The sequence below is a fragment of the Cervus canadensis genome, chromosome 14 (genome assembly GCF_019320065.1).
Source record: "Cervus canadensis isolate Bull #8, Minnesota chromosome 14, ASM1932006v1, whole genome shotgun sequence".
Classification (NCBI taxonomy): Eukaryota; Metazoa; Chordata; class Mammalia; order Artiodactyla; family Cervidae; genus Cervus; species Cervus canadensis.
In genome coordinates this window covers 2,841,073-2,983,884 of record NC_057399.1, presented here as the reverse complement: position 1 = coordinate 2,983,884, position 142,812 = coordinate 2,841,073, and the positions used below count along the sequence as shown (strand labels likewise).

Here is a 142,812-nt window from a genome sequence, read left to right as displayed (position 1 = left end):
TAGGGGTACAGATACCTCTTCAAAATCCTGTTTTCATTTCCTCTGGGTACAGACCCAGAAGTGGGATTGCTGGATCACACAGTAGTTCTATCTCTTAATTTTTTTGAGGAACCTACATACTCCATAACATTGATTCTCATCAACATCATTTTTATCATCTTCGTCATCAGAAGTGAACCTCTACTAAGACATGAGTTTGGATGCAAGACATATACAAGAGTACATGCTCAGTTCAGTTCAGTTCAGTCACTCAGTCATGTCTTTGCAACCCCATGGACTGCAGCATGCCAGGCTTCCCTGTCCATCACCAACTCCCAGAGTTTACTCAAACTCATGTCCACTGAGTCGGTAATGCTATCCTATCATCTCATCCTCTGTCGCCTCCTTCTCTTCCTGCCTTCAATCGTTCCCAGCATCAGGGTCTTTACCAAGGAGTCAGTTCTTCGCATCAGGGGACCAAAGTATTGGAGTTTCAGCTTCAGTATCAGTCCTTTCAGTGAATATTCAGGACTGATTTCCTTTAGAACTGACTGGTTTGATCTCCTTGCAGTCCAGGGGACTCACAAGAGTCTTTTCCAACACCATAGTTCAAAATCATCAATTCTTTGGCGCTCAGCTTTCTTTACGGTCCAGCTCTCACATCCATATGTGACTATTGGAAAAGCCATTGCTTTGACTAGATGGACCTTTGTTAGCAAAGTAATGTTTCTGCTTTACAATATGATGTCTAGGTTGGCCATAGCTTTTCTTCCAAGGAGCAAGTGTCTTTTAATTTCATGGCTGCAGTCACCATCTGCAGTGATTTTGGAACTGAAAAACATAAAGTCTGTCATTGTTTCCCCATCTATTAGCCATGAAGTGATGGGACTGGATGCTATCATCTTCAGTTTTTGAATGTTGAGTTTTAAGCCAGCTTTTTCACTCTCCTCTTTCACTTTTATCAAGAGGCTCTTTAGTTTCTCTCCGCTTTCTGCCATAAGGGTGGTGTTATCTGCATATCTGAGGTTATTGATGTTTCTCCTGGAAATCTTGATTCCAGTTTGTGCTTCATTCAGCCCAGCAGTTTGCATGATGTACTCTGCATATAAGTTAAATAAGCAAGGTGACAACATACAGCCTTGACGTACTCATTTCCCAATTTGGAACCAGTTCATTGTTCCATGTCAGGTTCTAACTGCTGCTTCTTGACCTGCATACAGGTTTCTCAGGGTCAGATAAGGTGGTCTGGTATTCCAATCTCTTGAAGAATTTTCCACAGTTTGTTGTGATCTACACAGTCAAGGATTTAGAGTAGTCAATAAGGCAGAAGTAGATGTTTTTCTGGAACTCTCTTGCTTTTTCTATGATCCAGCAGATGTTGCAATTTGATTTCTGGTTCTTCTGCCTTTTCTAAATCCATCTTGAACATCTGGAATTTCTTGGGTCATGTACTGTTGAAGCCTCATTACTTTGCTAGCGTATGAGATGAGTGCAATTGATTGTGTGGTAGTTTGAAAATTCTTTGTCATTGCCTTTCTTTGGGAATGGAATGAAACTGATCTTTTCCAGTCCTGTGGCCATTGCTGAGTTTTCCAAATTTGCTAGCATATTGAGTGCAGCACTTTCACAGCATCATCTTTTAGGATTCGAAATAGCTCAACTGGAATTCCATCACCTCCACTAGCTTTGTTTGTAGTAATGCTTCCTGAAGACCACTTGACTTCGCACTCCAGGATGTCTGGCTCCAGGTGAGTGATCACACCATCGTGGTTATCTGGATCATGAAGATCTTTTTTGCATAGTTCTTCTGTGTATTCTTGCCACCTCTTCTTAATATCTTCTGCTTCTGTTAGGTCCCTACCATTTATGTCCTTTATTGTGCCAATCTTTGCATGAAATATTCCCTTGGTATCTCTGATTTTCTTAAAGAGATCTCTAGGCTTTCCCATTCTATTGTTTTCCACTATTTCTTTGTGTTGCTCACTTAGGAGGCTTTCTATCTCTTCTTGCTATTCTTTCTTTGGAACTCTGCATTCAGACGGGTGTATCTTTCCTTTTCTCCTTTGTCTTTAGCTTCTCTTCTTTTCTCAGGTTTGACCACTTCCAATTTACCTTGATTCATGGAACTAACACTCCAGGTTCCTATGCAATATTGTTCTTTACAGCATCCAACTTTACTCGCATCACCATTCACATCCACAACTGGGTGTTGTTTTCGCTTTGGCTCCGTCTCTTCATTCTTTCTGGAGTTATTTCTGCACTCTTCTCTAGTAGCATATTGGGCACCTGCCTACCTGGGGAGTTCCTCTTTCAGTATCCTATCTTTTTGCCTTTTCATACTGTTCATGGGGTTCTTAAGGCAAGAATACTGAAGTGGTTTGCCATTCCTTTCTCCAAGGAACCACATTTTGTCAGAACTCTCCACCATGACCCGCCCATCTTGGGTGGCCCTACATGGCATGGCTCACTGGGCCCTGCGTTGCATGTGGATTCTTTACCAGCTGAGTCACCAGGGAAACCTGTTTATCTATTTAGCTATCATTTAATCTGTCAGTCATCTATCAAATTATCCATCGATCATCTATCAATCTATTAAATACCTACCATCTGTCTATCTATCTCCTACCTATCCCTCTATTATCTATCTTCTTGGTTTTGTTTCTCTGAAGACTCCTAACTGATAACACCGCCGTAAAGGTACTTGCATGGCATACATAGCTTTCTGTTCACATATATGTTGTTGCTGTTTGTTTTTAAGTCACTCAGTCGTGTCTGACTTTGTGACCCTTTGGACTGTAGCTCACTAAGCTCCTCTGTCCATGAGATTTCCCATGCAAGAATACTGGAGTGGGTTGACATTTCTTCCTCTACAGGATCTTTCTGATCCAGAGAGAGAACCCACATCTCCTGATTGACAGGTGGATTCTTTATCACTCACCAATGCAGGAGATGTGGGTTTGATCCCCAGGTCTGGAAGATCCCTTGGAGAAGGAAATGGCAATCCACTCCAGTATTCTTGCCTGGGATAAATCCATGGACAGAGGAGCCTGGCAGGCTACAGTCCATGGGGTCGCAAGAGTTGGTCACAACTTAGTGACTCCACAACAGCAACTGGGTCTCACAACACCTGTGGTCATGTTGCAAGCACATGGGTGGGAATCCCATCCTGGGGCCCCTGGTGATCCAGCTGAGGTGTGCTGCACCAGCCACTGACCACTGACCTCAGGACTTCTTGTGATGTAAGAGGAAAAACCGCCCACATCTTGGTGAAGCCACTGTTACTTGGGCTTAGAATTACGTGTAAGTATATTCAGTCTCTCAGTGTATGGAGACTGATTTCTGAGCTCTAGTTGGGTCAAGCCAGGTCATAAGATGGACCAGGCAGAGAAACGTTCTTGTTCACAGAAGTAAAGTGATTTGCCAGAACCAGGAAGTGGGGGTGTTTTGGTTGCCGGATACGTCCCCTGGTCACCAAAGTGAGCTGCACGTCCAACTTCCTGGCAGGGCCCTGAGAAAGGGACAGTTTTGGGAGACTTTTCCAGGGCTGGGGAGAGTAGGAAGTCTGCTCATTAATAGAAAAGGAGCCTCGTGGAGGGCATATCGTGCTGATGAAACAGGAGTCTACCCTAGTGGACACTTCTCCGAAGGCAGATTTAAGCCTTGGGAGTATGCAGCCCTTCAACAGATGGGGATCCTTGGATTCCCAGAGGAGGACCCCTGAAGGGATGGGCAGATGCACAGTTGACAAAGGTCATTTTTAAGACACCTCAGCCTGTTAATAAACTTCCATATGATTCTAAGTTTGGATCTTTCACTCAAAGACTGAATGGAGCACAGAAGAGCCGACAGCCTGCTAAAAGTGTGAGATGCAGACACAGCCTCCAAAGTCTGCTCTAGCTCGGCTCTTGCCTCCCTCTCCCATCCTGTCTGCGCTCACTCTCCTTTACTTCATTTGCACTGCTGGACTCTCTAGGCCTCGGTCACGCTCCTTCTCAGGGCTTTTGTATTTTTCTTGCCCCTGTCCTCGGGGGTGGGGGGCAGCTCATCTCCCAGGGGCCTGTTTGGCCAGCTCACTTCACCTTGGCCTTAACACCACAGGTCACAGCCCCAGAGATGCACCCTTTGACCCCGCCTTTAAAAGGCCCACCCCCCTGCTCTCTCTAGCCTCCGTACTGTGCTGTGCTTAATTACTGTTGTGTCCGACTCTTTGTGACACCATGGTCGGTAGCCCTCCAGGCTCTTCTGTCCATGGGGTTCTCCAGGCAAGAATACTGGAGTGGGTTGCCGTGCCCTCTTCCAGGGCATCTTTCCAACCAAGGAATCGACCCAGGTCTCCCACACTGGAGGTGGATTCTTTACCAGCTGAGCCACCAGGGAAGCCCATGAATACTGGAGTGGGGATCCTATTCCCAGGGGATCTTCCTGACCCAGGAATTGAACTGGGGTCTCCTGCATTGCAGGCGAATTGTTTACCAGCAGAACTACCAGGGAAGCCCTTCTAGCCTCTGGTCCTGCTTTGTTTTCCTCCCCAGCACTTACAATCACCTGACACATATGGATTTACTCTGCTCTCTCCCACAAGAACGTAACCTCCATGATGGCAGGGTCTTCGCTCTGTTCGCTCTGAAGACCCTGTGCCTAGAACAGGGTCTGTCAAGTGGCGGACGCTCCACGCATATTTGTTGAAGGAATGGAGTCAGGACTTACCCGCAGATGCTTCCTGTCTTGGGCAAGAGTGGACCAACAGAGTGTCTGAGGCCATGCCCCGAGGGCGCTAGATGGGTGCAGAGAGTTCTCAAGCCAGGAACGGGTGACGGGATCGGGGAGGGTGGCTGTGGTTGGCTAAGGCTAGAGGATGGAGGTGGCGGGAGAGGAAGAGCCAGAGCAGGACGGCCAGGCCGAGATTCGCCCCACAGGTCGAGGCTTCCAGAGTCGAGCCCGAAATGAGGGCCGAGTCCTGGGCAGTGAGCTGGTGATGTGGGGTGCAGACGCAGGGGGTTGAGTCAAGGGAACATGAGGCCAGGTTGTGGGCTGGGCACCACTCACATCCCAGTCTCATGGGATGGTGGCAGGACTGGAGCGGGAGGGAGAATCTCCATCACAGGTGCCCAAGAGGGGACTTCCCTGGTGGTCCAGGGCTAAGACTCCACGCCCCCAATGCAGGGGGCCAGGGTTTGATCCCTGGTTAGGGGATTAGACCCCACATGCCACAACTAAAAAAAAAATATTCTTCATACCGCAACTAATACCTTGCACAGCCAAATAAATAGGTACATGATTTTCTTTCTTTCTTTCTTTTTTATAAAATGTGCCTAAGGGGACTAAGAAAGAGAGTGCACAAGTCTGGATGGGATAGGTGGTGAACTCCCCAAAGGGACAGGGAATTTGCCCCAAAGTGAGAAGTGTGGTCTGGAGGCTGCAGCTTTGTGGGAGACCCGTCGGTCCCTCGGAGGGCACGGGATGGAGGGTAACATGGGGGAACCCTCGAGGATACTAGGAGGGCGGGGCTACAGTGACAGTGAGGAAGTGGAGGGCTCATGCCACAAAGGGTGGACAGTACAGGAGAGCTGATCTCAGAGAGCACTGTGCTTGGGGCCCAGCACTCTCAGGCTCAGTAGTTTCTACAGATAACTCAACAACCTGATTGATTTACAGTGAGGAAAACGCCATGCTTCAGATCACATGGTTATCCCTGCCTTCAGGCAGTCCTGGACCACCTAAACACGATATTTTAAGAAAGAATCAATTTCTGCCCTCAGAGTATATTTGAGAATGCTAGGTTTCCCCCCAAACTGCTGCCAATATAAAACCCAAATGACCAATTTACTCTAAAACAGTAAGAATAGTCCTCCCAGGGGAAACTGGTTACTCGGTGTTGGTAGAGAAAACAGCTGATGGATGGTGTTAGCTGGTTCTTTCAGGGCTCCGTGTACGTTAAGTCCCCTCATCTGAATGAGTTCTGTTGTAAAAGCATGTTTGTAAATCCAATTTGTTTGTAGATCCAACAATATTTACCACTGAACCACCTGGGAAACCCCAACCCATGCCTGTATTCTTGCTTGGAAAATGCCATGGACAGAGGAGCTTGGTGGGCTGCAGTCCGAGGGGTTGCAAAAGAGTTGGACACAACTTAGTGAGTAAACAACAGCCAACAGAACCCAACAACATTAGCCCAGGTGCCCAATTAACACAGTCGGCTACATAGTACTCCATTGTCATAGGTTTATGATACTTTTCACACAAACGATGTATTAAAAAACAAACACAAAAAATAAAGAAAACATTTTTAATCTGACAGTACAGTACCCTGAAAAGTTGGGTAGTACTTACAGCAGGCGTACAGGGGCTGGCATCGGGTGAATGGCCAAGAAGAGTTACTGGAGGAAGGAGAGGAGGTGGGAGGTGGTAGAGCTGAAGGGTCATCAGCCCATGAGATGCAGGGCAACCTGCGCTTTCACTCATGCTTGACGCTGACGTGCTTTGAAAGCTCTCACTTGAAGGTTTATACATAGGGGACTTAATGTACCTAATTCCTATCTCATGTGATGGCATCATATTTCTTTTTCTGCTTTATTCAAGGGTATGGCAACCAACCAGCTACCTTGTCCCCCAGTGTCCCCCCTTCAGGCCTGGTGTTTCCATGGGGTGGGTGTGCTGTGCCCTTTGCCAGCACAGGCTGCTTGTGGTCCATGCAGGCAACTGGAATCGGGGCCGAGGGGAGCCCCTGGTAGCCCAGAGGCTTGGTGGGCTCCCCTACAAGCCTGTATTTAACTGTCTTGAAGAGCGTACCCTGGGGCAGAGGGCCAGGAACAGTCTGTATAGCCCGCTAAGCTAATTACTCTCTCTGCAGATGGCGTCCCCCTAATCCTCCCTGGGTTTGTCGTAATCCAGCTCTGTTCTGGGGAGAGATGCTGGGTGTCTGGCCTCAGTGCAAATGGGCAGAGGAGACCAGGTACCTGCTCTCTGGGGCTGGGACTCTGGGCTCTGGAGACAAGGAGAGCGGCCGTGAAGACGCCAGCCTTGCGGGCCCAGGAGGCTGAACCACGGCAGGGAGAGAGGCGTGAGTTCCCTCCGCTGGATGTTACCCCCACCCCAGGGGGCTCAGAGGAGTCAGGGGAGCTGGCCTGCCCTGGGGCTTTCCCAGAGGATGGTGAGTCCGTGTCACGGGAATGGTCAGCCCAGGGGCAGAGTATCTGGGGTCTGGGCAACAGCCAACAGAGAGGTGCTTGTGCCCGAGACTGCGGGACAGACGTCTTGAGTGAGATGCTCGCATGACGGGAGGCCGGGTCTTTTCCCCTGCTGGCTGGTCATGTTGCAACACGGCATCGCTGAGATGCAGGTTCCAGCTCGCTGATTTACAGGTTGTTAGTATCAGAGCCTGGACCTGGAGAGGGAACAAGACAGTCTCTGGAGCCAGAGAGGGAGAAATCCCTCCTGAGGAGCCTCCTCGGGCTCCTGGAAGAGGGAGACTGCCCCCACCCCGATGCCTGCAGGGAAGCAGAACCCCCGTGGTGGGGGGGTTGGGGCACATTTGCTTTTCGGAGGACCCAGAGCCAGGGTGACAGAAAGAATGGCAAGGAGTGGGCCGGGGTCCCTAGGCATCACCTCTTTGCATTTTCTGACTTCAAGGCTAGCATCGCTGAGCCTGTTTCTACAGAAGAGGAAAGGGTGGCGCCAAAGGATTAAGTTATGGGAAGGCCACCAAGCCAAGCCCACGTCTGCCTGTGAGCTCTTTCCTTCTGGTTCTTCGCATGTTCATGTTCATCCCTGGGTGGGGCAAGTGCCATCCTCCTGTCCCAGGTTTGCCTACAAAGAGACCAAGGCTGGGGGACCAGGGTGATTGGCAGAAGGCGTTCAAGCAGCGAGGACCAAGCCCAGCGTGACTGGCGCTAAGTGTCCCTGCACCTTGGTCTGCATCCTCTTCTTGCCCCCGCTGATGGCTCCTTCCGTGGAGGAGGAATCTGCTCCGCAGTCATGGGAAAGGGCAGAAGCCATTGCCTCCTGGCAGTGTGACTGTGGAGGAGGCTCTGGGCGGGCATGTGGTCCTTCCTTCAGCCAGAAGGACCACGTAGACGGTGCGAACATCCCCACTTGGGGCAGCCTCCAGAGAAGTATAACCTAGGTTGTTCCCTGCGTGCCCTCTAAGATGCGTCAGCATCATCACAGATTCCTATCAGTTGCGGTGACCTGGGAAGGGCCTTGGCTAACCTTGGGGAAACAGGAGAGCTGGTTGCCATTTTCAACACCGAGGTGCTCAAATGCACGTCTATGTATGTGTGGGGGGTGGGGTGTGTGAGCCTGCACGTGTGTGTGTGTGTGTGTGCAGGGGTGCATGTGCACATGTGCGGGTGGGGGAGACCTGGCACTGGGGAGATACAGTTGCCACCAGCAGCCACAATGCCCAGCCCTGCTCTGGCTGGTTGTGTGGTACCCACGTTCTCTGGGGCCTGGCTCCCAGGTGGGAAGAGGCTTGGTTAGACGTAACCAGCCTTCGTTTCTTTCCAGCAAGATGGCCTGTACATGCAGTGTTCATCAGCTTCTTAGCTCCAAGTTAAATAACCCTTGTCCCTATAACCTTTCCCTGTAAAGCACATTTTCCAATCCTTTAATCAACTTGGTTATTTTCCTCTGAACTGCCTCCAAGACACCGATGTCATTGGATAAGTATGTCGGATAAATTAGTCAGTAAATCAATCTGTCAACAATATCTCTTGAGCAACCACCCTGTGGCTTGCAGGAGGTGCTGGGCTGATACAAACCAACCACACAGGAACACAAAAAATGTTCACTCTGGCTCAGATCGTGGGTGCATTTGTCTGGTTGCGGCCAGAGGCACCGGGGTCATGCTGGGTGGACATTGTTCCTTTTAATGAAGAACCCCCAAAGAGCAGGACCTTCCCTCAGCGTCAGTGTCTGAAAATATTTTAAGAAATCATTGAATGAATCACTGCAAGGGTTACAGAGTGGAGGGCATGGAAGCAAAGAGGGCTTAAGACGGTCCTCGTCGGGGACCAAGCCAACCTCAAGGTTGCAGACGAAATGTTGGTGCTGGGCTGCTTTGGAAGGTTTTCTCCCAAATGCAGCATGATCAATAATACAGTCAAGCAGCCAAAAAAAAAAAAAAAAACACCTCAAAATCTGGAGAAAACCATATCTTTATTTGAATAGTGCTTTCACCATTCATTAACTGAGTGAGTCCTGGGTGAGTTATTTAAGCTTTCTGAGCCCCAGGTACTTTAAGCATAACTTGGTAGGATTATACCTACCAGGAAGGATTGTTTAGGCTTAGATGACATCACATTTGTAAATGGCTGGTGATCTGTATTTATTACCTCTTCCCCACACCAAATTATGGATCCGTTTCCAAAGAGTATTCTATTCTTCTGGGTGGATATATTGATATATTGTTGGCCATCCCACTAGCTGGATTCTGTTTGTCAATTGTGTGATGTACACAATCGCATTGCCTCTGCTTTTTGATCTGAGACAGTTTTCTTCAAGGTTGAAAGACAAACCTTTCAACAGTACAGTGCATGCTTCATCATTTTACCATCTCAGGTTAGTAGCTGTGAACTTAGCTTTTATCCTCTGGTTCGGGATCCAAATTCCTTTTTGAGTTTAGCCTCAGTTTTCTGTGCTGGGCTTTCCTGGTGGCTCAGCTGGTAAAGAATCTTCCTGCAATGCAGGAGACTGGGTTCCATCCCTGGGTTGGAAAGATCCCCTGGAGAAGGGAAAGGCTACCCACTCCAGTATTCTGGCCTGGAGAATTCCATGGACTGTATAATCCATGGGGTCGCAAAGAGTCAGACACAACTGAATGACGTTCACTTTCACTTTCTGTGCTAGAAAGAGCACTGGGCCTTAACTATGACCCCTGTCTCACTGAGCAGGGCAACTTTGGACCAGGCAGCGAAGAGACACTTGTAGCTGCGAAGCAAACATTTCTCACTGTGCATCAGAATCACCTGGAGGTCTCAGCAGAAGAGATGGCTGGGCTCCACCCTGGAGATTCTGATTCAGTCAGTCAGGGTGGAACCCAATAATTTGCATTTCTAAAACGTTCTCTGGTGATGCTGAGGCTGTCTGTCCCAGGCCTGCACCGTGAGAACCACTGGTGTAGGAAGAACAGCCTGGAGCTTAGTGGAGCTCAGCCAAGTGAGCCGACCCTCCGAGCCTGCTTCTTCATCTATAAAATTCCACCTTGGAGATGGGATTCAAAGGTAATAATTAGACAAATGATGATGTGCAAGGCACTTTATAAACTATAGATCACAACGTATTTGTTAATAGTTTAATATCCGCCATCAGCTTTAGCTTACTCACCTATAATATGGGGATAATAATAGTAATTTTTATGAAGATTAAGTGTGATGATCTATATAAAAGCAATTTGTGAAATATAAAGAACTATGGATTCTCACTCTTGTAATTTCCTTGAGCCTCATTTCCTCTTCTGTCATCTGGCAGGATGGCCTCCGGGTTCACATCGTGTGCCAGGGCTGGTCACAGGGCAGTTTGCTGCTCTAGGTGTAGATAATGCAAGTTTGTGTTTGATATCCTGGCTGATGCCACCCTGGGTCCTTGGGTCCCTCTGGTCAAAACTGCATGTTGGGCCATGTTGCAAGTTAGGATGCTTCTGCTTGCAAGAAACAGAATTTCAGCTAAAAGTAGCTTTCAGATATGGAGCTTGCTGTCTAGCCCCATATCATCTAACCAGAAGTCCAGAGGAGGGTGGTTTCAAGGTTGCTTCTTTCAATGGCTTGACCAAGTTAAGACATTGGAATTCTTTTTTTTTTTTTTAAGCTTAATTTAATTTATTTATGTAGCTGTACTGGATCTTCATTGCTGTGTGTGCTGTTCTTTAGTTTCAGGGCGCGTGGGGGCTACTCTCTAGTTGCGGTGTGTGGGCTTCTCACTGCAGTGACTTCTCTTGTTGCAGAGCACGGGATCAAGGTGCTCAGCCTTCAGTAGTTGTGGCACATGAGACCATCTCCGTGAAGGGGAGAGAAAGAAGCAGGATGGGCAGGAGGAGCCAGGTTGCCACGGAGTCTCGATGGCAACTCAGCCAGTTTCATAGGGAGTCTGAAGGCAGGACAGGTCTTCAGTGCAGCCCCATCTGGGGGCAGGAGGACAGGCCTTCAGAGCCGGGGAGTGGACCTGTCATTGGTTGTCATTGTCATTTTGCAAGGGTGTGCCCTTGGACAGGGCTGCCTTACACAGAAGCAAGCTCTAAGGAGGATGACAGCTGAGAGCTGTTATTTGAAAAAAAAAAAAAGGATGCAAAGCGCTAAGAGCAGGGGTACCCCATAGGCTTTTCTAACCCATCTTCTGTCTTCACTGTAGCAGTCTCTGAGGCAAGCAGTGTCTCCTTGCTTTGTATGCAAGGCACCTTGCAGGGAAGTCACTTGCATGGCCTCAGAGCTAGGGAACAGCTGAACTGCTCTAGAATTCTCATCTCACCATCTGAGTCCAGGGCTCTGCCCATGCCTTCCACCCTTAGGCACCAGCAACAAAGGCTCTGCCTTGGGCCCTGGACATTTGAAGGGCTGTCTCCGGCCTTCCTCTATCTACACGCCTTCCTGGGGATGGGGAGTCTGGAGGGACAAGGGGATGCGCCCCACCCGGACTTCACATCTTCCCTTCCCTTCCTGACCAGGCACTGGGAACACGGAATTTCTGGGAAGTTTCTAGGGCTTGCACCACCTCTTCTCTGGGTCCATCCTCCCCAGGGCCCTGGTAAGGGACGTGAAGTAAAATCCTTCGATGGCTCTTGAATAAAAGACATGGTCTAAACAGAGCGCAGAGGGCACTTATTCAGAAAAGCAGCGTTGCTGTCCTCACTTTCGGGTTCCAACCCCAACTTCATTCCTCAGTTGTCACCTGCCTCTGGGTAATTTCAATCTCCCAGCCTCCATTTCCTCCATCATCAAGTGAAGGTGATAACGTGGGTCCCGAGGACACAAACGGATGCTGAGATTGTGAGATCAGTGTCACAGCAGACTCTCAGCAACGTTTCAGGGTCTGTCTGTAGCGTTCGCGTGGCGCCTTCTGCTGTTCCCATCACAGCCTGGCCCTCGTCTCTCTTCCAGACTAGACCCCAAGCTCCGGGTACAGGGGAGCTTTCTGTCGTGTTTTCTGCGGTGGCCCAGTGCTGAGTCTGGGGCTCAGTCTGTGTCTGTGGAGTGGAGGGGTGAAGATGGAGCAGGAGAGTCTGCAGGGCGCTGAGGGAACCAGGCTTTCTGAGTGAGATCAGGGGCCGAGCCAGTGCGGGGGATGCGGGGGCGGTGCGGGGAGAGTGGGGAGCCAGCCAAAGCCAGCAACAGCATGGAATCTGAGTCTACTAGCAGGCCTCCACTCAGGCCAGTTGTGACAGGGCTTCAAGACAGGCCTGTGTGCATGCGTGTACTAAGTTGCTTTAGTCTTGTCCCGCTCTTTGTGACCCCATGGACTGTAGCCCGCTAGGCTCCACTGTCCATAGGATTTCCCAGGCAAGAATACTGGAGTGGGTTGCCATGCCCTCCTCCACAGGATCTTCCCAACCCAGGGATAGAACCCATGTCTCTGACATCTCCTGCACTGCCAGGCGGGTTCTTTACCACTGACGCCACCTGGGAAGCCTGCAAGATGGGAGCTGCACGACAGTAAACTCCCTGTTGGCTAAGACTCCGAGCTTCACCAGAACCCATCTCTTACAGAACCTCATTTCACAATTGGGAACATGAAGGCCCAGGTAGCAGAACCCGAAGGCTCAAAGCCACACAACCTCTTCCCTTCCAGGAGGCCCTCGCTCCTGGCAGGAGGTACCTGTCCCAGAAGGCGTTGGCAGAGGTTCTCCAGCCTGGCTGTGCTTCAGAACCACCTAGACTAATGACTCATACCCCTTCCCCACTCAGAGGTTTGTGTTCATTTTGTGGAGTGGAGTTTGGAAAACCTGTAACTTCAACCAGAACCTCTGGTGGTTTAGATACACATTTGGTCTTGAAGACTGATGATTGAGAACCACTGGTTTGGAGATCTTTACAGAGATTAAGATTTTGTGTTTTCTATTTGTTTATTTCCTCATTTCCAGGAGAATCTGAAGCATTGTATCACTCACTGTTATGTAAACAATGTTAACATACACAATCATTAGGAGAGAAATGGGATCAAACTGGTTGTTGTTCAGTTGCTCAGTCGTGTCCGACTCTTTGCGACCCCATGAACTGCAGAACGCCAGGCTTCCCTGTCCTTCGCTGTCTCCTGGAGTTTGCTCAAACTCATATCCATTGAATTGTTGATGCCATCCAACCATCTCATCATCTGTAGACCCCTTCTCCTCTGCCCTCAATCTTTCCCAGCTCATCGTGGTCTTTTCCCAAGGAGGTGGCTCTTCACATGAGGTGGCCAAAGTATTGGAGCTTCAGCTTCACTATCACTCCTTCCAATGAAAGTTCAGGATTGATTTCCTTTAGGATTGACTGGTTTGATCTCTTTGCTGTCCAAAGGACTCTCAAGAGTCTTCTCCAGCTTAGTTTTTATATAAACTAAATAATTGCTTGACTGAAATTTCATCTTTATGGGCATTAATAGCCCCTACATTTATACAGAGTTGAGGAGAAGTATTTCCCCTGGCTGTACATTAGGATCCTGACAGAAACACTGAGAAAGTGCCCATTTCGTAGTGGTCTCTGAGGAGGCTCTGGGTGAATTCTAACACACAGCCAAGTGTGAGAACTATTGCTCTGGCATGGATAGAGCTCCCACCATCACCAGCTTCATAGCATCCTCAGGGCAAACCTGTGAAATAGGCAGGGACTTTGTTTTTATTTTATCGATGAAAAAACTAAGGTCCAGATAGTGAATGGGCCAGCTAAAAGCTACAGAGGGAAAGGGCGGGTACTGGGTCTCTCTTGGAGGATATGGTAACCTCATCTTGACCTGGTCAGCTCTTAGTCACCATAGCTCTCTGTGTAGTGGAGAGCAGGGGTGAATTGGACCCATGTAGCTTCTTGGACACCTTCTAAGGACAGGGTGTGGCAAGGATGGACAGCCATCCCTGAATGTTCCCGTACAGTTCAGGAGAGCCACTGGTTTCCTGCAGAGACACAGACTGAAGATGACCAAGATTTTTAGGGACCATGTTGTCTAGCCTCATCATTTTTTGGAGAAGAAATAAGAAGTCCAGAGATGTGGTGTGAAGTCCCTGAGACCTCACCACCCCAGGGAGACAGCATCAGGGTCCCAGACCTGAACATTCTGTCTATGGTGCCAGTTGCCAGCCCTTGAATGCAGCTTTGGTCCTCCAGGAGAAGAGAGGCAGGAGCAGCCAAGTTTTCCCAGAGGGCAGAACTAGGCTGGGTGCTCTTGGAACCCAAGAGGGCCTCCCCACATCCTAAACCAGTTCCTGGCAACACTCGCCCTTGTTGAAAGATGCTGGAACATGCTGCTACCCTCCCTGACTATCTCCCACTCTTCTTCCACAGCCCCTGCCATGTCTGCCAGAATGACACAGAGTATCCAGTTTTATTGCTCTGGTCTTGTATATCAGTTTCTCATAAACTTCCACTTGCTTCCATCCTCTGAATTTCCATGGATCTATCAACATTCTCCTGGTATAGGAGGCTTTGCCACGTAGCATCACCTGCCCGGGTGAAAGGTAGCTGGCAAGCCCCAGGGCAAGGAGGGACTATCCTTGCACCACCCACGTTAGGTCTAGGTCGCTGGCTGAACCTGGGTCTTCTCTTTCTTGGTGCAGGATTGGCTTTTCTCTCCCAGGCAGGAAAGACCACATTCCAGCTTTTTCCAGACTCTGTTACCCGGCCAGAGAAACAGATGGAAAGCCAGGGCTTCTCCCTATCTCCCTCAAGACATTACTGTAAATGCTTTCTCCTCCTTTCTGAAAAGCTGAGAATGTGTCCCTCAAGTTATCAGGTGTTAGATTCCAGAGGTTGGGGACCACTGCCCTAAAAAGAGGGAAATGCCCCACGGCCTTTGCCCATGCCATTCATTTTACTTCAAATGCTTTTCATTTCATCTTTGCCAAGTTAAATGCCCTTCATCTTTTGGATTTGTTGTCTGGGGATATTTTGATGGTTTGGGAGCATGAGTAGTATTTAGCCAAGCTTTCCCAGGAGTCATGAAATAGAAAGGCTTACATTTTACAGTAAGATGCTCAAATAGCACAGTTTACTCAATAAATTGAAAACATCAACAAGAAGCCAAAGGAAAGAGATGGGACACACCCAGGATAGAACTGCTTTAGCTGAATCCTAGATTACAAAATATCTGTAAATCCTGTCAATCTCTATCTCTCTCCCTTTCACTCTCTCCTTCTTTCTCTGCTACATCAACTTTCCTGATGATAACGGAGTAATAGGGACCAGAACTGGAGATAATCCAAGGGCCTCAGCAGAAATGACACGTGCCTGTTCTATCAGAAAGGAGAGGAGCTGAGAATGACTGGCCCCAAGTGCCCACATGTATTTCCTCCATCATCTGTTGAACAATTAACAGGTTTTATCTGCATTCCTCGATCTGGTGAACCTTCTTATTTGTCCTCAGCTCTGGTCCCAATAGTCCAAGCCTCGAAAATTTTGAGCAGAATGTTTGATCTAATTTTGTAAGAAAAAAAATCAAGGCAATGTATTATTGCGATTCTTTCTTCAATCCTTTTCCCATGTGAAACAGTCTCAAATTCTTGTGGAAGTCTCAAGCATCCATGGGAAGTTCCTACTTCATCCTTCCATTTATACATTTACCTTCAAGGTTAACCACATTGCTTTAGTACTGGTTAGAACTCAGTAGAGCATCAGAAATGCCTGTGGATGAATGGAAATGTGTTGGAATGTGTTTACTTTGCACAGACAAGCTGAGCCAATAGTTTTGTGTTCACATATAGCATTGACATAAGCCATACCTGAAAGTAATAAAACATTACAAAGCAGGTGCTTTTTAGATGTTCTTTCTTGTTGTGGATTTAGGGCTTTTTCCAGGTCTGGGTTTGTACCACCTAAGCTGCTCATCGGCTCTGGGAGGGGGTGCATCGCCTGCTCTTGCTTTGGAGGGGACCTGGCCCTGGGGCTTCAGACAGGAGGGTGGGGCCATCCCAAGAACTAGTTCCTTATCAAGAGGATACAGAGTCCTGAAAATCCCCCCACCCCTGGAGCTTGTATTTCCTTTTGGATCTCTGAGCATCTTTTGATCTTGAAACTAATCCATTTTTCCTCTCTCTCTTCCTATCCCCCCCCCCTCCTTTCCTCTGCTGTCTCAACCAATTTAGGGAAATAAGTGACCACAAATAACAGCTCCATTAACCCCTTCCCTGCAGGAAAGCTCAGCTGAGCTGTAATTAACTAGAGCATGTAGTACACATCTAGTGGGTTGCCTGACTAAATGGGGAGTTCTTTCAAGTATATACACATGTAATTTTTTTTATTGATACACTTATTTCTCTGTTTAAGGGCTTCCTTGGTGGCTCAATGGTTAAGAATCCACCTGCCAATGCAGGAGACGTGGGTTCGGTCCCTGGGTCGGAATGATCCCCTGGAGAAGGAAATGGCAGGGCATTCCCGTAATTTTTTTTTTAATTTATTATTTTTGTTGGACTCCAGTATTTTTGCCTGGGAAATCCCATGGGCAGAGGAGCCTGGTATACTATTGTCCGTGGGGTCACAAAGAGTTGGACACAACTTAGCGACTAAACAACAGCATATTCCTCCAATTAATGCCACAAAGGCCTGGAGGACTCTTCTGGTCCCCACACAACATCACACACAGTAAGTGTGCCTTTGATGTGTCCCCTAATTGGCTTGATTTCAGTCATTAGAGAAACACTGAAGGAGACTGTGAGCTCCACTCAGGGTCGGACTCTGTGATAAGGTTGGAGGGGCCGAAGCTTCTGACCATCTGGGTCCAGAAATCTGGTCCGGAAGGCTCTGCTCTCTTCTTACCTGCTCTGTGGACCTTCAGTAGACGCATCTAATCTGTGGGCCCCAGGTTCTTTCCCTCTAAACACTCTGCCTATCTCCCTCATGAAGTAGTTGCAAGGAACAGCTGAGAGTGGGTGAAAGTGCTTTGTATATTGCCAAGGGTCTCCTTGAGCAGGGCTTTTGTTATGACCTCAGGTTCTGAGGCTGGGATGGCTGGGGAGCGGTCTCAGGGAGCCGTGTGGGCAGGCTGACCCTTGCCCTGGTCACTGTTTGGGCATCTGACATCTTCCCTGCTGAGAGGCATTTATGCCCAGGTCAGTCCCCTGTCATCAAGGATGGGTTGGTTCCGACCTGCTGCGGGCATCAAGCCCAGCTCTGAATTACCTAATCCCAGCTAAGAGCACTTCTGATTGCTTGACCACTGACCTCCTGCAGCTGGATTATCAGATGTGGCTTTGGGGAATAGGCTTGTTTATAATGCTGGAGACAATGGGAGGAAACGCAGAGCAGTTAAAACAACAGTCCTTCCTGTTGCCCCAGCGCCTTTCATCCAAGGAGGTCATTATGAAGCAGGCTCCTCGGGGCTGGTGGGGTGTGGGTGGGGGTGCTGAGATGCTCTTTGAGGAGAGAAGGGGAAGAGGGAAAGCATTGCCTGGGCAGGGAGGGCTCAGGGAATCCCCAGCAGAGCCCTGAGGGCAGGTGCTGACATCACCACTTCATACAGGAGAGGTGACCAGGTGCAGACAGGTTCATTCATTAGCCCCAATTCAAGGTTTTACAGCTACCAAAGGGTAGCCCTGGAACTTTGAGGGGTTGTGGCTGACCTTCCTGCTTCTCTCCTTTTGCCTTCTTTACGCTGGACAAAGCTAGCCTTAACCTTACTGCGTAAGTCCCCAGCATCCCTCTTCAAGGACCAGACACGAGATGGCCTGGAGCCTTTGTTGTGGGTTCAGAAAGGGTGAGCATTAGAAAGACCCATAAGCATTACTGAGTCCAAATAACTCATTTTAGAGATAAGGAAATCAAGGCCTAGAAAGGGAAAGCAATTTATCCACACCCACACAGCACTTAACACCATACCTGGTGACAGGCAGGTCATCCACAGAAAGCTGTTGGAAGGATGGAGTTAGCAGCAATTCCGGGTAGGAGCCCAGACCCCTCCCCCAGCCTGTGCTTTCATGGGAATAGTTCTGTCCTCGGGTCAGTGCGATGGCCTGACGGGGTGGGGGGCATCTTCTTGTGTCTGCTGTCTCCACCCGATCCCAAGTCCATACTACTTGTGCTCTTTAAGTGACCAACACTTAATCTGAAGAACTTCCAAAGCTACAGAAAAGTTTTGAGAACAGTACAAAGAGCTCCCACAGCCTCTACCTTCTCCACACATGCCCCACCACCCTCATCAACTGCTTCCCTAACCAATACTCTGTGCCAGGAGGGGAAGGGAAGAGAAGACCAGAGGAGATGGGATGCTCTGTGTGTGTTTTTCAATCAAAGAGTTTCCCAGTTGCCTGGAGAGTAGAACCTTAAAGAACCTCTGTCCTGAGAAGTTGCATGGTCCTTCTTGACATAGCCCAGAATGTAGTAGGTCTTTAGTAAGTCATTGCCCAGTGAAGGCATGAATTGGTCTCACAGAATGACGTGAGTTCTACTAGTCACATTCTTTTAGGACACTCAAGAGAGGATAGAAAGCATATGAAGCTTTGGGTTTCTAGGGTGGGTGGGGATGACAAGGTTTGGAGTCCCACCTGTTGTTCTAGATTGATAACAGATTCAAGAAGGATTTAAAAAAAAAAAAAAAAGATGTCATTTGGCTTCTCTCCCAGGACTGTGGACTCCTCTGGGCAGGCTTCTGACTCCCCAGTGTCTGCCAGGTAGTAGGGTTATGGAGAGTGTTTATGGAGCTGAAATGCACTCAGAGTCTTAGATGACCCTGCCCAAGGCTTCCTTTGGCTGGAAGCTGATCTCATTTGGGGTGTTTGGCTTGTTAAATCTCCATCTGCCCTTCCTGATTTATTCTTAGTCCTTTGACCTAGGAGTTGACCTCCATGGTTTAACTCATGGGCTCCTTCGCCCTCTGGCTTCCGGTTGGGTTTGACCAATGGGAAGCACCAGCAGGAGATGAGAGGGAAAGAGGAGAGAGAGGTTGGAATATTTCATTCCCCTTCCCTGCCAGGTAATAGCTTAGGCACTGTCTGCGTTCTTTCACTCAGAGCCACGTGGTGGCTGCTCCATGGCTTCAGCGCTCACTGGTTCAGCAGTGGTGTCTTCTCCCTGGGCCCCTGGAGGCATAGCTTCCCACTGACACTGTCTCCTAGGCACGTCTCTGTCCCTTGTAGGACACAGAGTGTTGGACATGCTCCAACATGCTCCCTTGTTTATTCCCTGCGTACTTACTCACTCAGTTGTGTCGACTCTTGGTGACCCCTGGATTATAGCCTGCCAGGCTCCTCTGTCCATGGTATTTTTCAGGTGAGACTACTGGTGTGGGTTGCCATTTCCTACTCCAGGGGATCTTCCCAACCCAGGAATCGACCTCAACCCTTGTCTCTGAATTGCAGGCAGATTCTTTACTACTGAGTAAAGACTCAGGGAAGTCCTGTTTCTCCCTAAACACCCTTTAATTAACCCTTGGACTGTGCCCTGTGTTTCCCATGGGGACCCTGAATGACACAGCTACGCACAACTGATTTCTCCTACTGTACTAGGAGATGGTTGGGGGTGAGAACTAGGACATTTATTTTGCGGTCCTCAGTGCACGGCACCTTGGAGGTACTCAGGAAATGTGTGTTGAGCAACTGAATGAGTAAATGAGGAGCACTCGGACAGAATGGCCCGTGATTCTCCATCTGAGAGTGACCTAATATAGAATCAGTGAGGTCAAGGTTAGGGTACTTCAGAGGCTGACCCTCTCTCTCAGAGTGGCACTTGGGATTCAGTGGCCCCAGGCCCTGAGGTGAGGGGGGTGGTGAGGGCAGCCAAGCATAATAGATAAATCAGGGTAGTGGCTGGGGCCCCACTCATCCAGCACAGCCTCAGCCCAAGGAGCAGACGGTAGATACATGTCTCTGATGAATGAACCAAGCAGTCTCAAAGGGTAGGTCATTCTTGGTTCCAAACAGTGTCAGAACCATCAAAGGGCCCTCGAACGCTTTGAAATCCCAGTGCTGACCTCACTGACCCTGTATCGGGTCAACCTCAGGTAGAGATTCATAGGCCATTCTGTCCAATGGACGTTCATCCATTCACTCATGCAGATGCTCAACATGTATTTCCTGAACAAACATGCTGCACGGTGCCCTGCACCAGGGACCCCAAAACAGATGCCTGATTCTCACCCCCAGCCCTCTTTTCATACAGAGAAATAAGCTGTGCACACTCATGCACACACACACAACGACAGCTACACGGTCGGCATGAGAATGAGACAGGAAGTGCTAAAGGAGTTTAGGGCAGAAACAGGAAATCAGGATAAGATAGGGCATCTCCTCTCCTGAATTTTGGGTGGAGATAGTCACATACATCGACTGGGTAACCTGAATTGCATAGCCAAGAGCTGTTTCCCAATGAGCTAAACCGAAAGGGAGACCTAATCTTTGCTGATGTCCTACTGTGTGCCAGATGCTTCGTCACATCACCTCCAACTTCCTGGTAAACACTGTTGTCCCCACCACACAGGGGAGGAAACAGCTTTGAAGGTTGGACGGTTGCCCAGCAAGCTCCAGACTCAAGGTCTGTCTCCCTGCAGCCCTTTCCACCTCCAGACTTCACACACAAGCTGCTCCCATCCATTGTCCAGAAGAGAAAAAGCTCAAGAGGTGTGTTCTGCCTCCATCCCGCTGAAGGGTCATGAGTGGAGTGCTGGCCGGTTGTACATCAACCTGATCGGGGACGGGGATTTCCCACTGTTTCTTTTTTTTTTTTTTAAGATTTTTTTTTTTTATGTGGACCATAATTAAAGTCTTTATTGAATTCGTTACAATATTGCTTCTGTTTTACATATTGGATTTTTGGCCACGAGGCACGTGGGGGACTTAGCTTTCCGACTAAGATCGAACCTGCACTCCCTGCATTGGAAGGCGAAGTCTTAACCACTAGACCGCTAGACAGGTCCTTCTCCACTATTCTCCCACCCCGTGGCTTCTTCAGGTTATTTTATGTCATTTGTTAGAACCGGTGTGTGATGGTTTATTTTATGTGTCAACTTGGTAAGGTCTGTGTGTGCCCAGTTAGCGATTAAGACATTATGTCTGAGTGTGTGTTTGTGAGGGTGTTTCTGGAAGAGATTAGCATCTGGATCATCAGCTAAGTAAAGAAGATGGTCTTCACCAATGGGGTGGGCACATCCATTCCACTGAGAGCCCAGAGAGGACAAAAAGGCTGAGGAAGGAGAATTCTCTTACCGCGTGCGCTGGGACAGCCCTCGTCTGCCTTTGGACACCCAGCTCCCGGTTCTGGGCCTTCCGCCGCTACCAGGACTTGTGACTGGTGCTCAGGCCTGTGGATGTCTGATCGGATGGCTCCCCCGGCACTCCTGGCCCTCCAGCTTGCAGACAGCAGACTGTGGGACTTCTCAGCCTCCAAAATTGCCTGCCCCAATCCCTCATGATGAATCTCTGTCTGTGAATCTATATATATCCCATGGGTTCTGTTCCTCTGGAGAACCTGGGCTAACACAGAGATAGGACTGCGAACTCAGAGCCACCCCCCAACCCCCGCCCCCCCCAAGCCTGAACTCCTCGACCTCCTCCGGGGCTGGGTACCCCCCATCTTCTCTGCCTTTCCTTCCTCAGCAGGATCTGGCTCAGGGTGACCCCTCCCCTGCCCCGTCTCCCTCCCCTCACCTCTCCCCCAGCAGCTCCCCCTCTGCCCCCCCACTGTGAGAAGCCTGATGACAAAATGACAAAAACATTTCCAAGGAAACGAGCTGCCCCGCTCATGGAGGCCACCGCGAGTGTCAGAGAAAGCAGGATTCGGAGTTATTCATTCCACTTCCATGGAACGGTTCCAAATCGGCCCTGCACTGGTTTCCCCCTTCCTGTTTTTGAATCCGGACACTTGTGGTCACAGTATCTTTCCCTTGGTGGGTGCAGAATCCTTTAAGGGCCAGGGGTCCTTGGTTTCCATTTTGTCAAGAATGGGCTGCTTCTCTTTTGCTTTCAGCCAACCCTCATGGACGGGTGGAGGCTTTGCTGGGGATGAGAAGGCAGGCTGAGGGAAGCTTCCCAGGGCGCCCGCAACCCGGGGCCAGGAACTAGCAAACCCTGGCACTCTGCCCGCCCACAGCTTCTCCTTTGTTCAGGGGGCTTTCCCGGCCCCTGTTCTGTGTGGGTCACTGCACCTGCAATGAGATAACACTTATGTGTATATATTTATATTATATAAATGCTATTATATTTATATAGGATTTCAAGATAATTCTATAAATAAATATTAACTTACCTGTATATATTTATAGATTTATAGATACAATCACTTTGTAAGCTGTAAAGAGCTTTACGCATGTCTGTTTTATGAGTTCTTTGAAAAATTTTTTGTGTTTACAAGGCCATTTATTTCAGTGTCCTCTATAATAACCTCAGAGGGAAATGCCCACCCATAGAGTATTGGTTGCATATTTGTGATAAATCTCTTCAATGGGACATCATGAAGTTTTTTAAAAACTTCTATTTTGTGTTGGGGTGTAACCGAGTAACAAACAGTGCTGTGACGGTTTCAGGTGAACTGTGGAGGGACTCAGCCATTCATGTGTACGTGTCCACTCTCTCCCAAACTCCCCTCCCATCCAGGCTGCCACTCATGAAGCTTTTTTAAAAATTAAACTTCAGGGACTCCCCTGTTTGTCCAGGGGTTAGGATGGCACCTTCCAATGCAGGTAGCATTAGCTCAGTCCCTGGTCGTGTAGCTGAGATCCCGCATGCCTCTCAGTGTGGCCAAAAAAGTAAAATAAAATTTTGTTTTTGTTGAAATACAACATACATACAGAAAAGCATGTAAGTCGGGGGTAGAGAACTGGATGTATTATCACTTAGCAAGCCAATACAACCACCACACAGATCAATGGTCAGAACATCACCAACACGATACTGTAATTCAATGATACTTCAACTTTAAAAAAACCTAAAATTAAAATAATAATAATAAAAAAAAGAACAAGAACATCACCAGTATTCCAGAGCGGTCCTCAGTGCACTTGCAACCTTCAATCCTTCCCTCTGCCTCGAATAGGGCCACTGTCCTCTCCTCCAACTTTGCCTACAAAGGTCTGTATAGTCAAAACTACAGTTTTTCCAGTAGTCATGTATGAATGTGAGAGCAGAATAATAAAAAAGCCTGAATGGCAAAGAATTGATGCCTTTGAACTGTGGTGCTGGAGAAGACGCTTGAGAGTCCCTTGGATTGCAAGGAGATCAAACCAGTCCATCCTAAAGCAGATCAACCCTGAGTTTTCATTGGAAGGACAGATGCTGAAGCTGAAGCTTCAATACTTTGGCCACCTGATGCCAAGAGCCAGCTCATTAGAAAAGACCCTGGTGCTTGAAAAGACTGAGGGCAGGATGAGAAGGAGGTGACAGAGGATAAGATGATTGGATGGCATCGCCAACTCAATGGACATGAGTTTGAACAAACTCTGGGAGATGGTGAAGGACAAGGAAGCCTGGCGTGCTGCAGTCCGTGGGGTAGCAAAGAGTTGGACACAACTTAGCGACTGAACAACAACAACTTCTCTTATATTTATTATTATTTTTTTAAATATTTATTTATTTGGCTGTGCTGGGTCTTAGTTGCAGCATGTGGGATCTAGTTCCCTGACCAGGGATTGAACCCAAGCCCCCTGCATTGGGAGCACATAGTCCCAGCTACTGCACCACCAGGGAAGCCCCTCTCTTTTAACAACATAGATGCATCATTCCTATTTTGAACTACATAAAGGATTATATACTGTATGATTTCTTATGTCCAGTTAAGAATTCTTTAGGTCTTGTGAACTCTTTCTGAACTGTGGTTCATATTCACCATGTGCTCTAAAGAAGTGCCCCTCCCCATTCTGTGTGTGTGTGTGTGTGTGTGTGTGTGTGTGTGTGTGTGTGGCTACTGTCGCCATGAAAACATCCCCACCCAGGCGTTACACTCCACAGGCCCTCCACCCTGTCCTGCTCATTGATCTTGGGTGATCACCATATTTACGACATCTTGCCCCTGCTCAGAAGCCTACCATTGCTCCCAACTGCAGTGTCTGCTTTCCCTTTCCCTTCTTCCCCAAGCCAGGCAATGCCGCCCTCCTGAGAGGCAGGCATTCGCTCTATCAAGCAAGGCCCTGCCTGCAGAGTTACTGGAGGCCCCACCCTGCTCTGTCAATGGGCATCTTCCCATCCCCCAACCCACTGGAAAGTCTTTGTCAAAGTCTCTGGTTGTGTTGGCCAGACGCTCCTTCCATGAACCTCTGCTGTATTGTACTTGGACTTCACCTCATCGCGTGGGCTGGCACCCCATTGGCATCGTATCCGTCCGGCTGTTACTTTAGCTCAGGGGTGTTCCAATCAGCTGGGGAACTTTGAAAAAGAAACTGAAAACACTTTTAAGTACTACAAGCTAATTTGGGCCTCTGGTCAAACCCAGTCTCTGAATCTCTGAAGGTGGAGTGTGGACGTCAGTACTTTCAAAACCTTTCCTGGAGGTTCGGGCTTAATTGCATACTCCCCGCCTGGCTCCCCACCACAGTCAGATTCTGAAGCGCTAACCCCAGGGCGCTCTGAAGAATGCAACTGTATTTGGGCACAGGGCTTCTCAAGAGGTAATTGAGTTAAAGGAGGTGATTAATTAAGGTGGGCATTAATCCAATAGGACTCGGTCTGGATAAGAAGAGGAGATTAGGACACAGACACACAGAGGGAAGACTGTGTGAAGACGTGAGGAGAAGATGGCTGTCTACACAGCGAGGAGAGAGGCCTCAGGAGGAACCAACCCTGTTAACTCCTTGATCTTGGGCTTCCAGCCTCAAGAACTGTGAGAATGTGTCTGTGTGTGTGTGCCATGTCCGACTCTTTGCAACGCGATGGATTGGAGCCTTCCAGGCTCCTCTGTCCATGGAATTTTCCAGGCAAGAATACTGGAGTGGGTAGCCATTTCTTTCTCCAGGGGATCTTTCCGACCCTGGGATTGAACTAGTGTCTCTAGAGTCTCCTGCACTGGCAGGCAGATTCTTTACCACTGAGCCACCTGGGAAGCCTCCTAGATTCCACATGCTGCAACTAAGATCAGAGAACTCACCCCACTCTTACCATTGCATGGCCTTTCAAGCATCATTTGTTCTGCAACCACTGGTCAAGCACTTATGATGTGCCAAGCACTGCCTGGGGCAAGAGGGCCACAGCCACAGCACTTCCTGCCTGCAAGGATCTCAGCTATCCCACACTGCAGTCTAAGCTCTGTAAATCCAAGCCTTCTCATTAGCCTAATTCCTTGCTGATAAACTGTCTAGAGAGTATTAGCAAGTGTGTGGGGAGCAGGGCAAGAAGACACTCTAATGCTGGTGGGTTTTTTTTTTTTTTTAAGACTTTCCTAAGGACTTTCCTTCCTGTTTCAATATCAGATATCTGGGTTCTTCCAGCCCTGAGTCTCTTTTCCTGAGTTGCCATGAATGTGTTGTCGTGTGTATGTCTTTCAGTTATCACCAGAAAGAGAACCATCTTTGTGAAAACTTTTCTCAGGAGCTATAGGTTAAACAAGTAGGTTTATGTTCACAGACATAGCCTCTCTTTAAGCCGCACCGTCCGTGTATACTGGGAAACCGGAGCTCCGCGTTTTTTCTCTCTATTGTTCCTCCTCTCTTTGGTTTCCTCGTCTTCAAGGACTACATCAAAGGTTCTTTTTCATTGTTGTTGTTGCAAACATTTAAGTTCTATTCTGTTAGCAAATTTCAATTATACAATGCACTGTCGACTATAGTCACCATGTTATACGTTAAATCCTTAGACTTAGATCAAAGGTTTATAACTTGGGCTTTGTGATCTCTGGGGGCTTTCTGTGGGTGGGTTTTAGATGCCCATGTCTCCTGAAATTGTATGCAGTATTTTGCACATACGGGAATGTGCTCATTATTTAGAAGAAGGTCACTGTTCATGGTTTTACTGGAATTTTGAAAGGATAAGGTATTACCTATGAATGTTTTATTTTTATTATTTTGTCTTTAATATTTATTTTATTTGGCTGGGCCAGGTCTCAGTTGCGGCATGCAGAATCTTTAGTTGCAGCATGCAAACCCTTAGCTGTAGCCTGTGGGATTATATTCCCTGACCAGGGATCAAGCCCAGGACTCCTGCATTGGGAGCTTGGGGTCTTAGCCACTGGACCATCAGGGAAGTCCCTCCCCTGGAAAAATTTTAAAAACTAATGCCTTTGATATTTTTCTCAACAGGTCTTCAGTCAAGGGTAATCACTGTTAACATGTCATAGTGTCATCTGCTATCTTTCCCCATAAACTCCTAGTGTAACCTCAGTGGCCCTTTGGTTTAGCATCTTCATTTTAGGATTAAAATAACAGAAACTCCCAGAAGTCAAGTAGCTTGCCTACAGCAATCAGCTAGTTACTGGCAGAGTCAAGGTAGGCTCTTGACCCTGTGATTGCCTGGAAGCGGTGGGGACGTTCATGGGCCAAAGAAGGAGGACGCAGGTGCAGAGCTTCTGTTTTCTTTCCTGGATTTTAAATTTTGTGAGGCATGAGCCCATCTCAGAACGTTGAGCCTAATTCTCTGTGTCTAACAAGTTTCTAGCACATTATAGCTCTCAATATAGGCTGCAAGATTACAACTGTTAGGTAAGTTCTACTCTTGTTAGAACTTCATTCACTGGAACTCTGTTTATTTTCTTCCTGAATCCTCCACTCAGAAGCTTGAATATAGGGAGTCATTTGTTTATTTTAGGTTTGACCACACAAAATTTTACCAGCTGAGCTACTGGTACGATTCTTTATCAGCTCAGCTACCTTCAATGCAGGAGACCCCGGTTTGATCCCTGGGTCAGGAAGATCCACTGGAGAAGGGGTAGGCTACCCACTCCAGTATTCTGGCCTGGAGAATTCCGTGGACTGTACAGTCAATGGGGTCACAAAGAGTCAGACATGACTGAGTGACTTTCACTTCACACAAAAATTATGTCGTGTCAAATATTCTCACAAATATATCTATATATACATAAAATAACTAAATGGAAAGCATTTTGTGGGGAGAAAAGCCTCCAATTCTTTTTGAATAATGCTATCAAAGACATGAATGCAAGCACCATACTAAGGATTTTTCACAATTTTTGTTTAAGAGAGCACTGGCTAACACACAGTTGTATATACCACTTCACAAGTTACAAAGTAATTGCAAAGTAAAACACTTCAGTGTAGCCATTTTCACATGTTAAATTTATATGTGACTATCCAGGAAGGAGACTTTACTATGACATAATTGTTTCAAGAAATATTTTTGCAAGGATGTATTAACATGAATCCCTTGGTCCAATATTTGTTTTTCTTTTTCTGACTTACTTCACTCTGTATGACAGACTCCAGATCCACCCACATCTCTACAAATGACCCCATTTCTTCCCTTTTAGTGGCTGAGTAATATTCTATTTTATTTATGCACCACATCTTTTTTATTCATTCATCTGTCGGTGGACATTTAGGTTGTCAAAGGGCACACGTTCTTTTGTAAGCTGTGAAGCCGTATATGTACTCTTCACAAGAGCCAGGACAGAGACAACTTAAGACTGGTCTTTGTCGTGGATCTGTGTACCAGCTACGTTCAGCTCCTTGTCCTGCTGTGACTCACTGGCTTTAAAATGCAGATTTCCTGCACCCCTCCTGCTGCCTTGTTTAAATATCCCTGGAATCAGGATGCACCTTGCAATGAGCAGCATGTCTCCGTCTATCACCAATTTTTCTTTCTTTCTTCTTGACTCATAAAATGATGGCAAATTTGAGTCACTGAAATGTGGTGCTGAAAGTGTCTCCAGACTCCAAACAGCCTGTGTAGACCATGCAGTACTGGAAGACCCCAGTGGGGGCTTAGGTGCCTCTGATCGTTGGCGGTTCTCCCTAGAGGCTGTATGTGTGCTGCAAGCGTTTTTCTCTTCACATTTACTGTTCACATCATCCTCGCTCCTTGCTTATTTGTAACATCACTCAATCCACCTTCAAGGTTTTTCCACAGCAACCACGCCCCTCCTCCACTCCCAACCCTTCCTGCTCCTTCCCTCTTAGGTCGACTTTAGTGTCTTTGCCACTGAAGTTTTCTGCCTGCCAAGCGGCCCTCCATCCTGCCTGGAGACTTCTCTCACCCTATTTATTCTCTTCCTGAATCCATCACTCTTGCTACCTGCCCTGCCCCCAGCCCCTCACCCTAGCGCCCTGGAAGGACTGCTGACAAGATCATTTCCTCCCGGGCAAGCCCACTCTGCCCGATTCCTCCACCAGGGCTGTCACCTTTCTGAACAGTTCCTGAGACTTCTATTTTTTTCCCCTTTTGCCCCTTAATCTGTTTTTCTCCACTTCCCTCCCCCACCCACACACAGCTGGAAGTCCTCCTTGGCTGGCTGTCTTCCTCCTGAAATCCCCTGGCACCCACCCCCATCCTTTGCTGTCCCAAACCAGTTCCAACATTGCTAGGATGTGGTACTGTGGGTCTGGGTTTTGCTGTGACCCATGAAGGCTGAGAGCCAAAGAATTGATGCTTTCTAACTGTGGTGCTGGAGAAGACTCTTGAGAGTCCCTTGGACTGCAAGGAGATCAAACCAGTCCATCCTAAAGGAAATCAACCCTGAATATTCCCTGGAAGGACTGATGCTCCAATACTTGGACCACCTGATGCAAAGAGCTGACACATAGGAAAAGACCTTGACTCCAGGAAAGATTGAAGGCAGCAGGAGAAGGGGGTAACAGAGGGTGAGATGGTTGGATGGCATCATCGACTCAGTGGACATGAGTTTGAGCAAGCTCCAGAAGATAGTGAGGGACAGGGGAGCCTGGTGTGCTGCGGTCCTGGGTCACAGAGAGTCAGACACGGCTTAGGATTGAACAGCAGCAACACCGAGCATAGTGACCTGCCCTCCAGTCTGCGGGCTGACCGAGCCCACTCACCACAGCCTACCAGCCGGACCCTGGCCCTCCCGGGGGTTCAGGAAAGCTCGCCACCAGAGCCTCCTCCAATCTGCTCAACCCAACATGCCCTGAGGCCCTGTCCCAAGTGGGAGGGGTTTGGGGGGTTCTAAAGGAGGTGCCCTTTAGTGCTCAGTCACGGGCATAGCTGGGCAGAAGCCATTTGCTATCAGAGTGTCTCTCACCTTATCCAGATATTTCTCGTCCACCACTGGTCTCCCCCAAGTGACCTCAACTGGGGGACATCCTTTGCTGTCCCACAGCTCTGCCCCTGTCATCTCTTTGCCCTTCTCCCCAATACTTCCTTGTACTCGGAAGCGTCAGGCTCTCCACTTCCTCCACAGACTTCTCTTGCTGTCACCATCCTCTGCCCCCCACCCTCACTGTGAGTGTTAGTGGGGGAAGGACTGTGAGGGGGGGGTCTCCTGACCATGTGGCCCTCCTAGGTCATACGTGGTAAAGAAGAGCTACGTGGACCCTCTGCGTGGGCCAGACCTGGTACCCTACCTGTCTTGTCTTGTTAAAGAAATCAAGTCCTTCCACTCCTGCTGAGAGAAGAGAAAGTGAAAGTCACTCAGTAATGTCTGACTCTTTGCGACCCCATGGACTGTACAGTCCATGGAATTCTCCAGGCCAGAATACTGGAGTGGGTAGCCTTTCCCTTCTCCAGGGCATCTTCCCAACCCAGGGACCAAACCCAGGTCTCCCGCATTGCAGGCAGATTCTTTACCAGCTGAGCCACAAGGTAAGAGGGAGAGAATCAAGAGGGAGAGAAACCTTTTGATTTTGAAAGGAAGAAAGTGACAATGAGAGATAACCCCATACAGGTGACTTTGCATATCAGCTGAGCAGTAACCCTTTTTCCCACCTTTGAGGGCCTGTGTGACACTCCCCCTTCCCCCATCGGGGCATGTAGGAATACAGGACAGTTATCTCGAACCCTTAAAAGAAACTGTAGTAGCCATCATAGTCAACAAAAGAGTCCGAAATGCAGTACTTGGATGCAATCTTAAAAATGACAGAATGATCTCTGTTCGTTTCCAAGGCAAACCAATCAATATCACAGTAATTCAAATCTATGCCCTAACCACTAATGCTGAAGAAGCTGAAGTTGAATGGTTCTATAAAGACCTACAAGACTTTCTAGAAAAAAAACAAAAAAAGATGTCCTTTTCATTGCAAGGGACTGGAATGCAAAAGTAGGAAGTCAAGAAACACCTGGAGTAACAGGCAAATTTTGTCTTGAAGTACATAATGAAGCAGGGCAAAGAATAATAGAGTTTTGCCAAAAGAATGCACTGGTCTTAGCAAACACCGTCTTCCAACAACACAAGAGAAGACTCTACACATGGACATCACCAAACAGTCAATACTGAAATCAGATTGATTATATTCCTTGCAGCCAAAGATGGTGAATCTCTATACAGTCAGCAAAAACAAGACTGGGAGCTGACTGTGTCTCAGATCATGAACATTGCCAAATTCAAACTTAAATTGAAAAAAGTAGGGAAAACCACTGGACCATTCAGGTATGACCTGCATCAAATCCCTTACGATTATACAGTAGAAGTGACAAATAGATGCAAGGGATTTGATCTGATAGACAGAGTGCCTAAAGAACTATGGACAGAGGTTTGTGACATTGTACAGGAGGTGATGATCAAGACCATCCCCAAGAAAAAGAAATGCAAAAAGGCAGAATGGTTGTCTGAGGAGACCTTACAAATAGCTATGAAAAGAAGAGAAGCAAAAGGCAAAGAAGAAAAGGAAAGATATACCCATTTGAATGCAGAGTTCTGAAGAATAGCAAGGAGAGATAAGAAAGCCTTCCTCAGGGATCAGTGCAAAGAAACAGAGAAAAACAATAGAATGGGAAAGACTAGAGATCTCTTCAAGAAAATTAGAGATGCCCAGGGAACATTTCATGCAAAGATGGGCACAGTAAAGGACAGAAATTGTCTGGACCTAACAGAAGCAGAAGATATTAAGAGGTGGCAAGAATACACAGAAGAACTATACAAAAAAGATCTTCCTTACCCAGATAACCACAATGGTATGATCACTCACCTAGAGCAAGACATCCTGGAATGCAAAGTCAAGTGGGCCTTAGGAAGCATCACTATGAACAAAGCCAGAGAAGGTGATGGAATTCCAGTTGAGCTATTTCAAATCCTAAAAGATGATGCTGTGAAAGTGCTGCACTCAATATGCTAGCAAATTTGTAAAACTCAGCAGTGGCCACAGGACTGGAAAAGGTCAGTTTTCATTCCAATCCCAAAGAAAGGCAATGCCAAAGAATGTTCAAACTACCATATAATTGCACTCATCTCACATACTAACAAAGTAATGCTCAAAATTCTCCAAGCCAGGCTTCAACAGTACATGTACCGTGTACTTCCAGATGTTCAAGCTGGATTTAGAAAAGGCAGAGGAACCAAAGATCAAATTGCCAACATCTGTTGGATCACTGAAAAAGCAAGAGAGTTCCAGAAAAACATCTACTTCTGCTTTATTGACTATGCCAAAGCCTTTGACTGTGTGAGTCACAACAAACTGTGGAACATTCTTCAAGATGGGGATACCAGACCACCTGACCTGCCTCCTGAGAAATCTGTATGCAGGTCAGGAAGCAACAGTTAGAATTGGATGTGGAACAACAGACTGGTTCCAAAACGAGAAAGGAGTATGTCAAGGCTGTATATTGTCATCCTACTTATTTAACTTATATGCAGAATACATCATGAGAAATGCTGGGCTGGATGAAGCACACGCTGGAATCAAGATTGCCGGGGGAAATATCAATAACCTCAGATATGCAGATGACACCACCCTTATGGCAGAAAGTGAAGAAGAACTAAAGAGACTCTTGATGAAAGTGAAATAAGAGAGTGAAAAAGTTGGCTTAAAGCTCAACATTCAGAAAACTAAGATCATGGCATCTGGTCCCATCATTTCATGGCAAATAGATGGGGAAACAATGGAAACCATGACAGACTTTATTTCTGGGGGCTCCATATCACTGCAAATGGTGATTGTTAGCTATGATATCAAAAGACGCTTGCTCCTTGGAAGGAAAGTTATGACCAACCTAGACAGCATATTAAAAAGCAGAGACATTACTTTACCAACAAAGATCTGTCTAGTCAAAGTTATGGTTTTTCCAGTAATCATGTATGGATGTGAGAGTTGGACTATAAAGAAAGCTGAGTGCCAAAGAATTGATGCTTTTGAACTCTGGTGATGGAGAAGACTCTTGAGAGTCCCTTGGACTGCAAGGAGATAGATCCAACTAGTCCATCCTAAAGGAAAACAGTCCTGAATATTCATTGGAAGGACTGATGCTGAAGCTGAAACTCCAACACTTTGGCCACCTGATGCAAAGAACTGACTCATTGGAAAAGACCCTGATGCTGGGAAAGATTGAGGGCAGGAGGAGAAGGGGACGACAGAGGATGAGATGGTTGGATGGCATCACTGACTCAATGGACATGAGTTTGGGTAAACTCCAGGAGTTGGTGATGGACAGGGAGGCCTGGCGTCCTGCAGTCCACAGAGTCACAAAGAGTCAGACACGACTGAGCAACTGAGCTGGACCGAACTGATCTCCATCCCTGGGAACCTAGTGGGAGGATCCTAGAGGGGCCTCAGAGCCCTGCCCTCCCACCCACAGGGGTCCCCTAGCTCAGAAATCCAGTTTTGGAGTTTGGGAAATACTGAGTGTTCACTGGTGCTGGTCCCTGGAGGATCCATGTCCCTTTCTATTTCAAACGACAGAAACTCCAGCTCAAATTCCTTTAGCTAAGGGGAGAATTGTCGGCTGGTATATCCCAAGAGACCACTTTTCCTGTTTGAGTGCTGGGTTCAGGGGCTTCCCTGGTGTTTCAGATGGTAAAGAATCCACCTACAACGCAAGAGACGCGGATTAGATCCCGGGGTTAGGAAGATCCCCTGAAGAAGGAGATGGCAACCCACTCCAGTAACCTTGCCGCATGGACAGAGGCGCCTGAGGAGTCAGACTCCGTTGTGGGACTATAGCACTCTCTTCACTTTCAGGGCCAACCTTAGCGCACCCAGGGGTGCAGCCAGGTCGCTAAGAGTTGGATTCCCATCCTTGGTGGCGGCAACTTTATCCAGCTGCACGAGGCAGTCAGCTTATCTTGGCCTCACTGCCAGCAGAGCCAGTGCGAGGAAGAGGCCCCCCTGATCCTGCGAACCTATCAGGGGACCTGGGGTGGCAGGGGAGGGTGGGGTCCCAGCACCAGGGCCCTTCAGTGCTAAAGCGGAGCAGTCCAGGTAAACTCAGCCTGCAGTGGCGCTTGCTTCTTCTTTCTCCTCTGCTTTTTAAAAATTTATTTATTTATTTTTAATTGGAGGATAATTGCTTTACAATGTTTTGTTGGTTTCTGCCATATAAAAACGTGCAGCAACCATACATATACATCCCCTCCGTCTTGAATCTCCCTTCCATCCCGCCCCAGCCCCTCTAGGTCATCACAAGCACCAGACTGAGCTCCCTGTGTCATATAGCAACTTTCCACTAGCTTTTGCGAGACTCAGTTACCATCCCCTTCTTCCTTACTTACATGTTTTTGGATCAGGAGCAGGAACCCCCTGAGTTGGCTTTTGCCAGCAGCTCAGATTTCAGTGGGGAAGGGCTTTGTGTTCTGCTATTATAGTTCTAGGGGCTAGAGCTGATCTTACTGTCAGTGCCGTTCCATCCCCTCTGTCAGCTCCCTTAATAGAGCCTGTCAGATGCTCTGCGTCCATCCATTGAAGGCCCTTCCAGAACATCCAATCTTTCTCTTTCCACCGCACGTTTGCACATAGGCCCCCACCCCAACTGCTGGGAGCAGAGCAGGAATGGGAAGGCCAGGCACTGTGCGGCCCGTCCGCCCTGATGCTGTGTCCACACTGCCATCTGATCACAGCTCACAGGAAGCCTGGCACCTCCTCTGCCCTTCCTGCCAGCCCACCCGGCAGGTCAGAGTTGGCACCAAGGCCGTATCTATCTGCCACGCCGGTGCTAACTTCCTCCTTCTCTGGTTAATCCTCAAGTTGTCCTGCAGGTCTCTGCTCAGGAACTCGGCATGTCACCTCCTTCAGGAAGTCTTCCTTGACTTGCATTCCCCTTGATCTGCTTTCAGTCACACCCTGTTTATAATACATCTGTATCTGTATCTCTATCTCAGAACATGTCTTATGCTGCATCTTAATTATCGCCTACCTGCCACAGTAGAATGGGACGTTTTTGAAGATGAGTGCCGTGTTTCAGTAATCCTTGTATTTCCAGGGCCTAGCATAGAGGCTGGCACATAACAGAAGCTCAAAAATCTTTGTTGGGTACACAGATGAGTGAATGAAGGAATATCCTGGCAGGGATACTTTGAAGGTGAAAGAAATCAAAAGTTCATTGTCTCTTTGAAAAAGAAAATTGATTGACTTCTCCCTTCCCTGTGGCTGAGGAGGAGGTGGCAGTTCTCAAGTGACTCATCACGCAGGTGAAGCAGAGCCTGTTTGTTTCTGCCGGAGAGGCTGGAGAGTAAGAAGTTACCCCTAGAATTTTCTAGAGGAATGTCAGAGGAAAGGGGCTGTCGGCACTGGAGGGTACTGACCGCAACGTTGCCATGAGACTCCTGGGCCCGAGTCTTCTGGGAGCCGGCCTGACCTCTGCCTTCACGGTCTCTCCCATCCCTACAGAGCTGCTGTTGGGAGGTGTTGAGGGCTGTCTATTCAGAAGTAGACTGGGAGGAGCAGTCCTTGGAGGTGGTGGGGACACTGGAGGACGTGGGGACACTGAAGGACAGAGTGACAGACTGCAGTGATCCTGGGGGCATAGGGATGCTGGGGATGTGGTGATTATGGGGGACATAGGGATGCCGGGGATGTGGTGATTATGGGGGGCATAGGGATGCCGGGGATGTGGTGATTATGGGGGGCATAGGGATGCCGGGGATGTGGTGATTATGGGGGGCATAGGGATGCTAGGGATGTGGTGATTATGGGAGGCATGGTGACTCTAAAGGATACGGTGACACTGGGGGATGCAGTGATGCTGGGGCACATGGCGACCCTAGGGGACACGATGACACTGGGGGACATGGTCCCATTGGGGACATGGTGACTGTAAGGATATAGTGAAAATAAAAGACACAGTGACACTGGAGGGGCGGTGATGTGATGGGGGGACACAATGGCACGGGGAACACAGTGATGCCGGGGGACATGGTGGTGACTACAGGAGACATGGTGACCTTCCCCCTCTCAGCCCTTCAGTGGGGGCTAAAAAGGATGTTCACGGTCACACCTGAAGCCGCCAATCAAGCAGGAAGCCTGGGAGCCCTCCGGAAGGCATGCCTGAGGGACAGTGCCTGGCAGCTCCAGGGTTGTGCTGGGTGGGGGGTGGGGGGTGCTGAGAAAGCAGCTTAGAGGGCTTAGCTGGGAGGGAGGAGGCTGAAGAAGCTAATTATAAAGTTTGTGCAGAGATGAGAGACGATTACAAGTGCTCTTGTGCACCAAGATTTTGAAAATGAGAGCAGAGCTCTTTCCCCGAAGATGAATGGGGGTACGTGGTGAGTCAAGGTAAAAAAGAGATGTGGCCGCTGGCTAGATCGCGAGTGAGGAGAGATGGCTGTGGCAGGGAGCCTGTGGTCACCGCCGTGTGCATGGCAGCGCAGGTCCTGCTAGGTCTGAACCCACGTAATCAGGGGAGACCCCTCACTGGTCCTGACTGTGTGCATGGCGGTGATTGGCAGGCCTGGGCTCTGTGGGCAGCTTGTGAAGCCTGGGTGTCATCAATCACTAGTATTTCTCGGGTCCCTGCTGTCTCAAGCAGGGGACTGCATGCCCTGAGGCTTATAGGTTTTGTGCCCTATGCCTTTGGGCTACTGATGCTTGCTTTGTATTCGTAAATCCATTGAATTGTGTTGGGCAGATGAATACGGCTGCATTTTACCAAAATGAGGACTAGTCTTCAACCTCTTGGGTCACACAGGCCAGAAGTGGAAGGTTGGGGGATGGGATTTTAACTCATATCTTCTGATGCCAAACCTTTGCTCTTCCTTCTACTCATCAAAGGGCTTTCTGAGTGGCTCAGTGGTAAAGAATTCGCTTGCAATGCAGGAAATGCGAGAGACATGGGTTCGATCCTTGGGTCAGGAAGATCCCCTGGAGAAGGTAATCCACTCCAGTATTCTTACCTGGGAAATCCCATGGACAGAGGAGCCTGGTGGGCTACAGTCCCTGGGGCCGTAAAGAGTCGGACATGCCTGAGCAGTAGTAGCTACTCACCAGAATGAACTAAGCCCTACAAGACGGGGTGGAGCAGATTGGGGTGGGAAGGGAGCACCTCTGTGCCAACGCCAGGAGGAGACGCACAGACCCTCGGATTGCTCTCTGACTTTCCTCTTTCTTCGATCCCTTTCAGCTGCCTGGCCCTCCCCACCATGAACAGCACTCCGAGGGACGCCCCTGGCCCTGGCCACCGCGAGTGCCTCCTGCCTTCTGTGGCCCGGACCCCCTCTGTCACCCAGGTCACACCGGCCAAGAAGATAACCTTCCTCAAGCAAGGGGATCCCCGGTTTGCTGGGGTCCGCCTGGCCGTTCACCAGCGCGCCTTCAGGAGCTTTGGGGCCCTGATGGACGAGCTCTCTCAGCGGGTACCGCTCTCCTTTGGGGTGCGGTCGGTCACCACACCCCGGGGCCTGCACGGCCTCAGTGCTCTGGAGCAGCTGCAGGATGGTGGCTGCTATCTCTGCTCCGATAAGAAGCCCCCCAGAACCCCCGGCGGGCTGGGCCAGCCCCGGGGGAGAAGCCATTCCGCTCGGCAGTTGAGGGAATTCGAGGCACCGGGAACAGCCTCTACCTGCAAAGGTCTCAAAGCCTCGAGGAGGATCACGCTGGTTAAGAATGGGGACCCTCGGCTCCAGCAGACTGTGGTGCTCAGCCACAGAAACACCAGGAGCCTGATGGCCTTTCTCAGCAAGGCGTCGGACCTACTGCGCTTTCCCGTGAAGCATGTGTATACGGCCAGTGGGAAAAGGGTAGGCTGTCCAGGATACCGTTTCCTTAAAAAGTTGTCCGGATCTCAGCTCGAAACACTTAGATGGAACCCGGCAGTTATTCCTTTAAAAGAGGCACTGACACAATTGATATGTGTGTGTGTGTTAGTTGCTCAGTCGTGTCTGACTCTTTGTGACCCCATGGACTGTCGCCCGCCAGGCTCCTCTGTCCAAGGGGCAAGAATACTGGAGTGAGTTGCCATTTCCTCCTCCAGGGTATCTGCCCAATCCAGGTATCAAACTCAGGTCTCCTGCATTGCAGGCAGATTCTTTACCCTCTGAGCCACCAGGGAAGCCGTCAGACCCCGCTGATACTGGGTATAAAGTAGTAACAGTGAGGACCTGCTGCTCAGCCCAGGAACTCTGCGCAGTGCTCTGTGGGGACCGGACTGGGAAGGAACTCAGGACAGAGGATGTGCGTGTATATATGGGATTCCCAGGAGGCTCAGCGGTAAAGAATCTGCCCGCCAAGCAGGAGACATGGGTTTGATCCCTCTCTCTAGCTGTGCTTTGCCGGGTGGAAGGGGGTCCTGCAGACCAGGCCTCCTGACTCCACACTCTCCTTTGCCAGCTGGACTCTCTGAAGGCTCTGCTGCGAAGCCCCTCCGTGCTGGTGTGCGCCGGTCTCGAGCCCTTCAGACCTCTGGCAATGGAAGATATCAGAAGAAAAGGAAGTGAACCTTCATCTGGGCAGACTTCAAGGAACAAAAGTGGTGAGTTGGGTCTGGAGGATGCCCAGTTTATTTGCACTGGATGGTGGTTCAGGAGGGTCGGGCAGATATCCTTTCTAGGTAATTTGGGAAACATGCCTTTGGCCCCACATATGGGGCATCTCAGTTCTCTAGGGGTCTCTCTTGCCCCTTCCTCCTTCTCATCGCGTTAACTGAGCCGGACAGTTGACTGGGATAGGAGAGAGGGGAGTCTGGTATTTAAAGAGAGCAAAATTAAGAGACCTTGAGCTCTAAGATTCTAGGATCTAAAATAAACTTTTATTAAGGACCACAGTGCATATGACATTATGGACACAGTGAATCATGGATATGTGGCATTTGCATCTTTCAAGAGTTACAACTCTTAGGCAACAGTGGGGATCAAACAGACCAAAGAAACAAATGATAACCACAGATCATCCATCCATCCATCAATCTATGCAGCCAGTCACATACCCATCCAAAAAGTCTATGTGCCAGAGGTAGTCTTTGTTATTAAAAAAAAAAAAAATTTAAAGCACAATCAACAAGTGCAGAGAAAAATTTCAGCAAAATTATTGGAATTACTATGGGCAAATTTTGGTGAATAAGCAAAATAATACCCTTTGTGAAAAGCTATTAAGAGAATGTCAACAATCGTTTCTGTGATTGCCCATGCCAAGTTCTGGACAGAGACCTGTCAATCCCAGCCACTCCTCTGGAGGAGCCCTCAGCCTCACTTGTTGCTTAAAGAGGGGCAGAGCTCGGCAAACCTTCTCCTAGCCAGCTGGACTCAAGAGAGTCTGCTCTTTTGCTGGCCATAGGCTCAGCCTCCGCCAGCCACTCCCTCTTTGCCAAGTGTTAGCTCAGGAGATAAAATGAGGAAGTACTAGGGCTTTCCTTCTTTCTCAGGGTCACGTCTTTCTATCCCCAGTGACCCCCTCTTTTTGTCTTTTTCATGCTGAGGGGCAAGTTTAGTTATCACGTGTGTAGGCCCTTCCTTGCCATCATTTATCAACCCCAAAACTTGATGAGTGTTAAGATGATAAATGATAAATCACCACTAGTAATTGCAAAGCATCTTACAGTTATACAATCAGGGGTGAATGCAGCAACCTACTGATTTTATTTCCTGCCCTGGGGGTGGGTGTGAAGAGGGCTAGAAGTTAACTCAGGGCACTGATGCTCTACAGCCCACTCTACTGTCTATGAAGAACCTACTCTGTGCCGGCAACTCTGAGGAAGTCTTATATGCACTGCCTCGCATCCTCAAAACAAACCCGCCAGATAGATCTATGACTTTTACAGTTCAGGAAAGAGGCTTTGCCAAAGCTTACACAGCTAGGAAGTGGCAGGGTTGAGATTGAACTCGGACTTCAAGTTCATCTCACTGGGCTATACTGGTTCACCTCCTGGGAACTCTGCAAAGATTCATTCTAGAGTGGTTTCTGTCCTAACTGCTGGTTCAGGAGGTGGCAGGGGTATGCAGTATCCTTGCCTGGAGAATCCCATGGACAGTGGAGCCTGGTGGGCTACAGTCCATGTGGTCGTAAAGAGTCAGACACGACTGAGATGGGAGCGTACAGAGAGGTGTGTACAGGCTGTGAAATGCTCATGACCTTGACTCTTCTGCCCTGAAGCCCCACCGTCAGCTCATGATCTTTCCCTCTTTTCTCTTGCTCGTCATTGTGCGCCAGGGAGCTGGGGGCCCAAGGCCAAACAGAGCGTGATCCATGCACGGTCCAGGCTGGAGAACAGGTCACGGCAGTTCTCCCTGATGTCGGAGAGGTCGGGGCTCAGCGACCCCCCGGTCTGCCCACATCGAGCCTGCATGTGCCCTGCTCCCGACAGGCACCCTCTGAACACTCCTGCCCGGCTCGGCCCCTTGGTGGCAGGTGAAGACATCGAGAAGAACGTGAGCGTGAATGAGGATGGCAGCCTATCGGTAGAGATGAAAGTCCGCTTCCACCTGCTGGGGGAGGACCCGCTTCTGTGGTCCAGGAGGCTCGGGGGGGCCAGCACCCTCACTGTGACCTGTGGGGAGGGCCCCGACGCTGGGGAGGAGGATCTCCTTGGCTGTGTGTGGAAGGGCCACTCTGGGGACCCCTCAGAGCCTAGGGCACAGGGGCTGGGGCCCTGCGAGGCGGGAGGGGAGGGAGCCTTTGACCAAGGCCAGCGGCAGCCAGGGTCCAGATACGAGATCTGGATGAACCCCCTGTACACCTCCCAGGGAGAGTGGTCGGCCTCTCGGTGGAGGTCGGGGCTGACCCAGAACTCCCACTTCAGGGCCCCCAGGAGCCAAAGGGTCACCAGCAGGAGAAGAGGGAGCAAGGACAGGGCCAGCCCTGCCTCCAGCGACAGACCCCCTGGAGGCTCTGAGCCAAACTCCTCCTGCTGCTCTGGGTCCCTGGAGGATGCTGTGGCCAGCTGTGGCCCACATCTGGCCTCGGGGGCTGGTGAAGGCAGAGGCGAGGGAGCAGCGCTGGGCCGCAGGGACCGTGATGGTTGCCTGAAACCCAGGACCGGTGGCCTGACAGATGCTCTTCCTGACTCCTCCGCAAGTGCTGGGTCTCACGAGGAGTGCAGCGAAAGGGACAAGCCGTCCCAGGGCCGCCCCAGCAAGACTTCCCGGGGGGCCACCCAGCAGGGAGTTCCGGGTTCCCCCACTGTGAACCCCTCATCTATAGGGAACAAGGACCCACAGGCAGAGGAGATCGGACAGGGAGTGGGGCACCCCCAGGCCAGAAATAGGTCTAGGGTGAGGCCACGCTCGGCTCGGGGCCCGGCTGGTTCTGGGGATGATGCGGGAGGCTACACCCCATCTTCTGCCTGTGCCTCAGCCCTGGGCAGGAGCGGAAAGCAGGAGAGCAGAGCCAGCGCCCTGTCCTCACCCAGCATTTCTGTCCTCAGCCGAGGGGCCCAGAGGGCCCGCCCCAGGCAGCGGCACAACCCAAAGGACATCCACTGCCCGCTCGACCCGCCTGTGTCCCGGCCAACGCCACGGCCGTCCAGCAGAGACAGGGCCCACCCACACGGCCCCCCACCCAGCCTTTCTGAAAGCCCGCAGGGCACCTGGAACCAGGCCTCCCGGGACCCAGGGCCACCCTTCTCGGCCTCTCGTTATTCCCCGGACACACACGGGCTAAGCAGCATCCCCATTACCCCTGGGAGCAATTCTGACTGTGTTTCCAATTTCTACCTCCCCGATTCCCCCTCTGCTGAGACCGAAGCGGGCCCTGAGTTCAGGCCGTGCTCACCGGCTCCCACACCTTCGGACACATCTGGCCTGTTCAGTGCCCCAGCTGATGGCCTGGGAGAAAAGACTGGGGGTGACAGATTCCAGCCTTCCTGGCCCTTGGTCCTGCCAGCCGGGTGGCCTGAGGGAGGGAGGCTGGGAGCACACTGGGGCAGCAGCCATTCACACCTGGGTACACCCTTGGCTCGGGGGTCCTCCTGTGGGACGATGCGGATGATGCCAGCCCCACAGCCACAGGGCGGCCAGGGCCCCTCCTCCAAGGCCTGCTGGGTGTGCAGCAGGTACTGTCCCACGCCCCCCAGGACACGGCCCTCGGGCAAGAGGCATCCTTCAGGCTGCCGCAGCGAGGGTGACCACAGCGCTGATGGGGAGCCTGGTGGGGGCAAGGCGGGGGAGGAAAAGTTGGATGCGCGGCATCCGCGGCCCCCTGGCTCTCAGGGAGCGGCCTCGGGGAGAGTAGTCAGAGCTGTGAGAAGGGGCAGCCCTCGCAGCGGTCCCCAGCTCCAGAGAATGGCCCAGGGGAAGCTCTCAGGCGGAGGTGGCCTGGAGGAGCGAGAGGAAGGTGGCGGCGAGCTGCTGGGAGCTCTGCCCCGAGCCTCCCCAGAAGCCGTGGTCCGTGCGTGGCTGAGCAATATCCCGGAGGAGCCCATGAAACACGAGCTGGAGGACAAGGGTGAGGATGTGGCCGGGCATGGCCTGGAAGGCCCTCAAGAGGACCCTGTGGGCAAACATTCCCCAGATGGCCCGGAAGGATCAGTTTGGGCCGGACAACTGCCCCTGGAACAGGCAGCCAGTGAGGAAGCAGAACCAGAGGAAGTCTTTCCAATGGCTAGCCGTGCTAGTCCCAAGTCAGCAGAGGGTCTGCCTTGCGGTGGAGTGTCAGAAACCCCTCCAGAGGCTGGAACCAGCAAAGGAGTGGCTGTGGACGGTGGGAGAGGCCAGCGCGTGCTTCCCAGGAGGGTCTCCACCTCCTTACAGATCATGAAGGCGCTGATGGGGTCCCGGCCGGGCCGGCCCAGCAGTCTGCCTGAAGTGTCCCACTCAGAGGGCAGGAGGCTTAGCCACTCAGCCCAGGCCCTCATCACCTGCCTCGCCAGACTCCACTTCTTTGATGATGATGATCTTGGGTCTCCCGCTAGCAAAGTGAGGTTCACAGACTCCCCTCGGTACCAGCAGCTCCTAAGTACCTTCCAGGCCCTGTGGCCAGGGAGTGGCCTCAGGAACAGTGAGCTGGAATCGGACCTCCAGGAGCTTGGCTGGCGCCAGGCCCTGCCAGCCCTCGGGCCCCACGTTGCAACCGAGGACTTCAGGCCCACGTCCTCCTCTGGGGTGGATGTCGGCAGTGGCTCTGGAGGCTCAGGGGAGGGCAGCGGACCCTGCACCGTGGACTGCAGCCTGGTGTCCGAGAAGATGGAGCTGCCCTTGAGCATCTCCTGCCAGGGACCTGATTCCAGAACCTTGGGGACCCCAGCAGTTCCAGGAAACCGACCGCTGAGTAGTTATGAGGCTGAGGGTGCTGCCAGTGAGGATAGGGCAGAAAAAAATGGCAGGGAGCAGACGCTGGGTGGTGACCCAGACCAAGGAGATAAAAACACAATGGAGGAAGAGGGGGTACAATTAGAGGAAATAAAAGAAGGAAAAGAAAGAGCAGAACTGCAAGTAGAGGGTGTCAGAGGGTTTCTGGAAGAGAAAGGAATCATGGAACTAGAATTGTCGGGGGCAGGCTCTCAGGATGGGGCTGGTGTCTGGGAAAATAAGAGCCTGCATGAAGAGGAGCCAGGAGACCCCACTGCCGTTGCCACGCAGAGCTCATCAGGGAGGAGAGGGAGCCCGACAGAGCCCCCCAGGAGCCTCAGCGAGAGGTACCTGGACGCCAGTGGGAGTCAAGGTGGCCCCAAAGCTGAGCCCCCTTTGGAGAAGTTGCTCGGAGCAGCTGAGACTGGCTGTGGGCAAACCCTGGACAAGCTCACCCAGGGGGCTGGTGAGATGGGCACTTGCAAGGCCCGCAGGGGGTCTCTGATCTCTGACCCTATGTGGGTGTCCAAGTTGTTGAAGAAGATGGAGAAGACCTTCATGGACCACCTCGCCGCTGCCACGGCCGAGCTCTGCACCCGCTGGGGCCTGCAGGGCGACCCCCTGCTGGATCAGATGGTGGCCGAGCTGCAGCGGGACATGAGCCAGCGGCTCCAGGACAGCGTGGAGAAGGAGCTTCTCAAGGTCCAGAGCTGGGCAGGGGGCGCGGGCGCGGGGCCGCCCAGGGAAGCCCTCCGCTGGGAGGCGTCCCTGCAGACGGAGCAGCGCAGGCGGCGCCTCCAGGCCCTGCGCAACCTCTCGCCCTTCTCCGAGCAGACGCGGGGCCGGGGGCCCCCCTCCTTCTCCCTGGAGGACCTGCCGGTCTTCAGAGGAGCCCTGGGGTCCCAACTTGGGGTAGAGGCCAAGGGGGAGGAGTTCTGTCCCTGCGAGGCCTGCGTGAGGAAGAAAATGGTTCCTGCACCCCCAGTGGATGTTGTGGGGTCAGCCAGCGCGCCCATCAGAAAGGCCTTCGACCTGCAACACATTCTGCAGAAGAAGAAAGGAGGGTGTGCTGACGGGGAGACAGCGGAGGTGGCCACCGCTGTGGAGAGGGAGGCAGAGCCCCTTCACAGGGACCCCTCGAGGACAGGCACTGTCCGGGGAGCTGATGGGGACCCTGAGCCGGGATCAGGCCAGGGCCCTGGAGCAGAGGAGGGGGACACCTGGGGGACAGAAGAGGAGGCGGGTGCTCAGGAGAAGGAGGGGCAAACAGAGCCCTGTGTGGGCAGAAACCCCTGGGAGGGGCTGGGGAGGGGGGAGCAGGGCTTGGGCGGTGAGGAAGGAGACCTGGAGGCGGGCTGCGGGGCTGAGGACACTGGGGAGGCTCATGCCCTGGGAGGAGGTGGCCTGGGTGCAGGAGGACAAGAGGCTGGTGCTGGAACAACAGAGGCCTGGGAGGCTGCAAGGGAGAAGGGGTCAGAGACAGGAGGAGGATATGGAGGGGACGAAGAAGGGGGCCCTCAGGTTGGCCTGGGACATGGCCAGTCCCGTGAGGCTTCTGGAGACAGGAGCCCTTCCCCAGGGGCAGACCCGCCCCAACAGAGGTCAGGCCCCAGGTCAGGCCTCTCATCCTTCAGCACATCTTCTCTGGGGAACTGCTCTCTGCTCTCTCAGAAAGGCTCCGAAGATGAGCCGTGGGACAGATGCATGAGGAGCATTGAAGACCAGGCCACAGACGTCCTTGATCCAGAGAGAAAAGTCACAGGCATGTATCCAGAAAGTTCTGCTTCTGAGCAAGAAGGGGCCCCATCATGTTCCAGAACTCCAGAGCAAGGGACAGAGGAAGGTCTGAGTCCAGAACAGAGCAAAGAGGAAGGTCTGGCTTCAGAGCAGGAGACAGGGGAGGGCCCAGCTCCAGAAGAGGGAGATGAGGGCCCGGCTCCAGAGCAGGAGGAAGAGGAGGGCCTGGCTCCAGAGCAGGAGGAAGAGGAGGGCCTGGCTCCAGAGCAGGAGACTGAGGAGGGCCCGGCTCCAGAAGAGGGAGAGGAGGGCCCGGCTCCAGAGCAGAAGACAGAGGAGGGCCTGGCTCCAGAGCAGGAGGAAGAGGAGGGCCCGGCTCCAGAGCAGAAGACAGAGGAGGGCCTGGCTCCAGAGCAGGAGGAAGAGGAGGGCCCAGCTCCAGAAGAGGGGGAGGAGGGCCTGACTCCAGAGCAGGAGGAAGTGGAGGGCCCAGCTCCAGAAGAGGGGGAGGAGGGCCCGGCTCCAGAGCAGGAGACAGAGGAGGGCCCGGCTCCAGAGCAGAAGACAGAGGAGGGCCTGGCTCCAGAGCAGGAGACAGAGGAGGGCCCAGCTCCAGAAGAGGGGGAGGAGGGCCTGGCTCCAGAGCAGAAGGAAGAGGAGGGCCCGGCTCCAGAGCAGGAGACAGAGGAGGGCCCGGCTCCAGAAGAGGGAGAGGAGGGCCCAGCTCCAGAGCAGGAGACAGAGGAGGGCCCGGCTCCAGAAGAGGGGGAGGAGGGCCTGGTTCCAGAGCAGGAGACTGAGGAGGGCCCGGCTCCAGAAGAGGGAGAGGAGGGCCCGGCTCCAGAGCAGAAGACAGAGGAGGGCCTGGCTCCAGAGCAGGAGGAAGAGGAGGGCCCAGCTCCAGAAGAGGGGGAGGAGGGCTGGCTCCAGAGCAGGAGGAAGAGGAGGGCCCGGCTCCAGAGCAGAAGACAGAGGAGGGCCTGGCTCCAGAGCAGGAGACAGAGGAGGGCCCAGCTCCAGAAGAGGGGGAGGAGGGCCTGGCTCCAGAGCAGGAGGAAGAGGAGGGCCCGGCTCCAGAAGAGGGAGAGGAGGGCCCAGCTCCAGAGCAGGAGGAAGAGGAGGGCCCAGCTCCAGAAGAGGGAGAGGAGGGCCCAGCTCCAGAGCAGGAGGAAGAGGAGGGCCCAGCTCCAGAGCAGGAGGAAGAGGAGGGCCCAGCTCCAGAGCAGGAGGAAGAGGAGGGCCCAGCTCCAGAAGAGGGAGAGGAGGGCCCGGCTCCAGAGCAGGAGACAGAGGAGGGCCCGGCTCCAGAACAGGAGGAAGAGGAGGGCCCGGCTCCAGAGCAGGAGGAAGAGGAGGGCCCAACTCCAGAAGAGGGAGAGGAGGGCCCGGCTCCAGAGCAGGAGGAAGAGGGGGGCCCGGCTCCAGAGCAGGAGGAAGAGGAGGGCCCGGCTCCAGAGCAGGAGACAGAGGAGGGCCAGGCTCCAGAAGAGGGAGAGGAGGGCCCAGCTCCAGAGCAGGAAACAGAGGAGGGCCTGGCTCCAGAGCAGGAGACAGAGGAGGGCCTGGCTCCAGAGCAGGAGACAGAGGAGGGCCTGGCTCCAGAGCAGGAGGGAGAGGAGGGCCCGGCTCCAGAGCAGGAGACAGAGGAGGGCCCGGCTCCAGAAGAGGGAGAGGAAGGCTCGGCTCCAGAGCAGGAGACAAAGGAAGGCTCTGACTTAGAAGCCAAAATAGTGAAACATCTGGCTTCCACAGAAATGAGGTTTAGAAACCTCCCCATGGACCAGACAGATGGCTTTGACGAAGATGACTTAGATTTCTAGAGAACTACCTGGGAGACAGTCCTGAATCAGAAGTTCAACCCACTGGAGATGCACAAAGGACATGGGCAAAAACCAAGGACTTGCCAAGGACACAGCCAGCCCTCACTGCCCTGGGTTCTAAATTCTGAGGCCCCATCGACCTGTCCACGCACCAGGTGAGGGAGGGTCTCAGATCTGCCCGGCTATCAGAAGTCAGCTCCCCTCCATATGTCTGCTGAACCCCAGAGGATGGAACTGGCAGGCTGTGGTTCAGGAGAGGTTTTGCTTGTGTTTGATTTTTACCGGCTTGAGTTTCCCTCCTTCTTCTGCCTATTGATCTCCAGTTATTTCTCTCCTTGGCCTCTCCTGGGCGATGACCTCGCTCGACTTTGAAGTGCTTTTTTCTAGTCTTGACTTTATTTGGTGACTCTGGAGATATGAATGCTTGGGAGAAGAAGATAAATTCAGTGTCATTGGGCAAAATTTGTTCTTAGCTCCAAAGGCTGTGTCCTTCCTTAATGCATTTATATATATAAAAAATATGGTTTTTAATGAAAAGTATTGGAAAATGCAAAAAAGCAGAAAGAAGGAAAAGTAGTCACTCTTAATCCCATCCCTTAGGGATAACTGATGTTAGCAATTTGATGCATTTCTTTCCCATCATTTTTCTAATCATTTGATAGCTGTGCTCATCCTTATAAACTTCTTTTTTTTTTAAACTTAACATAAGAAATTCCCCTTTTAATCTCAAAATCTTCATAAACCTATTTTAATACCTGAATAATGTCTTTAATGCCCAAATAATATGAGACTATAAAATACTTTTTCACCATTTCCATTTGTTGACTATTTAGATAATTTCCATTATTTTTCCCAATATATATGGGATTTTCCATATATATAATTGTATTATATACATATATATATATATATATATACACAAATTTATTTTGCCCCGAATGGCAGATGATTTCCTAAGTTCTTCATATCTTCCACCAGATTGTTTTTCTAAACATCTAAGTTGTACTAAATTACATCACTTGGCCCACTATGTTCTCATCTGTGTTTGGTAGTCATTAAAAATGAGAAAGCCTTTGCTGATTTTATGGGCAAAAATAGTACCTTATTTTAAGGTGGGGTTATTTTAGCTATATTTGATTGCTAATGAGACTGAAGAGTTTTCTAGTCTTTATAGAAAATCTATTTACACACAGATTATATGTGTATGTCTTTTGCCCATTTTCAGCCAGGATTCTAGCTTTTTTAGGTGAATAGATTTACATGTGTCCTTTATAATTTTAAAAATTCCTATTTATCCTTTTTGAGATTGAAAAAAAAAATGCCCTTTCTCAGCACATTTCTCCAGCAAGCCTTGAACTGGAGCTGTCCTTGATGGTGCAGAATTTCCTTCACAGGTTCTCACCAGCATTCCGATCCACACGGGACCATTTTGTGTATTCAGAATCATTAAAATGAAGGTCTGTGCTCCAAGAACAGATATCGTTCACTGGTTGTTTAAATGTAAATATAAATTAAAAAATAAAATAGATAAGTTAATAATAGAAAATAAAGCAAATGTTGGGTGTAGGCTGTGTCCTCACACTGAAAGTTATCTGTTCTGCTCTATATCTGAGTGCTGGAGATGTTCTTAATTTGACATGTTTATAAAAGTTCTTCTGGAGGTGAGTTTTTAAAGTTTTTACATTGAAAGTATATATGAAAAATAATATGTATAAATATATGTATAACTGAAGCACTTTGCTGTACACCAGGAACTAATACAGCATTGTAAATCAACCATACTTCAACTTTTAAAAATAAATATTTAGACGCATATATATATAAGTTTTATATTGTATATATATATGTAAGTATATATGCACACACACACTTATGTATATATGAACTGATTAGGCTTCCCTGGTGGCTTGGATGCCTGCAATGCAGGAGACCTGGGTTCTATCCCTGGGTTGGGAAGATCCCCTGGAGAAGGGAATGGCAAACCACTCCAGTACTCTTGCCTGGGGGATTCCATGGACAGAGGAGCCTGGTGGGCTACAATCCATGGTGTCGCAAAGAGTCGGACACGACTAAGCAACTTGAACTCACTCATCTTTGTCAGAAACTCCTAGTGAAACAGATTGCCTTGTAAGCTTGGGTTAGATATAATGGTATTTAGGCTTGTCCAGACCTTGTCACTATTAGTTGACATGGAGCATCCAATGTGCACCTCTTCTGTGACCTGAGGTCCTCAGTCATTTCCCGAGAGATGTTTCAGCCTCTTTGCTTCATAATCTGCTATGTCCCCAAGTGACAGAGACAACCACCCCAGCTCTTACTGACCCAGCACTTCACTAAAATGGCATGTTCGTCTCTGGTCAAGAGGAGAAAATGAAAAGGTCATGGGACTTGGAGATGGATGATCAGGCTCACGTCCCCACGACAGCAGCTCAGTTCCAACATTAGTGGAATGGCCACCTGGTGGGGTCCCTCCTCTGGGCCAGTTCTGCACCTTCCCCTTGCTTCCACACCCTCACTCAGAGTCCCCTCTAGATCCCACCTGTTCCTTCATTCCCAGCAGGGTTTACAGAGCCCTACCCTTGTCCTCCATGTCCTCCTGGGTTAAATGTTTAGACCTGGTTGGTGGCGGGGTGCACTCATAGCTCAAGGCACCTAGTTTGTTAACGAAGAAACCAGTTGAAGCCCCTACAGCTCAGGAGAACGCCTAGCCCTCACCACTACACCCCCACTTTCATCTAATCTCCCATCCTATCTCAGCTCACCACACCCCTCCACCCTCGGCCCTGAAATCGCTGCTGGTTGTGAATTTTCCAAACGCTAGTAGCCCTTTCTCTTGAGATGGTGGTGGCCCATGGTCCTAATGACACCCCCTGACTCAGCAAGTATCTCCTCCTCAAGCCCCTCGCCAGCCCTGCTCTGGCTTCCCATCCTTTCCGCCTGCACGTTGCAGCCAAACACCGATGCCTCCTCATTCTCAGCCCGCTGGTCTTTCTCCTTCCTCTCCCCAAAGGACCTCACCCACTGTGGCTGTTTCTGCTCCTTCTTTGGTCCAAGGACTCCCAGTGAAAACCCATGATCCCTTACTGCACTCCTGAAGCATATCCAGAAGATACTTTTACGCGTTAATACACAGTCACCTGTCGCCGCTTCCTAGCTGAAGAGATGGGTTCAGAGGGGAGTCGCTCAAGGACATGTGTCGGATAGATCCTGAAGCCATGGTCTAAACCCAAACCTGACACTCCTAGGCCTGGGTTCCTTCTTCCACGCAGCCAGGGCCTGAGGTCAAGGCCCCGACAGACTGCTTATTCGCACCCCTTGGGCTCCTCCCTTTGGATCGCCATTGCCAGAGGCCACCTGGGGAGGCTGGGCTCCGCTGAGCCACACCTCTGGCCCCCTTGCCTGCCCTTGGCTTGGGGACTGACCTTCCAAGTTCACACCTTGTCCAAGCCGACATCCCCCTATGCCAGGGCCCACCCTCCTTGGCCCGTTCCTGATAAAGAAAGGCGAACTTGTGGTTTTCCACCCGTGGGCAGCCTGGAAAAGAACTAAATATTTTTGTCAATCCCAGCAGCTGATGGTGTGGCATGCAGGGGCCAGCAGGTGAAACACCCGGCAGCTCTGGGCTGGTCTCTCACCAGGATGAGTGGTCCCACCCCAGATGCCACAGGTATTACGGCCACTGCATTTTACGGCCGGCGGGACTGAAGTTTGGCACAGTGGATTCCCCAGAGCACAGGGCCAGGGCACAGACAAGCATCTCTTTCTTGAGTTCTGCCTCTCCCGTCATATCCAAGAAGGAATGAGATGGCTCCCAACCCTCCAGGCTGAGTTGGGAGCACCTGCCTCAAGGCGAAGGGATGACCTGGGTGACTTCTCAAAGCTTCATCATCACAGCCGTTCTGGGAAAAGACAAACCTAGGGTCAGATGCCCTCTGGTGCAGTGAATGGAAGGTGGGAAGGATGAAAGTTGGAAGTGACTCATTTTCTTAGAAAAGGCTGAACTCCACATCCCATTTTGTTCTGTCCTAGCTTGGCGAGCTCTTCCTTGCCCTGGAAAGACAGGCCCCGACAGGACAGACCGCTCCAGAAAATGCTGGGGACCCGGGGATAAATGGAATGCTTTGCAGATCTTCTGTTCCACCATCTAGGAGCCATGGTCTGTCTTTCCCTGTTTGATCTCAGCCGTCCAAGCCCACCTGCCCTTCTCAAAGGCCTATCAGAATCAAACCCACAAAAGTTCTGAATTTAAGGGATGAGGGTGAGGAGGAAAAACATCTACAGGATAAAGTGAGTCTATTCCCTTTTATGTCTGGAGCTCTTCACCCCTACTACGAAGCCGCTCTTACAGACAGGGATTATGACTCATGCGATGGAGTCATTGCAGTCACATGTCACAACAGCAGAAGCTCATTGTGATAGGCTCTCCCCATGTTACCCAGGCCTGCGCTTCAGGGCACAGTACATACCAGGACCATTGACATTGTTAGTTCTTCTATTCAGCCTAGGATGAGCAGCTCTGCCCGGCCACGTGGCACTGCTGAGGACACAGAGATGGAAGACGGCCCCCCGAGCCCCACTCTGGACCTACTGTGGCCCCTGCCCGGAGCTCAGCAGTCAGTGGGGCTGCCCGTGTGCCCACGGGTGGCAGTGACGGCCAAAACCCAGACGGTGGCTAAGAAAACCGGGAGACGCATGGAAGTGGATCCGATACCAACCATAGCAGCGGAGAGGCCGGTTTGCCTGAGTTGTTTTGACCAGGGGCAGTAGCGGTCTGGGTGTTCTCCAGGAAGAGAGGACGTCATGAGCTGAGACTGGGAGTCAGGGTCTGTAGAATAGGGGTGACAGCAATTAGGAGAAACCTTCAGGAGTCATGTGGTGTGTTGGGAGGTGTCTTTGGGTAGGAGGGAAGTAGAGAGTCAGAGAAATGCTGCCTGGCTGAGAAGGAGGCTCTGTTGACCCCCAGGCCAATGACCCGAGAGACACCTGTTCAGGAAGGAGGAAGATTTTTATTAGAATGGAGGAGGGTGGGAGTGAGAGTCTTGGGACCTCCCAGGAACTTCCAGTGAAATAGGCTGGAGCTTTGGCCAGCGCAAGGGCAGGCGTCTTCCCATGCTCAAGCGGGACCAGACCTCCGGTTGGCCCGGCTCAAAGCTGCACTCAGCCAGTAGGTCCCCAAAGCGCAGGAAGGGGCAGCAAAGAATCTAAGGAGGTGAGGGCTGCTGTCAGACTGGGGAGTCGCTGGATGAGGCAGAGAGAAGCGGGAACCAGCAGAACCTCTGGGTTCCGTGGGGGAGGAGTCCCAGAGGGCCTGGTCTTCCCTGGTCCGGTGTTTCTGCCTGGAGACAGTCCGGGTGGCCTTGCTGGCTGCACTTCGTTTCTAGGCCTGGCTCTGTCCCTAACTGCTAGCCCAGTGCTCCGACCTGGGGCATTGGAGGGTCATTCTTGGAGGTCCTTGGAGGGTCCAGACATCCCGTCCCAGTGGAGCCACAACAGACGGGCCAGAAGGAGGAAGGCTGACTTCCCACCGTACCCAGAGATGCTTGGTTTCTGGGGCGGATGATGGTGAACTGTTGGAAGAACACTGCTGTTCTGCAACTTTCTGTGTCCCAGGAGCCAGAGACTTTCGGACCAGGAAGACCATATACCCAGCTCCATCTTCGTTCTGCTATTTTTATCTCTGTGTTGTTCAAGAGATACAAGCGCAGAGGTTCAGAGATGCCCACCCTGGCCCAAGGTCACACATGGGTCAGTACAGAGCCAGGCCTGGAAGCTGAGTGCCCTGGATTTTGCAGGCATGAGTTGATTCCACAAAAGAAGAGCCTCGGAGCCCAGGCGGCGCTGCCTCCTCTGCCCGGGTGGGTGGAGAGCCGGGCAGGTAGAGCAGCATCGCAACCTAATTAGAAGCTGTAGAGGCGCGGGGACATGGGGGGCCCTGCTCGCACATTAGTGCCCGCTCCATAGATCATAGGCACGCCAAGGACATAATAAATAATCTGCCCAAAGGTTTTAAAGGTAAAAATCAGCAAACCATTAATAATGTCCCCGCCACCATATATCACGCTGAAATCTTCCCATTAGGCTGCTCCCTGAGCCGATTCGCATTTTCTGGGCGGTTCCCCCGCCCCCTTCCCTTTCCATCGTGCTCTGAAGCCCCTCCCCCACAGCCTGTGGCCCGGAGGGAGGGGGTGTGGGACCTTCTCGGATTTAACATCTGGGTTCTATTCAGGCGTGCGGCATAGAATCCGTGTCTCTACTTACATTTGTTCTTTTAACAGACAGGGTGGAGCTCACCTACCTCCCCCTGCCCTCAGCCCAGCTTTAAGAGGGAATAACTCTCCGCCCTCTTCTCTGAAAGGCCAAGGAGGCTTAATTATTGGGTTGGCCCAAAAGTTCGTACGGGTTTTTCCATATCACCTTACTGAAGAACGTGAGTGAACTTTCGGGCCAACCCAATAATTACTATAACAGAGTTACTTTGTTTTATTCTATTTTTCTTCCTGTGTCTATTCCCTAAGCATTTACTTTCCTTTTTTAGATTGGGGTGTAGTTGCTTTACAATGTTGTGTTAATTTCTGTTGTACAGCAGAGTGAACCGGCTACATATATACACGTGTGCGTGCTAAGTCACTTCAGTCATGTCTGACTCTTGGCGACCCCATGGACTGTATGCCAGGCTCCTCTGTCCACGGGATTCTGCAGGCAAGAATACTGGGGTGGGAGGTCATGTCCTGCTCCACAACGTACACATATATCGCCTCTTTTTTGGATTTCCTTCCCATTTAGATCACCACAGAGCCTGTGCCGAAGGGCAGGTTCTAACTAGTTCCCTGTTTTATACATGGTAGTGTATCCATGTCGCCCCCAGAACAGGGTCTCTTTAAATAAGAAAAGGGCTGATGGGCGCACTTTCCAGCCCTTGGTGTCTCTGCAGAGAACTCGGGTCTGGCTTGAATATTTGGGTGAGTTGGGCGTGATTTATACTTTGGAGGTAACCTGTGTTATCAGGAGCTGGAATGAGGAAAATTAGGAGGAGAAAATCTAGGCCAGCGGGCTGCCGGGCTGTGGTGTGGGGGCGGCATGGGGCTGCGTGACCACAGGGTGAAGGATCCAGGAATGCGTCCAGCATTGGCGTGTCCCCCCTGTTTGGCTTCAACTTCCGCAACTGAGTTAGGAAAGACAGCCCTTTGCTGGGGCTGAGGGCCACCCTCCACGTGTCCTCTGAAGGGCGAGTGGGCTGAGTGACTCCCCAGCTGCCTCAGAGAACCAGTTTCTCAGACGCGGACGCTGAAAGCAGAGGAGGAGATCTGTGCTGGCTGCTAGCTGTCTCCTGGGAAGGTACCCCGGTGGGACCGCCTTAAGGGGAGGGGCCCCCCGGGGAGGGGCCCCCCATCCCGGCTCTCTGGCGGTGAACTGAGTGGGGTGACTTGGACCAGCCCCGCCCCTCCCCAGGCCTGTGTCCTCATCTGCAACACCCCTAGAGTCCCTTCCGGCTCTGAGGCTGGGCTGAGCGCCCTCCTTGAACTTCCCATCGGAGAGCCAGGGCCGCATACTTACCGGTCATTCTGCAAAACCTCTTGAGTGGTCCTGGGTCCTGAGTCCTGGGTCCATTCTGTGAGTCGCCAGCCTTGGTCATTTTTTACTTTGATTGAGACATACACCATTCTGTGGCTTGGGGGTTCTGTTCCCATTCCCCCCCAGTCCCACAAAATAGACTGTGGGGCTCCCCCAGACCACCCTTCACACACAAGGGGCCCATTTTACAAAGCACAGCCTGCCTTCCTTAGGCCTTCAGAACGACCCAGGGAAGAAGCAATATAAGGTCAGCTGTACCCATCTGATGGATGGAAAAACTGATACAGACAGATGGATGAACAGGGTTGAGAAATCCTCTAGTAAAAGGCCTCTCATGGAGAGATGCTCAGAGTGTAATGGATGGGAGCCGGGTTCTGAGAGCCAAGGGGACAGATGGCTGTAAGGTGAAGCTGGCCCCTCCCCATGGATGAAGTGTCCTTCGCTGGAATATCTTGGGGTTTGGTGTAAACCATGCACACTGTGTGTGACTCTAAGTGGGCATCACATTTTACAGGAAAGACTCGAATTCCCTAGGCCTGGAGTGACATTCCAAGTTGACTCTCCACGGGGGACTCAAAACCAGGCCCCCACAGCCAAAAAGGAGCTGGGACCCCCGACCAGCAGACCTGTGCTGGCCTCCTCAGGCCCTGGCAGGTCCTTCTGCAAGACCAGCATCCTCCTGTGACTGGTGGGACTTCCAGGATGGACCGTCTCATCCTCCTCGTGTCCCAGGTGAGGGCTCCATCTAGTGCAGAGTCCCCAGGAGCAGTCAGTAGATCCTGAAGGGTCCACTGGTAGATCCCTATGTCATGCCTTCCTTTATACCCACAGTTTGCCCATCTGCCACCCCTACTCACCAATCATGTGTCAGAACATTGTGTCTGATCATTGCAGTCCACGCTGATCCAGGGCAAGTTACCAACGTCTCTGAGCCTCAGTTTACTCATCTATCAAAATGGGCCAGATGCCCACATGTTTAAGTGGCTATGAGAATTAATCGGTGTGATAACTGTGGATGTGCCATACTGAGTATTTAATAAATCAATTATTCTTGGGACAGGTTGGAAATGAGTTGTCTGGGGTGGAGGGTAGGGGGTGGGTGCAGAGGCTCCTGGAGTTCAGCCAGGGGAGAGAAAGTGTATTCCCACTGGAAAGGAATAAACTGGGGAAGGTTTTACAAAAGAGAGCGCATTTCCTTATTTTATGTCCCTGGATACGCTCCAGTGTCTCCTAGTTTATAGTCTATGAGAACTTAAATAGGATTTGTACCTGACTGTTGTGTGAAAATTTTATAACTCTCAATTATGTTGACTTGGTTCATGGCGCTTTTCAGGTTTACTATACCCTTCTACTTTTCTGTATATTCATTCCATTGATTTTTAATATTGAAATTCCAACTAAAAATCTTAATTTGTCTACCTTAAAAATTATTGTAATTTATAGTGGAACTATACATAACTTCACTTCTGTTTTTTCCAAGTCTCCTATACATATCTTATCATACTTTTATAATTAAAAAAATAAAAAAGAAAGAGGAAAAGAAAGAAAGGAATTTTAGGGGTTCATTCCACTAATAAATATGAATTATTTTTAGATACGTATAGCAGGCTCATGGAAGTTACACTTACCCTAGAACTTCTATTGTCTATACTTTTAAATGCACATAAGATGTTACATAAATTATTTATTATTGTAATTGAATAAAACACAAATGGAGTTACTGATTTTAAAAAAGAAAAGAAAGAAAAAAGAAAAAGAAAAAAGAAAAGTGCATTTGATCAGCACTTTGACAAAAGAGGGAGCTTTTGATGGAGGCGTTGGGAGCTGGGCTGGGGAGATTCCAGGGGGAGGGAACAGAATGGTCTAAAACCCAGAGGTGTAGGAGGCAGGGATGATCCAGCACGGCCAGACCCAGCACGTGGGGGAGGGGGGGCCTTTTGGTTTGGATGCCCGGCTCTGAAAGTCCTGGTCCGTCGTCACCTTGGCTCAGCGCCGCTGCCGAGGTGGCAGCTCTGCTGATGGAATGCACTTTCCCAAGCAGCTGTCTGGAGAGACCCTGCCCCCCACCCCGATCCCTGTCACTGTGACAGACCCCCAGCCCACTCTTCTCAGACTTTGATGGATGGTCCCCATGCTGGATTTCATATATCTCCGTCTTCTCTAGAAGCTGTGACACGAGTAATTGGTGTCACGTCTGTTGATTGCATGCCAAGTGCTGACAAAACAGTCCCTAACAGGGAGCTCCGGGGCACTGGGCTTGATTGTGTGACCAGGAAACCACAGGGGACTAAGCCAGCCAGTTGACCCAGGGAGAGGCAGTCGGCCCAGCTAGACCAGTGGGGGTCAGTGCCAAGGTATCCTGTCCCCCGACCTGGAGGATGTGCCGGAACCCTGCCAAACTGGGGCGGCACAGTGTTGGAGAGCCACTGATTCACCCCCAAGACTGCACTGGGGGCTGGGCACACACCTCTCTGATCTTTGCAGTCCATGCTGCTCCAGGGCAGGGACTCTCAAGGAGTGGTCCTGCCTCCTGCTGCAAAGATGCTGTCTTCCCCAGTGCAGGTGATGTGTCTAAGGTTAAATGAGTTTTATCAAGAAATACAGGTATTGGCAAGGGGAGGTATTGGGGGGGGGGGTGGGCCTAGGAGGGTAAAAACCAGGTCACCTGCTCGTGATCCGGCAGACCTTGCGTCAGGCCAGGCCCAATCTGACTGAGCTGGGGCCTTTCTAGCCTCCTCGGCAGAGAGCAGAGAGGGGAGGGGCCTCCCAAGTGTCTCATCTGTCACAAGAGGATGGAGGCCCCACCCGGGCAAACGGCTTAGCCTTAGCAGACAGGTGGCAGGCCGTGAACCAGGAACTCACAGAGAGGCCGTGGGGGTGTGGCCGGGAGAACACCCACACCCGGCTACCCCATCCCTGGCCAACCGAGGCAGATAAATCGGCTGATGGAGGGCTACCTGGGGGCGGGGCCAAACGTCCACCTCTCTCCATCGTTAGGCACCTGTGCTTTAGATTTTTTCCTTAAAGTTCAGCTGATTTGTATTTCTTTAATAATTAATGAGGGCTTCCCAAGTGGTGTTAGTGGTAAAGAACCCGCCTGCCAATGCAGGAGACATGGGTTCTATCCCTCGGTTGGGAAGATCTCCTGGAGGAGGAGGGCATGGCAACCCACTCCAGCAGTCTTGCCTGGAGAATCCCATGGACAGAGGAGCCTGGTGGGCTACAGTCCAAAGGGTTGCAAAGAGTTGGACATGACTGAAGCAATTCAGCATGCACGCACTCAATATTTAGTGATGTTGAGCGATTTTTCATGTTTGTTGGCCATCTGTATGTCTTCTTTGGAGAAATGTCTATTTAGGTCTTCTGTCCATTTTTTGATGGGGCTGTTTATTTTTTTGATATTGAACTGTGTGAGTTGTTTGTATATTTTGGAGATTAATCCCTTGTCAGCTTCATTTGCAGATATTTTCTCCCATTCTAAGGGTTGTCTTTTAGTCTTGTTTATGGTTTCCATAACTGTGCAAAAGCTTTTAAGTTTAATTAGGTTCAATTTGTTTATTTTTGTTTTTGTTTTCATTACTCTAGGAGGTGGGTCAAAAAAGGTCTTGCTACGATTCATGTCAAAGAGTGTTCTGCTTATGTTTTCCTCTAAGAGTTTTATAGTGTCTGGCCTTACATTTAGGCCTTTAATCCATTCTGAGTTTATTTTTGTGTGTGGTGTCAGGGAGTGTTCTAATTTCATTCTTTTACGTGTAGCTGTCCGGTTTCCCAGTATCGCTTATTAATGAGCTTGTTTTCTCTGTTGTATATTCTTGCCTCATTTGCCTTCTTGATCATAGGTGTATGGGTTTATCTTCTGGCTTTCTATCCTGTTCTATTGGTTTATATTCCTGTTTTTGTGCCATTCGACACTGTCTTAACTACCGCAGTTTTGTAGGATAGCCTGAAGGTGGGGAGCCTGATTCCTCCAGTTTTTCTTTTTCAAGATTGCTTTTGTTATTGGGGGTCTTTTGTGTTTCCATACAAATTGTAAAAATTTTGTTCTAGTTCTGTGAAAAATGTCATTGGTAATTTGATTGGGATTGCATTGACAAGGAGATTGTTTTGAGTAGATGAGGTATCACTTTACACCAGTCAGGATGGCCATCATCAAAAAATCTACAAAAAGTAAATGCTGGAGAGGCTATGAGAAAAGAATTCTCCTGCACTGTTGGTGGGAATGTAAATGGACAGCCACTATGGAGAACAGTGTAGCGGTTCCTTAAGAATCTAAAAATAGAACTACCATGTGACTCAGCAATCCCACTCCTGGGCACATACCCTGAGAAAAACATAATTCAAAAAGATACATGCAGCCTGATGCTCACTGGAGCAATATGTACAATAGCCAGGACATGGAAGTAACCTAAATGTCCTTCAGCAGACAAATGGATAAAGACGATGTGGTCTGTACATACAATGGAATATACTCAGTCATAAAAAGGAAAAAAAAAACTTGCCATTTTCAAAGATATGGATGGACCTAGAGACTGCCGTAGAGAGTAAAGTAAACCAGAAAGAGAAAAACGCTTATTGTATAATATCGCTTATAAGTGAAATCTAGAAAAATGATACAGATGAACCTATTTGCAAAGCAGAAATAAAGACACAGCCATAGAGAGCAAACATATGGACACTAAGGCAGCAATTGAGGGTGGGCTGAATTGGGAGACTGGGCTTGACTAACATACAGTACTGATACTGTGCATAAAACAGATCGCTACTGAGAACCTACTGTATACACAGGGGAGCTCAGTGTTCTACCCTGACCGGAATGGAAAGGAAATCCAAACAGAGGGGATGCGTGTACACGCATGGCTGATTGGCTTTGAGGTACAGCTGACACTAACACAACATGGTAAACCAACTGCACTTCAATAAAAATGAATTTAAAATATTCAGCTTAAGCCACCCACAGTAGGGAGCTTGGGCCCGTCTCAGAGTCCTCCGCATAGAGCCTGTCATGAGTGGCCCCTGCCCGACCCTCGACGAGCTCTGAGATGCAGGATCCCGGAGCCTGGACGTTTCCAGCACCTTGCTCTGCGTTCTCTCCCTGAGGACTTTGGATGAGGCTTGGTCTCTGGTGTTAGTGTCAGAAATAACACGCTGGTGTTTTCGTTTGTTGCTATTTTGGCTCCTCCCAGCCTGTGCCGATGATGCTTCTCCTTCCCGGCGACTGCACCGCTCGCCCACAGGGCCCTCACGGCAGGCACTGTTGCATCCTCACCTTTCTCCCAGCTCCACGGAACCTCTCTTCCTTCGTTTTCTGTTTCCCTCCACTTCGTTCTCTACTTTGTTTTATCCTCTTCTTTTGTCTGCATCTTACTGGTCATCTTTTTCACACTAAGGCTGAACTAAGCAATGAATAGTAAATAGACACAGACTCAGTAGCCACGGTCTGGATTCAGAAAAGAGATAAATACCCTCAAGGCACCTCATTTAGCCCCTGGACCACCCTTATACCACCTCCGGTTCTGGCCCGGAGAGATTTGATCACACAGTCTACACACTTTGCTCCACCTCTGCCACATGCCATGAGCCATTAATGAAGTGACGGTGACACCTGGGATGTCCCAGCGGCCACTCCTGGCCCAGAGCAGAGGCAGCTCCTCTCAGAATGACTTGGTCAGCAGCTGCAGGCACTCAGCCCCCAACAAGACAACTCGGCCTCATTCTGGACAAGCCCCAGGTCTTCATCTGCTGCCCCGTGGCTGGTCTACCTGCAGAACTGGAGTCCTGCATGGGCGCCCTTCACTCTGCACAGGTAGGGGTGTTGGGGAGCCCTCCTGCGGGGCCTGGGGCAGGCTGGAGAGTAGGAGAGGGAGTGAGAGGCCGTGGGCCTCCGGGTGTCAGAGCTGAGATCATCCCAGGAGCCACTCTGTGCTCACTCCAGCTGTGTGATGCTTCCTCTTCTGCCCGGGGGAGACTGGAAGGTCCCTTCTTGGGGTAATGGGCTTGGAGTAATTCCCTGTCTTCCCGGGCCCCGCCCACAGAGAAAGGGGTTCTCTCAGGGGTGGGAGCAAGGCTGAGGCTGCCCCCCAGCTCCCTCCCAGGGCCCTGGGCTCCCCCCGCTCCATCCCACCACGCAGTCGTCTCCAGGCTGGCCCTTGGGACCTGCAGCTCCTTCCTCCATCCCGCCTGGCCTGGGAGAGTCCCTCTAGTCCGCTCATTGTCCCACTTCTGCCACTTTTCCTCCGCCTCATTGTTCCTGTTATCAGCATCCTACACGCCGCGGCGGCTGCACGGGAAGGCATGGCTACCGCCGAGGCCGCGGCTGAAGCCCGTGGACAGGGCCCAGGTGTCCGGGTGGCGGGCCTGCCTGCCCAGTCGGGTCCCCCAGGCTTGCCCCAGAGCCTGCAGTGGGTACACGGCAGACGGCTGGGCTCCTTGGGGGGGATCCTGGTTCTCGATGCTCAGGGGGAAGCACAGGAGACTCTGAGCCTGCCCCCACCCCCCACTTCCAGCTGTCATATCTGGAGCCTCAGGCAGCCTTGCCAAGTCTCTCCATCAAGGCTGATGCCCTGCACAGTCAGAATCTCGCGTCTGTTTCCTTCTGGTTAGGTGCAGGCCTGCCTGCTTTGTTGACAGGACCATATAAGGCTGAGGAAATGAAAGTGTGTGAAGTGAGCCGTTTAGATGAGAGCAGGCCTAATAAGGCAGAGCCTAGCCAGAGTGTTTTGGGGGAAGAGGAGTTAGAAGGAGGGAGAAGGAATCTTGCTTTTGGTCTGCACCGTGTTAGAATATTTTAGGCTTCTCAGGAGAGCTGGGGTGGTACATATGTGTGCTAAGTCTCGCCTCTGTCGTGTCTGGCTCTTGGTGACCCCATGGACTGTAGCCCGCCAGGCTCCTCTGTCCATGGAATTCTCCAGGCAAGAACACCGGAGTGGGTTGCCTTTTCCTCCTCCAGAGGATCTTCCCAACCCTGGAGGTTGAACCGGCCTCTCCTGTGTCTCCTGCTTGGCAGGCAGATTCTTTACCACTGAGCCACCTGGGAAGCCCGGGGTGGTATAGATGTAGCAAATAAAGAGAAAAGACACCCAATTCAACTTGAATTTTGGATCAAGAAGGATTTGTAACATGTAAGTATGTCCCTTGCAATATTTGGGATATATTATTAATAATATATTATTCTTTGTTTACCTGAAATTCAAATCGAATTGAACGTCCTAAATTGTATCCGGCACCCCTACAGAAGACCTTTGTGGGGTTCAGAATGCTGCAGGGAGGTCGTTGGGATGTTCAGACAGGACCGGGAATGAGGGGTGGCGGGGGAGGGCAGAGGGACCTTCAGATCTTCCTCATCCCAGAATCCTCTGGGAGAACTGCTGGCTGGGGGTGGCTCTCCCGGGCACAGGGAGGCCCCACTTCTGAGGCCCCAAGAACAGCCCAGGCGGGATATTCACACCCTGGGCTCTTTGCAGCTTCCTCTGGTGGAGCCACCTCCACAAGGAGAGTGGGTACAGATAGACAGTTCTGCAGACTCGTCCGGATAATCCAGGTGGACCAAAGAACCCAGACAGGTAGCGCAGCCAACTTCATTCCCACCAGCAGGGACATCTCGCCCTCTGCTGGCAAGTGCTGGTATGACAGGTGTCTCTTTCAGGGACAGTCCCTGAAAGAATTACCAGACATTCAGTTTATCTTCCACTCTTCTTCATCTGCTCTGGGACAGCTGGAATTGTGGCTTTTCTGTGAAGAAAGATTCACCGTTGTGAGTCTTGGTTGTTTGAAAAAACTCGATTTTTTTCACTGTTGCCACGCAGGACCTTGGAGAAAAGGAGACAAAACATTCACTAACTTTTCCCTCTGGAAGGAGTGGGCTCCAGAATTTCAAGAAACAGAAAAAGGTAACTGTCTCCCAGTCCGTGAGATACTGAACCTCAGAGTCATTAATAGTGGTGGGAGCAACGGGAAGGACTGGCTATCATCTTCTTCTCCGTACCAGGAACGCAATTCTCCGTGTGGGTGGTTCACTCTCTGCTGTCCTCTTCTATTGGCGTGGGTAATTATATGCTTCCCTGGAGCCCCTGTTTCAGCTCAAGACACCTCCAAGCAACTAAAGATCTCAGGACAGAGCTCTCTACACTCTTCAGCAAACCAGTAACACAGCTCCTGCAGGTAACAGCCAAAGAGGCTCACGAGAGCCATCTATCAACTCCAGCCAATGAAAAGTTTTACTTAATGCATTGAATACAGGAAACAAAAGATAGTTTTTCATATTTAAGATATTTATAATCCAAATGGAAAAGTGACATAGTTGTAAGTATGAGCTAATAACAGTGGCAAGGAATTATGACTTATGAACAGGGCAGACCCAGGTTTTGTGGGCATCTCAACAAACCGGGGGCTTCTTAAAAACAGCCTGCATGATTGCAAATGCATAACAGGTTTCATAAGGGAATATTTATTTGGAATGTGTAAATGAATGATAACTATTTGCATACTTTATAAGACTATGTTTCAGAGCCTTTCTAGATTCACAGCAAAATAAAGAAGGTGGAGAGATTTCCCATGTACCCTTGCCACTCCCCCTGTGCATAGCCTCCCCGACCATCAACATCCCTCACCACAGCGGAGCCTTTGTTATGGCTGATGACCCTGATTTAACACCTTATCAACACCATAGTTTACATTAGGGTCAGGCTTAGTTATAAAGAATCTGCCTGCAATGCAGTAGACGCGGGAAATGCAGTTTCAATCCCTGGGTTGGGAAGATCCCCTGGAGGAGGAAATGGCAACTCGGTGGGTATTCTTGATAGGAAAATCCCGTGGACAGTGGAGCCTGGCAGGCTGCAGTTCCTGGGGTCGCAAAGATTCAGACTCGACTGAGCATGACATGACATGACATGAGTCAGTGTGGCAAGTTCTGTGGGTGTGGACAAATGTACGATCACTTGTCTCCACCACGAGAATACCGTAAAGTGATTTCCTTGCCCTAAACATCCTCTGGGCTCCACCTGCTCAGTCCTTCCTCCCCTAACTTCTGGTGACCACTGATCTTTTCATTTCCTCCATTGTTCTGCCCAAATAGCAGATTTTTAGAAGATAGAAAACAGGAATATTAGGAAACCAGGAAAATAATCCAGACAAGCTTCTGGCTCTATGTATGTGTTTATCCTCTACTTAGGACAGGCTTCTAGTGCTCGGAGCCCTAAGACAGGTCCCCACTGATCACCACACCTGGTCTTGTGCCTTCATCAATGGCATGGGCCAGCACTGGGGTATGCCTGGAAGCTATTTCTACACCAGAACAGTTGGCAATGTTTAACTACACAGAAGCAACTAAAGTGTGTGTGTGTGTGTGTGTTGATAAGTATGATGGACAGAAGTCAGAGTAGAAACAACCAACACTTTTGACCAATTTGGGATTAGAATAGTTTATGCTTGCAAATTTCACAAATACACATGCTGTTTGAAAGAGATTGCTAGGCCCTTGGCTAGCCAAGAAGAGCCTTGAGTCTTAACCGTTGTCGGCTCCAGGGTAAACCACCCACCATATATAAGTGTCAGTCACCCAGTCATGTCCGACTCTTTGTGACCCCATGGACTGTAGCCCGCCAGGCTCCTCTGTCCATGGAATTCCCAGGCAAGAATACGGGAGTGGGTTGCCATTTCCTTCTCCAGGGATTTTCCCTACCCAGGGATAGAACCCATATCTCCTGCATTGCAGGCAGATTCTTTCCTGTCTGAGCCATCACATATAGACCAAGGCCAAATCTCAAAACAAAGTCAACATTATCCACAAATGTGGCTAATATTTTGAGACTAACACTAAGGACATTTGATTATTTCCTGTGTTCAGAGTGTCTTGAAAGTATTTTCTAACAGTGATTCTGATGTCTGCCTATGTTTTACAGGAACCAGGCTCCTAACCTGTAAGCCCAATAGATAATTAAATGCCCTTTATTTACCATTTATAAGATCTAGCTGCATCCCATATTCTCAGACAATGTTAAATTTAACCTGCAGTGTTCACATTAGGTCCGATGTGTGCTGTCTAACCCTACCCTCTGCCCCACCCGCGGGGTGTTGCCATGGTAGTGAATGCTGGGCAAACAAGAATAATAGAGGGAAGGCATCTCAGGGAAGCAATTCAGTCTGCAGCACTGTGGACACGAGGTTCAAAGTCAGTGACACAGAACGAGAGGAAATGTAACACAATGGGAGCAGGTTGGTTTCAGAGCTTCTTAACAAGGAAGACGGCTATGACAGGCCTGAGTTCCCAAGTAAGACAGGGAGCTCTTTGGGAATTTCCCATCCATCAGGCTGGTCGAACATGGTCTGGAGGAGATGGGAGAGGCAGCTCGAGGACCACTCTTAGAGCATCAGAATTCTTTCATCCCAGGCTCATGCTTGGATATTAGGTAAACAGCGCCCTCTACTGCTAAATGGCTTTCACGACAGCTCGCAGGGCAACGGTTCCCTCCCAGACTGTTTCCAGGGAACCCTCCACGGGAGCAGGAAAAGGTGACCGTGATGGTTTGCTCCATAAGGCAAGAGTCTTCAGCCAAAATGGAAGTTTTGGTCTCAGATTTAGATTCAAGCCTCTGATAGGGGTTGGACTATGTAGCCCTTAAAAAACTATCAGTATCGAAATAGAAGACTGTTCACATTTGTTCAGGTAAAGAAACTCAAATAATTTTTCTTACCTCTTTGGATTTGGTGGCTTGGCTGGTGTCTGTAGCTCACCAGATCAGTTCTTTGCAAGCAGAAAGGAAGGCTTTGTCAATTCAGAACTTGTTCTAATAATCAAGCGTTAAGCACTTCTCTTCTCCCAGGACCTCCAATTTTACTTAAGCCCAGACCATTGGCTCATCTCCCCCAGGAAACCTAAACTTTCTTCTGAAGATGTTTGGAGGTGACCAACATGTGTGAGTGGTGATTTGGGATGGCCAGGACTCAGCCATTTGAGACGTAGCCCTTTGTCTACATTTTCTGGTGCCTGGGCTTTCTGGGTGGCACGGCTGCCACTTCCGTCTCACCGGGGCTTTGAGGGGAGTAGTCACTCTTCCCACTGCCGCTCACTGGGAGGCTGGGGGGCTAAGGGAGCAGGCCAGCCTCCCCCGAAGCTCTGCATTTAACCAGCAGTCTGAGTCCAGGCACTTTGCTTGACTGTCTCATCTTCACTCTTCCTGTCTCCTGTAAAAGGAAGAACTGGATTAACTCAGTATCTGCAGCTCCCTCTGGGACCCACCAACCCCACTTCTCTCTCCTCAAACTTCTGCTGAGATCAGTTGCTCCTTCAAGCCGAGAAAGGGATCTACTGACTGGTCTAAGGAATCTACTAACAATACCCTGAGGAATTTTCTGACTGGTCTCTCTGCAGCCTCTGCTTGACCATTTGAATCCAGGGTCCACCTGCTCCTTCCCAAGATGAGGATGGACAATGTCAAGCAAAGCCCTTACGCTCTGTGGAAGGACCACTGTGCACACGCTCCCTTAACCACTGGAGATGCCTTGATAAGCCATTTCCCTGGCTTCACTGGTGACATCAGGGATGATGCCTAAACTCATCTGTGTTTATATTTTCAAGGTTTAAAGATAACCAGGAGGCTCTACTGCCAAGGAACCCAGGGTTGTTCTCCATCTAGAATTATATCCCAAGGGGCTGCAAGCTCATATGGTCCTTCCAACTTCAAGGTGGCACTTACCCCCTCACTCCCCTCCAGGAACTTGGCTGAGGATCCTGAGCCTTCCAGGAGCTCCCAGCCAAGCTCTAAAGAGGTGATTCTCTGATATGCCAGGAGGCAGCTCTCCCTAGAGGTCTCAGACTCCAATTGATTTCTTCTCTAAGCTCCTTGGCTGCTGATGGAGAGGAGGCTTGAAAAAATTGAAGATGAATCTATGATCCTTAACCAGCCTAGAGGGGTTTTTGAAAACTGGGCCTGGGAACCACCTCAGAAGATAATAAATAATAGTGACAGACAGAAACAGGGCCGAGCGCTCCCTTTGATCCTCCACTTCCTCCACAGGGGTCTCGGCGCCTGGGTCAACGTTGACTTGAGCATTTGTTCTACTGTTTGTGCCCTGGTATGAAAACACAAACGCCAACTTCCTTCTGAACACAAGGCCCCAGGAGAACGGGAGGAAACTCTCTGGGGACGGGGCCCTGCTCGGCCCCTCTCCCGCAGCTTCAGGAGGTTTACATCTGGGGAATCTTGGCACCCTAATCTATGCTGAGAACTTGGAAAGTGAAAAGCCAGGCTTAATATCCTGTGCCTGCGTGCGCACGCGCGCACACACACACACACACACACACACACACACACACACACACACACACACACACACCCCTCTGACTGTAAATACAGGATCCAGCCTGCAGCAGAAACAATAAGAGCTGGATTCAATGAGGTCCCCCTGGCGCATGGAGTGTTTAGGGTTTTGTTGGGACTCTATTGTATTGACTGGAGTTTCTTAAACAGTAAGACAGCAAGCAGCTTCCTGTTATGGAAACAGCCCAACCCTGACATTCAGAAAGTCAATCTATACAGCAACTGGATAAACAACCAAGATAAGGATCAGCCATAATGGGCACAATAGCCCAAATGGGATTGCCCGGAGAAAAGAGGCTGGCGCCAACCCAAGCAGCGCCCGTGAATACAAGCCATCTCCTGCTCAACAATCCCCATTCACCGCGCCCTGGGCTTGTGCACGCCGCCCTGTACACGGCGGCCAGGCGTGTGCACATGCAGAACCAAGGCTATTTATAGCTATTTATAGGTGGCCGGCTGCGAGCTGTGTGTCTGGCTCCCAGGATGACCTCTGATGGCTGGCCTGGGCACTGCGCCAGGACAAGTGTCCCCTGTCTTTGCTGGCATGGAAACCAGGGTCCTCCTCCTGTCCCATCACTCATTATAGTGAGCTGGTCCAATCCTCCTGTCCCATCACTCATTAGAGTGAGCTGGTCCCCGCCGGGGCTGGAATCGGGTCTCAGCTTGCCGTTCTGGAAAGGGCCACCTTAACCATGTGCTCAGACTGCTCTGCCCTGCTCATCTGAGAACAGACACTGCCTTAGGGTTAAGGAAGAAGGGACAGCAAAACTGGCTGTTTTATAAAGTATCTGAACACCGGACTCAGCCCCTTGGCAATTGCCCAACTGGGTGCAGTGAGAGCCATCCTCCGTCCCTACCCTGCCGAATTCCTCTCTCGCCAAAAGGCCCCTTCCCATCCAGCTAATGAACCTGCCCTGAGCATCATCAAACCAACACAGAGAACAACCCACAGAGAACGATGTGAAGGCTGCCCAGCTGTTTGACCTGGCGGGCCCTGGAAGGCCTTACTGACCCCAGATCTTTATTTCTTTATGCATTTAAGTGGAGAATAGTCGCTTTATAATGTGTTGGTTTCTGCTGTTCAACAACGCGAATCAGCTAAATGTACACACAATCCCCTCCCAGTTGAGCCCCCTCCCTCCGCCCCACCCCAGGTCAGAGCAGAGCGCTGAGCTGAGTGCCCTGAGCTGCTCAGCACCCCCACCAAGCCGGCATCTCACACAGGCTAGAGTGCTACCCTCTCCATTCGTCCCACCCTTCCTTTCCCCGTCACCGCCTCTGCTTAATCCCAAATCTCTCATCAGTCTGCTAACCTTTCCAAAATGAAGTGTCTACCGCTTGACTCAATTCTTTGTTAAACGAATAATTGGGGTGCTTTGTGAGTGGGGGCACTGCATTAGATGAGCCCCTGTCGGCGTGGACATAGCCTGGGAGGGGGATCTGATATCACCCCAGAGCTAAATCTCCTTGTTTGCGAAGAAAGAGCCAGTCAGACAGGCCTGGAGGTCAGAGGATGGCATGGGGCAGTGCCAGGGCCCAGGTTGGACATGCCAGTGTCAGAGGGACAAGCCTGGGGTGACCATGACTCTTGGGGTTATCTAGTGGGGCAGAGGAGCAGACCAAAATGAATCAACTGCTTTCCTTGCTGTAGCATTGAATTCTGAGCTCTAAGAGCAAAGGGGTTACATGTGGAGTTTTTGAAGGACAATGATCAGAGCTGTCAAGGATCTTAGAGATCATTCCAGGCCACAAACAGGCTCAGAGTGAGGGTGTGATTTGCCCCAGGCCACAGGACAGGTGTATGTCAGGGCTGGAGTGAGAACCTCGGTTTTCTGAGCACGTCCTGCTTCCCATAGCATCTCCCCGACTCCCAGAGAGACTGCCTTCTGCCTGCAAGTGGGGAGAGAGGCAGCTGGCTCTCCGGATGCTCCCCCCAATCCCTGCCCAGGAACAGGACCGGAACTGGGACAGGAGAAGCCCATGACCCATTACCGTACTTCACCGGGGACAGCCCCACCTCCCTACACCCAAGGAGAGCAGAAGGACAACAGCCAAGGCAGACCGTGATGGCTTTGAGCAAGAGAGCTTTTTAAAGTTTATTTTTATGATTTCATTTATTTATTTGCTTGTTTTTGGCTGCCCTGGGTTTTCATTGCTGTGCAGGCTTTCTCCAGTTGCAGGGAGCTGGGGCTTCTCTTGGTTGCGGCGTGTGGGCTTTTCATTGCAGTGACTTCTCTTGTTGTGGAGCACAGGCTCACACAGACTCAGGAGTTTCGGCTCTTGGGCTCAGCTGCTCCACGGCATGTGGGATCGAACCCACATCTCCTGTGCCGGCAGGCGGATTCTTATCCACTGCGCCACCAGGGAAGTCCCAAGAGAGACTTCAGGCCAAGAAAATCAATCTTAGAGCTCAAAGAACACAATACTCTGCTTTTCTACAGCACTTCGCAGTCTATGAAGCTCCAGATCCCACTCAGCTGTAGACAATGTCCCTACACTCATATCATTCCACTGTCCCATTTTACAGGTGAGAAAAACAAATGCTCTTGGGACCAAGTACCTCACCCAGGACCATGGACCCAGTGAGTCCTGTGGTCAGGGTGCCTTCAGATCCTGTGACTCCAAGTCTAGCTTCACAGTAGCTGAGTCCACAAAGCCTCCCCTTACACCCCTTCATCGTATCCTGTGACATCAGGGCTGGGTGTGTGTTATTTGCCTGTATTCAACACAACTAGTCATTTCGAACTTAGATACCATCATCCAGCGACTATGGGCTCAGGCTGAAACCGTGTTCCCATTTATCAAAGTCCTTGGGAGCAAAGGCACATCTGTGCTGCCTCCGGTCTCAGAGGAGGTGAGTTTGGTCCACACGTCTTCATAGTGGAGGGGTCCGCTGCCTTTAGTAGTATGGAATAATAAAGACCTGAACAAGAGGCCCAAGGGAAAGAAAGCTTCTCTGTCCACCCCTGCCCCCAAAAGAGGTTATTTTATGGACCTCAGCCTCTGGCTCCTTGCTGACCACAGTCTGCCCTGTGACGTGGAGGTTCTGGCCTAGAACGGAGTATCACCATCCTAGACTTTCTTTCCTTACAGGGCTCGGAGCTGGGGCAGCGCCTGAACCCCAGGCCTGAGTGGTCCTCCTGACTCTGCTGACCACACACTTTGGATCCCAATTTTCTGTCTGGCTTCTGTTTGTTTACTTCTGTGGCTCAGTGGTAAAGAATCTGCCTGCAATGCAGGAGACGCAGATTCGATCCCTGGGTCAGGAAGATCCCCTGGAGGAGGGCATGGCAACCCACTCTAGGGCTCTTGCCTGAAAAATCCTATGGACAGAGGAGCCTGGTGAGCTACAGTCCATGGAGTCACAGAGTGGGACATGACTGAGCGACTGACTGACCACTGGGTCTTATTTGTGACACGTTGGATCTAGTTCCCTAGCCGGCGATGGAACCCAGACCTCCTGCATTGGAAGCATGGAGCCTACGCCACTGGACCACCAGGGAAGTCCCTGGCTTGCATTTTCTCCTGTGATGTTTGTGTCAGGTGTGTGAATCTAGTGCACCCTAAGAGGTACCAGGCTGTGCTCAGGTGCCTTTCCTAACAGCCCTGGGGACTCAGGAGGTGCTCTGACCATGTGGAGCAGTGGTTAATGCTCATGCCGTGCCATTTTGGCCCCTGATTCCACAGCTAGTCTGTCAAGGAATCAGAAGAGCAGCCAAGCTCTGGACTGCTGGAGCCCAGGCTCCTTCTAGCACACGACGTAGCTGATCCCATGGTCTTAGGCCCAAACTGGTCTTGACCAAGGACGCCCTCCCAGATAGGCTCCGGTCCTGTGGGCAATTGAGAAGAGGGCCATCCTCTGAGATCTGCCAGAGGCCCTGGACTCACTCAGCTTCCCAAAGAGTTGGAGGAGGACTAAGAGTCCCGTGTTTGTTTTAAGAAAATCTAAAGTCATCCAGTCCTGGGGATGTTTCAGAGCCCAGGAGATGTCTCCAATGTGGCCAATATTCAGCCCATTTACCATCTCTGAGTGATGCCATCATGGTGGACAGCACTTGGCAGACCTGCATTCCTTGGGTGGGGAAAGAAAAATCATCTCTGATACTTACTAGTTATGAGAACTTTGATGCAGGTATGACCCTTGTGCTTCTATAAGCCTCAATGCTCTTACCTGCAGAATAATATTCAGCCTTCTGAGAAATATCATATGGCATCCCTTATATGCAGAATCTGAAAAGACATGCTACAAATGAACGTATCTACAAAACAGAAAGAGACTCACATCCTTAGAGAACGAAATTATGGTTGCAGGGAGTGGGGGAAGAATAGGGGGAAGGGATAGTTAGGGAGGTTGGGATGAACACGTACACACTGCTGTATTTAAAATGGATAACCAACAAGGACCTACTATACAGCACAGGGAACTCTGCTGAATGTCATGTGGCAGCCTGGATGGGAGGGGCGTACGGATGGGAGGGGAGTGTGGCTAAGTGGTTAAGAATCTGCCTGCAGTGCAGGAGACACTGGTTCAATCCCTGGGTCAGGAAGGGCCCTGTAGAAGGAAATGGCAGCCCACTCCAGTGTTCTTGCCTGGAGAATCCCACGGACAGAGGAGCCTGGCGGGTTACTGTCCGTGGGCTCACAGAGTTGGACATGACTCAATACTAAACAACAACAATATGCATGGTTGAGTCATTTTGTTGTCCACCTAAAACCATGCCTTGTTAACTGGCTACACTTCAGTATAAAATAAAAAGTTAAAAAATGTTTAAAAAATAATATATACCCTTCTTCTGTCATCTTTGAAAGTAAAAGTGTTAGTCGCTTCAGTCATGTCCAACTCTTTGTGACCCCATGGACCGTAGCCAGCCAGGCTCCTCTGTCTATGGAATCATATCATTGCTAGACTCCAAATAAGGCGTATGGTACAAGAAGCCGGTAACTCTGTTCCCTCTGATGCTGCTTATCCGAGTTATCACCAACATCACCATTGCCGTATCATTATCGTTTTCATCATCACCTGGGGGAACTGAAGATGAATCTTATCTTGATTCTGTGATGGATGCTTAACTCTGAGCACTGATAACAGCAGTCTTAGGTGACTAATAACGATATCAGACACCTGGGCTGTCCATAGTCCCAACTTGCTCTCCGAACACTGGCAGCCAGAGGTCTGCTCAGCTCCCAGGCGGTTCCTAGCCCACGTTGACTGCTTGGCTCACCTCCTGTCTTACAGACGGAACCAGGAGGCTAGACGTGGGAGGACGAAGGGTTTCCAGCTGGAGGGTCCTCCCTTGCCACAGTGCTGCCGCCAAAGAGGAATGATCCTATTGCCGGAACTTGGTTCACTGGTGCCCGACAGAAACGCAGAGATGGAGTTCTAGGCAAAGGAGAGAAGAGTGGCTTTTATTGGTTTGCCAGGCAAAGGGGGCCACAGCGGGCTAATGCCTTCAAGACTGGAAAGGGCAGTGAGGAGTTTTATAGTGTTCAAGGAGTAGGGCGTGATCAGCTCGTGGTCAATTCTTGGATTGGTTGACATTAAGGCGACGTTTCTGGCATCATCATCTCTCTGGTTTCAACCAGTCAAGGGTCCATGCTCCTGCGGTCAGCAGTTTTCATCTGAAGGGAGGTCTGCTTCCTATAAAAACAGCTTGCGAATGTGTGTCAGGCCTTTATCCTTATCTTTCAGGGAACTGAGAGTTTGGTAATTCTTCAATGTGCAGATTTATAGTCTAAATTGTTACCAGTTTCTCAGCTCAACAGCTCTTCTTTAGCTCTACATCTCCACATTTCCCCGTCATTACTTCTTGAGTCAGCATTTTACTTCAAAAGACAAGAGTTCAGGGGCTTTTATGGTGTCAAACCCAGTTAATATGTTCTAGTGCCCAAGGGGTCAGCTCTCCACGGATTCCAGGCAGTATCCCCCCAGAGCTGGGAAGGCTTCCAGGAAGAGGTGAGGCTTCCTACTTGTGATGGGGAGTAGTTACTGATTCCCTACTCGGGCTCAGGGCCATGGCTGGTCCATGACCTGGATGGTGTGTGCTGCAAACCAGCGGCCCCCAGCCTTTTTGGCATCAGGGACCAGTTTCGTGTTAGACGATCTTTCCATGCACTGGGACAGGGCGAGGGGAGGAGGAAAGGGTTTGGGGATGATTCAAGCACATTACATATATTGTGCACTTTATTTCTATTATTACATCAGCTCCACCTCAGATCATCAGACATTAGATCCCAGAGACTGGGGACCCCTGTTATAAGCCATCTACCGTGTTAAGAGCCAAGGCATTTCTGATGCTTTCTCTTTCATACCTCAAGAGAATAAATCCACCACCCTCTCGCCTTACCCCATTTCAGAATGACAAAGCCCCCTCTTGCTTTGTCATAGGGATGTGGCAGCATCTCTCTGAATCTACTCTATTAAGACCCTTAATAAAGGGCAGGCTTGCCATTTCAGTGGGCTTCCCAGGTGGCGCTAGTGGTAAAGAACCCGCCTGCCGATGCAGGAGACACAAGAGATGCAGGTTCCATCCCTGGGTCAGGAAGGTCCCTGAAGGAGGGCACAGCAAACCACTCCAGTAATCTTGCCTGGGAAATCCCATGGACAGAGGAGCCTGGGGTCGCACAGAGGCAGACACGACTTAGCATGCACGCACGGCCATCTCAGTAGCTTCCTCAGCGTCCGGTGCCAGGAGGCCTGCCCTAGATGGAGGCCCCCTTGGGCGGCGGGCAGGCGCGTGTTCTGTAGCCCATGTCTTGTTGGAATTTTCCTCCCCACAGTCCCCGCCTCACACCACGCTGTGTGTGAGCGGGGCTCATCTATGCCCCGCTGGGTGGTGTGGGCCTCTGAGACCGCAGTCTCCTTTTCCCTTTTGTTAGAAGCAGTCCCAGCTTACACTCGGACTTCAGATCACAGGAGGCAGTCCCAGATGGGCAGTGTGTTCCATTCAACCTTCTCCTTTGGGAGCGCAGGGACAGGTTCGGGAGAGAGCCACAGGCTCGAGGTCACATGGCAAGTGGGTGGCCTGTGGGTGCTTGCCTCTGGCTGTTCCCGAGTGTCCGTGCCTGGTGTGGCTGCATCTCTACCCCCCTCAGTGATGGGTGTCCTTCTCACCCCCACCCTCCCTGCAGCTGACACCTCCTGCCTCATGGGCCAAACCCCCCACTGTGTCTGTCACTCGTAGCTGCTGACCACCTGTCTCCACGTGCCCTCGGGTTTCCTTCTACAAGCCTCTCTTATCAGACCTGCAACAGGGAGGCGCTGTAATCTGGTGATCCCCCCTGCTGTCTCCCACCCCAAGCCCTCTCCATTACTCTAAAACCAACCCCACCTTTGGGGCGCTGGGGGTGGGGTGAAAGCTCACCTGTCACCGAGTCCCAGGAGTCCAGGCCTGAGGGGCCCCTGTTGGATGTGTGAGGTCAGGAGAGTGAGCAGGGGCCGGGGTCGCGGGGAAGGTTTGGCACGGTGGCCACCCCCCAGGCCTGAATGAATACAAGTCCCGGCGGAAACACCTGGTGGTAGCGGAAATCCAGGACAACTTTTATTATGCCTGTTCACAGGTCCATTCAGGCTGCATTGGGGGCTTCCTATTTCCTCTGCTGGTGCTTCACACTCATTCACAACAAGAAAAGCCATTGTGCTCCTGAGTTATGGGCCCTGCATCCCCAAGGGGCCGGCATTAAATGCACTGGCCCGGAGACTTATTTTTAAAATTGTACTCCCTGCTGAATTGCAGGTTCTTATTTTTTCCTCCTCCCACAAAGAAAACTTAGGGTAGATTTCTCCCAACTGCCAAGGGGAAAAATAACTATGAGCTCCATCTCTGAGTCTTTCTGGAGAAGAGGGTGTGAGAGCCTGCCCATTGGAAGCACCCGGGTGTGGATGCTAATCTGGCTCTGCCCGCACCTCACCTGGTTGGTTTTGGGTGGGTGGGGGCTCTTCACCCAACGCTGCAGCTCCCAACTGTCAAAGGAGGGAGTGGGCCACATAGAGGTATATCATCACTCTGTTGTGACCCACAGATATCACTTTTACTCTTATTATTATTTATAAAGTGAAGGTTTGTGGGAACCCTGCGTCGAGCAAATCTCTCAGCACCATTTTTCCAGCAGCATTTGCTCCCTTGGTGCCTCTGTGTCCCGTGCTGGTAATTCTCACAGTTCTTCACACCTTTTCATTATGATGATATCCGTGCTGGTGCTCTGTGACCAGGGATCTTTGATGTTACTATTGCAAGAAGATGATGACTCTGAAGGCTCAGATGATGGTTAGTATTATTTTTTTTTTAGCAAGAAAGTATTTTTAAATTAAGGTACGATACTGGGTTTTTAATTTAATGTTATTGCACACCCAATAGACTACATTATAGTGTAGTATAAACATAATTTTTATATGCAGTAGGAAACCAAAAAAATGTGTGTGACTGGCTTTATTGTGATATCCGCTTTAGTTCTGCGGGCTGGAACTGAACCCGTGTCTCTGAGCTCTGCCTGCATTTAGGGTCTCTTTTGGTTCCAAAATTCTGAATCAAACAGCACATGGTCAAATCTTTCTCAAATGTGACCCTGGAGGGGAGTCTCTATCTCAAGGGGGTAAGACCAGCCCAGCTCATCCCCAGGCCAGAGGCAACCACAGTTCCTGACATTCCACAGACGGCCTTGGGCAGCAGCCCCTGATGATCAGAGACCCTCAGAGAACTGGTGACCACGAGCTCAGGCTTCATTTTTGAGTCGTATCCATAATAAAGAGGTGTCAGCTTTGCTAGCCTCTAACGCAGTGGGGGTTCCACTCCGTCAGAGGGGGTCAGGGCCAGGGCTGACGCCTGGACCTACTGAGACGTCTGTCCTTGTCTCTAAATTCTTGTCCCTGAAAGGGAAATCCTAGATAGAGCCTGGAACCTTCCGCCTGGCCACGACTCTGTGGATTGTTAATAATCCTCACGATTGTTCCTCAAAAGTTGGCCGGCTGTACAGCTCGTAAAACTCAGAAGCCAGCACCTGTCTTCAACAGAGCCACCCCAGCAGAACAGACATGTTTGCTTGGTTGCTTTTAATGTCTGCATGCTCAGTCATGTCTGACTCTTTGCAACACGATGGACCGTAGCCCACCAGGCTTCTCTGTCCATGGGATTTCCCAGGCAGGAATACTGGAGTGGGTTGCCATTTCCTTCTCCATTTCTTTTAATATTAACTGTTAAAGAAATGAACATTCAGACCTCAGGGCTATTGTAATAGTGTCCAGGCTGTTGTAATAGGGGAGACAGATGGGGCTGAACCCTGAATATCACATGAATATGTGGGGATTTCTAGCCAAGGAGCAGTTGGCAGGGAGGGGTCAGTGGATGGAGATCTCTAAGAGACAATATCAAGGGTAGTGAGATTCTTGCTAAAAGGCTCCGAGAGCATGATTCTCCCTGAAGGCAGGCCTGGGGTGGCTGGTTATCAACTGGGAAATCTCGGGGGATGAGGAATTTAATCTGATGTCAAGAGTGATTAGATGTCAAATGTACAAACGGACTTAGCCAGACTCTCCCTAAAACTAGACCCTGAAAGAATAGACAGAAGCCCAGGGTTGAGGCTGGGTGGAATAGACGTCTCGGAGGGGTCTGAGTCTTTGTCACAGGCCTGCCTCAGACTTGGGAAGTGGGTTTGCCAGGGACATCCCAGCTTTCTTTCCTGGGTCTTGGTGACCCGCCTCCCTGCCTACAGGCAAGTTCTCTCCTGGTTCCTGGTAGAAGGGTCTCTGCTCAGCTGAGAACGGGGTCTAGACCCTCACTCAGCTGTCTTCTGATTCTGAGTCTAGGATGTGCTTTGGGAATGACAGGCTTGACATGGAGCAGCCTGTGGGCATTTGGCCTTTCTTGTTCTTCAACATTTTCTCAGTTGCTTGTAGCTGGAGGAGCGGAGTGGGAGTTGTCAACTCTGGGAGGACCCGGGTGGGTGTGGGGCTTCTTCTCTACCATGGGCTGGGGCACAGGAAGTAGGGAATGAATGTGTGAGGTCAAGGGAATGAGTGTGTGGGGGATGGACACGGTGGGGGGGGCGGTGCAGAGAGGTGAGAAGTGGGGTCGGGCGGGATGCATTCCTGGCCTCTGAGCCACTATCTGCAGACCACTGGGGAGGTGAAGCTCTGTGAGGTTGGGGACCCCTGGCTGCCCTGGGTTCTGAGAAGGGTCTAGGCAACTCTGCCTCTGCCTTTTTAGTTCGAATCCAGGATTTTGCTAGTTTGGGGGCTGCTGGAAGTGGAAACGATGCATTGGTTATTCAACTTCATCTTAATCCCAGACTTTGGAGGTTTGGCTAAGAGGCAGCCTTGGGGTGGGACAACTGAACAAAGAGATTTCTAGAGACAGACAGAGGGTGGATGGAGACAGTCACTCGGGAGTCTAAGCCCCCCACCCTGCTCTCTGCGACCCCTGGCGGAGGTGGGGGTGGGGGACTGCCCCACCTACTCTGAGCTTCAGGTTCAGCTCCTTTATCTCCTTCATCACCACAAGGTTCCCCCGCAGGTGCAGAGAGCCCCATTCTACATTTCAGGAGACTGGGAGGCAGAGACTTTGCCCGCAGTTCCACGTTGCCTAGTGGCTGAGCCAGGAGCCCAGCCCTGGTCCCTCTGGCTTCCATGCCCACGGCCAGCGCTCATGGCCAGGCTGCAGAAGGCGGATGGCTTGCACTCTGCAGTCTTCGCCCCCACCCTCCAGAAGAACCACACAGAGGAACTCACGGGAGCATGTCCTTGCACTCCACAGTCTCCCTCACCCCCACCCCTCCATCCACCCCGGAAAACCACATGGAGGAACTCATGGGAGTGTGTCTTTGGGCTCCAGAGCAACATGAGGGGTGTAAGGGCTTCTCAGAACCCCTCACATTGACCCTGGGCAGAAGATGTCCAATCTCTCAAATCCTTTTGGTCCCTGTCACTCTGAAGAAGAGCAAACAGACCCACAAGGAGCCAGAAAGAAGCCTCTGCAGAAGGGCCAGGCTGTGTAGACAAGTGGGTACCCTTACCTGCTCCAAGGTAAAACCAGGTGCTTATTGGGTACTTGCTGGGGCCGCTCAGGTGCAAGGAACCCTGGGCCTGAATTGCAGCCTCTGCACTCCAGCTGGGCCCAAATCTTCCCTCACCTCATCTGGGACACTCGGTCACTTGCAGTGTATGAGGATACACACAAACATGCATGCATGGATGCATGCAAGCATACACACACACACAGAGGCATAAACATGCATTGCATATACACACATGTGCACCTGGGCAAGGGAGTTTTGGGGGAGATGCCGGCTCCCCATCAGGGATCTTGGATTCCTAGGAAGGCTTTTGCTAACCTCACCTTTTTGTGACCTTGGTGGGTCAGGATTAGCAGCCTTTCTGGGCATCCATAATCCCTCAGTGTCCCAACCCCATACACCTCTCCCCATCCCCAGTTGGGCCACTTCTTTCAAAGCATCTCCCCAGAGTGGGCCCTACTGCCTTTCAGCTCACTTCCATCACTGTCACAAATATCATTACCTTGTACGCAGACCTGACTGAGACCCTCACGAAAGGCCATGGATGGCCATGGTGGGCTTCAGGCTGCCCAAGATGCCAACAGGTTAAACAGCAAAGAGACGACTGAGGTGGGAAACATGTCTCTCTGGACGTTAGCCCCCACCCCAGTCTCCAAATTCAGATCCCTCTATCCTTCCTTTCTATTTTTATTCTATTTCTTTATCTGCTCAACTATTCTTAGAATCAGTGAACTCTTCAAGATGATCTTAGAGACAGACTACTGCCCCTGTTCTGGGCTGAATTGTGTCCCCCCCCCCACCCCAATTCATATGCATGCGTGCTCAGTCAGTCATGCCCAACTGTTTGTGACCCCACAAACTGCAGCCCGCCAGGCTCCTATGTCCGTGGGATTCTCCAGGCTAGATCACTAGAGTGGATTGCCATTCCCTTCTGCAGGGGATTGTCCTGCCCCTGGGATCGAACCAGGTCTCCTGCACTGCAGGTGGGTTCTTTATCGTCTGAGCCATCACTTACAGGGCAGAAACCTAAATGGCGGAAGCTCCGGGATATGATACCTCTTGGGGGCGAATAAGACACCACAAAGGGTCTGTGGTGGCTGCAGAGTCAGGAAACCCTCAGAGCACTTGGGACCCTCAGGGCAGCGTCCCTGGGGACACGTGTGCTGTTTTGGAGTTAGACAGGGCCTCGCATAGGCAAGTGGACTGATGGTGGGGGGGGGCAGGTGGGAGGTGGCCTGTTAGGACAGGGAAGTAATTCCAGGGGTGGGAACCAGCTGGCTGGGTGCTCAGGCAGCATGTGATATCCTGAGCTGGAGCCAGGGATCAAGTAGAGGAGATGTGAGGTGTGAGGGACCAGATCGGGGAAGAAATGGGTCTAACTACCCAGGGTGTCATGAAGGAAGACCATGCAGAGCAAGAGGGTGAAGCCCAAAGTCCTCCACACTTTGATCTCAGTGTGGAAGGAGCTCTAAGCTCCCATGGGACCACCTTCTGGCTGAAGGCGTCACCCTGGCAGGGGCAGCCAGCCTTGGCTTTGGCTCCCAGAGTGCAGAACCTGGGTGCCTGTCCTGGCTTTGCTCTGGGCTCCCCGTGCAGCCCTGAGCTGGTCACAGGGTGAGCTTCAGCTTCTGGCCCTGGACGCCTGGTCTCAGTGGCACCTGGGCACCTTCTGGTGGCCCCACTCTCATGCCCAGGCTCCGCTTCGAGACATGGGTTCATGGTGGTGTAGCCATGCGTTCTGGTAAACAAACTCACTCAGAAGGACAATGCAGATAGTGGAGTGCAGTTTATTTCACCGGTGGGCCCATGGCAGAGTCTCCTCTTAGCCAAGGACCCTGACCAGTTTTTCTTTTTTTTTTTTTGAATCCCCTCCCCTGAAAACCTTATATACCCTAAGTGTACGTGCCCAAACCCACCTCCCCAAATTCCCTGAAATAGTCTGAACAAAGGAAAAGAAAGATACAATCAAAGTTAACCCGAGATTCATATGCCGTAAGCCTAGGTAGTTAACAGTGGATAATTATCAATAGGCCTGTGGTCATACCTCAATAAGCATAATAGAATTTACGATTCTATTCAGTACACAGATAATTAGGGTATTCTTTTAGGCTATGGAAAGTCTAGGTACGAGCCCTGGGGCTCCTCCATCCGGGGGGGCCTGGTTTTCCAGTTGGCATGTCATTTCCATAGATACTGGGCATAGAGCTCAAAGTCCACAGTCCAGCCCAAGCTGGAGTCCTGCTTTCAAGATGGAGCCTGTTCTGTCTGTTTCCTCCTTCATTACAATTACTTCTGTTTTATGTTTTGGTTTTTGGTCCTTGAGGTGTGTGGAGTCTTAGCTCTCTGACCAGGAATTGAACCCACACCCCCTGCATTGGAAGGCAAAGGCTTACCCCTTGACTGCCAAGGATGTCCCGATGGGGAGCATCATTGATTGACAACAACTAGGCCCCCAGCTCTAGGCAGGCTTCCCACGCGGCTCGTGGTAAGGAATCCACCTGCCCATGCAGGAAATGCAGGTTCTCTCCCTGGGTCAGGAATATCCCCTGGAGAAGGAAATGGCAACTCACTCCAGTATTCTTGTCTGGAGAATCCCATGGACAGAGGAGCCTGGTGGGCTACAGTCCATGGGGTCACAAAGAGTCAGAAAAGACTGAGAGACTAACCCTTTCCTTTCCATCCAGTGTTCTTGCCTGGGAAACCCCTTGGACCGAGGTGCCAATGGACCTTGGACCTTGGCAGGCTACAGTCCATGGGTCGCAAAAGAGTCGGACATGATTGAGCGACCAAAGAAGGACAGCTGGTGAGGTGTCAGCCCTTTTCGGGATGGCCCCACTCCGCACCTCTGCATCCTCTCGCTTTTCAGCCATTCCGACATCCCGGCTCTGGGATCCCAAAGTGCTTTGCTCCCAAGCCCTTCCTGGAACCCTGGGTTTCTGCCCCCCAGCAGGTACAGGAGCGGAGGGGTGGGGGGAGCGGGATGGGGGTTGGGAGAGGGACTCAGCCTGTCTCGCAGACCTGTGATTAGAGAGCCCTGTCCTCCGCTGCTGGAAGGGTTAACAGAGTCTGCGAGGCCTGCGAGGCCAGGGTAGGAAGCCAGGTCCAGGAAAAGGGAAGGATATCTTGCCTTTTTATCCGAGTTACAATGCTGAAAGGGAGCCAGTTGGGGGAGGGGATGGAGACCGACAAAACAACCACCCCCAAATAAAATTATGAATGGGCTGAAGCCACAACAATGCGGGAGGCTGCTGGGGGCGGGGCTGGAGGGCCTGTTGACTAGTAGCAAGGTCAGGGCCCCGCGCCCGTAAACAAGGGCTCACAATGCCCGTCTTTCCTCCGAGAGCCGGCTCCTCTCCTGGGCTGGTCCCCTGGGTCCCCGGCCTGCCCTGTCCCTCGTCCTCGCCCGAGTCTGTCACTGAAAGGCCAGCGCTGCTTCCTCAGGGAAAAGCCCGGTCTTTTGTGAGCCTCCACTTCCTCCTCCTGTGGGAACCACTTGTGGGCCTATGACAGCTGCTCTGAGGCGTCTTTCTCAGGAGCCGAGGTGGGGAGGAGAGGGGGGCCGCTGGCTGCAGGGCAGGGGGGCTGCAACCTGTCCGGGCTGGGATTGTCATCACAGGCCTGGGCAGAGAACAATGGGGGGAGCCCGGCTCCCCCACCCCCAGGGCTAGGTGCTGGGGCAGCTTCCTCTTCCCACAAGCCTGCTCTTTTGTATGTGTGTGTATTGGGGGGTCAGGGGAATTCTTTTGTTTGCTTTGGTTTCCCTTTTTTTTTTTGGTTTGCCCTTTGGATAGCCCCTGGCTGGGGTGTGTGTGTGTGTGGAGGGACAGTGATGGGGAGCTCCCTAGAGGAGAGGGAGTGAGCGTGGGAATGGGGTGGCCATGGGGTTTGTGGGGAGGGTCTGTGCAGGGATGTTGGGGGCTTTGGGAGACGAGGAGCATGAGGTGCTGGGATGGGGTCATGGTTTCCTGCTGGGTAGCGTCTGTCCTGGGTGTGCTGACCTTGGGACAATGCACCTGAGCCCCTGGGCCAGGGCCGCACGTAGGACAGGTGTCTGGCAGCTCGCTGGAGGAGGGGCAGAGGAGGCCCCCCCACCCTAACCCTGTGCTGTGCTGTGACCAGTTGCGTCCCACTCTCTGCGATCCCATGGGCTGTAAACCGCCAGATTCCTCTGTTCATGGAATTCTCCAGGCAAGAATACTGGAGTGGACTGCCATGCCCTCTTCCAGGGGATCTTTCTGACCCAGGGATCGAACCTGTGTCTCTTATGTTTCCTGCATTGGCAGGCAGATTTTTTACTACTAGCACCACCTGGGAAGTCCTCTCATTATTAATGGCCTCTGCCTCTGCTATTTGGGGGATGATCACAAGTGTTACATGGAGAAAGGTCTTCCGAGGTCACGAAAGCCTAGGGAAGCCTGGGTCTTCCTAGGTTGAGCAGTAGCCTTTGTTGCAGGACTCTCCAGACCTTTCCTGGGCTAACACGGGTTGTATATCCCCAAGATAGGGAGTTTCTCAAACCCACCTGAATACAGTGCATTCCGTGGGACCCTTGGAACCCTCTTTGGGAAATATTGTTTGATGCTGACAACAGAATCTGTTGGAAGAGGAAAGGCTGACTCTGGACCCCGGGAGAGGACAGCTCATGCCAAGATCAGGCAGCCATGTGAGGGGTGAGACCAAGGGAAAGACGGAAGAGCGGTCCGATGGGAAATTTTTGTAGGACTTGGAACAAGTGACCTTAGAGAAACAGGAGGACAATATCTGCTTTAGAGGGAAAGACAACTTCTTCCCCTTGAGGTCTGGGGGACTTGGGGACAAGTGTTAGACTGAGAGGCCAGTTTAGAGTGAACGTCCAGGCAGGAGACCCAGAAAAGGAATGCAAATGTCACATCTGTTGGAGACAAAGATGCTGGAGTGAGAAGGGTGGGTTTGGGGTCACCACAGAGGAGATCCCAGCTGAGGGAGCTTCCAGACTCATAGCCCAGGTGGCCTGAGGCCTGAGCCACCCTCTCAACCAGCATCGTCCCCTCCTGGGGTCTTCCCCTGGTAGTGACAGTAAAACCACGGACAACTGCCACCTAGGAGCAGAAGAAAATACTGCCCAAGGACGGGTCTAGGTACTGCCTCACAGATTTCATGGGGCTGAGCATCCACTGCGTGGATGTGAGTTTCTGCTCTATTCCAGCTGATGACGTCAGTACATTTGGGACCATCAAGGCTCACACCTACAGCCCCAGGCCTCCATTCCAGGAGGCTTCCCTGTTAAGCCTTTGGAGTCTCAGGAATCCCCCCAAAATGCTCCAGAGGCAGCAATTCTGGAGTCCACTCAGGGAGGACCTCATGGCCTTGTTGTCTCCCTAAAGGCCGCCCAGGGGTGAATATGTGCTCCTAAGACTGAGGTCTGGGCTCTCTTTTCTCTTTGAAAATTGCCCAGTTACAGAGGAATGATCAAAATCTATTTCCACTGTGGGATGCAGGGGACTTGTAGGAACTTCAGGGGTTTAGTTCTCTGGGCTCCAGTTTGGGTTCTTTGCTTGTATGCCGGGAGCTGTTGCTTGTGATTAACCACTAGGAGACTAGGTTCTTCTCCTTTGTTTCACCACCAGCGAAAGGAGTGAAATTCCAGCCAGGGAGGGGGACCCACCTCTTTCCCTGCCTGGCTGGACCCCAGAGAAGCACCTGTTACTCCAAGCCCCCTTCACTTTGCCTTAGCCTACACAGCTTTCATTAATGCATTCATGAATTCATACATCCATTTATGCCTTCGTTCATCCACGCTTCTATTGCATGCCCACCAGGGGCAGGTGCTGGAGAAAGGATGTTTCTTCTAAAGGAGACACTCTGCAAGTTCACAGGTAGTTAAAACCTGGGCGCTGGGAGCACGCTAGAGGTGTGTATAGTTATGAGAGCCTGTAGTGCTCCTATAGTTGGGAGCACATCACCCAACTACTCCTTGGGGATGACTGCAAAGGTTTCTCAAAGAAAGTGACATCTCAGAGGACACTAAAAAAAAACATGAACAGCAGCAAAAACCTGTGATTCCCAGCCCAGAGCAAGGCGCTCAGCACTCACTCTGATTCAATAACAAAATGATTGAGTGAGTGAATGAATGAGTGCATTTTTAAGTCACTGGTTTTTCTGCCTCACAGAGTTATCCTCTTGTGAGGAAAGCAGACAAGTGAGAAGAAGCTTCGTAAGAAGCCCTGTGTGAAGAATTCCTTCCTGTGCCTTTTGACCTTCAGCTGTGAAGCATGACCTTTACTGCGTGTTGAGCAGAGACTGCTGTTAAAGGATATCCCTCCACTGTCCTCCCAGAAGGAAGGGGAGACTGGATGGTCCTCCAAGCCCATCACTTCAAGGACCTTCTGCATGTGCTCTGAAATAAGAAGACAGCGGGGCTTCCCTGTGGCTCAGTGGTAAAGAATCTGCCTGCCAATGCAGGAGACCTGAGTCTGATCCCTGGGCTGGGAAGATCTCACATTGTACAGAGCAGCTAAGCCCGTGGACCACAGAGCCTGTGCTCTAAGAACCCGGGAGCTGCAACTACTGAGCCCACGTGCCACAAGTACCGAAGCCTGCACACCACAGAGCCTGGGGTCCTTGGTGAGAGAAGCCACTGCAGTGAGAAGCCCAGCTCCGCAACAAGAGTAGCCTCTGTTTGCCTCAACTAGAGAAGACACCCACAATGCAACACAGACCACAAAGCAACGAAGACCGAGCCCAGCCAAGAATAAATACATAAAACTTCTTAAAAAGGAACAAAACAGTAAGGGAAAGTGGCCATGGTGGGGATTTTCAAAGCAGTCCTGGAGGGAAGATGGTCCCTTTTGGCCGATGGCAGGGGGGGCTGGAGTGGGGTGACGAGTCTCAGTGGAAATAGGTGATGGATTGAGTCATCTGAACGGGACAGAAGACAGGATAAGTGAGCGTGGCTCATCCCCCAAACACACAAATGTGCACATGCCCACAAACACATGCACACATACACACACGTAAACACTTGAACACACACACGTTACACCCTTTGGGAAATAGATCACATGCAAGACACAGGTTTCGAATAGAAAATCACTTCTTCAGAAGAGGTTGTGTGTGTGCATGCGAGCTGAGTCGCCCAATCGTGTTCAACTCTTTGTGACCTCGTGATCCCTCCAGGGATCTGTCTTGGAAGTCCCAGCAAAAGTCCCAGGACCTAGAATCTTTGATACTTAAGGCAGGGTAGACAGGTGCCACCAGGTGGCGCCAAACAAGAGCTTGTGCTGGGAGAGACGATACACTACCAGGGACCCAAGGCTCCCTCGTTCATTCTGTTTTGCAACGCTCCACGACTCTGCATTTTAGGGCCTTGGATTTCTCAGCTCCCCCACCCCATTAAGGGCCTCATGGCAGGGTTTTACTGTAGTGATACTCTATGGGATAATGGCTCTTTGTGTATCGCAACTGGTCTTGTAGGTTTTGAAGTGTTTCCTTTGCCTTCCTCAGTCGTGTCCGACTCTTTGTGACCCCATGGAATTCTCCAGGCCAAAATAATGGAGTGGGTAGCATTTCCCTTCTCTAGGGGATCTTCCCAACCCAGGGATTGAACCTGTCTCCTGAATTTCAGGCAGATTCTTTACCAGCTGAGCTATTTGGGAAGCCCATAAGCAGCGGTGGCTGCGCTTTGCTGGAGCAGCTGTGAAGAGATACCCCACGTCCAAAGTAAGAGAAACCCCAGTAAGACTGTAGGCGCTAAGAGAGGGCATCAGAGGGCAGACAGACTGAAACCACGATCACAGACAACCAGCCAATCTGACCACATGAACCACAGCCTTGTCTAACTCAATGAAACTAAGCCATGCCGTGTGGGGCCACCCAAGACAGACGGGTCATGGTGGAGAGGTCTGACAGAATGTGGTTCACTGGAGAAGGGAATGGCAAACCTCTTGCCTTGAGAACCCTATGAACAGCATGAGAAGGCAAAATGATAGGACACTGAAAGAGGAACTCCCCAGGTTGGTAGGTACCCAATATGCTACTGGAGATCAGAGGAGAAATAACTCCAGAAAGAATGAAGGGATGGAGCCAAAGCAAAAAAAAAAAAAAACACCCAGCTGTGGATGGGACTGGTGATAGAAGCAAGGTCTGATGCTGTAGAGAACAATATTGCATAGGAACCTGGAATGTTAGGTCCATAAATCAAGGCAAATTGGAAGTGGTCAAACAGGAGATGGAAAAAGTGAACATTGACATTCTAGGAATCAGCAAACTAAAATGGACTGGAATGGGTGAATTTAACTCAGATGACTATTATATCTACTACTGTGGGCAGGAATCCCTTAGAAGAAATGGAGTAGCCATCATGGTCAACAAAAGAGTTAGAAATGCAGTACTTGCGTGAAATCTTTGAAATGACAGAATGATCTCTGTTCATTTCCAAGGCAAACCATTCAATATCATGGTAATCCAAGCTTATGCCCCAACCAGTAACGCTGAAGAAGCTGAAGTTAAACGGTTCTATGAAGACCTACAAGACCTTTTAGAACTAATACCCAAAAAAGATGTCCTTTTCATTATAGGGGACTGGAATGCAAAAGTAGAAAGTCAAGAAACACCTGGAGTAACAGGCAGATTTGGCCTTGGAGTACGGAATGAAGCAGGGCAAAGCTAATAGAGAGAGAACACACTGGTCACAGCAAACACCCTCCTCCAACAACACAAGAGAAGACTCTACACATGGACATCACCAGATGGTCAACACCAATCAGATTGATTATATTCTTTGCAGCCAAAGATGGGTAAGCACTATACAGTCAGCAAAAACAAGACCGGGAGCTGACTATGGCTCAGATCATGAACTCCTTATTGCCAAATTCAGACTTAAATTGAAGAATGTTGGGAAAACCACTAGACCATTCAGGTATGACCTAAATCAAAACCCTTATGATTATACAGTGGAAGTGAGAAATAAATTTAAGGGACTAGATCTGATAGACAGAGTGCCTGATGAACTATGGATGGAGGTTCGTGACATTGTACAGGAGACAGGGATCAAGACCATCCCCAAGAAAAAGAAATGCAAAAAGGCAAAATGGCTGTCTGAGGAGGCCTTACAAATAGCTGTGAAAAGAAGAAAACTGAAAAGCAAAGGAGAAAAGGTAAGATATACCCATTTGAATGCAGAGTTCCAAAGAATACCAAGGAGAGATAAGAAAGCCTTCCTCAGTGATCAATGCAAAGAAATAGAGGAAAACAACAGAATGGGAAAGACTCGAGATCTCTTCAAGAAAATTAGAGATACCCAGGGAACATTTCATGCAAAGATGGGCTCAATAAAGGACAGAAATGGTATGGACCTAACAGAAGCAGAAGATATAAGAAGAGGCTGCAAGAATACACAGAATAACTATACAAAAACGATCTTCATGACCCAGATAACCATCATGGTGTGATCACTCACCTAGAGCCAGACATCCTGGAATGTGAAGTCAAGTGGGCCTTAGAAAGCATCACTACGAACAAAACTACTGGAGGTGATGGAATTCCAGTTGAGCTATTTCACAGATGATGCTGTGAAAGTGTTGCACTCAATATCCCAGCAAATTTGGAAAACTCAGCAGTGGCCACAGGACTGGTAATGGTCAGTTTTCATTCCAATCCCTAAGAAAGGCACTCCCAAAGAATGCTCAAACTACCGCACAATTGCACTCATCTCACACGCTGGTAAAGTAATGCTCAAAATTCTCCAAGCCAGGCTTAAGCAATACGTGAACTGTGAACTTTCAGATGTTCAAGCTGGTTCTAGAAAAGGCAGAGGAACCAGAGATCTAATTACCAACATCCGATGAATCATCAAAAAAGCAAGAGAGTTCCAGAAAAACATCTATTTCTGCTTTATTGACTATGCCAAAGCCTTTGACTGTGTGGATCACAACAAACAAACAAAATTCTTAAAGAGATGGGAATACCAGACCACCTGACCTGCCTCTTGAGAAATCTGTGTGCAGGTCAGGAAGCAACAGTTAGAACTGGACATGGACCAACAGACTGGTTCCAAATAGGAAAAGGAGTACGTCAAGCCTGTATATTGTCACCCTGCTTATTTAACTTATATGCAGAGTACGTCATGAGAAATGCTGGAAGAAGCACAAGCTGGAATCAAGATTGCCGGGAGAAATATCAATAACCTCAGATATGCAGACAGTATCACCCTCACGGCAGAAAGTGAAGAACTAAAGAGCCTCTTGATGAAAGTGAAAGAGGAGAGTGAAAAAGTTGGCTTAAATTTAGCTCAATATTCAGAAAACTAAGATCATGGCATCTGGTCCCATCACTTCATGGCAAATAGATGGGGAAACAGTGGAAACAGTGGCTGACTTTATTTTGGGGGGCTCCAAAATCACTGCAGATGGTGATGGCAGCCATGAAATTAAAAGACGCTTACTCCTTGAAAGGAAAGTTATGACCAACCTAGACAGCATATTAAAAAGCAGAGACATTACTTTATCAACAAAGGTCCATCTAGTCAAGGCTATGGTTTTTCCAGTAGTCATGTATGGATGTGAGAGTTGGACTATAAAGAAAGCTGAGCACCGAAGAATTGATGCTTTTGAACTGTGGTGTTGGAGAAGACTCTTGAGAGTCCCTTGGACTGCAAGGAGATCCAACCAGTCCATCCTAAAAGAGATCAGTCCTGGGTGTTCATTGGAAGGACTGATGCTGAAGCTGAAACTCCAATACTTTGGCCACCTGATGCAAAGAGCTAACTTATTTGAAAAGGCCTTGATGCTGGTAAAGATTGAGGGTGGGAGGAGAAGTGGACGACAGAGTAGATGGTTGGATGGCATCACTGACTCAACGGACATGAGTTTGGGTAGACTCTGGGAGTTGGTGATGGACAGGGAGGCCTGGAGTGCTGCGGTTCATAGGGTCGCAGAGAGTTGAACACGACTGAGTGACTGAACGGAACTTTGCCTTACTGCCTTGCCACAGGACTAACAGCTAGGCAGGAAGGGGTCATTACTTCCACCTTGCAGGTAAGAAAATTGCAGTTTAGAGAAATTACAGAGAGAAGGGGGCAGCTGGCCATGCTTTAGCTGTTTCACAGCCTGGGGCATTCTATCATCCTCCTCATTATTGATCTGAGGCATATTCACCATGTATAAATGCTTTGTGTCAGGGCCTTGTAACCAAGGGGACACAAGGCTGAAAGGCGTGTCCCTGCTGTCAGGGAGCTTCGGGGCTGATCACCTCTCTGTCCCTCCTTACATCTTTGCTGTGGTATTAGTGTAAACAGCTGTCTCCCTCTCTCCAGGCTGCAGCTGCATCCTTGTTTTCCTGCCCCAGACCCCCGCCTGGTTGAGTGGGAGATGCCAGGAACTACAGAACACCCTGACACATGTTCCTGAAGCATCTTCTTAGAGCGTCACTGTTAGTAATTTAAAATTTTCTTCTACTTCAAAACACAAAAGATATATGATGAAACAGAATGCAAAGGGTACTTGATTGAAAACTAATAACAATAAAACCTGAAGCTTGGGACTTCCCTAAAGGTCCAGTGGTTAAGACTCTGCCTTCCAATGCAGGGGGCATGGGTTCAATCCCTAGTCAAGGAACTAAGGTCCCCCGGGCTGTGAAGTGTGGCCCAAAGTAAACACACTGAGGATTTCGGACCTCCCATACTCATGGGGGTCTTTGCTTCCAGCCCTCAGGGCTGGTTTTGTCGCTCCACAGCACCACCCTGGGCACCTTGGGGAAACCTGTGAGATAGGCTTAGCCTTTATCTCTCTTTTGTTGAAAGGACTGGGGCTGGGATGTGCTGGGTTTTTAAGGCTCCCTGAGTTCACCACAGCCCTGGTCCCACCCACAGGGCATCCTAAGAGGCCCATGCCGATGTCACTGGTTAGGAAGCTCCTGGAAAATACCAGGCATCCCACACTCAGCCGGAAAGGGGTGCAGAGCATGGACCCTAACATCAGGAGGCCCCTGCCCAAAGCATGGAAACTCACATCAGGAAACCTCCGACTTTGTTTCCCCTCCTTTGAATGAGGGACTTCTCTCAGTGATCCGCATGGCTCCCCCATGGCTGCATCTGGAGGGTTTGTTTGGTGAGCCTCGTGAGACCCCAGAGTTTGGGGATGCCGGCTGGACACAGACTCAGCCTTGACCTGCCTCTCCATCCCCTACACTAGGAAGCCTGCCAGGATCAATCCTTCTCCATGCCCACAGCTCCTGGGCTCTGCAGGCCTCTCTTCTCTGTCCTGGATGGGGCCACCACAGTCTCTTACGGGGCCCCTCGGCTCTGCGGCTGTCTCCCGCTCCTCCACTTTCCACACAGTGGTTCCTGGGGTGGGATCTTGTCACTCCTGCTCTAGGCCCTTCAATGGCTCCTCATGGCTGCTTCAGGGGCCCCCAGGGGTCCTAAAAGACAGGCCCACCTGGGTGCTCCCCCACCCAGCCTCCCACTCAACTTCATCTCTCACCTGCCCCCGCCTCCATCACGGCCCTGCCTCTAACACAACTCTCTCTCTTTTTCCTCTTTTTAAAACAATTTTAATTTTATATTAGAACATAGTTGATTAACAATGTTGTGTTAACTTCAGGAGCACAGCAAAGTGATTCAGTTGGACTTACACCTCTATCTATTCTTATTCAAATTCTTTTCCCATTTAGGCTATTGCAGAATATTGAGCAGAGTTCCCTGTGCTATACAGTAAGTCCTTGTTCGTTATATATTTTAAATATAGTATGTTTAATGTGTACATGCCAATCCCAAACTCCCAATCTATCCCCCCAACCCTTCTCCCCTAAGTAATCATCAGTTCGTCCTCTAAGTCTGTGAGTCTGCTTTTGTTTTGTAAATAAGTTCATTTGTATCATTTGTTTTTTAGATTCCACATGTAAGTGGTATCATGATATTTGTCTTTCTCTGACTTACTTATTTCACTTAGTATGGTAATCTCCAGGTCCATCCGTGTTGCTGTGAATGGCGTTATTTCATTCTTTTTAATGGCTGAGTAGTATCCCATTGTATGTATGTACCATATCTTCTTTATCCATTTGTCTGTCTGCTCACCCACTCAACTCCATCTCTCACCTGCGCCCACCTTTATCGTGGCCCCACCTCCATCACAGCTCTCTTTATAGTGATGTTATCCTCAGTTCACTTCCTTGTCTCTCCCCGCAGATGGGCCGTCAGCAAACAATTTCTATAGCACATACTTTAGGACTGCGGACCATATGGTCTCTGTAACGGCTGCTCATCTCTGCCTTACAGAACAAAGCAGCCATGGACAATATGAACACACACGGGCAGCAGCCTGGATTCAGACCTTGGAGTCTAGTTTGCAGCCTGTTCTGTGAATGGTCTGTCTCATGGACTCCCGGGTCCCAGCACACAGACTGGCAGTGTGTGTGTATGTTGTTGCTCAGTCGTGTCTGACTCTTTAAGATCCCCTGCGCTGTAGCTAGCCAGCCTCCTCTGTCCATGGGATTCTCCAGGCAAGAATACTGGAACCGGTTGCCGTTTCCTACCCCAAAGGGATCTTCCCAACCCAGGGACGGAACCCAAGTCTCTTACATCTCTTGCTTTGGCAGGTGGATTCTTTACTACTGAGCCACAACGGAAGCCCCCTTGCCTGGCGGTGTAGATCACTCATGAAAGTTTTGAATGGATATATGACCCGGAGGGCTGTGTGGAGGGGACAGTGAGGAAAAACTCATTTTTCTGAGGATCCAAGTCTTACACTCTGGCACAGTAAGGAGGCTCAGGCAGTGGGGTTCTGCTCTATGCTGCCAAATCAGGGCTTCTGCCTCCAACAGCACCCTGCCTGACGTCTCAGGAGGAGGAGAACCCAGGCTTTGCAGATTAGCACCAGGGGAGTTGTGGGGCAGGATTCCTGGCTCCCTAAGGGAGAGGGAAGAGAGGACCCCCAAGTGACCCAGCCACAGAGCAAGGGGGACCACTCGTCAGTTCCCACTCCTGAGAGGACCCCCAGGGGCCAGCTCCCTCAAGAATATCTTTCGGCTATGGCTGCTCTGAGCCCGGAGCCCCACCTCTGAGGGCCAATCCAGTGGCTCTGGAAAGCTCCCACCAGTTGTCAGGCAAGGAGCCTCTTCTTCCTTCTCACCCTTGAAGTCTGTATCTTCTGCTCCCCTAGACTTCTGGGGGATCCCAAACCTGTGCAAGCATTCCTCATTTGGAGGAAGAAAGAAATTTCTCCCCAAACTTTGATAAACTTTTTGTCTGAAGTCACTCTGCCATCTGGTGGCTGTAGCTGGGAATTGCAGTCGCTTCTGGGCCAATCCCACTAAGTCTGTTGGCAGTATTCCTATACCTCTGAAGCCCTCCCCTAGAATAACCTAATCGAGTCCTATTCATTCTGCCAAACTCTGAACCTAGCCTAGTACCTAGGCTTTCTGAGTGTTTGCAGTTCTGTTCACAGTTCTATCCCAGGGGTATAACAGGCTGGCACATAAAGTCTCCCAGGAAGTGTTTGATGAATGAATGAGCAACAATAACGCACATCAGATTGTGATGACTTTCTTCCTCTGACCAAACAATTTCTGTTTTTTGACTGTATTTCATTATGTGCCATCCTTTATATAGCTTTATATATGTAACTCTCATATTCCATCCTGGATTATAGATTCTGGAGATGGTGTTTTCATTTTCTAACTGCAGTAGAAATTCAGTGACTACATTTTAAAAATTATGAAGACTATAGTATCGCGTGCTGTGTGCTGCGCTAAGTCATTTCAGTCATGTGTGACTCTTTGCAACCCTGTGGATCATAGCCCACCAGGTTCCTCTGCTTAAGGCATTCTCCAGGCATGAGTACTGGAGTGGGTTGCCATGCCCTCCTCCAGGGGATCTTTTCCAGTCCAGAGATTGAACCCATGTCTGCTACATCTCCTGCATTGGCAGGCGGGTTCTTTACCACTAGCACCACCCGGGAAGCCCCAACTATGGTATTACTCTCATTAGTAGCAATCCATTGCATGTATAATCTGCTTTATTACTTCTATTAGTTTCTACATTTGAGCTTCTCAACAATTCTTTGAAAGACTAAAGCAGAAACTATGAATCCTATTTTCAGATAAGGAACCTGGGTCTCAGGAAGGTTAAGTGACTTGCAGAAGACCACACAACTCCTGAGTGGATGTGCTGGGACTTCGGACTCCAGACTGAGTGTACTGTTCCCTGCTTGTTGATTTGGGTCCCAATGGGAAGAGTGTCACCTGGTGGGGTCATTGAGGGAAGGTGACATTTTAGTGTGGGCAGAGGGAATCTGCAAAGAACCTGTGGTCTGTAGAAAAGTCGTTCCTCCAGCATTCCTCACTCCTGCTGTGCTAATCTGTCAGGAGGCTGGAACAAAGTCCCACAGACCCAGGGCTTCAACAACAGAAGTTCTTGTTCTCCCAGCTCTGGAGGCTGGATGTCCGAGGTCAAGGTGTCAGCAGGTTAGGTTTCTCCTGCGGCCTCTCGCCTTGGCGTGCAGACAACTAGCTTCTCCCTGTGTCCTCACAGGGTTGTCTGTGTCCCCATCCTCTCTTCTTACAAGGACACCGGTCACGTCAGATCAGGGTTCGCTCCAGTGACCTCATGAGACCTTAATCACCTCTCAAAAGGCTCTATCTCTTACTATAGTCACATTCTGATGTCCTGGGGGTTAGAACCTCAACATACGAATGTTGGGGGACACAGTTCAGCTCCCACCTCTGCCCCCTAGCAGGCACCGGTCACCTTCTTTCTCCATGGGCCTGTGCTCTCCTTAGAGAGACTCTGGATGCTATTCTGCCTCTTCAGAATTGCCGGAGATAAGGCTGGTTGACGGCTGCCTCATGGAAGGGCAAGGTCTCAGGCTGTCAGTGACTAAGAGGGCAGAAAACCCCCAGAAACCCATACAGACCCCTGCAGGCAAAGTAGCTCCATATACTGTAACCACTTTGTCTGGCAACAAATTGAAAACCCCGAGCAAGCGGCAGAGGACTTCCTGCCTGAGAGGAATGTCTTCAGACCAACACTATGAGCATTTTCTGGGCACATGGATGGAAGAGACCAGCACCCAGAGTTCAATTTCAGACACTTAGAAGACTCTCCAAATTTGTCCAAATTAACCTGCCACCTGGAATGTGTTCTGCTCATTTTGGGGTAAATCTCTTCATGACCCTGGCATCCGAGTTTCTTAACCTGTAAAACGAAGCACTTAGACTAGATCCAATCATAAGACTTGAAAGGAGGGTTTGGGAACCATGACTAACACCTACCAGTTGTGTGACCACGCTCAAGTCGCTTTAACCTCTCTGCAACTTTGTCCTCTTCTCATAAATACAGTGGAGGGTCAGGGAATCTCCCATTCATTGCCAGCTCTGAAATCGTCTACTTTAAAAAAAAAAAAATTCAAGCAATTATAAAATTACAGAAAAATAGAAAGTACAGTTATATAAGAAAGCCTTTTCCCTCTGCTCATTGGAGAGCAAGTTGCTGACCTGATTTTCTATCCACGTGTATGTGTCTACAAACAAGGACACCATCCTCGGAATCCTCAGACCTCACTGAGGCTTTACCAACTGGCCTGATAACGTCTTTCAGAGCCAAAGGATCCATTTAGAATGATGTGCTACCCCGAATTGTCACTTCCTTTTGGTCTTCTTTTCCTGGGACAATTCCTCCATTTTTCTTTGATTTCCACAGCCTCAGTACTGCTGTAGATTTTGTTCCGGCTATTTTGTAGAATGTTCCTTGATGTCAGGCCCCCTGGTCAGGGACCCCCGTCTTGGACCCTGACTTCGTGCGTCACCCGAGCTGCCGTACGGACATGCTGCGGCCCCAGGCAGGCTCTGACCACCTCCCCACCCCGTGGGGGCCCCCTTTCCCGTGGACCCGCTGGCCCCACGCAGTCCTGAGACCCTCCTGCCCTTGAACTGAGGACACTGCAGTGGTGCGTGCCACATCGGGGTTTGGGGCTGAATTGCTCAGGATGAAACGGAAGAGAGGGGAAGTGTGGAGCTTGAGGCTTTAGTCGAGTCCATCCCAGAGCAGGGGGTTGGTAAGAGGAACAGAAGGACCAACAGGGCCCGGGACTCAGGGAGGGGCAGTCATGGTGTCAAGAAAAGAAAAGAAGGCAGCTGAGGGCACTGAGGTGGGCTTTGCACACACACTGTATGGTTCTGGAAGATCTGGTGGGCCCCACTTTCGGGGTCCACAAAGAGACCCCACAGCAGCAGGAGGGGGATGGCTCTCACCCTGGAAGGCATCTCCCCTGGGAGTGTGTTCTGAGTGACAAGATGTTGCCGATTGTAGAAGTATACTTCGGAGATGTGACAGGGAGCTGGGATGTGTAGCTAACAGAAGCCAGGACTCCCTGAGGTCAGAAGAGTGGTCTTCGAGGGTGCCCACATCTGTCTGGGTGGCCCCCCAGGAGCCGCACACAGTGCTGGGGTGAGACCCATGGGGAGTTGATGCAGCTCAACCTGAGACCTTGTTCTCCAGGTCAAAGCTGTATGTAGCGGAGAAGGCCTTCCCGTGGGGGTGAACTCCCCGTCATGGGTGGCATTCAAGTTGAACAATACAGAGAACTTCAAGGAAACTCAAGTCCAGGCCAGGGAGGGGTAGGAGGAGGAGTGAGAACTCCCCAAGCTCCCCCAACCCAGCCTGAGGTCTTGTCACTCAGCTTTGCCCCATGCAGGAGTTGGGTTTTCCTGAGTGTTACCCACAGCTGGCTTTGCGTCACTTCATCTGAGTCATCACAGCCTGGCATTGGCCTTGGCAGTGCATGGGACAGTCCCCCCGTTTCACAGACCAGGCACCTGGGGCATAGGTACTCACGTTCCTGGGGCCAAGGCCTGAGTCTCGGCCAGAGCAATTCTGGACCTAACCCTCCACGGCCATCAAGGCCAGCTCAGGGCAGAGAACCCAGGGCCTGCCTGCCTGCCTGCCTCCCTGGTGTGGGTGACACCGATCCGACTCTCCTTTCCCCACCCCAGAGGACCTTTCACCTCCTCAACTGCGCCGGCAGCTGCTCACCCAGCACCTGAGTCCCTGGGTGATCCGGGGACAGCACTTTGGAAGGATGCTACATGCTTCCCGCACTCAGAGGATCCAGGGACCAAAGACGGAAAATGGCCTCTTCCTGGGCCTGTTCTGATGTAAAACTGCAGAACTCAGAATTAAATAGCCGCTTTGCAGCACAGAGCAATGGTGCCCAATTAAGCTATTCTGGGGCCTGAGGGCACTTTGGCATTTTGTGAGTTTTTATTGCTCAAGACAATGAATAATACATAAGTCTGTAGAGTCTCAATTCAAGTGATGACTCATGCATCACATTTCAATCTAACCCATATTTTAATGTGATCCTCCTAGACTTTAGAAAGTCAGGGGCCCACTACGTCTTTTCTTTAAACTGTTTAAAATTTTATGTATTTATTTTTGGCTGCGCTGGGTCTTTGTTGCTTTGCATGGGCTTTCTCTAACTGCAGGCCGGGGGCTTCTCATTGCAGTGGCCCTTTGAATTGAATTGAATTGAAAGTCTCTCAGTTGTGTCCAACTCTTTGCAACCCCATGGACTATACAGTCTATGGAATTCTCCAGGCCAGAATACTGGACTGGGCAGTCATTTCCTTCTCCAAGGGATCTTCCCAACCCAGGGATTGAATCCAGGTTTCCCACACTGCAGGCAGATTCTTTACCAGCTGAGCCACAAGGGAAGCCCTTTACCTTTGAGTAATTCAAGTTTGGATCTTTCAGGGAAATACTTCTCCAAGAGTGGGACACAGACCACCACTGGTCAGCAAACAACTTGTTCCTGGCCCAGGATAAGGTCAGAAATGGAGAGGAAACGTTTAGAAACCTTCAGAGCCATTTAACAGGGTGATTTTATGTGAGTTGAATCTAATACGAATCATACAAGTTTGAGCTTGTTATTTTATATGTTCATTTTGTGGTTCATTTTTCTAGTGACCAAATTGTCTTACGTTTTATGTAAGTATTGGTTTGCAAGAAGTTAGGACTTTAAAACAAGAGCCCGCAAGCTCTGTCCTTCCCCACAGATGGTCTGGGACTTGTAGGTCCAAGGCCACAGCCCTTCCTGCTCCTCACTGCAGCCGTGTCTACCGAGCACAGAGGTTAGGCCCACACAAGGCACTTTATTCCCTGCAGGGCGCTCTGTGCCTGCTGGGCTTTGGCTGTGTGACCCCTTAGTGGGTGACCACAGCTGACCTCTGGGCCCATGGGGTCCTTCCCCGAGACTTGTAGGCCAGCGACCGAATCAGGCTTTCGAAACTCAAAACCTAACTTTGCCACGAAGTTGTTGGGTGACCTCGGGCAACTCGCCTTCCTCTTTGGGTGTCAGATTTTTCATCTTTGTAACAGCCCTTCCGGTTCTCTCCTTATGGGACTCCAACCCTGGGAATCACTGAGATATTCATCTCACGGCAGTGAAGTCAAAGCCAGATTTCTGACTTAGCTTTCATAGCACCTGGAAGGCAATTTTTTCTTTTTTTACATTTTCACTGGGGTATAGTTGCTTTACAGTGTTGGCTGGTTTCTGCTGGAAAGTGGATCCGCTCTACGTACACACGCATTCCCCTCTCTTTCGGACTCCTTCCCACAGGTCACTGCAGAGCACTGAGGGGAGTTCCCTGTGCTTTACAGCAGGCTCTCATTAGTAATTTATTTTATGCGCAGTATCCAGAGTGCGCAGATGTCAGTCCCAAGCTCCCAGTTCCTCCCACCTCCCCTTCCCCCGTTGGTATCCACACGTTTGTTTTCTATGCCTGTGTTGTTCTTTCTGCTTCACAAATATGTTCATCTGTATCATTTTTCTTGTTTTTTCTCTTTCTTTTTTAAATTATGAAAGTATGCTAATACATTTACAGGAGACTTGAAAAATATAGAACAAATCTACATGTAGTTCCACTACATGTAGTTTAGTTACTTGTTACATGTAGTTTAGTTGCTCAGTCTTGTCCAACTCTTTGTGACCCCATGGACCGTAGCCCCCCAGGCTCCTGTGTCCATGGGGATTCTTCAGGGAAGAGTATTGGAATGGGTTGCCATGCCCTCCTCCAGGAGATCTTCCCAACCCAGGAATCGAACCCAGGTCTCGAGCATTGCAGGCAGATTCTTTACCATCTGAGCCACCAGGGAAGCCCAAGAATACTGGAGTGGGTAGCCTATCCCTCTTTTCCAGGGGATCTTCCCAACCCAAGAATTGAACCGGGGTCTCCTGCATTGCAGGCAGATCCTTTACCCACTGAGCTACCAGGGAAGTCCAGTTTCACTATATATTACAATCATTTTTCAAGCTGATAAATTAAGATTTTTAGTTGGAGTTTCAATATTAAATTCTCAAAAATTAATAGAATGAATATTTAGAAAAGTAGAAGAACATAGTAGACCTGAAAAGCACCATGAACCAATTCAACAAAATTAAGATTTATTGTACCATTTTCTAGATTCCACATTTTTGTTCTTACCAGCACTATTTACAATAACCAGGGAAGAGAAGAAGGTGGGGAAGGGCTTTTGCCCTCGGGAGAGGCAGGAGGGGTGTGGGGGAGGAAGACCAGGCAGGGTGGGAATTGGAAGATCAAGAAAGATGAAGCTGAGCAGCTGCTGTGAAATGTGCATTTTTGGGAAAGAAGGCTGCCGCCAGATGACTTGTGTCAAGTGTGGATGTGAGTCCAACGTTCTCTCTTCTTCTCCCCTTCAAGAAACCTTCCAGTGAAGACCTCCGATGCACCTCAAAGTTTCTGGAGTGAAATCTGTATTTATTCTGAATGCAGAGTGGCTCAGGCTGGCCTCAAGGCCAGCCTGTTTTGTCAGGCTGCAACAAAGCTTTGATGGTGAGTCGTTCAGAAAGCTTGTCTGTCTTATTCTTTGTTTAGCAAGGGCCAGCCCTTCCTGTGTTCTCACCATCTCATGCTGGTTGAATGTCATTGTTAAAAGCCTGCCGTCCTGTATTGTGTAGTGGCCTTGGGACGAGTGTAGGGGACCAGGTACCTCTAAAGGCGGCATGAGGCAATGGTCCCCAGGTTAGACCCCTGCCCTTTCCATCGTCATCTTTTCCGCGGGACCACACGCCCTTTCTTAAGTAGATCATCCTGTCCTCTGTCTGCAGGTTTGTGTCTGTCCCCAGTACTCTACTCACCCCAGCAACGCAAGCGGAGCATATCCATTGCTCATCTTGCTCTTTGAGATGACTGCAAACAAACAGCTTAGAGCACAGAGCCCCCTCGACTGCCGCAGGAACTGGAGAATGTTGCAGACTCAGAGAACGGACTGGGCTTGCGGACACAGGGAGGGGAAGGAGAAGGTGGGATGAACCGAGAGAGCAGCATTGACATCTATACATTGCCTTGTGTAAAGTGAAAGTGAAAGTTGCTCGGACGTGTCCAACTCTTTGCGACCCCGTGGACTATACAGTCCAGTATAGTCAGTGGAGTGGGTGTTTGTTGCCTTCTCTAGGGGATCTTCCCAACCCAGGGATGGAACCCAGGTCTCCCACATTGCAGGCGGATTCCTTACCAGCTGAGCCCCCAGGGAAGCCCTGCCGTGGGTGAGATGGACGGCTAGGGGGAAGCCTCTGTATGGTACAGGGAGCTCAGTTCGGTGTTTTGTGACGACCGAGAGGGTGAGAGGGAGGCTGGAGAGGGAGGGGATGCATGCACACACACCGCTGATTCAGGTGATGGTACAGCAGAGGCTAACACACCCTGCAAAGCAACTATACTCCAACTAAAAAAGAGGATGTTAGCAGCACGGAACGCTGGGCTTGCCCTTAGTGAGATTTGCCCCCCTGTCATCTCCTGTCCACTGCTGGCTTCCCTACCCCGGTGCAAGCTCCAAAGAGGCATTCACCATGTTTGCCTTGATCATAGTGATATGCCTGGACATACGGGCACGTGGGTGCCTAACACTGTGTGTGACTGAGTGGTTTATCGACTGATGGCTTAAGAGCAAGTGGGAGCCTCCTTCACTGTCCCATTGCTCTTCCAGGGTCCAGGATAAAGAGCTGATGTACTGCCTTGACAGTCTTTGCAATGTGAAATCATGGATTTTTACTCTCTAACCTTCTCTAGAAATCCTTTTGACCGGGAGGACACAGAATTTGCACCAGCTGGATCCAATTCCTCAAAGAGTGAGTGATACCTGAACCCAGGTATCAGACCTGTAGGCCCATGTCCTTGTCTTGGACAGTGTCCAGAGGCAGGGTGACCCAAGGGCTCAGGGCTACCTCCATCTAGACCAGACAGGCCGGGGTGAATAGAGTCTCACCCCCTCGGAGCCCTGTGACCAGAGGCCGTGGTTTCCTCAATCTGTAAACAAGGCCCAGTGGTAGATCTGAATCCTGGGGCTACTGTGAAGATGAGGGGGGATTTTTTTTGCGGGGGGGAGGGGAGCTTCCCTGGTGGCATAGTGGTAAAGAATCTGCCTGCAGTTCAGGAGACCCAGGTTCCATCCCTGGATCAGGATGATCCCCTGGAGGAGGGCATGGCAACCCACTCCAGTATTCTTGCCTGGAGAATCCCATGGACAGAGGAGTCTGGCAGACTAGAATCCTTGGGGTTCCAAAGAGCTGGACATGACTGAGCGACTCACACAACACAATTCTGAGGATGAGGGTTTTTATTTTTTTGATCAGGCTGCATGGCAACGTTGGACCTTATTTCTGCAATCAGGGATGGGACCCACACCCCCTGCATTGGAAGTGCAGCGTCTAGGCCACTGGATCACTAGGGAAGTCCCCTGAGGGGGAATCTTAATACACAGAAGAGTATTTAAAAGTGTGGTTGGCATATAGGAGTTATTCTGCACACGGCAGACTTTAGTAACAAACAGAGTTGCACTGTGTGTGTTCTGCCGGTTCAGAGTCGCTCAGCTGGGAGCCAGGAGGCTGTGGACTCTGAGCGTTCCTGACTTCCGCAGCAAGGGAGCCGTGGGATTAGAACTCATGCCACGGTGGGGCGAGGTATCCTGGGGCACACTGGAGGCTCCCACACGCCTCCCCCCAGCCCTGGCTCTTAGCCTTCTTCACTCTCAGTGAATGCCTTTTCTTCTCGGAGCCTCAGCTTCCTCATCTGAGCAGTGTGAGTGGTCCTCTCTGCCCTTTCATGTCCACAGGCAAAAGGGTTGGGTGAGAAGGTGCTTTTCAACAGGAAGAATAAAAGGTTCAGGCCTCCCGGGTGGCTCAGTGGTAAAGAATCTACCTGCCAATGCAGGAGACACAGGTTCGATCCCTGGGTGGGGAAGATCCCCTGGAGAAGGAAATGGCAATCCACTCCAGTATTCGTGCCTGGAGAATCCCATGGACGGAGGAGCCTGGTGGGCTACAGTCCAGGGGGCTGCAAAGGGTCGGCCATGACTAAGACCCTGAGCGGGCACTTTCCAAACAAGTGAGTTGTGTGTGTGTGTGTGTGTGTGTGTGTGGCAGGGAGGGGTGCGGGAGGTGGGAGAGGAGGACAGAAGAGTTTTGAGCTGGAAATGCTTCTCCTGAGAGAAATTGCAGAGAATCTGTTTCTCAGAAACCAGGCGACCTCAAGGGGAGGCCAGCCGTCCAGTTCATGGGCTCCATCTGCGCTCACAGCGGGCGATGCCAGGGGCGGTGGCAGAGTGCCTGGGCCGGCGACACCAACACCCGGGCAGCCAGGAAGAGGGGCTGACATCTGTGTGGGGGCGGAAGCGGATGTGGCATTTTTAGTTGGAAAACAATATGCATTTGTCACGGTTTGCTCTTTCTTTTCTAAATACAGAACATTTGGGGAGAGGACGAGAGGGAGGAATACTGATTTCCCCTCCAGGAGGGGATGATGGACAGCAGAGATGGCAGGAAACGAGGATCCTTCGCCCTCCGCACCTCCACCCACCCCACCCCTCATCCATCCCACCTCCTTCTCCGCCCGCCTGCCTGCCTGCCCTGCTCCACCTGTCACTCTCTCCCTCTCCTCCCTCACGTCCAAAATGAAGTTGTTGCCAAGGTTAGGGTGAAAAGGGCTTTCCAGGTGGCTCAGTTGGTAAAGAATCCACCTGCTGAGATGAGTGTTCGATCCCCGAGTCCTGAAGATCCCCTGGAGGAGGAAATCGGCAACCCACTCCAGGATTCTTGCCTCTCAAGACTGAACAGCTCCGTGCTGCCTTATGCCTCTTCCCTCTGGCTTCAGTCCCTACTGGGTGCCCTGGGCTCCGACTCAAGACGCAAGATACAAGAAAAGCTTTGAAGGGAATCTTGGGCTTTTCCCTGATCTACAGCATGGGTGCTACTTCTGCAGAAAGAGATTGTGAGAGAAAACACTTGCCAGATCTCCCTTGTCCCACTCTAACCCTGCTGCCTCCAGTGGTCTGAAAGCAATGGTCTCTGGACGTCATTCCTTCAGGCACTCCTGAACGCCTGAGATTCGACTGTCCAAGAGATCGGTCAGCCAGAAGGTCCAGTATCATGGGGCATCTCCAGTATCCAGACCCAATGATGTGCCCCCAGCACCTGGATTTCCCGCACTCACTATCAGGGCACACTGTTCTAGGTGGCTGGCCCTTTCCTGGCTCCTGTGGGCACGTGACTCAGGCCTAGCCTAGGAATGTGCCGCAGCAATTGGAGTGGCAATGGGCATGGGCCTCTGTGTCAAGTGAGGGAGACCAAGGAGTTTTGCTGGAACTATCAGGAACATGGCTCTCTCTTTGGGAGCTGCTAAGCTGGTAGGATACAAACGGAAGGTACTAGTGGTCATTGTGGTCATTTCTTGGAAGCCCTTTTGAGAAACAGTCCCGGTTAACAACTGCTGAGCTCCTGGGTCCAGCCATAAACCTGAAGGCAACCAACACACCACTCTTGTTTATCGATTTTGTTTTGTTTTTTTTTTCTGTTATGCACACCTATAAGCAACACTTTCTGGCTTTAGATGATTTGAGCTTGGTAACTCATCTGCAATGAAAAGAGTCATGAGTACTACAGGGACTCAAAGACCAGTCCCTAAACTCTCCAGTCCGCCTGACTTCCGGTTCCGCTGTCCGCAGCCTCAGTTCTAAGCCCTTAGCCTCTAATCTGTAGTCAGTCCCCCTGCTGGCGGCTCATATTCACACGTCCTCCTTGATTAAAGAATAGCATCTGTTTTATTATTAGTAGAAAAATAGCTTAGAACGTCACATAGGGCAGAAGGCAGGGGAGCAGCCAGAATGTGGGGCCGCCTGGCTTCGGGAATTTTGAGGCGCGAGAGACCTTTGCTTTTTCTTTGGAACTCCCTACCATTTGCTCAGCACGAAAGGGCCTTCCCTCTAGCTCAGTCACCTTCTTAATCCAGGAGTGGTAGTTTTCTAACAGGGTGTATATCCCTGGAGTGTTCTTCAGGCCACAGGACCTTCCCCAGCTGATGATGCCCACGTGGTACCACTTCTTGCCAGATTCCTGGGTACAGGCTAGGGGCCCCCCGCTGTCGCCCTGCGGACAGAGAACACAGATCAGCAGCGAGCCCCGTCTCAGCTGTCGTCTGAGGACAGCCCAGCTCGCTCACGGCGCAGGACTCAGGAGCCTCCCGACTCCGAGCCAGCGAGCGAAATCAAGTCCCTGCCAGTCAGCGCCCGCCGCATCCCGGCCTCCCGGCAGCCGTCGTGGGGGTGGGGCGGGGGCCCTGCTCAGCCCACCTCCACGAACTGTGGTGGTCTGCAGGGTTCAGGCGGCGACTGGGACGGGACTGGGGAGGGAGGCGGAGGCGGAGGGCTGGCGAGAGAAGGACTCCATTCCACGTGCAACACCAAGGCGGGGAGCTGGAACACGGAGCTGCCCAGGCTGAGGAAGAGTAGGGACCCGTTTTGCGGGTCTTAAATCAGAAACGCTGGACAGAAGGGAAGGAAGGAAAACAGGCTGCGGCTGGGGCTGTGGGTAGGAACTGGATCTCCTTTGATGTTCTTCCAGAGGCGTGCGGGTGAAATATGTCTCTTTTTAATCCTGTGGTGTGGGTGTTTGCAGGGGGCATGTGAGCTAAGCTTTTTTGAATGCGTGGCTCCTCCAGGGTGGAATCACATGGGTCTATGACTCAGAGAATTATCTATTTATATAGAAAATATGTATCCAGTCTGCACTGTGTCCCACAGAGGGATATGGCTTCCTTTTGTCCATATTAATACAGGGAAAATGAGGCTTAAGGCGGATGAAGGGCTTACTCAGGGTTACATGGTATTGGGGCCAAAACTGGAACCAAGCCTTCCTGATGCCAAGCACATATTCTTTCCCTCCCGCGAGGGGGGTGGGTTGGTGGCTATAATTGTTCAAACCATCTTCCTTTCTTACCGTAGGGATGGCCTCCTATTCCATGATCATAAACAAGGGACTGGAATGAGTGAGATCTTATATGAACTCTTAAGGATGAGGAAGAGGGTCAGCACTTCCCGGACGTGACGTCCAAGGCCCATGCCTACTGCAGTGGAAGTGCAGAGTTGTAACCACTGGACCCCCAGGGAAGTTCCAGTGTGTGCTTTTCTTTGTGTGACTTCTAGTTCAGGGTCATGGGATGAGAACCAAATCATTAGGACTTCCACTCAAACAGCCCCTTCCATAAGTGCTCTTTTTAATCATTTTTCTTCATGTTATGATGGTATGAATATTATTAAAAAGCCTATTTAATATACTGATTATTTCCTTACATAACTGGGAGAGAACTATGCTTGGAAACGTAACTTCTAAGCCTCTTTCTGCATCGTTATAATGGAGATACTACCAAGTATTTCCCAAGAGTGCTGGCAGTGAAATTTTAAAAATCTATAAATCACTCGGCATAGGGTAAATATGTAGTAAATGCCCTAGGAATATATTAGTATTTATTTACCACTAGGGTTCCCAGGTGACCTTAGTGGTAAAGAACCTGCCTGCCAATTCAGGATACATGAGAGGCTTGGGTTCAATCCCTGGGTTGGAAAGATCCCCTGGAGAGGGGCATGGCAACCCACTCCAGTATTCTTGCCTGGAGAATCCCATGGACAGAGGCGCCTGGAGGGCTAGAGTCCACAGGGTCGCACAGAGTTGGACACGACTGAAATGACTTCCCATGCACGCATTACAAATACTACTTGTATATTTAGGAAGCAGAGGATCCTTTCTTAGACTGCTGAAACTCCAGAGGGACATCTGTAAATTTATGTTCTTTCATGCATAGAGCCTTTAATTTTCTTCTCTTTCTCTAGGAAAGGCAGGAAGGATTATCACAGAGGAGGATCTGGCCTCAGGCAGCAAGGACCCAGGACTAATGACAGTCCACGTAATAGGAACTTTGTTTTGAGACTGAGGCTGGTAGCCAGAGACTGGTCTGGTTAGAAACATACTGACCCCAGAACCTGCTAAGTTCATCGCCATGTTGATTACATCACATGATCATCCTGTCTGTTTTGAGAGAAGCACATGACCTGGCTTCCAGCCTGGCCCCACTACCTCAGGCAAATCACTTAAATTCTGAAACTTCTATTTTCTCAGAGACAGTGAGACTTTCCCTCACCCATTTTACAGGGTAGTTGGAGAGAATGAAATTATTGAATACGTGTGAAAGAGCTGTGAAGTTATTACACTGCTTCGGATCCATTCAGATAGTGAAGAGGATGATTGATGATTAAAATAACCACGTTTTCTCATCTGTGAAACAGATGCAATTAAACATTTTTTTTTTTTACATGTCTTTCTGGCTCTAAAAGTCTAAGGCTCTATGGGGTGAAATAAGACTTTTATGCAAGTATCATGGGTGATGACGGGTTCATAACACCCTGGCAAGTAGCCCAGGATGGTGAAAATACTCTGTGGTGCCATCCATTATGGTGCATGTCATTATATGTTTAATCACAGACCGGGCAATACCAAGAATGAATGCATATACAAACCATGGGCTTGGGGTGATTGTGATGCATCAGCGCAGGTTCATCAGTTATGACACAGGTACCACTCTGATGGGGATGCTGATAACAGGGGAGATGACGCATGTGGGGAGGGGCAGGGGGGTATGGAAAATCTCTCTACCTTCCTCTCAATTTTGCTATGAACCTCAAACTGCTCAAAAAATTTTAAAAAAAGATCTTTAAAGAGAGTATTGGGCTGGTCGAAATGTTTGTTCATAATAGCTTACAGGAAAACCCGAACAAATTCTTTGGGGAACCCAATAGCTCAGGTTGACCTCCAACTCAGCTTGGCAGCCCCATGACCACATTGCCTGACAGCCCAGTTAGCTGCCAGCTCTTAACCGCTGTTCACCGCGGTCTCTCTCTTGGATGTCCCCTCCGCTAAGATTACTGTTATATTACAGGCAGTTTTCAGCTTCCTAGGAAGGTTCATCTCTTTGGCAGACATTTTTGTTGAGTATTTTCCATGCCAGGCACGGTTTGAGACACTGGCCAACCATGAATAAGACGACATTTCCGCCAGGATTGAGGAGACGGACAAGAAAACTGTGTAGCAAGGTGATGCCTGTTTCTCTGATGGCTGTTGGTCCTTCGCAAGAACTACTGCATAGCTAGCTGGGGACCTATTTGATTTTATATTTTGCTGGATTGTGCCACTGATTTTTTTAAGTTGAATGTTTTAAACAGTGTAATTAATAGGGGATTACAAAGAGGAAATGTGCTGGAAAAAGTAAACCGCAAAATTCAATTGATTCTATTTTAATTTGTATTTTAAGGATAGCATAATCTTGCTATTACTTTGGACATATTTCAATGTTTTCATAATCCAATTATAATTTCCCTTCATTATGTGATTACATTTTTTTCCCCAACTTTGCTAAGTTTAAAAGTGTGATTTTATTTTTAAGCGCAATTATTTTTAAAACCTAAGGGATTTTCTTGTCTGATTTATCTGGTTTTAAGTGATGATAATATTATATAATTTCAGAAAACTTTCCTTACCCAGATCGCTGTCAGCTGATTATCAGCAATAGAAAGCTTTCTAAACAGAGAGCGAAACTTTTCACATCATGATTTATTTTAAAAAGGGCTTAAAATGATAACAGCACATTTATTTATAGCACTCAAGTTACAGAAGGTTAATTTTAGAAGCTTTCATTAAAGTACATTTTTTGATAAGGGAGGGATTTAAGCAAAAAATCCTAAACTCCAGATGGTAGCCACAGGAAATATCATCTTGACACTTGTGTTGCCATTGTTGGCTTTGGCCATTTGAATATCGGATGGTGATAAATCAGAGAGATGGAAAAGATAGGTATGCATACTGATGGGACTTGAGTCTTATATTCTTGGGTGAACAGCAGGGGCAAAAGCCTGGGTCAATCCCTGGTCTCCCCGCATGGCCACCCACCCTGGTGATCTTGCTCTGCTTGCCTCTCCACACTCATCCCCTGTTACTTCTGGCTTCTGAAATATTGAAAGTTCCCTGAACACACGATGCTGTTTCAAGCCTCTGGGACTTTCTCCCAGTTCTACTAAATGTTATTTTCCCCCTTTTCTATTGCTATTGGACTCCTTTGTCTCCCACTACAACATGAACTGGCTGCTCCCTAGGTCTGTGACATGGCTAGGATCCAAGATTTTCTTTTAATCCTTGTTGCTGAGATGCAAGAGATGCAGGTTTGATCCCTGAGTCAAGAAGATCCCCTGGAGAAGGAAATGGCAATCTATTCCAGTATTCCTACTGGGAAAATCCCATGGACAGAGGAGCCTGGTGGACTATAGTCCATGGGGTCAAAAAGATTTGGACATCACTGAGCATAGCACAGCGCAGCAAATTGGGAAGAGTTGTCTTCTCTTTGTTATCTTATGTGTAACTGTAGATTCATGTGCAGTTGAAAGAAACAATACAGAGGATCTGACACACCCTTTACAAGTTTCCCCCAGTGAGACCATCTTGCAGAAGTATGTATAGTACAATAGCACCATTGGGGGTATTAACACTGATACAGTCAATATACAGAACTCGTCCATCAACCAACGGATCCCCCATGCTGTCCTTTTAAGGCCGTCTCCACTTCCACTTCCTTCCAGCCCTAAACTCTCCTTAAATCCGGGCAATCACTAACCTATTCTCCCTTTCTTTAATTTTGTCATTTCAGGAGTTTTATGTAAATGGAATCACACAGTGTGGGACCTTTGGGGTCAGCTTGTTGCACACAGCACAAATCTCTGGGCACATCCATGTCATTGCTATATCAAAAGTTTGATAGATTGCATCTTGTCACAGCTGAGTGGTATCGCATGGTACGGATGTACCACAGCATATTCAGTTATTCACATCTTGTAGGATGTTTGCTTCCAATTTCAATCTATGATGAGTAGATCTGCTGTAAGCACTCCTGCATGGTTTTTTGTGTGAACACAAAACCTGGAATAAATGCCCAGGAATGGCATTTGCTGGGTTATAAGGCAAGAACACCTTCAGTTTTTTTAAAAACTACACAATTGGTTTTCAGAGTGATTAAATTATTTTAAACCCTGCCCCACCCCCGACTCCTGCCTCTAGCAATGTATTCATGATCCAGTTTCTCTGCCTTCTTGTCAGCATCTGGTGTTACTATTTTTCTTTTTTAATTTTAACCATTCTGAGGTGTGTAGTAGTTTTAATTTGCATTTTCTGATTGTAGTTCAATTTGCATTTTCTTGATGACGAATGACATTGAACATCTCTCCATTTTATTTGCCATCTGTATATCCTCTTCAACAAAATGTCCTCGTCTTTTGCCCATTTTTGCACTGGGTAGTTTGTTTTTCTGCTTTTGAGTTTGAGAGTTCTTTATATATTCTAAGCATAGTTCCTTTGTTGGATATTACCTCCGAATCAATAGCTTGTAATTTCATCCTCTCAGTTTTAATTTATTATATATATATATATATTATTTGAGTATAATTGTTTTATGATGTTGTGTCAGTCTCTGCTGTACAATATATCCCCTCCCTCACCCCCTTTTTTAAAAAATTATTTTTATTTGACTTTGCCGGGTTTTAGTTGAAGCATGTGGGATCTAATTTCCCAACCAGGGATTGAACCCAGGCCCCTGGCCTTGGGAGCATGGAGTCTTAGCCACTGGACCACCAGGGAAGTTCTTTCCTCATCCTCTTAATATGGTCTTTTTAAATTTTGATGAGGTCCAGTTGATCAATTTTTCTTCTTATGAGTTATGTTTTTGGTGTTACTCTATGTCCCAAAGATTTATCTTTTCCTAAATAATTTGTATAGTTTTACATTTAAGTGCATGATTCATTTCATGTTTTAATTGAATTTACTCCAGGAATTCATAGTTCTCAATTTTTCAAAAAAAAGACTTTTTTAAAGCAAGCTGCTTGGCTTTGTTTTTAATTTTTAGACATTTATTTATTTAGATCTTAGTTGCCCCATGAGGGATCTTTTTGTTGGGCATACAAACTCTTAGCTTTTGTGGCATGTGGGATCTAGTTCCCTGACCCAGGACTGAACCCAGGCTCCCTGCATTGGGAGCACAGAGTCTCAGCAGTTGGACTACCAGGGAAGTCCCCCCAAAAGTTCTTTACTCAGATTTTTAGTTTTATTTTTCCTTATCTTGTGTGCATTAATAAATGGAATCCATGTATATTAATTCAACTCTCTGTTCTATTACAGATAGCATCTTGAGTATTGAGGATTGTGGTTCTCATATGAATCACCTGTTTTAACAGGCTTCTTATGAAACTGGAGTCGGGGAAGGGGGATGCCAACTCTTTTCCATTAAATCGGGGTAGAAGTCAAGAACCCCACTCAGGCCAGCAATGACACCAAGGGAAGGAACAGGAGTGTGACTACTACTGGGTGGGAGCCCCAGTTCCTCATGTGGCTTCTGCTGACACCGACGGGGACAGAGGATGGCTCGTATGACTAGATAGTAAGGTCCTGCCTTTCCATTCAGCCTCCTCCGACACCACCATGGTGGGCAGAAGTGGGGAGGGTGAGATTGTCCCCTAGACCTTGCTTGCTGGGGTAGGAGTGCTATGGGGGGTTTTCCTGGTATATTGCTGGAATAGAAGGATTATTGTTAAATAGTTTCTGCCTTGCTAGATTGTCCTTTCTTTTCCTCCAGAGAGAGGAAGTCTTTCTTGTTTTATTTTGTTAGTTTGTATTATGACCATTGGCATTTCCCCCCCAGCTGGTCCTAGGAAATACAGTGCCCTAATGTACTATGGGACTGATGCTGAAGCTGAAACTCCAATACTTTGGCCACCTCATGTGAAGAGTTGACTCATTGGAAAAGACCCTGATGCTGGGAGGGATTGGAGGCAGGAGGAGAAGGGGATGACAGAGAATGAGATGGCTGGATGGCATCACCGACTCAATGGACATGGGTTTGGGTGGACTCCGGGAGTTGGTGATGGACAGGGAGGCTTGTTGTGCTGCAATTCATGGGGTCGCAAAGAGTCGGACACGACTGAGCGACTGAACTGAACTGAACTGAACTGAACTGAACTGAATGTATGATGATCCAGGCTGGGAGGTAAGAGGCGAAAAGAAAACCCAGGGAATTCACTGCTGTATCATGCCTTAAGTAGTAGGATATTTGTTTCCAATTTCATCTTCTCTTTCCCTTCTGGAGCCTTTACTTTTGTTTCACAATATAATGTCCAGGGCTTTCAACTGTATTTAGAGAGAGGGATCAAGAGAAATGTATCTACTTCATCTTTTCCAGAACTAGAAGTTCCAATTATCTTGTTTTGTTTTGAAATGTTTCAAATTGTCAAGGATATGGGGAAAGCACAAGGCTTGTGTGACATTGGTTCTGTATCTCTCTGTGGTCCTCACAATGTTCACCATAGAGGGGGACACCTTCTAAAACAGATGCCATTGCTGCTGGAGTTCACTCTTTCCTACCTCACAGCCTTTGCATGAGACAGCCTTTTTGTCACTCATAGAGCGTCTAACATCCACACTTGCAGTTTCACACCAGTGACCAGATCTGCTGCCCAACTGATGAGTAGGACTAAATGGGCTCCTCAAGTGAGCACTCCCAAGACGAATCTCTCCCGTCCTTACAAGCAGAGGAAGTTAGTTTCTGATTCCCACACTTTCCCCAGACTCTTACTGTCTGCTTCCCCTTTGCACTGGCCACCCCATGGGATGCACTGTGCCACCCCAGGTACCCCCAAGTTACCTGGCAAGAATCGTAGCTCTCATTCTCGTATCCAGCACATAGCATGTTTTTGGTAAGTTTGGGAAATTCCTTAAAACACGTGTCCCAGTTCATTATGGTCATGGGCGCTTTCAACAGCTCAGTTTCCATAGCCTCGTTGAGACCTGAACCACGGAGAAGGCCCGTTAGCACGGTCACTGGACTCCAGCCCCAGTGCTGCTGATGCAACCGAGTGGGCCCCAGGCCATCCAGCCCAGCAGCCCACCAGCCACCCAGCCAACCTTTCTTCACATTTTCACAGAACCTCATTCTCCACATCCTTCCAGTAATCCCTTGAAATTTAGTCATTCCATCAGCCCAGGCTCTTCCAAACAAGTCCCCATCTATGTAAATTATTCCTCCCATTCAAAATCCTATTCCTGCCTCCAGGAAGACTTCCATCTTGGCTCCAGCTTCCATCGACCTGACTTCTTAGAACTGGCTGTTGATCAGTTCTTACATAGTCCCACCTCTTCAAGCCATATTTGCCTAGCGCCCCTCTCTAGTATGTGAGTTTGGCACTTCTGACACATTGCCACTGCAACTGGGTTTGCACTCTCAGTGAGAAACTCTCAGGTCCCCCAGACAAAGGCAGGGTAGGTTGGTAGAGAGTCTTTTTTTTTTTCTAATTTAACGATTTGTCAATTGAAGGATAATTGCTTTACAGAATTTTGTTGTTTTCTGTCAGCGGTTGACAGGTTCCACAGGGGGTTTGCCAAGGCCCTTCCTGGACTGCCAGCTTCCAGGAATTTGTCTGGATTTGTCTCCATCTCATTAACTCTGACCACACGGAGATTTCAAAAGTCTTATTCTTATTGCATATTTCTAATTTTGCAGGAACCCACCTGCCTCTTCCTCACTCCTAAAGTTTGAGTCATGTCTGAAGCCCTGAATCAGCGTTAACACCAATTACCCTCTGGTCACTAAACTCCTGAAATACCTACCGTGTTTTGGACCCCAGCTTCTTGCAAAGCATCCCCTAAGGACCTGTAGTCTTGTTCAGGCCTGAACTAGAGATGTGCTGTTCCCACCCCTCCCACACGCATGTTATTGAGTTTTCTTTGGGGACAGTTCAGTGAGGACTTTCATAATCCCTTTATACCCTGGTCCAGCTCCTCCTATCTGGGCCAAGCGACAATGTATTGACAGGTAACAAGAACAGATTCACTTCTAAGAATGGATGGGCAACACTCCAGGACCGTCTAAAGTCTAGGCCAGGGCAGGTGTCTTGAATGCCTGTAGGAATCAGGTGGAAAGCATGCGTGCATGAATCAGGGAGATGAGAGACACCAGAGCAGGGAGCCCTTGGCAGGCGGGAGGTTTTGCATTCAATGCTGCCAACAAGACGGTTGTGCGCTGGCTGGCAAGGGAGGACCACACCCAGGGATGCCCACACCTGGCATCTCAGTGCTAAACCTTGGCGGGGGCTGGGGGGTGTTTCCTTGGTAACTTGGAAGAGGCTGAGATCAGGCCTCCCTGGGTTTCTCGTGTTCAGGGGTTAGCCCTGAGGCAAGCCCCTTGCCCTCCCTTCCTCAGCTCGCTCTCTCTAGCCTTCTCCTCTAGGTTTACTGGCCCGTCCTCAGATGCCAGTGATGCTGCATCCAGGAGATGCTGAGCTGTGACGTACCGGATTTGACCTGCCCCCATCCTGCCACCCAGCAGTTGTGCCACTTGGAGAGGCCGGGCTGCATGGGCAGGCAGATGGGTTGTTTCAGCTCGTTGAACGTGATGGGCTTGTCCAGCATCAGTAGAGCGATGTCATTGTCCATGTTGACTCTTTGAAAGTCCTTGTGAAGAATGACGGTTGTGACTCCCTCTATCTCCAGGGACGGGCTGGTTAGGCTATTGGTTCCCAGCACAACTCTCAGTTCTGTGGGCCTGGTGGAGGCAGAGAACCAGGGAGGGAGGAAAGTCACAGGGGGCCCAGAATCTGCTACGGCTAAACCCTAAACCCCACATGGTCCTACTAGCCTTCTGGACTTGTCCTCCTGGGGCTGTTGCTCAGAGGTTGCGAGCATTTGTAAAAGGTAGATAAGGAAGGTGAAACAACCAGTGTGGGACCACAGCTGCCTTGGTGCTCCAGCATCATCCCAGAGACCTGAATGAGACAGTCCTGCCTCGCTGGGCAAAGGCAGGACTTAGCTTTGCCCCTCAACCACCTGCCCAAAGAGCCCACAAAAGACCACTTAGCATAGATCAGACACTGGCAGACACAAACTAGCCCTCAGATAGGTAAGGGATTCTGATATCAACCTGTGTACCAGCAACTTAGAGACTCAGATTTTGTTTGCTTGCAACATACACAACTGACCAAAGTTAAATATTCAGAATATATAAAGAGATTCTACAAATAAAAAACTGTCAAAGCTCGAACAGTCATTTAGGAGAGAAAATATACCAATAAACTTGAAAATATCAATGTAGCAGTAGTAAGAAAAATACAAATTATGACCACAAAGATAATAGTCTTCCACTCCTATCAGAAAAGCAAAAATTGAAAGTTCTGAAAAAGTAGCAAGTATTGCTGATGATTTTAACACTTATATACCATTGGGGGAAGTTTAAATTGGTGCAACCGTTTTGAAAAATCATTTGATGTCTTCTAATAAACTTGAAGATGTACAGCCCTATGATTCTACAACTTCTCTCTTAGAAATAAACTCTTGTACACATATATAGAAGGCCCATGCAAGAATCAAGAATGGAATTTAATCTAGATCTGCCATTGATGGGGCTTCCCGTGTGGCCCTAGTGGTAAAGAACTCACCTGCCAATGCAAGAGACTTAAGAGACTCAGGTTTGATACCTGGGTTGGGACAACCTCCTGGAGGAGGGCGTGGCAACCCACGTCAGTATTCTTGCCTGGAGAATCCCATGGACAGAGGAGCCTGGCAGCTACTGTCCTTTGGGCCACGAAGAGTCAGATATGACTGAAGCAACTTAGCATGCAAGACGTATTGCCACTGATGAAGCAGAAAGACTCTTCAGGAATTTCCTTCCAGGCAGAATGGCCAGGAACTTTCCAATCCCTAAGTATCCCATGGGAGCAGACGCAACCAGTTTCCTTGGTTACCCCAGGGTGAAACTTTCCCTGTGGTTTTGATTAACCCTTTAAAGTTCATCTTTCTATGTATCTTCAATCTTTCATGAGATGGTGGAGCAGAAAATTACAAGTGCTAGAAGTGGATTTAAACGCTACTATTTTGTCTGCTAGATGTGTACCTTGGGTGAATTACCCAACCTTACTGGGCTTCAGTTTCCTTCCCTATAAGATAAAGATGTTCATTTTAGCTGCCCCAGGGTTGTTGTAAGATCGAATGAGTTCAAAGGGAGCAATTCATTCTGCCTTCCTCAGGGTTGGTGTATATATAATTAAATCAGTTAATGCACATGGTTTCTTAGAACATGATTTGTAATCACTAAATGCTCTCTTTTCCACCAGTCTCCTGGAATGCAGAGAAAACACTACACAGGGCAGGGAAGTCAGGTGTCAGATGGCCCAGGAACCGAGACCTCCAGAATTCGGAGAACTTCCACCGAAAAGGACTTGAATGCCACAGGAGAGGTAGACAGACCAATCCCCAGGGTGGAAGGTGGTAAAGTCTGACTGGGGATGCAGCAACTCCAGAACTCCCCTGGGCAATCGGGCTTGGCTGAGTGTGGGGTGCCCCGGGGGCACACACTGTCAGAAGAGATGGGATGAACTCAGTACTTACGGTAACTGCTCCGGGTAAAAGCAGTGAGCCGCCGTGATAATCCACCACGCGTTGAGGATGGCGCCACCACAGACATGTTCATTTCTTGCCTGGACACTCACCTGCCATGGAAACTCACCCACCCCAGCCTCTATCCCTCCTGTGATTCTGGAATACTGAGCTTCTCCTGCAAATATGGGTCTTTCACCACATTCTGGTAGAATGAGAGAAAGGAAGGCAAAAGATGCAGCACTTAGTCAATACCTATAGGAGATCCATAAGTAGCTATCCTTATACCCATTCTAGAAATGGGGAAGCTGAGGCTGGCCCAGTGAAGCACTTTAGAAACACGAGTAAGCCAACAGAGGCTTCACGTTTTTTTCCCAGAGCCTGGGACATGATCAAAAGTGTTGACTCTGTCTCCCTTCCAGATAAGCAAGTCACTTTACCATGCTAGTTTCTGCTTTCATCCAGGAGAAATCAGAGGGTATACCTGCCCAGACCAACCTGTAGTGCTTGGCAGAATAATGCCTCCCTCTCAAAAGATGTCCATGTCCTAACGGACCATGATTTGGAACTCATGAATATGTTGTCTTATGAGGCAAAGGGGACTTTGAAGGTGGAATGAAAGTTGCTAATCATATGATCTTAAAATGGGGAGAGTGTCTTGGATAACCTGAGTAGGCCCACTGTAGTCACACTGGCCCCTAAGGGTGGTGGAGGATAGCAGAAGGAAAGGGATGTGACTATAGGAGAAAGGCTTAGAGAGGTGCAATATTGCTGGCTTTGAAGATGAAGGAAGGGGCCACAAGCCAAGGGATACTGATGACCTCTAGAAGTCAGAAAACCCCAGTTAATACACTCCCTCTAAAGCTTCCAGTAGAAGCACAGTCCTGCTGACACACTGGTCTTAGACCAATGAGGCCCATGTGGAAGTCCTACAGAACTATAAGATAAAGCATCTGTGGGACTTCCCAGGTATTCCCAATGCAGGGGGATTGGGGTTCAATCCCTGGTCGGGGAGCTAGCTCCCACATACCACAACTAAGAGTTCTCAAGCTGTAACTTGGGGCTGGCACAAGACAAGGAGCAAGGGAAGTGGTTTCCAAGAGGGGCGTGTGGGGTACAGAAGCCACTGCTCTTGTGAGCTGGCCTCTTAGTGGCCATTAACTTATTTGTGAGCTGCTCCTTGGGCTTCCCAGGTGGCTCAGTGGTAAAGAATCTGCCTGCAATGCAGGAGACTCAGGATTGATCCCTGGATCAGGAAGATCCCCTGGAGAAGGAAATGGCAACCCACTCCAGTATTCTTGCCTGGAGAATCCCAGGGACAGAAGAGCCTGGTGGGCTACAGTCCATGGGTCACAAAGAGTCAGACACACACTAAAGGACAATAAGAGCTGTCCCTTTGTCCCTCGGGCTCCTGGCAGGTTGGAAGGGAGGGAGCAGTGCCGGGGTCACACCCGGCCCCACTTGGAGAGTCATTCAGGCCCCGGGCAGGTGTCCACATACCGAGGTGTGCATCCCTGACCTGGGACATGAGCAGCAAAAGGGACCACAGGAGCATGGCCCTGGGCGTGGCTGTCGGCCTGAAGGTGACGGAGGCCAGGGCTGAGGGAAATGACGCTGTCAAGGCCTCCGGGTCAGAGCCACCCCCTCCAGTGATGTCACAATGGGCAGCGGGTCTGAGAACCCAGGCCGAGTCACGCGGGCTTCTCCTCTGGCCACTCTGCTTCTGAGATGAGCCTCATTCTAGATGCCTCCTTGACTGAGCTTCCCCTCCTGATGTGTGCACAGCCCTCCCTTCACATCCTCGGGGCGGGGGGTGCCTGGGTGGCCCCCATCACACCCGGCATTTTTTAAGGCTCGGCGCCCCCCTGCCGCCCCCACAGTGAGTGTGAGCAGAAGGCCTGTGCCAGGGGCTGCTGGCTGCAGCCTTGGAAACAGGAGGCACTCAGGCAGGCGCTCAGACATACCCTGAAGTCTGCGTCGCCCAAACCCTGGGCAGTCCAGGTGCCCACGGAGTTCCCCACTCAGGCCCCTGACCTGGGCCACCAGCATGGACCATGGGCTGGGTTCAGAGGCCCCAGCCTGCCCCACGCTCAGCCCAGCAGGCAGCAGTCCCCCTTCCCGCTCTCTCTGGGTTCATTCCATGTGGCCCCCAAACCTCCAGACAGGCCCCTATCCATTGCTAAGGATGGAAAGATCAGACTCACAGGTGGACGTGCCCAGCCCGAGTCTTTGCTTATGTTATCGGCTCAGCTGTATGATCTGGACCTTACTTTTTTTTTTTTTGACACTTTCAGTACACGGACTTGGGTGGACTCTGTCCAGGCACCCTCAGTACCACCTTCCTGACCACTGACCAGGCCTGATGCTTAGACGTGAATCATGTGCTAATTCAGTTCCCAAAGTGAACTCTGGTCATTTTCTAGACTTGCTGTGTCCACCCTGCCCAGTCTTGTCCCCTGGGTTTCCTCCTCTGCAGAAAAGAAATGCTGATGCCCAGACAGTAAAGTTGCCGTGAAGCTGTATAAACTATTATGTGTGCGTGTGTGCTAAGTCACTTCAGTCATGTCCAACTCTTTGCGACCCCACAGACTAGCCTGCTGGGCTCCTCTGTCCATGGGATTCTCCAGGCAAGAATTGGAGTCAGTTGCCATGCCCTTCTCCAGGGGATCTTCCTGACCGAAGGATCAAACTCGCGTCTCTTATGTTTCCTGCATCAGCAGGCAGTTTCTTTACCACTAGTGCCACCTGTGAGGCCCATATGGCCTCCCACTTGTCAAAAAAAATAAATAAATTGTAACTGGAAGGTAAAATCATCATGTTGTTATTAAATAGAAGACACATTTTAATGAATAAAAGAAAACTCATTTAAAAAGTTGTTGTGAATCTCAAGACGAAATCATACGCCTTGGGTGGGGCACCTCTTTACTACACCAAGGCTGTGGCCCCAGCTACTCTGGGAGGAGAAATACCAGGACATGGGACTTGCTCCTCCTCCGGGATCAGGGCCTTCTGTGGGCAGCTGCTCTACAGAATGCAGCTGTCCTTGCTGAAGGGAGGGCGGGGCCTGTAATGTGGCCCTCCCCAGCGGTGCTGAATAACACCTGCTACCTCGTCTGCCTTGCCTTGACCAAGGACTAAGCCTTTGTTTCCTGGCACAGGGATAAAGATTCCCGGAGCACACTGGGCCACCTGGCCTGGGCCTTGCCTTGGGAAGCTCTGCGTCTTCCATCTGCTCTTCTTTTGGACTCAGTGCTCCCTCTCCACAACCCCCTGCCCAGTACCTGCTACCCGCCTCCTGATTGCTCTGGTCCTGGAGCGGTGTGTGGAGGGAGGTGGAGCCTGGGCCCCCCGTCTGCTGGGAGACTGGAGGACCATGGCCGTCTCTCTGCTGGGAGGCCAGACGGGCACACCTGCCCTAAACTGAGCCCTATCTATTGTGAAACACTTAATCGCTGCCCGGCAGTTTTTGGCCAAGCTTCTTCACAACACCAGTGACTCCCACCACATCTGAGTCAGTGGAGAGAGTGACCAGCGGGGCCAGAGCTGCCGTGCATGGCTGCTACCCCAGAAGCCGCCATTCCTGTAGACTCTGATGGGAATGTCTCCTGGCTGGAATTGGGCAAACACGGCCTGCCCCATTGTGTATGGAGAGAAACTTAGGAATGTAAGGGATCTGTAGAAATCCCAAGAAGAAAGCAGATACTTGCTGACATGGGCTGCCTGGTGCATGCTCCAGAGTTGGTGCAAAGGCCTCACCGACATCCAGTAAGGACGACAGTCAGATGCCTTGGGGGATGTATTTGGTCTCCTCTTGTGTTCACGCAGGGCTTCCCTGGTGGCTCAGTGGTAAAGAACCTGCCTGCCAATGCAAGAGACAAGAGTTCGATCTCTGGGTCAGAAGATCCCCTGGAGAAGGAAATGGCAACTCACTCCAGTATTATTGCCTGGAGGACCCCATGGACAGAGGAGCCTGGTGGGTCACAGTCCATGGGGTCGCAAAGAGTCCCCAACTGCGCACAACTGCACACGCATACTACACATGTTCATAAAGGGACTGGCTGCTCCTGAAAGGTGTCCTTCTGCTTATATTATGCTGCATTATTTAAGAAGTGGTCTGTGTGTGGATTCCAGAGTCAGACATACCTAATCAAATCCTGTTGCCAACACCACACAACATTTTTTTTTTTTTAATAGGGATGGCATTCATGCTCTAAGTCAACCATGTGCAAGTTGCATTTGTATTTTTATTTATTTGTTTTGGCTGTGAGGGCTCTTTGTTGCTGCTCGAGGACCTTGTCTAGTTGTGGTGGGAGGACTTATTTGGCCCATGGCATGTGGGATCTTAGTTTCCTGACTAGGGATCGAACCTCCATCCCCTACCTTGAAAGGCAGATTTTTAGCCACTGGATCACCAGGGAAGTCCCTGATGTCACACTGCTCTGAAGGGCCTTGTGCTGTGCTGAGTCGCTCAGTCGTGTCCGACTCTGCGACCCCATGGACTGTAGCCCGCCAGGCTCCTCTGTCCATGGAATTCTCCAGGCAAGAATACTGGAGTGGGTTGCCATTTCCTTCTCCAGGGGACCTTCCTGACCCAGGGATGGAACCCAGGCCCCCCTACATTGCAGGCAGATTCTTTGCCATCTGAGCCACCAGGGAAGCCCCTAAAGGGCATTAGACAAGCTGCTATCCTCTCAGAGTTTCCCTTATCTCTACACGGGGGATTTTACAACTACCAGAGTTGATATGAGGATTGGCTGGGGTGACTGTATCTTCGCTTTGGCTGCTACAACAGCATTGCTCAAGAACTGGGATATTGGAGTAAATGAAAAAAAAAAAAATCTCTTGCTCTCACTAGTGTTATAGTCTAGTAGAAGGGACTACCTCAGATGATCATAAGTGCTATGGAAAAAATTAAAGAAAGCGGAGAGAGCATAGGAAGTGGGGTTGGAGAAAACCACAGGTGTTGTTTTTATATTTTTTTTATTTTTAATTTACTTGGCTGAGCCAGGTCTTAGCTGTAGCATGCAGGACCTTAGTTAAGGCATGTGGGATCTAGTTCCCTGACCAGGGATCGAACACGGGCCCCCTGCACTGGGAACATGGAGTCTTAGCCACTGTACCATCATGGAAGTTCCACAGGGGCTGATTTTAGTAGAGTGAGTGGGGAGGTCTCCTGGACAGGGTGACAGAAGAGACCTGAAGGAAAGAGGCAGCAAGGCTTGTAGATAATCGGGGACCCTCGAAGGTAACAAAGAAACTTGTGATATTTTGATATAAGAAGAAATATACGTTCTGATCTTTATTCGGACTTCTGACCAGAGCTCCTAAACCCTTTTTAATTCCCTAAGTGATCAGAACGATAGGAACATCTTTGCTTTGGTATTTGCTTTATTTTTTTCCCCTGGCTTCTAAAACAGCTCTAAAGTGATAAAGGTGAAAAGAGCATCTTTTGTTATTCATAACAAGCCCCTTTCAACCCCACCTGAGTTTGTGTTAATGAGGTGATTATTTTTCTGTAAGTCTGTTTTACTCATTGATCTATCATCATGAATCAATAACTTCTCAATAAATATTTAATTCAAGAGACTAGCTTACTAAAATGAGCATCACACTCTTGTAATAGTGGTTACAACTCGGTGTGAACCAATGATGTGCTGTGCTTAGGCACTCAGCCGTGTCCGACTTTGCGACCCCATGGGCTGTATCCCACCAGGCTCCTCTGTTCATGGGGATTCTCCAGGCAAGAATACTGGAGTGGGTTGTCATGCCCTCCTGCAGGGGATCTTTCCAAACCAGGGATCGAACCCAGGTCTCCCACATTGTAGGCAGATTCTTTACTGTCTGAGCCCCCAGGGAAGCCCACGAACCAATGATACGTGGTACATGTTGCATTTAGTATCTACTTTCATTGCTTACATGTCACAGTTTACATTGAGGTATTTAGAAAGAGATTTCAAACTATGTTTACATTTTCCCTAAAGTCATAAAGTGGGTTCAAATGCACTCTTATTGCATCAGTTAGGTGACTTTTGAAAAGCCCCTAATGATGGGGGCTGGTTGGCAGGCAGACCAGCCCCCTGGTTAGAGGTTTGGAACTTTCAACCCCAACCCCGGACTTTTAGGGAAGGGAGAGGGGCTGGGGGTTGAGTTAATCACCAGTAACCAATGATTTAACCAGTCATGCCTGTGTAAGGTCATGCCTGTGTCAGGAAGCCACCATGAAAACCCTAACTGAAGGGGTTCAGACAGTTTCTGGGTTGTGAGCATATGGAGGTGCTGGGAGGGCGTGGCGGCTCTTCACCCCTCTCCAGCGCTGGCTCAGCATCTCTCCCATTTGGCTGTTCCTGAGCCGTACCTTTTCATAAGTAGGTAATCATAAGTAAAGCACTGAATTCTGTGAGCAATTCTAGCAAATTATCAAACCTGAGGAGGGGGTCATGGGAATCTGATTTGTAGCCAGTCAGTTCGAAGTAGAGGTGACAAGAGGTGAACTTGAAAAAAATAGTCAGAACCCAGAAGTTGAGAGTTATGTTTTATTCGGCGGAGATTTTTAGTACTGCAAGCAGGAGGCAGCATCTCAAGTAATCTGAGGGAATTGCTCTGAGGAGGCGAGGGGGGAGCCAGGATATAATAGTTTTGTAACAAAGGGCAGGTAGCCTGAACATCAAAATGTGGTTGCTAATTAAAGATAACCAGGTATCTCAAATTAAGGAATTTGTCACTTTTCTATATATGGGAAGATGCAAGAGTCTGGGCTCACCGTAATCATTCATTTCATATGCATCTCACCTACCTGGAGCCAGTTTCCTGTGTTTTCTTATCCCAGATTTCCTCAGGGCTCACTGTAGGGAGTGGCTGCAGCCTAATGGCTACTAGATGGCAGATATTCTTTTCCTTCCTGAGTTACCTCAAGGCTCACCAGCTTACCTTAGTAGGCTGTGGTTACAATTACTAATAACTGTGATATCTTTTGTTCAGATATGGCAGGGAATATTCCATTTCTCACAACCTAGACTTGCAACTGGCATCTGAAGTGGGGGTGGTCTTGTGGGGTTGAGTCTTGCACCTGTGGAGTCTGCACTGACTCCAAGTACTATCTGAATTGAGATAAACTGCATAGAATTTGTCCTCCATGCCTGGCTTCTTTTTCTGTGGAAAAACTTTAGCCAAAGAATAAGTTTAATCAGTGAAGTGAGAACTTGCAGAAACAAAGGAAAATAGTCAAAAGAGATAAAATAATAATAATAATGTAGTGATTAAGCATAGTCAAGGACCTCCAGTTCCTCCTCAAGGACTATGGATAATGTGCTGAACCATCTCCTGTGAGTTGTTGTATTGAAATTGAAACCCTGTATAATGGGCTCCAGTTTCATCCATCTCATTAGAACTGATTCAAATGAATTCTTTTTAATGGCTGAGTAATATACAGAGTGAAGTAAGTCAGAAAGATAAAGACTAATACAGTATACTAACGCATATATATGGAACTTAGAAAGATGGTAACGATAACCCTATATGTAAAACAGAAAAAGAGACACAGATGTACAGAACAGACTTTTGGACTCTGTGGGAGAAGGCGAGGGTGGGATGTTGCGAGAGAACAGCATCGAAACATGTATATTATCAAGGGTGAAACAGATCACCAGCCCAGGTTGGATGCATGAGACAAGTGCTCGGGCCTGGTGCACTGGGAAGACCCAGAGGGATCGGGTGGAGAGGGAGGTGGGGGGGGGGATCGGGATGGGGAATACATGTAACTCCATGGCTGATTCATGACAATGACAAAACCCACTGCAATGTTGCGAAGTAATTAGCCTCCAACTAATAAAAATAAATGGAAAAAAAAAAAAAAAGAAATTGAAACCCCCACTGCGGGGAGAAGTTAACTACTGATGACCAGACGGTAGCCATGACAGATGTGGGCACAGTTCTGAGAACTGGCCTTAGGGAAATGGGAGCAAACTGACCCTAGGACTAAAGAGTAACTGCGTAAAAACAATCAAGATAATGCTGGTCAGACCTCTGATGGCCAATTTCAAGATGACTACCAGAGCTGACTGTGCTGTTTCTGCATGTAGCCCCCTCCTTCTGACTACAAAAGCTCTGGCCCCCATGGTCTTGTGTGCCTGTGTAGGGTGGTGGGGGGGGGGCGGGGTAGGTCAGCCTTTAGACAGATGTCTGCCCTCTCCCCAGGTTGCCAGCCTCCAAAATAAAGCAAACTTTCCTTTCTACCTGCCTGGCCCCTCTATTGGCTTTTGAGCAGCGAGCAGCCAGGCCTGGGTTTGGTTACCATAGCAGGCATTGAGATCTGCTTCCAGAGAATATGAAAACTCACCCAAAGACCCAGAGCCCTTTAATGCTCAAGCAGACACTAGAATACATGCCTCCTCAAGAGACTCACAGTCGTGGGTGGGACAGTGGGTGCAGATAAGTGTGCTTGATATGGTGTCCCCCTAGTCCCTGCTGCAGAGAGAAGGCAGACAGGTAGGGAGTGGGCTGTGCGGATGCCCCTGAGCCTGGCTGCCCTGCATCCCCTGCTTTCTCCCTGACCCCAGGCTTACTGTGACGTCACCCAGGACCAGCCCTGCCATGCATTTGTGATGGCCGCCACTGAAGTAGCCACGGCTGGCATTTTGTCAGCTTTGGCTCGGGGCCCAGGTTGGGAAATTCTGGACTGGAATGAAAAGAAAATGCTCCAGCTTCTAATTCCACTGCTCATGGCACTCAAGGGACGTGCCCAGGAAGCTTCAGGTCTGTGCCAAGCTGAGCCAGAGCAGAGGGTGGGCGGATGCCTGCACCCTCTTACCTGGCTCTTGTAGAGCTGATTTAGGGGCCAGAGGGGGTGCAGAGTTGGAGCAAGCGGCTCAGGAAATGAGGAGATTTCAGTGGATGAATCAAAGTAGATAGATTGGCCTCAGTGAATACGCCAGTTAAAATGATCCTGCAGGGTCTGGACCCAGAGTTCTGGAAGAATAGAGCCATTAAGAAGCCATGTCAAAGGGTGGGGGTGGTGTTGGGGGTGGAGAAGTTTCACATGGCTGGTTGACTCCAGCCTGTTCCAGTAGAGGTCAAGTGGCTCAAAAGAAGCAGCCCCCTGTCTTCCTCTTCTCCTTCCCGGGCCATGGGCTTTTGTCATTTGAGCTGTGGCTAGTGTGGGACTCCATAGGCTTTTTCTTTTCCACTTTGTTTACAATCTTTTGCACTGTGAGGAATTCCAGAATAAGCCATGTCTGTTATTCCTCAGTGTCTTCTTTCACTCTGATAAAACTATAATGCCATAGTCTGAAGATCCTCAAAGTTTGCTGCATGAGTTTCAGTTCTTCTCATTTCAGCATAATGATTTTTTTTCCTTTAAAAGTTTTAGTTTGGTTAATGTCAGCGTACATCAGGGATAGGTGTGTATGTGCAGAGTGAGCGTGTGTGTGTGAATGTATTTACAAGCTGTCTTTCCCCCAACTCATTTTAAAGTTATTTGACAACGCCAACAAAGCAACAGGAATATCACATCTTAAAACTTAAACCATAAACCCAATGTTATTTGGAACTGCTGTGTTTTATTGAAAATATCTAAATATATTAAGAAGAGGCTGAGTCATCTGGCAAAACGGTGGTGTAGCTGTGATAAATGAGTGTCTGTATAAGGGAACTGGAATATAGAGCGTTCATCCAGGGCTTGAAAACAATTAGGGATGGGTTTCAGGCTGAAGTATCACGGAAGATGTACAGCCAGTGGAAATCCTTGATGGCAGTCTCTGAGGATTGCATGCTTGTAAGGCAGTAGAGAACCAGTGAGCTCCCATGGAGTCTAGCCTAAGGAAGATACACAAGGTGTATGTTAGAACAGACAGTCTGCATCTTTTGGCATAAAGGGATGTGTCCTGAGAAGCAACTCTGAAGGCCAATGTCACTGCTTTCAGTGATTCTAGAACCGGAACGCCTGGCCCAGCCCTCACCAGCTGCGAGGTACTAGTACAGTGGTGCAGGTTTGATTCCCGGTCAGGGAGCTAAAATCCCACATGCCTTGTAACCAAAAAACCGAAATATTAAATGGAAGCAATCTTGTAATAAATTCAATAAAAACTTTAAAAAGGTTCATGTCAGAAACCTCTTTTAAAAAATGAGGAAAAAAAAAAAAAGAACAAAACAACTGACTTGAAGGGAAGTGTGATATTCTGACAGTGGAGGGGTAATTAAAAAAAAAAAAAAATGCCAGTTTCTGGAAAGTGACATCTCCTAAAATAAATATCTACTAATTTATTGTCATAAACTCAGTGTACTCAGCAAACTATATTCATTTAGTTTTGAACATTTTGTCAGCCTTCAACATGAAGTGAATGATGATCATTTGTTCAAGTGCTTCTAGTTGTAGAGTTCTCATTAGTCTTTGACCAAAATATTAAATTAATTCAACCATTGCAACCACTGACCTGATATGTTCTTAAACATACTGGCAACAAACCCAGAAGATTTCATAGGTAAAATCTGGATGAACGATTCAAGCACTGAACTCTGATTTAGTTTAAATCTCTTAAGAACAAACATTTGTCTCAAATGCTCTATCTGAGGCAGCCAGAGTATCTAGAAGGCTGCCTACTACTGACTATCAACTTTAAGAAGCAAAACTGAAATAAGCATGGGCATCTGCAAGAGCTGTGCTGAGATACTCCCACATATTCATGCTAAATGCCCTTCAGAGCACAAGGGGAGTGTGTATCCGAATGTGTGTGTTCACCTGAGAATCTGAGAAGTTCTCAGGAGGTGGAGGAGATGGTGGGGAGGAAAAAAAGGAGACCAAGAGCAGAGGTGAGAGAAAGGGATTCTTCACTCTCTATTTTTATTTTTTGCAGTTTAAAAAAAATTATTGGAGTATAATTGATTTACAATGTGTTAGTTTCAGAAAGTGAATAAGAACTAAAGAGCCTCTTGATGAAAGTGAAAGAGGAGAGTGAAAAAGTCGGCTTAAAGCTCAACATTCAGAAAACTAAGATCATGGCATCTGGTCCCATCACTTCATGGGAAATAGATGGGGAAACAGTGGAAACAGTGGCTGACTTTATTTTGGGGGGCTCCAAAATCACTGCAGGTGGTGATGGCAGCCATGAAATTGAAAGACGCTTACTCCTTGGAAGGAAAGTTATGACCAACCTAGACAGCATATTAAAAAGCAGAGACATTGCTTTATCAACAAAGGTCCGTCTAGTCAAGGTTATGGCTTTTCCAGTAGTCATGTATGGATATGAGAGTTGGACTATAAAGAAAGCTGAGCACCAAAGAATTGATGCTTTTGAACTGCGGTGTTGGAGGAGACTCTTGAGAGTCCCTTGGACTGCAAGGAGATCCAACCAGTCCATCCTAGAGGAGATCAGTCCTGGGTGTTCACTGGAAGGACTGATGTTGAAGCTGAAAAGTCAATATTTTGGCTACCTGATGTGAAGAGCTGACTCATTTGAAAAGACCCTGATGCTGGGAGGGATTGGGGGCAGGAGGAAAAGGGGACAACAGAGGGTGAGATGGCTGGATGGCATCAGTGACTCATTGGACATGAGTTTGGGTAAACTCCGGAAGTTGATGATGGACAGGGAGGCCTGGCGTGCTGTGGCTCATGGGGTCACAAGGAGTTGGACACGACTGAGCAACTGGACTGAACTGAATTGAGTTTCAGGTGTACAGAAAAGTGAATCAGTTACACATATACAAACATCCACTTAGGAAAAAAAAAAAAGATTCCATTGGGACAATTTCTGAGAAAGTTTCCCTGGTGGCTCAGATGGTAAAGGGCCTGCCTGCAGTGCAGGAGACCTGGGTTCAATCCCTGGGTCGGGAAGATCCCCTGAAGAAGGAAATGTCTACCCACTCCAGTATTCTTGCCTGGAGAATCCCATGGACAGAAGAGCCTGGCGGGCTACAGTCCATGGGGTCACAAAGAGTCGGACACAACTGAGCGACTAACACTATTCCCATATAGGTCATTACCAAGTATTGAGCAGAGTCCCCTGTGCCATACAGTAGGTTCTCACCAGCCATCTATTTTCTATATAGTAGTGTGGATATGTCAATCCCAGGCTCTCAATTTATGCCCCTCTCCTCCTATCCCTGGTAACCGTGAGTTTGCTTTCTATATCTGTGATTCTGTTCCTGTTTTTTCTGTGTGTGAATAAGTTCATTTTTACCCATTTTTAAAGATTTTACATATAAGCGATACTATATGGCATTTGTCGTTCTGTGTCTGACGTACCTCACTCAGTACACCAATCTCTAGGTCCATCCATGTTGCTGCAAATGGCATTAGTTTATTCTTTTTTTGTGGCTGAGTAATAGTTCATGTCTGGATTCCAAAATTTGGAGGCAATATGAAAATTAGGGGCAAGAGATAAGAAATATTTATCCTGAATCAACCACAGATGACTCCTGGGTATTGATGAGAAGGGTTAGAGCAAACGATACAGCTGAATTGGCTGAGGAGGGACTCCAGAGATTACTGATGTTCTTGTGCCATGTAAAGGCAATCATGGCAGATGGACATGGACAGAGTCCCTAGAGAAAAGCTCCTTGATGCTGGGAAGGACTGAAGGAAAGAGGAGAAGTGGATGACAGAGGATGAGATGGTTGGGTGGCATCACCGACTCAATGGACATGAGTTTGAGTAAGCTCTGGGAGTTGGTGATGGACAGGGAGGCCTGGCGTGCTGCAGTCCATGGGGTCACAAAGAGTCAGACACGATTGAGTGACTCAACTGAACTGAATAACTTTTTAGCAAAAGGAATGAATTTCTAAGCACAAAAGGGAAAAATCATAAAGGAACAGTTTTGATTCAGCAACAAATTTTAATTTCCTGAACGTCAAAGACAAAAGAAATGACAAATTGGGTAAAGTCCTTATAGTATTTTTTCAGCTAAAGAATTACCAGCTTTAATGTCTAAATAACTTTTTACAAAACAGTATGTACATATCATACCTAAGCTCCTTCCACTTACCTGCCCCCCAACCACCAGTCCACCTGCACCCAGGAAGGGTGCTCTAGCCCAGCTGCTCTCTGGAGAGGTGTTTCCTGCATGGACGGCAATCAGTTCAGTTCAGTGCTAAGCTTCAGTCGTGTCTGACTGTTTGCAACCCCATGGAGTAGCCTGCCAGGCTCCTCTGTCCATGGGATTCTCCAGGCGAGAATACTGGAGTGGGTAGCCATTTCCTACTCCAGGAGATCTTCCCGACCCAGGGATTGGACCTATGTCTCTTGCATCTCCTGCACTGGCAGGCAGATTCTTTACCTCTAGCACCACCTGGAAAGCATCTATGGGTAGCAATGCAGACTGGCAAACTTCTCTCTTCCCTTGTGCGGCAAACATATGTTCTCCAGTGAATTCTGAATCCCAACCTGGGGGAGGAACTCCCCTGCCAAGTGTGGTCCTTCTTTTCTTCCCTAACCCTGGGGTATTCTTGGAGTCCTCTAGACCCTTTGTATTAAATAGTTACTCCCTTGTTATCCTTTATAACTTTTTTTGTAAGATTTTTTTAATGTGGAACATTTAAAAAATCTTTATTGAATTTGTTACAACGTTGTTTCTGTTTCATGTTTTGATTTTTTGGCCGAGATATATGGGACCTTAGCTTCCCGATCAGGGGTCAAACCTGCACCTTCCTGCACTGGAAAGTGAAGTCTTAACCAGTGGACTGCCAGGGAAGTCCCTCGTTTATAATTCCTTATTTTTAATTAATTAATTTATTTTAATTGGAGGCTATTACTTTACAATATTGTGGTGGTTTTTGCCATACATTGACATCAGTCATGGGTGTGCGTGTGTCCCCCATCCTGAACCCTCCTCCCCCCTCCCTCTCCATCCCTCTGGGTTGTCCCAGTGCACCAGCTTTGAGTGCCCTATTTCATGCGTTGAACTTGGACTGGTCATCTATTTCACATATGATAATACACATGTTTCAATGCTATTCTCTCAAATCATCCTGCCCTCACCTTCTCCCACAGAATCCAAAAGTCTGTTCTTTACGTCTGTGTCTCTTTTGCTGTCTCGCATATAGGGTAGTTGTTACCATCTTTCTAAATTCCATATATATGCATTAATATGCTGTATTGGTGTTTTTCTTTCTAACTTACTTCACTCTGTATAATAGGCTCCAGTTTCATCCACCTCATCAGAGCTGACTCAAATGTATTCTTTTTAATGGCTGGGTAATATCCCATTGTGTATATGTACCACAACTTCCTTATCCATTCATTTGCCGACGGGCATCTAGGTTGCTTCCATGTCCTGGCTATTGTAAACAGTGCTGCAACAAACACTGGGGTACACGTGTCTCTTTCAATTCTGGTTTCCTTGGTGTGTATGCCCAGCAGTGGGATTGCTGGGTCATACGGCAAGTCTATTTCCAGTTTTTTAAGGAATCTCCACACTGTTCTCCATAGTGGCTGTACTAGTTTGCATTCCCACCAACAGTGTAAGAGGGTTCCCTTTTCTCCGCACCCTCCCCAGCATTTATTGTTTGTAGACTTTTTGATGGCAGCCATTCTGACTGGCATGAGATAGTACCTCACTGTGGTTTTGATTTGCATGTCTCTGAGAATGAGTGATGTAATTCTTGATCACAAGCTTTTCCTGTTCCAGCCCTGCACAGTGTCTGTCTCCTGAATGGACCCTGCACGTCTTTGCACTTCTCTGCTGCCCTCCCAACGACTTTACAGCTGCTGCTGCATCACCGCCCTGACCTTCCCAGATCTCACAGTTCCTCTTGAATGTGAGGGACAAAGAGTACGAGGGTGTGTTTGACTGGAGTTGTCTGAGGTCTGTCCCCTCTGCACCAGCCCACTTCGCTCAGTTCTATCATAGCAGTCTCCGCTGGGAACATGCGATAAGGATTTCTCAGTGCTTCTCCTGGACCAAGCACTCTTTCTTTTCCCTTTCAGATGAAGTTCACTGTGGCTACAGACCCAAATTTTCAAACTCAACCGTGATACAAGCTCACGAACTGTTGAACGTCCAGGATGGCGAGTTCCCATGGCAAGTGAGTATCCAGGTCTCGCGGAAACACCTCTGTGGAGGCTCAATCATACATCCGTGGTGGGTTCTGACGGCTGCACATTGCTTCCCAAGAACCCTGTAAGTTTCTGAGGCGTTGTCTTACTTTATGTCAGGTTTCCTCCATGTATTGTCTGGGCTGGGTAGCTTACTGGGTTACTACACGGCTCTTGTGAAACCATGGGCTCTACCCCACGTGTGTTCCCACTGGATTTGTACTGAAAGGTATCTGCTCTATACATATTCTCTCAAGTTAACCATAGCCCAACGTTGGCTGCTAGTTGTGACTATGCACCCAGTATTGGGAAATCAGTACAAAGCTTCCCTTCCCCGGCCTGCCCTCACGCTGGAGACCATGCACTGTATTCACTCACTGTTCACATACAGGCAACCACATGCTGTTTTAAGTGATGACAATATAGTGGTCCGCAAGACAGTCACGTCTCCAGTTGTCGAGGAGTTCACAGTCTAGTTTCTTGGGTGGATTCACCCCACTGTCTTCCATGGGAAAGTCTCCTTGAGCTGACTGTTCACTAGCTCAGAGTTTTGCCTGAGTTTAGACCCCTGACTTCTGCCACTCTGATCTCTAGCCACTCTTCGGCCACTGTACACCCAATGCTTTGGACTTCCCAGTATTCAACTGTAAACTCTACTGTTTACAAAGTGTTAAAGTGTTAGTCACTCAGTTGTGTTTGACTCTTTTCGACCCCATGGACTGTAGCCCACAAGGCTTCTCCATCCACGGAATTCTCCAGGCAAGAATACTGGAGTGGATAGACATTTCCTTCTCCAGGGGAATCTTCCTGACCCAGTGGGATGGAACCTGGGTCTCCTGCATTGCAGGCAGATTCTTTACCAGGGAAGCCGGTAAAGAGCCACCAGGGAAGGCCGACTGTTTATAAATGTGTCTGCAAGTGAGAAATGCAATGTGACTATTATTATATTGTAGTTTGTAGTTATTATATTCATTCTTTAGGTTAGAAATGACCTTGGAAAATATCACTGTGGTCATGGGATCCAGAATACTTGAGGACTCCCTCCTGGAGAGAAAGCAAGTGCAGAAGATAATTATTCACAAAGATTATGAACCACCTCACCTGGACAGCGACCTCTCCCTCTTGCTGCTTGCCACACCAGTACAATTCAATAGCTTCAAAATGCCCATCTGCCTGCAGAAGAAGAAGAAGACCTGGAACCGGTGTTGGGTGACAGAGTGGGTGACAGCTCCTTTGTATGGTATGTACCTTCCCTTCCAAACCCAGGAAAAGCTCACATTTAGGCATAATGCCTAAATGTCTAGCCCCGGGCTAAACGACATGATGCTTTGGAAGACTCAGGTCTGAATTTTGGCCTCATCACTCTCGCTTTGTGATTCCAACCACCTAACTCCCCCAGATTATTTTCTTTCATGTTTTCTCATCTGTAGAATGATACTTCAGCCTTCAAATAAGCTGTGTGGATTAAATTAAGTGAGATTAAACATGTAAGGTCCTTACCATCAATAGAAGCCTGGAACATAGACAAACCTAAATACATGGTAGTGATGGTAATTTCTTTTGGAGCCCAGAAGCACTGTAGAAAGAAAGTTTGGATTCTTCCCTCCTAGGTTGTTTTACAATCACATCTCCCCAAATGTTTATCATCAGATGAAGCTCATGTAGACTTCCCTGGTGGCTCAGATGGTAAAGAATCCACCTGCCAATGCAGGGGACAAAGGAGATGTGGGTTTGATCCCTGGGTCGGGAAGATCCCCTGGAGGAGGGAATGGAAACCCACTCCAGTATTCTTGCCTGAAGAATCCCATGAACAGAGGAGCCTGGTGGGCTCCATGCAGTTGCAAAGAGTTGGACATGACTGAGCGACAATATTTTCACTAGACCACCATCCTGAGATGACTCTGAGACAATGATTCCCCAACCAAGCACAGTCATCCATCACATCCAGGCCAACCAGGCAGGGATGTAGGAAAGGAATGAGTGGGATCCTCTTGGATCCAGGTTGTTTCTTTCCTTCGAGATGGCACCATTAGGCGTGCCATCCTCCTGGCTTCTCCACTGGCCTGGCAGAGATGGATACAGAAGTTAGGCTGTTATGAACCTCCGCACAAGGCAAAGCCTGGCTATGAAGAGAGATGGTGGGGTCACTGAGAAAGCTCATTCCATACTCACCGGGCAGAGGCTGGGGTGAGGGTTTGGTAGGCTGCTTCCAGAGGGAGTGAGCTTCCCAACGGGAAACAGAGAAATAAGCAGAGATGGAGAAACCACTCCTGGGAGATGCTGGAGAGGAGATTGAGTGGGCATTGCATTAGGTCACTCTAAGTCTGTGATGGCCCGAGTGTCTACATCCTTTCCAGGGCCTCCACCCTCATCACTTGTGGGCCCATCCCTCTCTGCGGTTGAGCAGGGCTCATCCTCACTCTAGCTTCCTCACTTTGCTAGACCGAAAGGGCAACTTCAACCCGTACCTGCAGAAGCTGAGAGTGGTGCAGATTTCCTGGAGAGAATGCAGCCAGAGGGTAGACCAGCTCTCCAGGAACATGCTTTGTGCCTGGCAAGAACTGGGCACCAAAGGCAACTGCCAGGTACTCAGCCCCCATCTCAGCTCCAACATCCACAGGCCCCACCACATTCTGGGTTCCCAGGAGGGAGTCTAGGAGGGAAGCCCTAGCCCAGGTGTCCCCAACCTCTGGGCCATGGACAGAAGGTGAGCTGTGGGTGAGTGAGCCAAGCTCCATCTGTATTTACAGCTGCTCCCCATCGCTCTTATTACTACCTGAGTGCCACCTCCTATCAGATCAGTGGCAGCACGATCAATGTAATGTGCTTGAATCATCACCAAACCGCCCCTTAACTGGGTCCAGGGGAAAACTGTCTTCCACGAAACCGGTCCCTGGTGCCAGAAGGTTGGATACCACGTCCCTGGCCCATGCCACCAGGACCCTCTCACTCTGCACTCTAGTTAGAGGTGCTGTTCGTTGCTCTAGACTGTTCCTTCTCTCTTTTCTCATTCTCAGGGAGACAGTGGGGCACCTATGGTCTGTACTGTCCACAGAAGCCAGAGGCTCTTCCAAGTGGGTGTGTTCAGTTGGGGCATACGATCTGGCTTCAGGGGGAGGCCTGGGATGTTTGTGTCTGTGGTTCAATTTCTTCCATGGATCCAGGAAGAGACAGAAAAGGAGGGGAAAGCCTACACCATCTCAGGAACTCAGAGAAGCAGCTCCCCGCATCACATTCTGTGGTACCCCTTATGGTTCAGCTTGGGGGTCTCAAGTACAGCTTACCAGCATGTTTACTGGTGATAAATCAGGTCACTAAGCTTCAGATCCATACTATCTTCTTCTCGTCCTTTCTCCCCACCCATCCTTACACAAGTACCTATGAAGCATTCCAGGGTTTCTCTTTCAGATCCTGGAAGAGGGACATGGACTCTGTGATCCCAAATCTCACAGGAGCTATTGCTCGTGCTGCTTGGTAGTGGGATAAGATCAGTGAATCCCATGGACACCAGCACATGGCCTTACTTCTGTTCTGTTATAACCAATTGATCAGAAGTTGTGCGAAGTGGAAAGCCGTGTGATGAATAACTAGTCATTTAGTGAGTTATGGGTGGTTAGGTGGCAGAAGCTTTGTGGGCAAGGCAGACACATCCACATACAGATTAACGTCTATTTCTATGATGAAAAATTATTGCCTACTCCAAAAGGGAAGAAGTCAAGTATGATTGACCTTCCACAAGATGGGTTATCTGTCTGACCATCCTCAGCCTATGTGGACGATGGCCACAACAGGGAACCCTGAGGGCGCTCATCCTCTGTATGGAGTTGTACTTTCAGTGCCTAATTTAACACCGTGTCCTCATGACTCAATTAAGGGATGGAGTTAGAGGATCAGTGAGCAGGTCACACTTAAATTCATCCTGACATTCCTACCCAAGATTTTGTATTCCTTCTTTTATATTTTACAAAGAATTCCGTTTAATGTAGGCCATCTCTTATCCAGGGTTTTAGTCTGTCAACTAAACAAACAGAGCTACTTCTATCTGTGCCAGGTTACTCATGAGAATGCAGATTTTCTCTAAAGTGCTCTCAGACTGATACATTTGGTCCAATCATATTTTACTTTATCCTCTACCTAATTCTTTTAGAGGGCTTTCTTGATGGCTCAGTGGTAAAGAATCAACCTGCTAATGCAAGAGACATGGGTTTGATTCCTGGGCAGGAAGATCCCCTGGGTAAGGAAATGGCAACCCATTCCAGTATTCTTGTCTGGAAAATCCCAAGGACAGAGGAGCCTGATGGACAGTCTGGGGTCACAAAAGATTCGGACATGACTGAGCATCTAAACAACTCCTTTAGAATCTCTTCTCACACATAATCCTCAAGTGTCTATAAATATACATCAGCAGAATGTTGTAGGTCTGTTATTGTGGATAATATCTTCTCCTGGGTCAGATTTAACTGATCCCACATGAAAGGTATTGGGATGACTTTACTTATGGTTCTGACTGCCCTAGGAGGTGGTAGGGGTGGGTCATGGGGAGAATCCAGTATAGTGTACTATGTGTAGTTAGTTGCTCAGTTGGGTCCAATTTTCTGCAGCCCCAAGGACTGTAGCCCGCCAGGCTCCTCTGTCTATGGAATTTTCCAGGCAAGAATACTGGAGTGGGTTGCCGTTTGCTACTCCAGGGAATCTTCCTGACCCAGGGATCGAACCCGTGTCTCCTGCATTGGCAGGCGTATTCTTTACCACCAGCGCCACCTGGGAAGTCCCCAGCATCTTCTAGGAAAGTAATTGCAGTTAAGTCATTACAAAGTCTTCATGGAGAGGAGACTAGCCTCCCAAGAATGGGGTAGAAGGGCTGCTTCTAACAGGAAGGGAAGTTCAGTGGGATTTTGAGTTGTTGGTTTTTTTTTATTCTTTTTTGGTTGCACCACACAGTATGCAGGATCTTAGCTCCCCAACCAGGGATTGGGTCTGTACCCTCTGCATTGGCATCAAGGAGTCTTTACCACTGGATAGTCAGGGAATTCCCAGATTTGAGGTTTTAAAGTACACTAACTCATTTTAATCCATCCAAACATTCCACTGTGATTTTATTGGTCACCTTCTTCCCCAATTAATCACCTTTCATGTATGGATCTAATGAAGTTGTGAATTCAAGTTATGTTGTCATTCTGCCACCTGCAGGACCAACCCTGGGTCTAATTTTTGATGCAATAGATAAAGAGATCCCTTTAGCGCAGTTGTAGAAACTTCTCTGCCTGTTGGATAATGCCTTTGAGTTGAAAATGTAAAACCCCAATATTGTTGTTGTTGCTTTTCCTGTAAGCTTTCCACTGTATTTGGTAATAGTAGCTCTTGTACTTATCTTTTCCACCAGAAAATTCTATTGCAAATGTCACTTGTTCTCCTCTAACAGGATTCTAAGAATGACAGGTAATAATTTGAGAAACTGTTCTGACATTGCATACCCTGGTCTCCCAGAATCCCATTTTTCACCAGCAAAGAGGTCATTATTCCCTTCAAATCAAATTAGGCCTGACAAGAAATCTTAGATTCCCATCTTTGCAGTTGTATATCCTGAAACCACTTTCAATACCAAATAACTATATCCGTCAGGATTCTCTTAGGAAAATAGAAAATAACCTAAGTATCTCAAGCTGAAAGGGATTTAGTACATAGGGATGGATGCTTATGGAACCATTAAAAGGGCTTGAGTGCAAAGACCAAGAAAAACAGTTGCTTGCTTTGTGAAGCTCAGTAGGCCTCAAGAATGATAACTCACTGCTAATCATCTTATGATTCTCTTCAGCATTAAAGTAACAATTTGTGGAAGGACACCCAAACTTAATGGCAAAACTTCCCGACTGTCTTCTGCTGAAATCTTCATGCCTGTGTACAGCTGCTAAGGAAAACAGTGTTTCTCCTGGCCTCCTGCCTTCTAAAACTCACCTGAGGATCTAAATCTGAAGCCTGTTGGGACTCTGAGCGATGTGACCAGCTTTCAGCATCTGAAATTCTTGGGAAAGTTTAGAAAGGCAGAGATTGAACTGAGCATCAAGATACAATAGCTGGCATACTGATAAACTAAATGTGGAAAGTGGAAGAACAATTCCCTCCAGTGGTTGCTATGAGGATTAAATGAGCTAACACCTGCAAAGTCCTAAGCACAGTATATATATATAACACACACGTAAGTGCTTGACATTTTAAGTTTTTGGTTGCTGAATCATCCAGTTCAAAAGACATCCATCCTGAATACACATATTGTCAGCTGGATGGCTCAGCCATCACCCAAACAACCAGATCAGGAATCAGGCTCGTGAAGGTCACCATCTATGAAGGTCCCTTTTCCAGAAAGCCCTGGGTAACCTACATAACTGCCTGAGTGACCTGCTTCTCTCTTTCTGCACCCCAATTCCTGGTCGTATGCTTTAAATTAGTCAATAAAGAATGAATCTGCGAGACCCTAAACACCCTACCCTCAATGCTAATGAAAGCAAGATCCCCAGGTCTGTTATATCTTTCTCTTTCTCCCTGCAACCTGGCTATGTGACCCCTCAGGTGTGCTGTGTATACTCCAGGACTTGGAGTAATAACTCTTATTCCTCAAAGTTCCCTGCTGGGGTTTCCTGGTGGCTCATTGGTAAAGAATCCGCCTGCCAATGCAGGAGACATGGGTTTGATTCCTGGTCCAGAAAGATCCCACATGCCTCAGAGCAACTAAGCCCATGCATCACAACTACTGAGCCTGTGCTCTAGAGCCCGGGAACCACAACGATGAGCCCATGTGCCTAGAGCCCGTGCGTCACAATGAGAGAAGCCATCACAATGAGAAGCCCTTGCATCTCAACCAGAGAGTAAACCCCCTCCTGCTGCAACTAGAGAAAAGCCCACGAAGCAATGAAGACCCAGCACAGCCATAAATAAATATATATTTTTTAAAGTTCTCTAGTGGTTTTTGCTGAAGCATATCCTGCCATCCTAACGAGAACCACAAAGGCTGATCCAGCCACTCATTGGAGGAGACGTCCATGGGGGCTGGCTGCAAGTAATACGGTCTGGATGAGTGCCACCCATATTCCTAGCTGATGGCGTGGTTATCAATAGGCTGAGACCAACACCAAGCCATGAAAAGCCTTCCTGGGCAGTTGGCTATCTTTATCCGCCCTGAAATAAGGATGGCTCACAGCTTTCAGTTCTGTTCTCTGGGAGGGAACACTGGGATGATACTGCAGTTATTTTCCATCTGTCCCCATTTCACTACTACAAATCCACTGGCTGTCCTTCCCTGAGTCCCAGGAGGCTGATGCCTCCAGACTGGTCACCTGGGTGGGGGGGTGGGCAGTCGCTGAATGTCACATGGCTTGCCCTGGGCAGTGGGAGGCACTCACAGAGGCAGGAGGCAGGCAGGAGGCAGGCAGGAGGGGATTGGGGGACTTCCTCCCTATCCCTTTCCGTTGGGGCCACTTGCTCCCAGGGGCAGGGTCCCTCCTTGACCTGGTTCCTGCCGCAATCTCCCCTCCATACCTGCCCTCCTCACTAGACTCCAACAGCACGGCTTCCTGTTCTCGTCCCGTGGCTGACGGCTACAGCGGGTGTCTGAAATGCCCTCCTTCATCAGGACACTTGATGATGCCCGCAGCCTTCCATCCTGCCATGAAAGTAGCCTCACGTCAATTTTCTGAGTGGAATTTCCTTCTGGGACCTTCTTGAATTTCTCTGCTCAAGGTCATCTTCCTAAATACCTGGGCCTGAGGTTTTGGAGCCATCCCCTCGTTTCCCCCTCAGTGGGCTGGAAGGAAATTCAGAAAGTCACAGCAGGGTTCAGCAGATGGTCAGGCCGTGGATTCACACTGAACTCAAAGACTAGACCCACCGCCCTTCCTGGCCGACAGGAATTCATCCCCAGGAGCCCACAGGCTATCAGTAACAGCAGGTCCCTTAAGGAGAGGAGAGTCCCAGGTCCCGCCTCCCACCCCCGTCCAAAATGGAATGTGTGAACCCAGGTCGCGTCTCTGTGGCCTTGAGCTCAGAGACCCCGAGCAGCCTGTACCAAGAAAGAACTAGGGCACAGCTGAAATCCAGAAGGGAGAGGAAACAGGCGGAGATCCGCGGGGAACAATGTCTATTTCTTAATCCGTCTCCTGCCCCAAATAGCTGGGCTCTCCTCCCCCACTGGTGTTTACTGTGTCCCTCTCCCTGGCAGCAGGTGCCACCAGGCCTTAAACTGGGTCACAGAGGGCGGCGAGGAGCCGACGGGCCCTCAGGCCACATCCTCCCCTGACTTCACTCCCCAGGCTCCAGACTGGAGGGGCAGAGCCCAGACTCCAGGTGGCCCCTGCCCTCCAGGGCGTCCCGGCGGGGCCCCGGCTGCCCGGAACCACAACCAGCGAGGGGGGCATGCTCTGTCCATCCTGTGCGGGGGCAGAGGGGCCACACTGCCTTCCCACTGCAGCCGCAGTGAGTCCCCTGAGGGACCCCTCCTTCCCAGGGCAGCCAGAGGGCCCACCCAAGGGCTCCTGACACCCTGGGGGCAGAGCTAGTGTAGAGGACAGAGTGTAAATGACAGAATCAGAAAACAAACAAATTAAACCTCAGATCTGAAACCCCAGGCCCCCGATCACAGCGAGGGAGATGCTTGCCCAGGATAACCCAGCAGCGGGGAAGTGGCCGAGCGCAGGCCCCAAGCACCACTGCTCACCCGCTCCGGCCTGCGGCCACGTGTCTGCCCCTCCCGTCCGACCCCGCCCTTCCCGTCCCGACCCCGCCCCTCCCATCCGACCCCGCCCCTCCCGTCCGACCCCGCCCCTCCCATCCGACCCCGCCCCTCCCGTCCCGACCCCGCCCCTTCTCCTTCCCAGGATCCCTGGCATCTGGTCCTGATGGCGCCTTTCTCTCCACAGGTTCTGTCGGAGCATGGTTTCGGCCTGATCACCACGGACATCCGGGAGGGACAGACCTTTTACTACGCGGAGGATTACCACCAGCAGTACCTGAGCAAGAACCCCGACGGGTACTGCGGCTTCGGGGGCACCGGAGTGTCCTGTCCCCCGGGTATTTATTATGGACGCAGAATTCACATGTTGGAACCCTAGCCCCCAGCATGGCTGTTTTTTGATGGTGACAACTAAGGAGAGAATGAGCTTCCCAAGTGGTGATAATGGTAAAGATGCCAGCTGCCAATGCAGGAGACATAAGAGACCCGGTTCCATCCTTGGGTCCGGAAGATCCCCTGGGGGAGGGCATGGCAACCCACTCCAGTATTCTTGCCTGGAAACTCCCATGACAGAGGAGGCTGGTGGGCTATAGTCCATACAGTTGCAGAGAGTTGGTCACAACTGAAGCCAGTTAGCTTGGTTAGCATGCATGCCGGGAAAGAATTATGGCTAAATGAGGTCACAAGGGGCAGGGATGTCTCACTCACTACCTGAATCCACAGGGAGGCCATGCAAGGCCACAGTGTGAAGGCAATGGTCTGCAAACCTGTAAGAGGGGCCTCCCCAGGAACTGGGTCAGCTGCCACCTGGATCTTGGACTTCCAGCCTCCAGCACTGTGAGAAGATAAATTTCTGTTGTGTAAGCCAGCAGTCTATGGCATTTCATTAGGGCAGCTCGGTTTGACTAAGCCAGAATGAAAAAGGAATCTCTCCCTATGTGGTCGGCCCTTGAGGTCACAACAAAAACACTTGAAAGGAAGCAGGCAGTTGTTTTGTGGTTCACAGTGGCTTTTTGAAATGCACAAAAGCATTTTTCAAGTCTGGTCTTTGAGATATAATTTAGGAAATTAACTTTTTTAAGACATATGGTTCCATGAATTCTGACCACTGCCATATGGTTGTGTAACCACCACCACAATCAAGGCATAGCGCTTTCCACCACCCCAGGAAGTTCTCGGGTGCCGCTGGGAACCCGGCCCCTGCCCCAAATCACAGCCTCTGGCGACAGTTGGTGTGCTGTCTCTGCCTGTCTGTGCAGCATATGGAAGGGAGTAGCTAGCCAGCCTCTTCAACTCAGCAGAAGGCCTTGGAGGTTCCTGTTGTCAGTGGCCTGTTCCTTTTCGTTATTCGGGGCTATTGCTGTTGTCTGGATGGACCACTGATAGACAGGTAGGGTGCTGTTTTTAAGTCAGTCATGTCTGATTGTTTTGTGACCATATGGACTCTAGCCCACCAGGCTCCTCTGTCCATGGCATTCTCCAGCCAAGTATACTGGGGTGGGTTGCCGTTTCTCCAGAGGATCTTCCTGACCCTAGGGATCGAACCAACATCTCCTGCATTTACAGGTGGATTCTTATCTGCCAAGCCACCAGGGAAACCCATGTAGGGCGCTAGTTTTCAGTAATTATTTATAAAGACTCCCTAAGCATTGTGTACCACACCACGCATGTCTTAGTGTGGACATGTGTCTTCCTGCAATGGTGTTTTGATAAAAATGTGAATTCGTGCATACATGTGCTGGGATATTGGGAATTCTTGAGGGTCTGAACGACGATTGTGCACATGCTGTGTTCTCCTGTTCAGAAGTTCAGGGCGAGCCATGGAAGCCATGTAGTTAAGCCAGGTGACCTTGTGAATCCTTTACTTATGTCCTGTCCACCGTATATGAACTTGTGCCCTCCAGGGCCCCAAAGTTTGCAAACACTTAGAGCTGCAATGAAATATTTCTCTCCGCTGAGCCCAAATTCATGTTGCTTTCCAAAGAACAGAGATAAGAGGCTGTGTCTCCCATTTTCAGGCCCCCTCCTGGCAGAGAAAAGATTTGAGTTAGGTTGATGAATTCTAACTTAGGACTCTGAGTCTGTGCTTGCTCCACGGTGTCACCTGATTTGTTAGGATCAGCAGCCTTGGGTCCCTTCTGAAGAATACCTTCAGCTCTCTCTTTTACTACTGCATCAGTGAATCTGAGATGCCTCGATTTACAGGAGACCAGCTGGTGTGGAGTCCTTCCACTCTGCTGCCCTCCACCTCGCCAGTTCCACACTGACCTCCGCATCCCAGAGGACTGGCTCGTGGAATCATCAGCTTCCGGTCCAGGAGGCCTCCTGGCTGTCTTGTCTGGACAGAGCTGGCTCCACCCAGTGCCCTATTGTGACCTGGGCAGCAGGCTGGGCCGTAAGAGTGCGGGCACAGACAGCGAGGCCCTGAGGGGTCCCTCTGAACTGCACACGAGCCAGCCTGCCTGAAGCCTCTCCATGGGCTTGAGTCAACAGCAGGCCAATGACAGGATGGGGGACGGAAGAGCCGCGCTCCTGCTGCCGGTCGCTCTGCTGCTGCGCTGGCCACACAGCAGTCTGGGACGTAGGTCTCTGCTGGTGTCCGTGGTCTGTGCCTCTCGCTCCTTGGCCACCAGGTGTATCACCTGGGAGCTTGTTCCAGGGGTCAGGCTCTAGGGTGCAGATTCTGTAGTTCTGGGTGGGATCCGTGGAACTGCCCCTTCAGTGAATCTCATGACAGGGCCCTGGACCAGACTCTCAGATCATTGGTCCCCACATACCCCCAACTGTGGAGAAGCCTGGTGTGTGTTACATCAATGTTAGGTACCAGTTTTCCAGAGTGAATGGCCAAAGTAAGTAAACCCCTTGAGAAGGGTACCCAGCTGTCCATCTGAAGATGCTAACTAGCCCTGTCCTGCAGCTTTAAGGCCCCATGTGATCCTTAAAGAGGAATTTCTCTGCTGTTTTCTCTTTGAAAACATTCTGAAGGATCATGTGGAGCCTCATTGGTCTAATGCAAAGCATAAATAATAGAAGCTCTAATGAAGGCAATGTCTTAATACCTACCATGGATTCATCTCCCTGGGTCTGAAGAACTTATGGAGATGCGTGTTATATTTTCAATTTGTTGGTTGACAGATAGCAAACCTCTATTACATGCTGGGAGCTGTTTATTTTTTAAAATTGGAGGATAATTGCTTTACAATGTTGTGTTGGTTTCTGCCGTACAACAAAATGAATCAGCCTTAAGTGTACGGGGTGCCCTCCCGCCCACCCCATCCCACCCCTCTAGGTGGTCACAGAGCACTAGGTTGCACTCCCTGTGTTATAGAGCAAATCGGGAGCTGTTTGAGGAGAGAGATGTTTTTTGGTTTTGTCTTTGTTTTGGCTGTGCTGTGTGATCTTAGTTCCCTGACCAGGGATCACACCCATGCCCCCTGCAGTGGAAATACAGAGGCTTAACCACTGGGCAACCAGGGAATTCCAGGAGAGAGATGTTTTACAGCAGAGAATGACATATCAATTCCTACCCTTAAGGAGTTTTACTGTCTAGCATCTGGAGGGAAGTATTAAACATAGAAATGAGTAAATATAAGTTAATTCTTGTTCCTGTTAAATGGTATGAAACATATAAAACAGGCTAATGTGATGGGAGATCTGCAGGGGAGTGCTGAGACTGTCCTAGGAGGCAGTCATGGAAAGCCTTCCTGGGACGACAAGCCTTGGGTGGAGACCCATCCTATGAAAAGGAAACCTATTTCCAAGCAGAAGTGACAGCAAGTGCAAAGGTCTTGAGCTGTGAATGAGTCCAGTGTGTTTTAGGGGTAGACAGGCTGGTATAGTTGGAGCAGAGTGAATGGGGGGAGGGTGCTGGAGTGGGCTCATAAAGGCACAGTGAGGACTTTGGGATTTTATTCCCGTGACAGTGGGAAGCCATCAGAGTCTAAATGGGAGAGTGAAAAATGAGATGCACTTGAGAAAGACATTCTGGCTGCTCCAGAGGACAGACTGTGGGGGTGCAAGAGTGGAAGTGGGGAGAGGCATTAGTGGGCAGGACAGGATAATGGCCAGGCTGGGTTTATAGCCAGAGGGATGCAGAGGAGTGGCTGGCTTCGGTTTCAACACTGTTTGGTGATGTTGATGGAACTGGTCGCATGTGGGGAGTGAGAGAAAGAGATAACTCAAGGATAACTCCAGGCCGATCTTCTTGCCTAAGCAAATAGATGGGTGTGGTACTATCCCTAGAACTGTGCCAGGCACACGAGAAAGACATAGAAGTGAGGTTAGGCAAGTAGACGGTTCAGTTTGGGCTGCTTTAATTTGAGGCTCCTCTTAGATGTTCTTGTGAACTATGGAATAGGGCAGTTGTTAAGGGGGGAGCTCAGCAGAGAGGCCTGAGGGGGTAAGCATGAGAGCTTTGGCCTGTATAATGGTGATACTTGAACTTGGGCTGGGCTGGGATACTTCAGCCAAAATGCGTAGGGAATGAAGTGGTCTGAGGACTCAGCCTTGAGTTTTGGAAGAGGAGGTGGACTCAGGGAAAGAGTATGAGAAGGAATGGCCACTGATGTGGGAAGACCAGCAAGGACATCCTCCCAAGGAAACAGTGCACAGAGGTAACCCCAGATTGAACCAAGAGTCTTGGGCTCAACTCAGACTCCCTGATCCAGACTTGAATGAAACCAAACGTCATCCCTTTAAATTGATGTGACATGAAAAAATAGGCAGCAGATTGTGTTAATACTTATCTTTGTATTGAAGATGAGAGGACAAAGGCTCAGAGAGGTTAAATCAGTGGCTCTAAGACACACAGCAAACAGTGGGGCCAACTCAGAACTTCTGACTCCAAACCCTACTTCTTTCCCTCCCCACCAGGTTCCCTGCCAGGCAGAACTTTCCACGCTAAAATCTGGAAGACCTGAGTTGTCTCTCCAGTCATGTTTCTCCTTCTCTCATGGTGACATATACCGAAAGGGTCTTTTGGGGGAAAAAAAGATTTTTTGAGACATCCTGAAGGTGCAGGCAAAGAAAAAACAAGTAAAAACCTGAGATGAGACCTCCCTATCTTAATCTGTTTGGTCACACCTCTGGACCTGGATCAATTAGTCACCTGGGGAAAAAAATCTATAGAGTTTGTGGTAATTTCATTCCAGTGGGATTTGTAAGGGAAGATCTACAAATTCCCCCACCAGGAGTTTTGCTCTGTGGTGCTGGCAGACCCAAGGCTTCTTTCAGTTTTCTATCTGCAGATTATAGAAACCACTTAGGATCCCAGCATCTTTGTGTATGTGTTAGTCACTAAGTCATGT

At 49.6% G+C, this 142,812-nt stretch overlaps 2 protein-coding genes and 1 long non-coding RNA gene across 3 annotated transcripts; 1 reads left to right on the top strand and 2 right to left on the bottom strand.

Annotated features, from left to right (window-relative positions):
• Positions 1-36,470: 36,470 nt before the first annotated feature.
• RP1L1 (RP1 like 1) lies at positions 36,471-60,230 on the top strand. Its single transcript, XM_043486407.1, has 5 exons — positions 36,471-37,067; positions 37,657-37,798; positions 39,472-44,091; positions 59,932-60,072; positions 60,178-60,230. Exons 1-5 carry the CDS (start codon positions 36,471-36,473, stop codon positions 60,228-60,230), a joined length of 5,553 nt encoding a protein of 1,850 aa, XP_043342342.1.
• A 20,263-nt stretch (positions 60,231-80,493) lies between these two features.
• On the bottom strand, positions 80,494-112,324 carry PRSS55 (serine protease 55). Its single transcript, XM_043486406.1, has 6 exons — positions 111,686-112,324; positions 110,041-110,183; positions 102,252-102,401; positions 100,507-100,635; positions 99,141-99,212; positions 80,494-80,610 (listed from the first exon to the last, which is right to left on the bottom strand). The coding sequence occupies exons 1-6, from the start codon at positions 111,825-111,827 to the stop codon at positions 80,494-80,496; spliced, it is 753 nt and encodes a 250-aa protein (XP_043342341.1). The 5' UTR covers positions 111,828-112,324.
• An 11,002-nt stretch (positions 112,325-123,326) lies between these two features.
• On the bottom strand, positions 123,327-136,419 carry LOC122453139. Its single transcript, XR_006272957.1, has 3 exons — positions 136,318-136,419; positions 129,886-129,957; positions 123,327-123,572 (listed from the first exon to the last, which is right to left on the bottom strand). It is a non-coding gene; the product is annotated as an uncharacterized LOC122453139 (long non-coding RNA).
• Positions 136,420-142,812: the final 6,393 nt, after the last annotated feature.

Coding starts and splice junctions, on each gene's coding strand:
- PRSS55 (XM_043486406.1), bottom strand. CDS start 111,827: ATGGACAATGACATCGCTCTACTGATGCTGGACAAGCCCATCACGTTC. Junction 110,184..111,685: donor ATGGGGGCAGGTCAAATCCG/GTACGTCACAGC, acceptor TCCGTGGTTCAG/GTCTCAACGAGGCTATGGAA. Junction 100,636..102,251: donor ACCACTCCTGGATTAAGAAG/GTGACTGAGCTA, acceptor GCCCCCACACAG/ATGTCAGCCCCTCTTCCTGG.
- RP1L1 (XM_043486407.1), top strand. CDS start 36,471: ATGAACAGCACTCCGAGGGACGCCCCTGGCCCTGGCCACCGCGAGTGC. Junction 37,799..39,471: donor GACTTCAAGGAACAAAAGTG/GTGAGTTGGGTC, acceptor ATTGTGCGCCAG/GGAGCTGGGGGCCCAAGGCC. Junction 60,073..60,177: donor GGCTTGCCCCAGAGCCTGCA/GTGGGTACACGG, acceptor CCCCACTTCCAG/CTGTCATATCTGGAGCCTCA.